Source organism: Crassostrea angulata, chromosome 7 (genome assembly GCF_025612915.1).
Source record: "Crassostrea angulata isolate pt1a10 chromosome 7, ASM2561291v2, whole genome shotgun sequence".
In the NCBI taxonomy this organism is placed as follows: domain Eukaryota; kingdom Metazoa; phylum Mollusca; class Bivalvia; order Ostreida; family Ostreidae; genus Magallana; species Magallana angulata.
In genome coordinates this window covers 9,391,910-9,536,088 of record NC_069117.1, presented here as the reverse complement: position 1 = coordinate 9,536,088, position 144,179 = coordinate 9,391,910, and the positions used below count along the sequence as shown (strand labels likewise).

Below are 144,179 nucleotides of genomic sequence, written 5' to 3'. Positions count from 1 at the left end.
GACATATCGTAAGATTATACGACCATGATTTTGTCCTACTAAGTAAACTTAAGGTATCTAATGACTTTTATAATAACATTGCTGGCTAGAATACACCCGTAATCCAGGAGAGATTGTGAGTACGATGCTACATGATCTGTCGATCATTAATTTCTACCTGATTTGTTCGTTATATTGCATCTGTTCGTCAGGTATTGTGTACAAAGTAAATCCAAATATCGAACGTCCATCAACGAGACGATTTGTTTTATCGAGTACTTTATTAGGAATATCCACTGGTAAATTAAGTTGTTGATTAATTTTGCTTCAAATCTAGCCAAGTCATAAAGACCAAGAGGGACGTGATAGAGCGCTCAAAAATCGCCTCTATGTAAGGCGTAGGTCCGCAAATTTTAATTTATTTTCACGGCATGTATAAAAAGAAATTTTATATACAAACCCATGTGGCTAGCAGTGATTACGTGCAGTAGGAATACTGTATGATATTTATCTATAACAGATAATTAAGCAGGATGTTGTGTATTTCATGTATAATGAGGCAATGCTTGCACATGAACTACAGGTAGAATTCAAAGACTGAGAAAGGATTTTCTGCCACCGATTCCAGCGTTAATAATGCCATGGAGACGTTCCAGGGACAAAGACAAGATTTCTTGTGAAGCGCAGGGTTTTTTTTTCTCCATCAAGTGGGCGTTAACTATACCTTTCATGTTCTCTTGTGGACATTGTCTTTCAGAGAGTAAATACAGCAGCTGACTCCAATGGCTTTCTTTCCCGCAGTCTGGTGGAATATAATGACGAAGGAAATAGTTTCAATAGTTTATAGCTAGGTATGTTCTGATTTTACTGATATATATTTTTTACTGATATAAACACTTAATGCCTTGAATTGAAAAACTGAGAATCTCTAATACATCTATTTTCTAGTAAATGTATGCAATTATGAATAAGGAACTAAGAACAATGGGAATAAATATTAACTTGTACCTTTCTTACATTATTTATGTTTTAATTTACTTATCTTGACATTCATACCTACCTATGTAATGCTTTGTTGACATTGTCGAATATGTAAGTTTTTTTACACCTTTTTTTTGTTATGCAAACGTAAGTATGTAATGTTTATGTATTTTATGTAAATTATTTCCAGATTTATTCATTCAATCCCTTATCTTACGTAAGTCTGCAAGTGTTAGCGATGCGTGCTCTACTTTTTATATTCGTTTCGATATTTTTTGTTTATATAAAGCACTTGCATAAAACGAATACCCATATACAAATACATAATTAAGCATGTTACGCAGGTTGCTTGCATTTAAAGAGCATACATGTTGATATACGATCCATGATTAATTCACCGTGGGGTATGATGTAAATAATTCACTTGACTAGACCGGTACTGTATACCCCAATGGTACCAAAGCATTTATAGCTAAAACAACAAAATGATTGATCGTATAACTTACATCTTAGGATCTAAAACCAAATTAATTTTAAAACAAAAAGTAATCTACACCACTAAACCAGACTGTGGCTGTTTCATAAAATCAGTCTTAGCCTAGATAAATGAAAAACATACTCAATGACCTTTTTTCCACGTAGTATAAATCTATTTTTATAAGTAAGCTATTTGTAAAAAAAAAATTGTCACCAGAAAAAATGTGTGAACAAAAAGAACGAAATATATCATTGTTACATTACCCTTAAAGACACTATGTATTAGTTAATCTTGTTTTCTGTTTCTAAAAAAAAAAACTACGGTTCAGTTTTTGTTTTTTCCCAGTGAAAGTGTTATTAAATTTGACAAATATTATTTTAAATTGATATGGTTGAAAATTTTTTGAAGTTACGTATACTTTTATGACCTTGTGTGAAAAGGTATAACCTATTAAACCTGTACTGCAGACTCAGTAAATCGTTTCCTATGGTATGAAAAGGTCTAACCTTTTAAACCAGTACGACAGACTTAGTACATAATTACCTAAGGTATGAAAAGGCCTAACCTATTAAACCTGTACTACAGTACATCATTACCTCTAATTAGACGTTAATTTGCGAAGAGAGACTGAGACATACTTTACAGTACGTGAAGGCATGGAAGATTTCTTGAAATCAATGAGAGAGGGACATGTTTACCAGAAACTCATGACCATCAGTAATGGAGAAACCCCTGTTTTCCGGCGAAGGAAATAATTTGTCATAAATCGTCTTTAGTTTCAGGAAAGCACATAATTATATAAAGAGTCGCGTTTGCCTAATGGTTGATATCGTATTTGTACATAGTTTTCCGATTATCCTTAGTACATGTTAAACACTGCAACATTGAAATTGAGAAAAGCATAACATTAGTTTGATTTCAAGAAGATATCAGTGATATTTTGTCTTTTGCGGGCTGTCAATTCTGAAATGGGTTGCTCATTACCTAAAATACAACTAATGTATTTGAGGTCAGAAAATAATGGCGTAGGCTAGGCTCAAGTAAAACAGATTGAAAGGAAAGAAGAAAAAAAGTTTGACAAAGATTATAAGATAAGGGATTTCAACATACCTCTACGGTATTTGCTTAAATAATAAAACGAAAAGTGTTAAGTACAGTTGTGTCATGGAATGATTTAGATTACGACATGGAGCACCTAACTGTGAAACACAAACATCAACCTTTTATTATAATTTTTTTGCAGTAAATCACGAAAAGAGATCTGCATGGGTGTGGTCTTTTTTAGAATGTATTAATATCCTTCAAACACAGAGCTCTGTATAACGATAACGGGAATGTTCAAATTTTAAGGCTGAAATTTGTTGATTTTTTTTCTTTATTCAAGAATAGTTTATAGTCTAAAGTATCATATTTAAAATATTTTGGTAAATTACATCAGTGGGACAATTTGTTGATCATTCGGTCTCCTTAAGAGAAAATTGATTGCATGTTACTCATCAAATAAAAAAATATTAAAACTCCTTTTGTATTGTATACTAGTATAAAACAAAGGCTTTCAAAAAGGTACTATTATTACGATCAATAAATGGGAGTGAAATAAGTCAGCTATCATTTAGCATTGAAGGTATTCTCGTGACCAAAGAAGAGCGTGTGTAAATTTGATCTGTTACATTTTGCATGATCAGTTTATCGAATGTTGGGCTAAGAATTCCTTATTTTTGTCTAGATGCGTGTCTTGAAATATAACTCTTTTGTTTTCTCAAAAGACATGCAAAAAGGAACTTGTAACCTAATAATAAAAAGACAGTCCAGGTTAAGTAAGTTTTCCTATTGTTTTGGTCGGTTAGTTTTCCACCAGACCTGTCCGAAGTCGCAGTATTAGGTGTTAATTCATATTGAAAGGTTAATCGATTGCAACGAAACTTTTAATCGACATTATTGCATATAAGCAGTGCATGTTGACTACCAGCACCTAGTTTTTTTTAATGTCATTTTATGTGTCAATAGGGTTAAAGAAATACGTAAAATATGTTTTTTTTAAATATAAAGTTATGAAGAAAAAACTTTCTTCACTTTAAGATGAAGGTATTTTTGCATTTATAGTAGAAAAAACAAAAACAATTTTTATCTATTATTTTCCCTTTACGTCGATCGTAATTTAGACTTAAAAACATGAAGTTAAATGAGCGAAAGTGTATTGTAGAAAGTATGAAGAAACATGAAAATTCCAGTACCATTTTAACTATTAAATTATATTAGGTAAGAAAAATGTACGAAATGTACGAATTGCAATGTTAAATTTAAAGTAGTAATTAAAAGTGGACGACACAAGTTTCAAATCAACTAGCTAGTCAACCCGCGTTCCTGTGCAGCCCGTTCTGGAAAGTTCTCTGCATCAAAACTAAAATCGCATCAAACTGTTAATTATTTTAATCTTTTTTGTATTAACCAAAGATATCTGATCTAAGGTATCAGCCCGCGATATATGATGAACTCGCCCTGCACTTTTTGCCATGACGTTAACTATACTTAGTCAACAGGCGTTCTTGTTTATCCCGTTGTGAAAAGGTCTATCCCATTCGCCCACCAGAGGTAGTGCTTTGCAAGCGACATTTTCAAATCTGAACATCTATGTATACTCTAAGTTCACATGAAATATGTTCACTATTTACGTAATAATTCGATATCATTTTTTTTGCAAGTATAATTTTATTTTATTTTGATGTAAAATCCTAATGACTTGCATTGGATCTTCTAAAGCGTGACCATCACCTTACTCTCATTTTTGCTACTATTTGGGGGGGGGGGGGGGGGTGGTCAAAGAGAATGAATGTAGGTTTTTAATTAATTGACAATACTTTTTTTTTACTGACTAAGATAAATTTCAATTATAGTTTACGGACATCATAACACACGTGTTGAAATACCAAAGGTGTTAGCAGTCACTCTAGTGCAGGCATCTTTTTCGTTTGTTGGCAAAATGTCTTAATTCTAAACCTATAAAAGAATAGTCTGGGAATTAAATGCTGACTGAAACAAAATGTCTGACAGGAAGACTAAGTTCCCCAAGTATTAGGTCCATTGGTATTTTTGTCGTAAATACTCGATACTTTGTTCTTAAATCTGCACACACTACTTACACGTTGATTGTATAATGAACAGGTTATAGCATTTTACAGTTTGATCGTACATTTAACAGGTTATAATATTTTACAGTTTGATCCTACAATAAACGGGTTATAGCATTTTACAGCTTGATCGTACATTTAACAGGTTATAACATTTTACAGTTTGATCGTACATTTAACAGATTATAACATTTTACAGTTTTAACTCACAACTTGGTAACGTGGTCAGAGTGTTTAAAACCAGAAAGCGTCATGTCAACAAATCATCTTAGATGTTATAACTTAGACGTGGATCTAACACCTTTCATTGAAAAATTGAACATATCAATGTTTCATTTTTTTTCATAAGCAAGAAGGCTTGGTGGCCGTGGCCATTTTAAGTATATATTAATAACCCCTTGAGAAGAGCTCTCTTAATGTATTAGGATGTAGGAAAATATTCAAACTTTAAAGCTGAAATAATTGAAATTGTTCGCTACTAAACAAAAGTTTATACATAGGGCAATCATCTAAAAATTTATGGTATGATGTAAAAATCTCCTTACCCCCCCCCCCCCCCCCACCCACTTGAACCCTTACTGTTCAATCATTATTACATGTAGTAACCGTGGATACGTCTAAAGATGCCTCTTGCCATCTGTTGACGTTCCAGTACTAGTCAAAGATTCTCGCCGGGATGTAAAACAGCAAAATATCGCCGTGTGAACCGATTTTCCAAATCCCTGTGAAAGTCACCTCGTCCAGGTTTTTAACTCTTTTGTTGTGTCATATATCTGAGTACATATTGACGTACATTTGTGAGTGTCCATACTGTTATCCTCAGCAAGTTCAATGACGCTACAATATTTTCGTCTGTATATTTAATATCTGAAATAGTAGAATGCATATCACGATTTACCTAAACCGTCATCACCATTTGAATACGTTCGGGAAATTGAAGATGAAAGGCTACTATTGTTCTGAAGAAGAATCATATTGCATTTTTACAATTTTAATACACCGAATGCTTTTGAAGAGTAAAAACTAGATTTCTGTTGATCTTTTAAGCAATAACGTAGTCCATTTCTCGCCTTGAACTGAGTTTTTTTTACTAGTATCTGTTTCATACTCAACATCTTTAGTCAAACCTCGCCTTATCTGGCAGAGCATTGATCGCACATTTAATAAGACAAATAGAATGCGCTGGTCCATCATTGGGTGCATGCGTCTTTTAGAATCTCATCAACGATCTGTTTACCTGGACTTTGTTTTTTCGTTTTTGTTTTGAAGGAACCTGTTAAAGTTGGAACTATTGCTGTAGAATGGCTCGAAGACCGATCTCTAAGAGGAAATCCACGCGGTATAAGCTGGGACTCTCAGACGGGAAAAAATGGGATTCCAAGAGCTCGGCAAGTTTTTAGTGAAAAGGGATTTGAATTTATTTAAACTAAGATTTAAATTATGTTATGGAAGTTAGTTTAAAGGGGCATGGTCACGATTTTGGTCAGATTTTATTTTATGTTTTTATTATTTACATTGCTTGAGGAATGTATTTTTAATGATCAAATGAAATTTGGGTGCTAGTCGATGAGTTTTAAGCAAGATACAGGGCTCACAATTCTTCGTCATGTAAACAAGGCTCGTGCCTTGTTTTTGTTTACATAGGTTCAATATATCAGTAAAATCTTTTTCAAGCTGATTTGTCTATCTTCTTATTCATTTTAAGCATAAATAAACAGTTCCTAACGATCAACGCATGCATTTGAAGTCTAAAACTGGAATTTTCACTTCAACATTCAAAATGTAAACAAAAGCTTTGTTTACATAGCCAAAGAATTTTAAGCTCTGTAACTCGCTTATAACTCAACAAATGACACTCAAATTTTTGTTAAATGTTAAAAATGCCTACTGAAGCATTAAACATTAAAATTGAAAAAATAATTTTTTACCAAAATCGTGACCATGCCCCTTTAATTCAAATAGGAATAACTTTAAGAATTATTTTGATTGGTTATAGAAATACATATAAATTGCATTGAATCCTTGCAACTTCTGTAATTAGTAACTTGTTTTTCGGGGTTTTTTTCTAATCTATTGGAGTAAAATTAGAATAGGCGTTTCCAAATGGTTCGATAATACGCCTATCCGTAGAATTCTATCCATATCGTTAGTTGGTTCATGTCTATGCAATTATTGCATAGGCGTCGGAACCGGGGGGGGGGGGGGGCTTTTTTGGCAAAGTTTGCCCTAACCATTAAGCATATAGTATTATAGAGGGTTCAGCCCCCCCCCCCCCCCACACTTTTTCTCGCAGGAAAGATAAGTGTTCCTAAATGTAACTTGAGAGATTGAGTCATAAGCATCCTAATCCTAAACAAAAAAATTTTGGTTGGTAAGTTGTTCTTTGGAAATTTAGGTATACTCCCCCCATCCCCCCCCCCCCCCCCCCCCCCCCACGGAATAGGATTTGCATGAGTTTGGTGGGAATTAGGTTTTTTCTCTCTCAATATTTTTGAGGATTAGTCTAGCCCCCCACTTTCATTTTGCTTCCGACGCCAGTGTATTGTATCGTTTGGTGGTTACCATCTTCGCTAGCCAAGGGTTTTCGGTCCACTTTGCTCCCCATAAACCCTTGGCGGATTTCATTACGAAAACTCAGTGACAAGCTCCGTTTTATGATTGGCTGCAGCTGCGAGTAGCTGATCCAATCGCAGTGCTTGTAAATTTTAACTTTAAAAGAAAACACATGTGTGATCTTTAGTAAAACATTCGGTGCTTTTAACAAGTTGAGACACAAGTTCTCGAGTACAGTGCCTCCCCAACGATGGTCTAACCATATCGCTTTAAAAACCTATATATTTTACTGGGATTGACCATAGTTCTACAAACTTGTCAAGGCTCGCGTGATAGCACGGGAAGTAAACATGGCGAATGTAGAAGTTGCCTATCCCGTTTGTATATACGTTCCTGCTTATGGTTATTGCTTTTAAAGGTTCAGTGAGCTCTGTTTTATTTAATTTCTTTGGTCCGCAATATTCACGACAACGATACCTGATTTTATGGCATGAAAGCTTTCATATAAATCGGCGACTTTTTCACTCCCGGTACAGGTCCTTACAAAACACTATGAATAAAACAATCCGTGCTTTCTCTAGGTTATAACTTAATTCGTATTTAATAGCATCGTTAATTATGTTCCGATATTCGGTAGTCAACATTTTTTCAAGTTGTATTAATGCCGTAGTGTGTATATAACCTGTTGTTTAATTCGATTAAAATGTAAATATGCAAGGGGCGCAACTCAAGTTGCTCGCTAGATAGCGCCACCACATCACCGAGTTTTCGTAATGAAATCCGCCAAGGGTTTATGGGGAGCAAAGTGGACCGAAAACCCTTGGCTAGCGAAGATGGGTGGTTACAGTCTGTGATATTTTATCGTTTAGCTGTTTTTAGTCCCCGGGGTTATATCGTTTGGTGGATCCAGTCTGTGAGATTATATCGTTTGGTGGTTTCAGTCTGTGGGATTATATCGTGGGATAATATCGTTTGAAAGTTCCAGTCTGTGGGGTTATATCGTTAGGTGGTACTATTCTGATATATTGTTTAGTGGTTACAGTCTGTGGGATTATGTCTTTTGGTTGTTTCAGTCTGTGGGATAATATCGTTTTAAAGTGATTTTACTATTGAACGAAACAACAACACAAATCACTTAGGTAAAAACGTATATTAACAACTAAGAACAAAGAAGATAAAAGCTGACAAACCACAAGAACACAAGACAGACAACGTGCAACTGGCCTCGGCCTGGCGAACGGAACGACACTGCAACAAAACCCCGGATCCCGAACCCGATCCCAATTAACATTTTAATTTACCCCCCGAAATACACTACAGTTTGAAAGTTCCAGTCTGTGGGGTTATATCGATTGGTGGTTACAGTCTGTGGGAATATATCGTGGGATTATATCGTTAGGTGGTACCAATCTGCGGAATAATATCGTTTGGTGGTTACAGACTGTGGGTTTATATCGTGGCATTATATCGTTTGGTGGTACCAGTCTGCGGGGAAATATCGTTTTGTGGTACAGTCTGTGGGATTATATCGTGGCATTATATCGTTTGGTGGTACCAGTTTGGAGACTTCAGACGACGCGTGGTCAGATTGTTGATTTTCGACTTTATGCTAGATTTTCTTTCAATAGACATTGAATAAAGAAAAAACCTTGATGTCACATCTGAATTGAAATGTTGGCGCGCAGAGGAAATACTCCAACTAGGTTAATCCCAAACTGTCGTCTCTAGACGCATTACATTTATCGTGAATGGAGGCTTTTTTAACAAACATATTGTTCTCGCTTTTTACAATCAACTTCATTCAAACTCATCGAAGTAATAACATTCCCTCAGCAGCTGCGTTGACCACTGACAACATTAAAGACGGTATTGGATGGATTCCAAGACGCCATTTTTTGTCCTGAATGATTCCCCAAATGCCCAGTTTTGCTCCATTAATATTGTTATCAATTTGCGCAGTTAGCAAGGCATAAGAGATCTACAATCACTTTGTTTATTTCAACTAACTTTGCAAAATAATCATTGGGTTAAGGGATATTAAGCCTTTTTAAATGAAGCGGCAAGACCTCTTCCGAGTTGGATAAATAGGGTGGAAGTAACAGAAAATCGTCAAAATCGCAAGCCGCATTTACGCAGAATGGGACGCAGTATTGAGGTTCCATACGAAAGAAATCTGTCAAGAATTTATCAAAAGAGTTTTCTGCATTTTTACTTCGGTCCTTTCACCGTACTGCCTACAAACCATTCACCTTTGCACTAGACAACGATTGAGCACAATCCATGCACCTCTTTTTAACTTTGCTTTCACCTTATCACCAATAAATATAACAAGCGAAATAAAAAGTTACAAACTACTAGTATATCAATTTGTTTAGTATCAAAAGTTTTGGATGCAACAGTGGCCATATCTTTTTAGCTCACCTGAGCTGAAAGCTCAAGTGAGCTATTCTGATTACATTTTGTCTGTCGTCCGTCTGTCCGTCTGTCCGTCTGTCTGTCTGTCCGTCTGTCCGTAAACTTTTCACATTTTCAACATCTTCTCAAGAACTACTGAGCCAATTTCAACCAAACTTGGCACAACTCATCCTTAGGCAGAGGGGATTCAAAGTTGTGAAAATTAAGGGCCACACTCGTTTTCAAGGGGAGATAATTAGAAATTAATGAAAAATTTCGAGAAATTTTCAAAAATCTTCTTCTCAAGAACCAGAAAGCCAGGAAAGCTGAAACTTGTGTGGAAGCATCCTCAGGTAGTGTAGATTCAAAGTTGTGAAATTCATGACCCCCGGGGGTAGGGTGGGGCCACAATGGGGGGTCAATGTTTTACATAGGAATATATAGAGTAAATCTTTAAAATTCTTCTTCTCAGAAACTAATGAGCCAGGAAAGCTGAAACTTGTGTGGAAGCATTCTCAGGTAGTGTAGATTTAAAGTTGTGAAATTCATGATCCCTGAGGGTAGGGTGGGGCCACAATGGGGGGTCGAAGTTTTACATAGGAATATATAGAGTAAATCTTTAAAAATCTTCTTCTCAAAAACTAATCAGCCAGGAAAGCTGAAACTTGTGTGAGGTATCCTCAGGTAGTGTAGATTCAAAGTTGTGAAAATCATGACCTCCGGGGGTAGGGTGGGGCCACAATGGGGTGGTTGAAGTTTTACATAGGAATATATAGAGTAAATCTTTAAAATTCTTCTTCTCAGAAACTAATCAGCCAGGAAAGCTGAAACTTGTGTGGAAGCATCCTCATGTAGGGTAGATTCAAAGTTGTGAAAATCATGACCCCCAGGGGTAGGGTGGGGCCACAATGGGGGGGGGTCAAAGTTTTACAAAGGAATATATAGAGTAAATCTTTAAAATTCTTCTTCTCAGAAACTAATCAGCCAGGAAAGCTGAAACTTGTGTGGAAGTATCCTCAGGTAGTGTAGATTCAAAGTTGTGAAAAACATGACCCCCGGGGGAAGGGTGGGGCCACAATGGGGTGGTTTAAGTTTTAAATAGGAATATATAGAGTAAATCTTTAAAAATCTTCTTTTCAGAAACTAATCAGCCAGGAAAGCTGAAACTTGTGTGGAAGCATCCTCAGGTAGTGTAGATTCAAAGTTGTGAAAATCATGACCCGAAGGGGTAGGGTTGGGCCACAATGGGGGGTCGAAGTTTTACAAAGGAATTTATATATATAGAGTAAATCTTTAAAGTCTTCTTCTCAGAAACTAATGAGCCAGGAAAACTGAAACTTATGTGGAAGCATCCTCAGGTAATGCAGATTCAAAGTTGTGAAAATCATGATCCCTGGGGGTAGGGTGGGGCCACAATGGGGGGTCAAAGTTTTATATAGGAATATTTAGAGTAAATCTTTAAAATTCTTCTTCTCAGAAACTAATCAGCTAGGAAAGCTGAAACTTGTGTGGAAGCATCTTCAGGTAGTGTAGATTCAAAGTTGTGAAAATCATGACCCCCAGGGGTAGGGTGGGACCACAATTGGGGGGGGGGGGGGGGTTGAAGTTTGACATAGGAATATATAGAGTAAATCTTTGAAAATCTTCTTCTCAGAAACTAATCAGCCAGGGAAGCTGAAACTCGTGTGGAAGCATCCTCAGGCAGTGTAAATTCAAAGTTGTGAAAATCATGATCCCTGGGGGTAGGGTGGGGCACAATGGGGGGTCGAAGTTTTACATAGGAATATATAGCGTAAATATTTAAAAATCTTCTTTTCAGACACTTATCAGCCAGGAAAGCTGAAACTTGTGTGGAAGTATCCTCAGGTAGTGTAGATTCAAAGTTGTGAAAACATGATCCCTGAGGGTAGGGTGAGCCCACATTGGGGGTGGGGGGGGGGTGTTAAAGTTTTACATAGGGATATATAGAGTAAATACTCAACATGTGATATGACTATAAAATCATCCTGTTAGAAAAGGGACTAATGAATATAAGCATAAGAATATCCAGGGGGAAAAATGGATTTTATTTATACAGGATCTACATGTATTATTGGACATTGTCCAGATTGTTTGTATTATGACTCCATTAAGATGATTTTATCATACCTATTGTTCCTCAGGTGAGCGATGTGGCCCATGGGCCTCTTGTTTTCAATTTTTATTCAAATTGAAATTACAATTAATATTATTTCAGTTGTCGGAGCTTGAAGAAATATTTATAGAAGCTGCCGAGTTTGGAGATTTCCCTACCATCAAGTCCATCTTGAAAGAACAGGGGAGGGAACAGCAAACGTTTTCTGTGGACTACACCGACATAGTCGGCCGTACACCGCTACAGCTGGCTGTTGCCAATGAACACCTGGAGGTTGGTACATTGTAACTAATGAAGTCTAGTAATTTGCAACATATCAAATTATTTAAATATTGTCCTTAGATGGAATTGGTGCGACAAATGTGGACTTTTTTTTCAAGTTGAATTTCAACAAAAAAAGGCATCGCGAATACCATTGAGACAGGGGGTGTGGCTATTGGTTTAGAACATTTTTGGGGTATACTTGCAGTAATTAGAAATTCTCTATGTGATAGAGAGACCCTTCATTTGTCTTTTGCGTGGCTTTTTATGCTCAAGCAATGGATACCATCACATAAAACAACTGTTTTAAAGAGACCTTGGCAAGATGTTGAAAGAAATAAACAAACATCATTTGAATATACTTATTTAGAAACGTCACTGATGTTTAAATATCTGATAATTATTAATTTTCACGTGATGTATCTATACACACCAATTAATTTAAACCAAAACCCAAACTATGACACTCTAAGTAACTTGAATTTATCCCAATATATAGGTATGATTAGTTACAAGCAGATGCTAATAAAATTTTAAGGTTCGTGTGTTTTGACTTTTGAAGTCAGCGCGTCAGTCTTTTTTGTGCAACTCCTCTTAAACTGCTGCGTGGAAATTCGAGAAACTTTGTAGGTATTTAGGATTTGGGACACAATGTGTAGATATATTATATGGGAAATCCGATTCCATTATTTTCTGGAAATTTCGTCACTTTTGAACTTTGATTTTTGGTTCTCTGTTTTGGTTCTAGGTTCTATGTTCCTCTTAAACCGCTGCATGGAAATAAGTGACACTTTATATGGATTTAGGACGCTGTGTTGACTTGCATAATACCTCGAAATTCCAACTCCATTATTTTGCTGGGATATTTTGGTCCTTTTAAACTTAGAGTTTTGGTCCTATGTTGAATAGAGTAAATAAATAGTTTGTACGCGCAATTTTTTAATTTCGGCACATTTGGACTTTTGAATTTTTGGTTGTTATTTTAAAGACAATGGAATATATTTGCAGTAAGTTTAGCTGGTGTTTTTTTTTTTGCGAGTTGTGCTTTTTATCAAATTATTTTGTGTGTTTATTGCATACCTAGCCATTCATTAGGTGTATCATTGTCAAATAATGGGGAAGCATGGGGTCTGTGAGCTTGCACACTTATGGATTCAGAGAAAATCAAAGCCACTGACAGGAACGAATAAGCAAGGAGATTCAAAAGCAAGATTTCAAATTTCAGGTTGATAAACATCAGGTCTAATGACCTCATTTATCATAAATAAATGGTTTTTCTGAAGGCAACTTAATTGCCATCAAAGATTTTATATGAAAACATATATACATCTCACTGAATGGATAAAATCGACGAAATGCCGTGTAAGTGAGCATTATCTGGTTTAACAACACGCAGAAGGAAAGCGAGTGTTATTATCACGCATCTGATATATACTGTTGAAGCTGACAACATTTGATACATGTACCTTTTCAGGCAAATCTCTTGATGTTTTAACACAAGACATAATTCTATTGTTTAATAGGTTATAACCTAACTTAAACACATCTGAAAAGACTTTCAGAATAGCTCAGTACTAGATTTTGCACGTAGGTTAAAATTTCTTGAAAGAAATGAAGAGAAAAAATGGAATATAAGATAAATTTGATCTATAGCGTTGATAACTGTTTAACATTAGTATGTTGAAATAAGTAGCAATCGGATACGAAACAGTAGAAGACAAACAAACGGCACCAAAATCAATAATTAACTTCCTATCAGACGATATTTGTCAATGATTTCATGAATTCTGTTTGGTTTTCATGCAGTTGTAAATTAAAACAATCTAAAGGGAAATTCAATAAATGAAAAAAGAAATAATTTATGGTTTGTGTGTGGAATAAAGTTGATGGTTTGCTGGACCTGTTTAATATGTATTAACTTGATAGATGCCATGCGTTTTAAGACGTATTATATTGATCATGTCTCATTTTTCCTATCATGACTATACATATGTACTCGTCATGATACCATTTATAAGTGACTTCCTTATTCAGAGGATATATGTGCGTAGGATAGATAAATCCAATGACTTCCGATATTAATGTAAGTCTGAGATGAAATGGATATCATTTTCTTACAGAATTTTTATTACAAATTTGTCATTTTTAATATCAATTACATTACTGCATATCAGATTTTGCTTTCCAATCTTTTTCTTTATTATTATTAATTTTTGGGTTTTTTTTTTTTTTGGTTTTAGGTTAAATATTGACAGTTTAGGAGAAAGAAATCTGAATTTAAAAAAGCGAAAAGTGAATGTACTATTGAATCTAATATTAAATTTTACAGGACATTCATTTTTGCGCGAGAATTTTTACTAGTTCGCGGTTATTCTTGTTATTCTTAATAAAGAAAATTTGCAAATCCCGACTTCGGCCAAGAGATAAAAAAAATATACCTAATTTTTGCAAATTTGCAACACGTGAACAAAAAGTGACATTCGGTATGATAATACTATAGATCTTTTGCAATTATTTCAGGTTGTAGAACTGCTACTTAGGCATTCAAATATATCAAACATACACGAAGCCCTGCTGCATGCCATCAGCAAAGGCCATGAGCACATTGCAGAATGTATCTTAAAGCATCCAAGGTATATAGAAATAAAGCCCAAAAACAAGAGAATTGGAGAGACCGACCACTTCTTCAACCAGACAAAAGAAGATTCACCATTCTCTTCTGACATAACCCCGCTCATACTGGCAGCAGAAAGAAATCAGATTGAGATTGTACAGTTACTTCTTCTTCGAGGAGAGAAAATTAACAAACCTCATCATTATTATTGTAACTGTCAAGAATGCAGCAACAAGCTGGAGTTTGATGAGCTTCGCTTAGCTAAAACCCGCTTAAACGCTTACAAAGGCTTAGCAAGCTGTACATACATTTCGCTAACAAGCGAAGACCCGGTATTGACGGCATTTGACCTGGCCAGAGAACTTCGCTATGTTTCAACTATTGAAAAAAGCTTTAAGGTGTGTATGTCGAAGTATTCGTTAGTCATGTGAACAACTAGTAAAGCACGACAGAATTGAAATAAAGTCTGCATTTTGGCATGTACGATTTGGCTTAAATTAGTTTGCTGTTCTTTAATACAAATATTAATTATATTCTTGCATTTGGTGTGTCCAGACAGAGTATCTCGCATTGGCTGACCAGCTAAGTGATTACGTGGTCAAACTGTTGGACAAGGTCAGAGGTCACGATGAGCTGGAGAAACTCATTAACAAGAAGCGCCGAGATCCGCGGGATGAGTCTTATGATCTGTTGGCTAGATTACAAATGGCCATACAATGTAACGAGAAAAAGGTGAGCAGACTTTTCTCTGAATCTTTAAGAATTGCACAAGAACTCGCTCAACAGTCTTGAAAACTCGACGAGAATTCTTGCATTTGTCAAGATACCATTTAAAAACATTCCTTACAGTTTTTTTAATTTTTAAAGTGGGTCTGATGACGTGATGAAATGGGGAAAAAATTTTTTTAATTTTTTTTGCCAAATTATTTTTTAGTTTGTGGCTCATCCGAGCTGCCAGCAGAAGCTGGTTAGCATTTGGTACGACGACTTCCGTCTGATAGAGAGATCCCATTGGGTAGTTAGGATCTTCATTGTGATGGGTGTGTCCCTGTTGTTCCCATTTATGTCGCTGTTTTATTGGTTGGCTCCAAGTACAAAGGTATGTTATCCATACGACAATTATAATAATGTAAAGCAGAATTAATAACAGTTGTACATGTTGAGTTTTGCTTGTTACCAGGCTTTCCATTTATTTGCATCGTTCTGCTTATTTTTGAAAAAGTATTCAGTTCGGTTCATTGGTACTGATTATATTTAGTAGTTTTTTGTCAAGTTAAATATTGTTTTCAGATCATATTTGTGTTATTCTGCGAGTATTTGATGACGGTCAATTTTGTAGATTTAAACATTACAGAAAAGCGTGATATAATGACGTCTGTGAGAGCATACCTTATTTTAGTATTTTTCCAGAGAAATTTGAATCTAGATTTTAGTTTTGTTATTGTTGTTTGTTTTTTAGTTAGAAAATCTTGTAAAAACAATAAATCGCTCGTAAATTATATCACTGGAATATGATCTTGTATTTCAACCGATGAAATAAATATTAGTTTAAGCTTCATACATTTTCTGCAATAACTATGGAGAAGAAGTGCAAAATCCGGCGGTACGTTGTAGATCATTTTAGGTCCGTTTACCTTCTTTCAAAGAGGACGCACAAAGGGAAGATTGCATTAAAAACTCAATCAATTATACTATATAAACATGACGATATACAAATCGAATTTCACAATAATTGTACTACGATCCATACTACATACTTCTTGACAATCTGCGTTGTACATGTCATATATGTATTACTGTTTAAAGACGTGAAAGCTTTAATTTTGATATCTTCTCTGACAGGCTGGGAAGTGGATAGAGACCCCCTGTATCCGTTTTATCGGTCATACAATCTCTTTCCTCATGTTTCTAACGCTTATACTGATATCTACCCTGGCGGAAGGAGTGACGGACACGAATAAGCTCTCCTTTTTTCTTACAATACACGAGAAGTATTCCTGGTACAGAAATCAAAGCTCCCAGCCATTACCAAGCGATTTTGCCATTCGAGTTTACAGTCCAGATATAATAACTTTTCTCTTGTCTCTTTGGATTTTCGGTAAATACAAGAATTTACAAACTTTTTCCGTTTATTTGAAAAATATTAAGAGATTTATGCTCATATACATGTTCATAAAAAGAATGTATAAGTCGTACAGATGTTGAATGTTCCATTCCGCTCTCTATATAATCTCAGCGAGATTCGTCGAGACTGAAAATTTTTGACGGACGTCTCTTTCGAAAAAAAGTCCGTCAAAAATATTTGGTCTCGACGAATCTCGCTGAGATTATATAGAGAGCGGAATGGATCGTTAACCCTTGAAGTCACTGTAATGGTTCCAAAAATTTAAAACCGATATTAAGCTATCAAGACACAGCGAGTCTAGAGAGTTGTATGATAATTCTTGAAAAGATGAAAAGATTCAATATAATATGAAACGCTACAGTTCAACATAATTACAAACAGAATGGTGACAGATTTATTGGTGTATTTGAGTCTTTGTAGGAATGCTGTTACAAGAAACGAAGCAGGTGTACAGTGAGGGAATCGCCAACTATTTCGACTCTCTGTATAACTACATGGACGTGTCTCTCCTGACGCTGTATATCACTTCTTTCACTCTGAAGTATATCAGCATCATGAAGGTAAACAAAAATCCTTCACAGTTCTCCTTTCCATGTTGACTATTGCGCATTTTCAAATAAAAACTATTTAAAGTATAGTACTCGATAACATTAGAAAGTGAGTAGTAAAATATGTTGGGATTTGAAATTCAGACTAGAACGGCTCTGACGTATTTTGAGAGTTTTTCTTCTTGGAGAGAGCTGCTATATGGTAGCCATGAAGCGGGGAAGCAACTTTACTGGGTAATTGCAGGTAAATACTTCCTTTTGTTAAAAAATTCAGTATGTCGCGCTTATAATTGAATCTTTAGAGAAAGAAATATCAGTGGATACGACATATGACAAACGACGCACCTGCTGATTAAATTATATATAGAGAAAACTAATGAAAAGTGGCCTAGTATACAAGTGTCTAATTTATAATCAGTTGGTGCCATTGTTGAATGTGATTCTCCAAATGGTCGTAAAAGGATCCAGTACATTCAATATGATGGTTTGTGATGCTGTATTTTTAGTGTATTTTTCCCTTATCTAAATCAAACATTTCCAGAAGTCCTTTAATTTGTGCTGTTTGCTGTTAATGGTATCTCTCACCAATCGAAGCTTCTTTTCTTCGAAGGAATATTGTAAATTTATGCAATTTATAATGAATTGGCTCTTCCATTTTTGTTTGTTTAACTGATGAGAGCCACTTATGGGTTTATATTGCAGCTACTTGTGAGGCTTTGTAATGAAGTAATGTACCTTAATATTTTGCTTACTTGATTGAAAGAACGAATCAACGAACTGAAAAACGTGATAATGTTCCATATTCCGTTGAAATTTGCTCGTACACTTTCCCTAATTAGGAACATACAGCCCATGCAATCAATAAAAGATTATTATTATTATCATTATAATGAAGTTATTGGGAAAATGTCAGTTTTTATCGTAGTCTCGAGATTAATAACGTTTTATTAATCCGATTTTTGCTCTACTGTGTATTATTTGGCCTTAGTTGACAAGTTCATGGTTGTAAAAAATATGAGCCATTATGAAATATGCTTTCAGAGCGGTACTTTGCATTAAATAACCTTTTATTAGTTTGATAATAAAATGGAAGATAGGGAAAAGCGAACAAATCTGAAGCTTTTGTAGATAAGATATAGAGGCATGAGCTCTAAAACTTGTTTTAATGCTACAATAGTTAACATATTCAAATCGATTCGGTATTGTAAGGAGGTTATGAATTTAAAAAGGGGTTGTCCTACTTTTTCTTCCAACTGTTTTTAGGCTTGGTATATTATTTCATTATACGACAACAATACGACGAAATTATACACGATAAAATTGTACATGTAATTTAACGAGCCCGAGCATAGTTAGAATGCGAATGCCTTCGCGCGTTTTTTTTTCATGCAGCCTTAGGTGCAAAGTTACAACTTTTTTTGTATTGTGGTTTTTTAGGGGATTTTTTTAATTTTGTTTTTTTTTTGTATTTTTAAATTTTTACAAAATTAACATTATATGTAACGTTTATGAGCTGAGAAACTGGAATTGTATGATCTTGATAGGGTAAGATGCTACAATGGCGCTTAGGCCATTGCAAGTTTTTTCTTTGTTTAGCGTCCACCCAAAACTCAAAAACCTATCTTTCTATCAGGAAAAAAACCCCACAAACCTTAGAAAAAACACACAACTTTAAAAGTTCAACAAAATAAAATTTATTATACATATTTTGAAGTATTTTCTTCATTTTGTAACAAAAATAACAAATAATGTGATAAAAAAGAATCAATATCTTTGGCACAAAACTTCATATAAGAAAAAAAAAACAAATAAATTCCCTGTATTATAGTAGAACTGACATTTTGCATTTTGAATGTTGTTTATAAATATTTATATTATAAAGATTTCCGATCCCGATTTAAAAATGCGATCCCGAGCCCGATATACAAAAAAAAACGATCGAATTTTATGAACAACCATTGTGGGTTTTTTTTTTATTTTTACATCTGAAAACCAATCCGTCCGCGGACGCTAAACATAGAAAACACTTAGAATGGCTTTCCTCATGCGTCATCGTTTCCCGGTAACTTAAACTGAATTTTAAATTTCATGTCCCCTGGAGTATGGGTTTTGACTCTAGGACAGGGCCAAAATGGATGTGTAGGTGTTAATGCATATAATGTTTAAAAATTATCTTCTTTACCCCCACACACCTGAAAGGAAAACTGAATTCATGATTTTGTAGACCAGATCTTTTTTGCCAAAATTATAGGTTTCATGGTTCTTTTTGAAAGATTTCAGGCAGGGAGGTAGTCGTCATTACAAATTTATAATTTTTCTACTCCAGAATGAAACCTAATTAAATGCATATATGAGACTCCTCGACATGTTTGTGTATGGGTTATACTAGTATGCTACTCAGGTGACCGTAAGGGCAGCCTCTTGTTTACTTTTTGCAATAGCGGATAGAAAAAGAAATCCCTTGGGAAAGACAGAAAATTTTGGGAAAATGTGGAAACTTTTTCAACAAATTCCCATAGGGTGCCATAATAAAAATTAACTTTCGAAATGACCCCTAGGGAATCCATGTGGTAAATAAATTATTTTTTATCTTAAAATAATTAATAAAGAAGTAAAACTGGATGCAAGAAAATTCATCAAAATATTTTAGGTAGAAATAATTAGACCAAGCCTCGTTTAAAGAAGTGAGGGACTTTTGTTCCTGATTCAGTAATTAAAATCATTTTAGGAAGACAAAATGACATTTTACTGAATTAGAAAAAAAACCCCACTTAGTGGTGTGGAAAATTAAGTTGATTTTTATTTGCTAGAAGTGTTTGGTTATTATTATGAAATCACACGTGCATTAAGGAGATTGTGGTCATACATGTAGTTAAAAGGTTATACTTTGCTATGAAAAAAAATTACCTTTGATTTGAATTTTAGATCGCTTCTACTGGGACTCAGTCGACCCGCACAACGTAGCAGACGGAATGTTCGCCATAGCAAACGTCATCAGTTTTTGTCGTGTGACGCACGTGTTACATGCGTATGAGCTTTTTGGGCCGATGCAGATATCTTTGACACGGATGATCGGTGTAAGGCTTTATCGCATCCTGTAAATTATCTTATCAGTTTAGCTAATGCCCTGCCTATGAAATGGTATATTGATAGATGATATTATAATGTATTCATGAGTTACGTATGCTAGAAATGAGACCAAGTCGAAAAAATCATAATTGAATAAATAAAATAATGATTCTTTTGCTTACAACGTTTAGTAAAGTATTAGTGTTTCGTTGTTAAAGGATATCCTGAAGTTTGCCGTCATCTTTCTGGTTGTGTTTGTGGCATTCCTGGTTGGTTTACACAACCTCTACTGGTACTATCCTAAAGAAACCAGACGATTTATTGAATTCACCCCGAACAATGTAACTACGTCAGCAGAAAAAGCTTTTGGATTGTAAGTATTACGGTTTAACCGAAGTTTTCCCCCACATCCTTAACATTGTTCTTTTGTTTTACTGTTAGATGGAAGACATCATCATAAAGCTTTTTTCGTACAAATGGCATTCAAACTGAAATTAATAATTAAAAATAAAATTTCTACTCTAAATCAAGCTAACTTACATTCTAGGAACTACAATTTGATCTTAAAAGAAAATTCAAAAATGTTAGACATGCAAATATTTAGAAAGAAATGAATGACTTCCACCATACACACGAGGCCATGTCTATTTACAGTCCGACCACGTTTCACACGGTATTCTGGTCGTTGTTTTCTATGGGTGAAGCCACCGCCGTGGAACTCGGCGAGTTCAATCACTATTTCACACAGAACGTAGGGTACTGGATCTTTGGTGCTTACAACATAGCCACAGTGATTGTGTTGCTGAACATGTTGATTGCCATGATGTCTAGGTCCTTCGAGAAAATACAGGTAACGTAGACTCTATCTCCAGGAATGCAAAAAAAGAAATTTCATTTTTTACAATTAATGTTAATAAAAAATTTGCTTCAAATAGAATTATAAAAGTAAAATATGTTTTGAGATCAATCAGCATATTTTTTAATCGATAATTGCCTGTCCGTAACGAAGCTTCTTTCAAGAAAAATGTTAGACTATTCTTATTTCACTTTTTAATGTAATACATGTACAAATGTATTTGATAGGGTTTTGTAACGTTGGAAACGATTTCGTTCTCTTACTTGGTCAATTTTTCTTGATTATATGAAGTCTATATCAAGCCTATAAGTCTAATGTTTTTGTGTTACAGGAAGAAGCCGATACTGAGTGGAAGTTTGCAAGAAGCAAGATTTATATGGAATTCATAAAAAACAATGGCGAACTGCCCGTTCCTTTCAACATCTTTCCGACGCCCAGGTCCATTTGTAGATTGTTCGCCTCCTGCTGTTGTAAAAACGAAGAAAGTGCAACAACGCAGGATTTTGATGACGTAGAGGATGCAAGGGTTTGTTGGCGTAGCATACATTTATCGGATCATTAGTTTTGTCTTTATTACGTTTTCCGTATGCTATCTAATATGAAAGTCGGTCTCTTCATTGGTCTCTCCACCAGCCTAGCATAATTTCTTGTGATTATAACTGGTATTCTTTGTTTTGAAGCAGTAGCTCCCAAAAATGACTTATATATGATTTCCCCCCGTATATAAAAATATTTTTCCAAATTCACTGCTCTCACGACAGCTAGTAGTAAATTATATTTAAATTGGGAATTTTTTAGCTTTGGGAAATTTGTTGCTTTTTTTCATTAGTAATGTGTCTGTTATTCGGTTCAAATGGCCTTGGAGTTGGACTTTGAAATTAGGAAGTCAATCAGAAATTGATATTTCATCCTTTGATAAACCGTGCTACACTCAACAAATCTAAATATAAGTAAACGTAGTTATACCATCTTCTGCATCAAGTTGCATTGATGTGGAATTCGGTTTACCTGCAATTACAATTATTCGGTTGAAAAACAAAACAACTGAATATATTAGAAGAAAACGTTTGAATACAATGACATAAGAGAGTTTCTAACTTTGATAAATTACATAATTAATAGATAATTAATTAGTAGATACGATAAAAAAGTTAAATTAATATTATCACAGAATTCAACTAATTTTACAGTGCCACAATGTTTTATGAGATATGAGATTGTTATTTAAATAAAAAGACAATTAATTATGTGAATTCTGACAGTATATTAACGGGTTATGAACGTTAATATATGAAAATAAACCCCTAGGATTATAAGCGACATGACTGTATTGTGAAAATGTATACATTTTATGTTTGATACAAAGTTCAACGGTTAACGTATCTTATTCATTATGATAGAATGAAATTCATGTATGTACATGCGTAATACACCAAACGAAAAATTGATTTAGTTTCTGTTTCCCGATAGCCTCCTGGGAAACAACTTGAGCAGAAGTTAACAAATGGCTACATGCGTAATGATTCCAGTCGAGGGCTTCAAGAAGGTGGAAAACTAACCTATAAGGTAGAAGGCTTAGCTCTTCTTAAAAAAGCATCATATAGTGGGAATATGAAAAAAAATGATTTTCTGATGCAATTTCTGCATCATTTATGTATAGATATGTTTTCATTAATATATTAAAGAGAATTAAGAGATTGCGACACAGACCTAAAGCTATGTGAAAAATGCCTCCTTTAGATAAAATGTCGCATTCACATGTCATTTCCAAATTTTTTTTTTATCACTATGTAACAAAAACCCTCTTCTCAAATGCAGAAAGTGATGAAGAGGATCGTGAAGCGGTTTGTTTTCGACATGGAAAGGGATGTAGAAAACAGAGACGGTAAGTGATTCCATTCTATTCAAAATCCTCCCGTTCTCTGATCGTGTTAACAATTTTCAATAAAAATAGTATGTTTAAAAGAATTCTGATTTTCATGTGTTCTCACCATTCCAGGTGAACTTGATGAATTGAAACAAGACATATCAAGTTTCCGCTACGAAATTCTAAACCAACTGCAACAAAAGAAAAGACACATCAAATTTGTTGAGATAAAAGTGCAAAAACTAGAGACAAAATTGGATTTCCTTATTCAACAACAAAGGAAGGTTCTTCAAAAAATGAACCCAGATGTATTGGAGGACCTTCCGGAAGAACCGGAACCGATCACCCCGAGCAGACGATCCAAACTGTTCGACAGTTCCTATTGGTCGATTGATAGCGCATCGTCTGCAGACGAGCATTACGCCGGGAATGATTTAATTGAAAACGAGAATGAAAGCACAGCTGGAGATATAGCAGAAGATATTAGTAAAAGTTATGAAAATTCAATAAATCAAAACGGGAAATAGAACGTTGTGCATATTTGAATGACATGATTTAGTTGTTTGAAAAAAGATGTGGATTTTTTTTTCCTTCAGAAGGAACTATGTACGTCTTTATTTGTGTAGATTGATGTATGTTTCCCTCCCATATGTGATAACCCATAACATCAGCTAGTACGTGAGTTTTGTGTTGTTGGTTTTGTATATTATTACAGGTTTATTCATTTTTGACGCTGGTAAGATACAATTTGCAGGTAACTACACCCCTCCCCACCTCACCCCCTCCCCCCCCCCCCCCCCCCCCAGTGATACAGATTAGAGTAATGCGAATGTCGGGCACATGTTTGGTATCTTACCGGTTTCTATTTATTATCGAGGTGATTACATAAAATGCCATATGCATCTGTCAGTCATGAATTTTACTTTAATTCAATATTTCAAAAGGTTACAAGTATATTTTATACAGTAAGTTTTGTTTAAAATAGGATTATTTTTTGGATTTGTATGAAAATGTAAAAATAAAACAGCATTCGAAGTTGCTGTAAAATGTGGTCTTTTTGAAAGGTAATGTTTGGAATTTAAATGTAAATTAAAACAGATACCATGTGTTAAGATAAAAATCCCTTCCTTTTATTTGATTTAGAAACATTTGTCCTCATCTTTTTTGTTACGTCAAGCGTATTTAAAAATGCAAGTTATATTAGGATGAACCTTGATGTGGACTTGCTTGTTTGAACTATTCAAATTGAGCCTTAACACCAAAGTTAAATTTTTTTTTCAACTGTATAGACACAGTAATTTTTACTGCTACTACACCTTACATTGTATCTCTGACTCTCTACAAAAAAGAATGAACATATTTACAACTTACGATATCCCAACTTCCTGAAATGTGATAGTCTCTCGCACATTGTACATGTGCATGATACACATAACAATGTATGTAATGATCTGAAGGATATTTTTATCAGTCTTGTAATATTATTATCATCACTATTTGTTCTATCATTATTTGTTTTACGATGTTTATCGATTTCTGTATTATAGATGTTTTGGTTCCCTACCAATTTATATCGTTTGATAATAATAAAAAAAGAAAAGATGCGGGCATCTTAATGCAAAAAGATTTTTTTTTCTCGTCTTTCATAAAATGTCTTTAATCAACATCAGGTTTCATTCGTAATAGTGCAAATTATATTGCAATCTTGTGAAAGGAAGAAGTTTTTTTTTTAACAAAAAATGATTGAAAAAGAAAATTAGTTTCCTATTTGGCTTGTTCATTTGGTGAATAATGCAAAGAAAGCCCATTAAGCTCACTTTCGTAGGTTAAAAAAATTAGCTTACCGCGAATACACGCAAAACTTTCGCGCTAAGTTATGCGTTTATTTGTGAAAGTTTTGCGGGGTTTTTTTCCCTATGAAAATGAGCTCAATGAGCATGTACGTTAAAATGTAATAAACAATATAAGTAATATTATAAGTAAATGACCAGCTTGAGTGATCTTTTAAAACCGTGGCTGATCAGAGCGCATTATAATAAAAAAAAAGAATCCAGACAATGTATATGTATGTTACAAAATAATGCATTAGAGCCTACCGCAGTTCTGTTATAATAAGGATCTCATACACACAATGGTTTCTTAAATTTAAATGAGTGAATTTCGATGCGATTTTGTTTTTTGTATAAAGAACTATATATGATAAGTGTTAAATTTGGCCCCCATAATTCGCCATTTTTTAAGTGTTTCGGGTACAATAAAATGTTAACTAATTTTTTAGAAGAGTTGATGCAAAATATATTTTTCATCTATTTATTTGATTTATTTGCACTCACTGGCAGTATATGACGTCAGAAGTGACGCCATTTCTATAATTCAATCAAAATCGGCCAAAAATTGACATTTTTCTTATCTATTTACGAATGGTAAATATAGAGCGCATGCTTGTACAAGGAAAATTTTTTGTCACTTATTAGTCTTGGCTAGATACACATCTCTGATAAAAATATTTTATTTGTTCAAGAATGCGCTCTCTGTTTTCGGAAGGAAAAACTGCTTGAAAACAAGCTGTTTTACGCTAAAAATGCAAAAATGGCGGGAAAAGGTTGTATTTACAATGTCATATTTCTAAATTGTGGGCACTTGAACCAAAATGAATATTATGTAAACACATCACATACATATCTGTACTAAGAAAACAAAGAATGATAGTAAAATGATGATGTTCATTTTAGGGGGCCATTTTAGGCCCTTATCATATATAGTCCTTTCCTTCTTTCAGTACAAACTGTGGTTTATATTGTTGAACAAGTTTACACAATTGTACTTATATCTGAGGAACATTTAATCTATGCATTCTTGTACTGATAATAAAAAACAACATTTCAAAATTAAACGTCTGCATGATTCATTCGACTATTTTCTCAACGCGTTTGATAAAATCTTAAATAGCAGTCAATATTTATTCATTCATCAAACAATAATGAGTATCCATATGAATAGAAAATAAAATGGTAAATAAAAATGATTAATTTACTGAGTTTTAAAAAGTACCAAAATAGAACATAGAGGGGTGTCAGTGTTTCCATATATATTGTAAAAAGAATGTCAGATCTCAATCTGGTTTAAAAATACATTTGAATATATCGATAGACTAGATAAACATGGTTTGCATTAATCTAATTATTAATTAATGCGTCTAATCCTAAAAGCGTCCCTTGCTGTCTCAGGAAATCAACATTGATAAAAGATATTTCATTCGCTCTGCTTCTTGCAATTTGATCATCATAGAATGCAGCGTATGGATTTTTGTGGTGCCAAAATATTCGGAAACCTATATCATAAAGTCGTTTTAGAATCATCAGTTTTGCTTTATCCCCATTACCATGAAATTCTATAAGTAATTGTTCCACATCTCTAAGTTGGCCAGTGTCAATGATTTGCTTTAAAGAAATCCATTCGGAATGTTCTATATCCATTTTAAGAATTTTGATTGGAGTCTGTACATGATTCAGTTGTTTTCGAATCCCGTCCAATGAATCCATATGCCAATATGTGTTTTTCCTTTTCACAACTGTCTCTTTGTTATACAGTCCCTTGTTATAGAAGTACACCTTCTCTGAATGTCGGTGGTCGCTTACACCCATGCTAGGATCAAACGAAAAAACGTAACATCCGTACGTGTTCGAAATGTCGTTATCAAATGAAAAGTCGTTTTGTATTCCGAAAGAGTAAATTATACAGGGGGACGTGGGTGATCGCATGAACATGTAATCATGGCAGACATCCCAGCCACCATCACTTACTTTCCCCATTCTAACCACGTGCTTGCAGTGGAATTGGACAGTGGAGAGGTATTCATGGTACAATGAACGCACCGCTTCAATCCGCGAAAATTCCATCCAGATTTCGGGCGATGGCAAAACTAAGGACCTTGTGTCAGTTTTCACCAGAAATTGGCCTAATTTACTATTTACCCGCACATAACTGAGACTAATGCAGCTTGATTCGCGGTTATTAAAGAAAGGTACACAGTTATAAGGTATATCGAACCAAACCAGCTTAAAGTCTCTCCTAGAGAGGTCTTCCAGACTGGATAAGAGGTTCCTTACCTCGGAAAGGGATCTATCCCAAGGACGAATTTCCAGTAATAACTGGCGTACATTGTTATCATACGTATCCAAAGTTTTCTTCAACTTATCAAAATCACCTGCTTTTGTAACGGAAAATGTTACTACGTCGATTTCTTCAATCAACGTGGTTTTACCAAAGTCTATGTTGTTTAATATTTTGTAGTTTGCGTCACAGTATTTTTGAATGTGTTTTACAAAAGAACGCTCGTCGAAAGCAGGATTTGCCGAAACAATGGTACAGTTGATGGGTGAAGTTTTCAGAAAGTCCAGACACAAGTACCACCCTCTTCTGGGAATTTCTCCAAACCTCCGTACTCTTCTGCAATGGTACTGCAGCGTTCTTGTGTACATTTCATACAGACAACCAAGAGTATTGTAGTCATATCCCATCAATTCTGTCTCTGTAGGAAAGACGATTTCTGTTTCCTTCACGTACGAAATGTAGCGGTCACCCAAAACGCCAACACAGTGGACGCGCTGAACAAGGTGCGTTTTCATTACTAGTCCAGTAAAGGCCAGGCAGACGATCGCGACCAGCACAATGTGTTTCCGTGTGCACCTTATCCTAAACCTCTGCATCGCCGAATCTTTCATATATCCATAATATTTATAACAGTCCTTTTTCCTTCGGATCAAATCAATACAAATGAAATGTGGAAGAATTTTTCCTCAGATAAATGGCCCCCTAAATTCTTCTGTTGATCTTACCGTATAGGTTGAATGAGAAGAGCGTTCGCATTTCAAGAATGGCTGCAATATTATTGTCAGAACTATCATAGCTGCAAAGTATACACACAAAAATTCCAAAAGAAATGTGCACTTCTCTTTCCAGTTCTTGACTGATTTGTCCATTTTCAATTCTTTCGTGAATTATTTATAAGGCTTTAATAGCGTCTATTTAATATAAATGCGCTTTGTCAACACAACTCGTACTCATTCTTTGTTGTGGGCCATAATACACACTGGTTTGACCAGATGAATGCCAAGTTCGCACGTATGTAATGCTCTTTGGAATCAGTCTTTTTAAAAAGAACATTTTGGACTCCCGGGCACTTGATGTGATCTAATTCCCTACTAAACTGCAAACCAGGGTTAGTATTGGGGTTAACTAAAGGTAACGTTAATACTGGTATTAAAGTTGAATTGTCTGAAAATAAAGTCGCATTTGTACATTAATTCCATTATTACAAAGATGATTAAAAACAGACAACGGTATTGGTATCATTTATTTATTTTACGTTAATTTTACAAATCTTAACAAGGTGTAGTCATGGAGGGAAGTCTTAACTGTGTTGTGTTGAAGGAAGGAACGAGCAGGGTTTACCAATGCATTGATAGGCAATATATCTATAATTTCAAAAAACAACAACAAACAAATAACAAACAAAAACAAAATATGTAAACCTATCAAAGTGATGTGTAGACATTTTCATATACATGTATATACATCTACCGAGTATGATTCGCCCTATTTCTTACGAAAACTTAAAGTTAATTCATATAGCTTTATAGAAATAACCAGACTGAATTTAAATCTACACGCCCCGTTTATGAATTGGTCGAAACCTACACCGACCTAAGAAAAATCACGGACTGCACGAGATAACCATGATGATGTCAGACACAAATTCCCATTTGAGACGATTTGGCCGTTTCATTTAGCTAATGTACTGATGTGCATTAACAGTAACTAAGAGAATTTTATTGAATTTTTACAACCAATTTATAAATTTGTTGAAAGAAAGATGTAAATATAAACAATGAAATGCGTTCTTTGATGATTCGTGCGGACTATGAAGAGAGCGATCATTGCAGAAAAAATTACTTTTTTTTTTTTTGAATATTTATTATACATGAATATTCCTTGTTATGTATGATCTTTATATAGCTCAAAATATCTAATATAAAAGAAATATCATTGTTTTAAATGGAAAGTTTTATTTTTGATACATAATTTGCCCAATATCTTCAAAGAGTCAGAGTTAATTATTACAAAATGAATACAAAAAACAATACATTCATTATAACTTAAATCTTAGAGAATATCGTACCAGGCTGTAACCAATACGTCAACATGATACAATACTAGTGGGTTATTACGTAAACCGTGTGTATAGAGTACGTTTCCATTATGCCTCCCAGTAATACTTCACGCTTGTCATGGTCATGATATACATGTAACTCTCCCCCATTATGGCACCGTAGCGTACAGCAGCACTGTCAAGGTCAGAATCTTGATTAATTAATTTCTTTGATTATCTTATTGATGCATATAAAGATATATTGCACTGAATCACTTCATGAATCATATCTTCTGATTATGTCTATTCAGTATCAACAAAATGTACATCCAATACTTTTATAAAATGCTTAAAAAGACTAAACAAACATTTCTTTTAAAAAAAAATCAACACATAATCGGACATCGGGTCATGATTAACACAAACAGCTGGTGCAATAGTATTTGGATCAAATACCATGACGAATGTCAATCATAACAACATATCTTTTATGGACCTCGAATGCTAGTGATATTTTGGGAAATTTTATTTTCATACTTGTTAAAAGTAAACTAGAGAACCATTTGGTGTATTCATTTTAACTGTTTCAAATTGAACAACGTGACACTTATGCATATGTTATTCTTTGGAAGTTCCATAAAATACATCGATTTCACTTTTTAAGCAAATAAATTTATATTGTGTATGTTAGGATATAGTGATTTTTATTTCCATGATAGGTGTATATCTGATAAATAAAAAAAAATGCTTTAAAAAAAAATCAAATACACATTTTATAAAAATTATAAAATGTTGGTTGGTTTCTTTATTCATATTTTAACACATTTAATATATTTAATTGAGTTATTTTTTTTCTTTATATGATCAATTAAAATAAGTAATGTAAAATTTATTTTCATTTAAAATTATCATCGTGACTGAAATACATATAACGTATTTCCACAGAAGACACATTGTATTTCATACAAAACAAAGAGCAAGCATCTAAAATTTGAAAGTGAATTTCTCCTTTGGAGGAAAATAACTAAAAGTTAATGTTGAGCATAATTTCCACACGTAATTCTATGTTATATTTAGACAAGATAATAATATTGTCTAAATATACACACAAACCTTATGATTTTTTTTACTTCGAATCCTGTGCCGTTTTCTTTTCCGTACAAATATCAGTTTTCCTTGTACACACGAGTACATACTGAGTACATAATATATAGATAACAAAAAACATATAATGCCAAAGTATACAAAAACAATGAGCGTTTCCGTTTCTTGACACAAGAACTGTTCACTCGGAGTCCGGCGACCTGTGTGCGCTGAGTACCGCGGCGGTGGAGGAGGGCTGGTATATGGTCCTCCTGCTTCGTCTGAGGAATGACTCAATGTCCTCTTTGGAGGGCTGGCGTAACTTCTTCTCGTGGGCCTTCAGCAGGTCCTCTATAGTCGTCTCCTCCGTCATCTGTTCCATTATCCGCCGTGGCATGGCGTACAATGACCCCTGGCGGTATTGCAGTCCTAGGCGCCGGAAATGAAGCCGAGGCAGATTGTTGGCTAAATCATTGTCTTTCAGATTTAGACTCAGTTCACAGTGGTCGACAAGGTTTTCTAACATTTCTATTTTGGATGGAGCATAGAATTTTCGTCTGGCGATCTCTATACATGCATCAAGAAACCCTTGATAGCAAAGTCCTATGAGAAAAAGATGATTTTCACATTATAAACTCAATATCTTATCAGGGACGTATATTCTAACGAATGTAGAAGTTGCCTATCCCGTTAGTATATACGTTCCTGATCTTATTAAATAATGGTGAATGATATTTGATCAAAATTCTTTTACATGTACTTCTTCGGGCTTCAATTGCAACATGGTGATATGTGTTACATGTAAGTTGAAAGTTAAATGTTTCGTAATCTTTACAAAATTAAAAGTTTAATTTAAACGACAAAACGGGATCACCACCAGTGATTTGTGAAGTGAGATTTGGCAGAAAAAAGTGTATGACCGTTAATGAGGAGAAAAAGAACCATCCATTCACCATTTGTGCTCCTGTAACCATAGACGCTAAGTTATCCTTCATTTTCTGTTAATTTTTTATTTACCCAAATTTAGTTGAAAACTCAATCTGCAAAGTATTGCGAAAAATCAAGTCCTAACATAGATAGACACTATTTACTCATTTTTTATATTGAACCATAGTAAATAATTTCAGGAATAGAAACGAGCATATTACTGCAAGGGACATTTTCTGAAATTGCCAGGTATTTCTAACTTTTAAAAATGTATTATGGATTTTATTTTTTACTAAACTTCCAATTACAAACTACCATTTTAGAGAAAGATACACACGTCTTCCACATTCATCTACTTAATTTGTATACAAACGTACAATTACCTATAATGAAAAAACTACTCTCGTAAAGTATATATATTATATATGATACAGCTAAACACAACTACTTTTTTAAACATCAAAACCATTAAATCCAAACTATAGTACTACATGTAGTTAACTGATTGACTGAAATAGCAAAGCTCTGTAGCCAGAACCCTGATCTAAAGCAACACTAGAATCACAGTGCTAATCATACTACAAACGCTGTGCTGGTCACGTGAGCATTATGTGTCGCTAAGATTGCTCAAGGACACGCCCAGTGAGGGGGGAGCTCCATATTAGCTAATGTATGGATCAACACCGTAACACAAACTACATATACAGGAGACAGATAGATACCAGTGTTACTGACTATGGACCCACCGTTGCCTTTCTTTCCTGGTAAAATAAAGAAATAACCAAATGTGGTGTTCGAGTGTTAATCTTGATGTATAGACTAGAACTATATCGTGCTTAGTATTAATTTTCTCTTCTTATCAGACAAAACCTTCCCTGAAATTCAAGTAACATATCAAAAATTCCTAGATTAAATTAAGAAAGTACTCTTTACAGTTAACTATTAGAAACAAATGGTGAAGCAATTCGATATGCTGTCTGACAAGCAGAGATACATGTATTATTCCTATATTCAAATGTGATTTGCATTAAAACTTACAAGTGATAGCTGGAAAAATATTAATAAGTTTATACATTCGTTGAAAAGCAGTAAAATAAATAACAGCTGGAGATTCTGGTATGCTTGTATAGGCTGATAGCATTACACTCTTGAAATACCTACCAATACTTTTAATACCGGAACCTTAAAACAAGCACCATTTGACATTTTAAAAAAATGTGCACATGTAATACATGTTTCTAATCTTTATGAAGAAATGATTTCTCTTTTTTAATTTGATTATTTGCTACTGCTTACTTTCATGTGCCTGTGGAACTAGTATTAATTAGTTATTTTAATTCAAAATCAAAGAAATGTTACGTACACAGTATTTATACCAAAAGCAACAAACATGTGCATGACTTTTATATGTCTTAACTTAATGGTACAGTTTATGGAATATATCTTGATGCATTGGTGAAATGTATTGTGTTGTCCTACATATTGAAAATTCTTTCTTGCTACATCTTATAGTCAATCAACTTATTGTGGTTTTTACTTGAAACTTCAGATATTAAAGTTAAGAATTCATTCAGAATGCACTAAGTAACCTGTGACAATACAAAATTTTGTTTTCACTGGTAATTAAACCATTTGTACTTAATGGGAACTTTCAGTAAGGCCCTGGTGTTTGAAAACAGACTTCCAATATAACCACTTATTGTTTTTATTATGTAAAATTGTAATTTATAACAAATACGGTATATAATTATTTGATTGAAATGACCTTTGTAAAGTTATGCTGTACTTTCTATAAGCATCCAATTTCATAGCTTTAAAAATGAGCAAATAATTTACAAGACCAAAGGATGATGCATAATTAAACCATTTAAAAGATTCTTGATTTATTCCATTTCAGATTTAAATAAGAAAAAATATAACAGAATTACATTTATAAGCAAAAATTAAAAAACAAATAGTTTAAACTCAGGCATTTAAAAATCAATGGATATTTTATTTAAATGTACACCTGACACAGGTTTGGTTTTAAACTACTCAAGCTGTACACTATAGATGTTTGTGGTACTTACCAGAGGTTCTCTCAGGGTTCATGTGGTCCCACCTCCTCTGTAGGTCTATGTACATGATGTCCACTGAGGCATTGGTCATGCCCTTCCTGTTCAACCTACATTTTCTATAAGAAAACATTATATTATTTAAATATTGTACTTATCTTCATTAAAATGTCAATATCTATTGGGGAAAAAATTTTTAAAAGTGGTGTGGTTATTCTGATTAAGTAATTCACATTAAAATACATCATGAAAAAAACCCAAAACAACTCCAAAACAGGGTTTCCTAGTTTATAATAAGAAATTTCATATAACAGAATTTGAAATAATTTGACAATAACAAGTAATATTCTTTTCTAAAATGAAAGACATGTAATAAAAAAAATAAACTCATTTTAATATTTACAATTTTACACACCAAATGGTAACAACACAATTTTTTCTTCTTTGTTATACATGCATGTAGCTCAAAAAAGTAGACTGTACTATTAACCTTGCAAAGGTTCTAAATCCAGTGGGGCCAATTCTGAGGGATCCCCTTATCCCCAGAAAGTAGATAAAGAGGCCGGCCACCCTCTCCAGGATCCTGTATCGCTCACACTCCTCGTCGTAGATGGCCGGGTACAGCTGCTTTAGACAGCTCTCCCTCAGCTTGGTCTCAAAGTAGTTGTCCACCTCCTCATCAAGTTCTGTGTCAGACTTCAAATTAGACTCACGCTCATCATCAGAATTTGCATCTCGAGCTGTACTCTCACCTGTAGCAAAGATATATGAGTATACATGTATGTAAAAATGTAGAATTATTTTTCAATCATATTAAAACCAATAGCTTTTTTATTGACAATGATAAAAACATTTCCAGTCTATAGCATTAGATAATAAAAACAAGAGGCCCAGGGGCCACATCGCTCACCTGAGCAACAATATCCCTAACTCTGATCAAATTAGCATTACAGTATCAAAATCAAAATATCTTGACAATTAAGTACAGTAGACCTTGCTCAAAATTTTTTTACCAATTTTTATTCACATATTTTTATAGTAAATACCAAGCCCCTTTTGTTGTTGTACCTGTAATAAGATTCTTTTCTATTTCTAAATAACCCCCCCCCCTCCATTGTGGCCCCACTTTTCTCTAGGGAATCATGTTTTGATCTGCACAACCTGTGCTTTCACACAAGTTACTGCTTTTTGGACTAAAAACTTTCCCAGAATATTTCTGAAGATTTTCTCTATATATTCCTATGTAAAAATTCACACCCCCCTTCCCCATTGTTACCCCGCCCTACCCCTGGGGACCATGATTTAAACAGACTTGAATCTACACTATTTGATGATTCCTCTACAAAAGTTTTAGCTTTCCTGGCTTAACAGTTTTTAAGAAGATGATTTTTAAAGATTTTCTCTATATTCCTATGTAAAAATTTGACCCCCATTGTGGCCCCATCCTACCCCCGGAGACCATGACTTGAACAAACTTGAATCTACACTATCTGAGGATGCTTCAACTCCAATTGGAGCTTTTCTGGCCTAATAGTTTTTGAGAAGAAGATTTTTAAAGATTTTCTCTATATATTCCTACGTAAAAATTCAGCCCCCCCCCCCTCCCTTGTGGCTTCACCCTATCCCCGGGGACCATGATTTGAACAAACTTGAATCTACACTATCTGAGAATGCTTCCACTCCAATTTGAGCTTTTCTGGCAAAATAGTTTTGGAGAAGAAGATTTTTAAAGATTTTCTCTTTATATTCCTATGTAAAAATTTGGGCCCCCAATGTGGCCCCACCCTACCCCTGGGGACCATGATTTAAACAAACTTGAATCTACACTATCTGAAAATGCTTCAACTCCAATTTGAGCTTTACTGGCCAAATAGTTTATTGAGAAGAAGATTTTTAAAGCTGTTCTCTCTATATTCCTATGTAATAATTTGTCCCTCCATTGTGGCCCAACCCTTCCCCCGGGGACCATGATTTGAAGAAACCTGAATCTACACTATCTGAGGATGCTTCAGTACAAGTTACAGCTTTTCTGGCCTTAAAGTTTTTGAAAAGAAGATTTTTGAAAAATACCAACAAATTTTCAATATATCTTAATTATCTCCCATTGAAAGAGGGTATGGCCCTTCATTTGAACGAACTTGAATCCCCTTCACCTAGTGATGCTTTGTGCCAAGTTTGGTTGAAATATACCCGGTGGTTTTTGAGAAGATGATGAAAATGTGAAAAGTTGACAACAACGACAACGCCAACAGACAACGGACAAATTTTGATCAGAAAAGCTCACTTCAGCTTTCAGCTCAGGTAAGCTAAAAATTAGAAACCCATTTGGCTTCTTAGATGGCCTTTTCATGAACTCTAGCATATTACAAAGTCTTGTTGAGTCTCACATAAAACCTTAGTCTATCATTCATCATTACATTAATATATATTGAAATGGATAAATCAATAAAGAATACCGGTACAAGTATCACATACTTGTTTATAGCAAAAAGGGCCATAGATATAATAAAACAAGGCATTAATAGAGAGAATGGCCATGGCTACATAATTTATATCATTTCTACCTATAGAAATATGATCAATTTTCAGCTGTTGACAGTCTAATGTGACTGTCTTTTGACGGAATTGGTTATTGATAAACCTCTTTGTGTAATTCTGTAGCTCCATTTGTAAATCAATGAACCACACCTACCAGGAAATGAATTTCTGATTCCTCAATACGTAAAAATACAGCTGAATTATATTATGTTACTTAGTATACAATTCATCAACCCCATGAAGTGGCGGAGTAAAGGTTCATTATATACACCTCAGAAGAATCCTCACTTCAGCTTGGAACAAATCACTCTAAATCGGCATTATAGAACTCAAATTCATGCAGATTTAATGTATGTATAAATATGTGTGGATATGTGATCAAATTAAACATAAAGTCCTTTAGGTTGGATTTATTTGCATGATCAACTCATATTGATATTTCAATAAAGTAAAAGAATGATTCCTTATTCTTACAATGTACAAATTAAAGTATTCAACGGTCTCAATTCCTAATTATCCATTTTATCAGAGGGTCAGTGTACCTTAAAAAGGTCACAGTGGACCAGCAGATCTTCCTTTCAACTAAGACGTCAAGAGCATATACATATAGTACCAGGAGTTTTGAAATGTTAATGAAGATTAATGATGTGCAGGAAAAAAGAAGTCAAAATATAATTAACCTCAATACGTCTGATTATGATTTGAACAAACTTCAATTTACACTATCTGAGGATGCTTCCACACAAGTTTCAGCTTTTTTGGCCAGTTGGTTTTTTAAGAGAAGACCAACAAATACCAACAAATTTTCAATGATTTTTAATTATCTCCCCTTGAAAGAGGGCATGGCTTTTTAACAAACTTGTGTATATAACCAAGCTGAATAACCTCACCATGACTGGCAGAACTGTCGATGTCCATGTGCATTTCTGACATCTGTTGAGTGACATTGACCTCCCTCTTTTCTTCGTCAGACTCATCTGCCTTAATAATGACTATCGATGTCCTCTGCTTAACCAGAGGCTCTGGGCGTTTCATCTTTTGGGAAGAACTGGCCTTAAGTTTCTTAAGAAGTCTTCGCTTCTTTCTTTTACGGCTAGATAAAATATAGAATATTTTTATTGTCTTGATAAAAGGGAAGTAAAAAAAAATAAATAAAGATATACTATATTCTTAGTTCTTTAAGGTAGGTTTTTTAAAATAGTACAATGAGCATATTCAGTACCTGCATGGTACTCATAAGTCTCAATACATTACTGTATACAGAAAAATAATTGCCCCCTTTTTATTTTCATCCCTTTTGCCCTCGTTGTCAGCGGGCAAATATAAGACTGGGCGAATTCCTATGTCTCCAACTTTCTTTCTTTATTCACAACTTTGTCTGGGTGAATTCAAACCGTTTGCAAGTGAAAAGGGCAAAAATAACATGGGGCAAAAATAACCTTGTATACAGTAATTATGACGTTAATTGTTATTTCACACAATTCAATTTCAATACACTCCATATTTTCATATTTATTGTACAGATATTTTATTTAAATTAACTTAATGTGATTAAATATAACAGATGAAAAAAAAATTCATAATTAAATTATGGTTTTAGTATCATGGTAATTAGACAGGAATCTGATTAGTATATAAAACATGCAGCTAGACCTGTGCAAAGACTTACAAATATTTGAGCTTATCTATAGGCACCACATGTAGCAGCGTATCCCTGATGAGGGGGTACTTGACTTCTTCATCCTTCGGACTGATGACGTATTCGAACACTCCGGGTGACACTTCCTGTTCACTGTCCAGACTGAGGCTGGGACTAGCGTTGATCTCCAGAAGGATAGGCTTCAAGTTGTGGAGGAGGAGAATATCAAAACCTAGCACCTACAGGGATAAAAGTATCAAATATTAACAGGGTTGAAAGATTGGCACTTATACTGTTTCGTACGAGTTTCAGTTACGAGGTGACTACTGTAAAAGTGGTAATTAATGCGTGGGGGAAATATACAATAGTTATGCGGTAAGCTTAAAACTGCATAAAATTACCCTATGCATATGGTAAATAAAGGAAAACTTGTGTGTGGGTTTTCAATACCCACGCGTATTGTTTGACTCCAGAAAACACGCATATTGTTTGACTCCAGAAAACGTGTAATTTACCACCAACGTAAATAAATTAACCACTTTTATGGTAAATAGTACGGTATATTGGATTGCTCTAGCTTCACTGTATAATTGTTTTATTAAAAAACATGAAAAATTGAGTTATCTTTCTCTGAGACTCTGACAGAGACAACAGTCAAAATTCAAACATCAAAGACGACTCTCTCTCCTCTCTCTCTCTCTCTCTCTCTCTCTCTCTTTTTAATTTATTCCTGATTTATAATACAGCACTATTCCTGATTTATAATACAGCAAAGTTCAATTTTTTGCCCAAATTATACGAGATGTAAAACAAGCTATATTCTATCAATGTTATGGGTTAAGTTGAGATTATCAAGTTTCAAATTGTTAGACCAATATCTTGACTAGTGATCAATTTGATTGATAACCCATTTCTGTCTGTTTCAATAGGTTTTAAACATAATTTATCGATCAAGGTTTGTGTACAAAATGAATGGAAACGTCTATATAAGGTATAGACCACTTAAACTGATTTCAAACAAAGAGGACATTGCGAGAACTTCGCTACTTGTGTCATGATCTAGCTGATATAATAGTCTTCAAGAATAAAAGATTTTAAAATATGAATGGGTTACACAAGCTGATATTTAAAAGGTCTGGATTTCTAAACCTATAAATATTTGCAAATACTGAGACAAATAAAAGACGGTCCATAAAAGTGTTACAACTCTTTGTTTTGAACCATATTCTCACTACATCGTGTTCCCTGAATTACAAACAGCATGTTGGAATTAAATGGAATTACAAAAAATAATCCATGTACAATACAGAATAATTATATTTCATTATTCATATTCTATGAATTTAACATTACATAATTTTACTAATCTGTTACTAAGATTTAAAGGAACTGATAAAGCTTAAAAGGTTTGATAAGGTTTTGAAGGTTTGAATGAGTCAAGATTTAAATTTTCACATCTGATATTTTGAAAACTAAAAAGAGGATTATGGTCTATATTGCTGAAATGTACAAGCTGTAAAAAAAATATTATACTTTCTGGGTGACCCAAATGAAGAAATGTGTGGGTTTGCGCAAAATTTGAACAGTCTTGACAGAAAAGGTAAATTAATACCCTAACAAAACAACTCGATCTGTTTCTGATATCAAATTTACATAGGAGAGAATTATCTGAGTTGAAGTGCCAAGCAAATATTCAATAAAAACAAAGTCAGAGATTGCTAGGCAAACAGTTCATACACAGAAAGGCAATTATGAAGTTCAACATGATTTGATATTAATATATCAACATGTATATGCATAATATAGCTAAAATGTATTCAGATCTTTGTTTGAATTTTTTCCTTGGAGTAAATTTATCAAGCCTTTATTTTTTTAACCACATCAAAAATTTACTGTTATTCTACAAAGAGGAAAATGTATTTACTTTCCCTAACTAACATCAATTACATGTATAGGCCTAAGTTAATTACATCATAAATCTATGTGAAACCCTATTTTATTCAGTCTAGTACTATAATAGTTTATCCTCTCTAATTTGCATTAATTTCTCTGGATCATTACTTTTGTTTGTACTAGTTTTGCTTGTAATTATCATGTTAAAGTTTGTCAGGCCTTTTGAATTGTGAAAGGATTGAAATTAATAGCCAGAAGAGATTAAATGCGCAGCTCAATTAAATAGCATAGCAGTGAATTACGACTACTAGCTGCTTCTTAATTGTAAATGCACCAGAAAATTCATTTTCCATTCCTAGTTATTTCAATTTTCATGCGAGACCCAAGTCGAACAAAGAGACTGGGAGAGGATCAGACATATTTGTCTAATACACCATAGCACAGAAACATTTTATAATCAAGGGTGTGGTTTGAAGTGGAATAATAAACATTTTATTGCAACACACCTACTTAAAAATTGGCATGCATTGATTATTTGATTTACTTATGCAAGTTTGTAAGACTGTTTACATAAAACTTTAAACAGAAAACAAAATTCCTTGGGAGATAAAGACAAATTAATTTATCCACTCGCCTTGTCATGTGTACATGAGGCTGTCACAAAAAGAACACCTATAGTGAAACCTTTACTGCTTATTCATATTTTTTTTTTAAATTCCAATCCACGGTGCAATGTATTTGCCAAACAAGTCAAAATTAAAATCTTTAATTGATATGCACTTGATAAAAATACATGCACCTGCACAGCTTTCCTGGCTGGTTTTGCCTATACACCAATTAAAACTGGAACTTATTCAAATATCTTATGAATTGCTAATAATGATTTATTCAAAATATAGGAAAACAATAAAAATTTGATGAACATTCTGAGAGAGAGAGAGAGAGAGAGAGAGAGAGAGAGAGTTGTTTAATTTCAATTAATTCATTTTGCTATCCTCATAGATCTTATATCTTCATATATATATTAAAGAGCATTGGACTACTTGGTCAACATCTGATAACATAAATCAATTGTCTCTGATCAGTGACTACCCTCAGGTTTTAGTCCATACTCCCCATCCCTCTCTCCTGGGACATTTAGATGAGAGAGAGTTAATTAGGAAGCATTTGTTTCTCTTGATGACAGACAAAACATGCTTCAAGACATTCAAGTTAATGAGAAATATCGTCCAATCATACACAAACCTGAAAACATGAAGGACCCGTCTTTCCGGGGGGTACAGCTGCCTGATACTCCACTTTCATTTCGGGAACAATGGCCACAATGGTTTTGCATACAATCCGTTCTATAGACTTCCACACTTTGTTACTATCATGTCCATTCATGGCGATTCTACGTAAAACACTTGTCAATGTTCTCTTACTTCCCTCATCATCACGATCCGAGCGATTAAAGGTTGAGCTCCTCTTATTAAGAGAGTAGTTAGTCAAATGCATAAATGACTCGTGTATGTTTTTGTTAGTTGGGTTTTCATATGGAAGAGTTGAAAATCTGGCAAGTCCTTCTTGGCAAATGTAAAACTCTAATGGTTCTAAACTTTTTAATAAAACATATACTCTGAAATCAAATTTGAACTTGTCAATCAAATATACATTGGACATGTATTCTTGTGCAACATGGCACTTGCCATTGAAGGATGAGTATTCATTGGGCTCCCTCAGGAGATAGATTCCATCCCCTTGGGCCCCAGTGTCAGGTTTTACAATGAAGGTAGGTTTGGGTTTCACTCGTCTCTCATGCATTTTCCTTATTTCACATGAAAATTCATGAAACTGAGCAGGAAGATACCAAGTTCTAGGATAAAAGTCATAGTCTGTTGGAAATAGATCTCTCATGATGTCTAGACACCTAAATAGAGTCATCTTACTGCATATCTCTCCCATTCCTGTTCAAACAATGAAAATATATTAATATTTCATAATTGGTCTCAAATTTCAAATCTATATTTTAAAGAAAGCAGAAAATTATACTAGATTGTTATACTAAAAATACTTCTACATGAATATGAAATACATAGATCAATTTTTTTAATCAAATTGGTAATTACACTGTCAATATAATATTTAGCTTTACCTTAAGATCCTTAGTTTAAAACAAAAATTAAAAAATTAAGTATTGTATTTGGTATTTATAAACTATATACGAGGGTCAATCAAAAAATACGAAGACTTTTGTCATAGCTATGTTACTTAACGTCATATCATTACTAAATTTGGTAGACATAATTTAGCAATAGTTTCAAACAATTTGCAAGAAAAAAAGTTAATAAATTCCTTTATTTCTTAGAGTTATTTAGAATCTAATCCTGCAAAAATGAGGTCACGGCGCACGGTCAAAATTTGTGTTATGTCAACAATAAACCATATAATGTCGAAAGTAATATCTCTAAAAATTCGGCTTAAAATCAAATAATATTGAAACCTTAAATGAAGTTTTGTCTTGGTATTCTATGTTCCAAATAATGACGGGATATTTTGTTTTGTCGAACAGACATTAGTAACTAAAGACAGATAGTCCTCTTTAGAATTGACTAAAAACATCGACGTCGCCGGACGTCACAGCGCAACGAGAGGTACAAACGAAATGGATTTTACCCAGGAAAAAGCCGACACAAGCTGTAAAAATGCACAGTGGTGCAAAAAATAAGTCAACAATTATTTGCAAGTTTGTGTTTAACTGTAATAAATTTTGTGGGGGTGGTGGTAATTGTATTTTGAATATAAAACAGTCCGAAAGAGAGTAGAATATCTGTAAATATTTTGTCAAAAAATAAGTAACGTCAACCGCCGTTAATTGTTATCGTTACTGTAAACTAAGAGATACAGGGTTAGAAATTGAAAACTATGAAGAACTAACTTATGATTCTCGAACAAATGTGTGCAAATAAGATGTTAAGTGGTTCAGTATTATTTTAAATTGTAAGGAGAAAGGTACAAGAGACTATTAGTAAGCGTGATATAAAGATGGGGTTTATCTATAAACTGTGCGTCTTTAATCTTGACGTCATGTTTTGAACGTTACCATGCGCCATGGCGACAAAACATGTTGTTTTTAAAAAGGGGTAACAAAAATACCGTTTCATCAAATGGACTAAAACTTCGCATATCAATAACATAAGTGTTGGTGCACAGATTAATCTGTTAAGTTTGGCTATCATGAAAAATATATGATAGACAGCCACACTGTCTTCGTATTTTTTGATTGACCCTCGTAATTATAATGGATTTTTTGCAGTTCATGCAACCATGCATTTAGAACCATATAAAAAGAGCTTGAACTTTGGGTAGTTGTGTCAAACAACAATGTGACATAGACCTAGCTATACATTTCATTGCTGGCCACTCAGCCAAGACTCTTTGAAATCAACACAATTTGTCTGGCTTTTGAGCTAAAATTACACTATCTTTATATATGCATATTTCACTCAAAATCAATATCATTTTTAACTTGCTTTAATTGCAAGAAATAGATAGTTGCATCTTACCAAAAGTCCAACGTCTTGTTATTAAAATGGTTCAGACTTTTGTTTATATTGCAGTGTATATCAGCATGGTGCATGTATTATTGAGTTATTTTCTGTATATATTCTTACTATTTTTCATTGTGAAGAATAATAGAGAGAGATTTTCTGACCTAGATTTTCATACCTTTTCTTATCTATTGCAATAAAATACTGATTTTCCTTTAAAAAATATATTTCTGAACAATCAAATACCTGCAGGGTATTATAAATCAGGAGACAGTATATTTTCAGCTTTAAACATTTCTAAAAAAAAAATATAATCATGAACTCTTAGGCCTAAGTGGTAATTCTATAGATTAAAATTGTATGTAGAGGTACTTCCTGTGGGCAGTCGCATTAATCAATTTTTGATAAAACAATACATCTTCTGTGGTCTTTCTGATCGATTAAAGGGGGCTGCTGTGCTGAGCAGTCACAGACTTGTGTGATTCTCTTCTACAGAACAATGCCTTAATTGTCTCTTCATTTCTACCCCTATGCAATTTTTATGAACACTTCACCTGGAAATTTATTGACTTTCCCTCCATACACCTCGGGGTTGTCTTCAAAGTGACAAGCATGCCAATGAACATCACAGCAATTATCTTTACGGCCAAACGGGTACTGAAATAATGGAACTTTTATTAATATAATAATATATGGAGTTCATTATTCGCATCCTTAATAAAATATTGATGCAAAGTAAAGGACAGACATGGTATCTCTATTATATTAACACTGGACTTGGTTTTACCAGATTCTTGACAGTTATATTGCTTAACTAATATGCAACACTAAACAATTATCCATAGGCCTAAATTTTGATGTTGCTTTTATTTATATTGTCATAATGATATTTATATTAAAAAAAATTATTTATTTATATCTGTTGTCTCTTTCATATGGAAGCATATTTATATCTCAAGCAATACTTCATTAAAGAACTATATATGATATGAGTTGAATTTGTCCCCCATAATTCGCCATTTATTAAAATGTTTCGGGAAGTACAAAATGTTATGTTATTTTTTAAAAGAGTTGATATAAAATATATTTTTCACCTATTTATTTTATTTATTTGCGGTCACTTGCAGTATATGCATGACGTCAGAAGTGAAGCTATTTCTTTAATTCAATAAAATCAGTCAAAAATTGACACTTTTCTTATCTTTTTACGAATGGGAAATATAGAGCGCATGCTTGAACAAGGAAATTTTTTTTTGTCAGTTATTAGTCTTGGCTAGTTACATCTCTGATTAAAATATTTTGTTTGTTCAAGCATGTGCTCCATGTTTTCTGAAAGAAAAACTGCTTGAAAACAAGCTGTTTTATGCTAAAAATGCAAAAATGGCCGGAAAAGGTTGTCTTTATGATATCATATTTCTTAATTGTGGGCACTTGAATCAAAATGAACATAACGTAAAAACATCACATATATATCTGTACAAAGGAAACAAAGAATTAGAGTAAAATGATGATGTTCATTTTAGGGGGCCTAAAACATATCATATTTAGTCCTTCAGGGACTTCACTTGTGCACATTTTTTTTCAAAACTCTTATGTCAGATAAATACAATTTTTCATGAGTGTTTTTAAAAAAGTTAATTTGATTTTCAATTATTTATGGTGTAGATACTTAATTACCTCTTTAAATCCCAATTCTTTGACGCACATTCTCAGCACATCACAGTTAGACCTAGCCCTTGAGGTGTCAATTGTGATGGCATATTTAGATATTAACTTAGACTCTTGTAGAGCCTTCATGCGCTCCTTCTTCGCATGTTCGTCCCGTTTATGTCTCAAATGAAGTTCCCGACGGAAATCAGTCATTTTAAAACTCGTCGGCTCTGGTTTCTTCAAACTATCCAAAAATGACTTTGATGCAGCCATTTTCTCGACTCATAAGATAATGACACTTTCTTGAATTAATAAATCCAGTCACATAATTTTTTCAATCGTCTTTACAGTTAAAAAAAAAAAATACGCACGCTTCGGATGTTTTAATAAAGATAATCATCCATTTTCTTTCAAAGTAAACACTATCTTCTCGTTAAACATAATTTCAGTAGCTTCTATTTATCATCCTTTCAGTTTTTGTGTGTTTCTACATGGTTTAAATACCGAGAGAGACAATTGTCAATAAAGTGCGAGCATGACGCACTTGCTAATCTCGTCCGCCATTGGACGCCCTCGCATGACAACGATTTGGGCTTCCGCTCAGCGAGTAAACTCTTAATCAACTCGGTAGGAGTTCAATATTCCGACTGAAGTAGATAAACAAACGCTTGCATATTCAAACCATTTCTTAGCATAAGCTTGATCGGTTAAATGATTTTCGTTTAAAAAACTTTTTATAAGAAGCAATAAAATATTATCAAAATCAAAAATGAGTTGTAATGAAAAAAAAAGACTTTATAACCAAATAGATAAACATTTATAGTCATGTGACGTTACACTAGCTTTGCCACTTTTTTCTGCACCCAAAAAAATCTAGCTGTATTTTCTGAAAAAGATTCGGCCTATACCGATATTCATCTGAAATATTTCTCTCCAGAAACAACGCACCTCTCTCAAGTCAATATTTACCGTTTGTTGATTAATAAATCGCGACAAACTTGGTCAGATACATGTACAAGTCCGACCATGCATAAAAAAGTTTCAATTAATGTAAATAACTGATGTAGAGCCCTTTGATACTGTGTGAAAATTTGATTTCACAGTGCGAAGATGTACAATGTATACAATATGGCAACAAACTTGTATAGATGCACATGACATAGGCGTCGGAAGCGGGGGGGGCTAGGGGGGGCTTAGCCCCCCCCCCACTTTTTTCGCAAATGTAGACCTAACCATTAGGCACATAGCATCATAGAAATATAGTTGTTCCTAAATTAACCTTGAAAGTTTGAGAAAGTTGGAGTAATAGGCCTACCCCCCCCCCCCCCTTGGATTAGGAAATTCACGATTTGGGTAGGTAAATTTTTTTTTGGATAGGTATTCTCCACCCCCCCCCCTACATACATTGTACGTATCATGTCTCAGTGGCGTCGGAAGCAAATTGAAAGGGGGGGGGGGGGGACTAGCCTTCTAAAAAATCTTCACAAGCCAAAAAATGGGGCTTTGGTTGTGGTTATGTATAACTTTGCAAAAAAAAGTATGTGTGCGGGGGGGGGGGGGGGGGGGGGGTGTCCGATCATACCATCAACTAACGGTACTAACAATCTTAAATTAAAACTAAACGTTCATGATGCGCATATATGCCAAAAAGATCATAATCATCATAACACCGGTATAGATGCGGTTTTTAATCAAATTATATTGATTACCGGTAACTTATTCATTGCTCGTGTTGATCCTGACGTTCCGGGGTGGGGTGGTTGGTTCCGTAAAAAGTAATTTTGTTGCCGGGGGGGGGGGGAGGGGGAGTGGGTGGTGAGTCTAAGATAGATTTTCGGAAACTTTACTATATGATTGTAATTAGGACCTGGGATCCGGACATTTTATACACGCATTTCATTCAACGCGCTTTTCAATATACCCGATAGTTTATATATTTATCACTGCTATATTGATTGGGTCAAATACTTGCGTTGAATAAACTGTCTTTAAAATTACTGAAAGCCGTGTCATTTCCTTTGTGTATCCATGCAGCTGGCTGATTTCATCCATTATTACCAGTTATCATTAACCATATTAAACCAATACCAGTAATTTACTTTTCAGTGATAAAAAGTAATGTATTTCATTGTAAATGTTGCACTGCAAAAAACTACAACTCCACACCAATTTCTTTCTTTTTTTTGTTTTTTGTTTTGTTTGCAATGACTACTTTGTGATGAAACAGACTAACTTAATTTTGCAACCCCAACTAGGCTATGTAAACAATCCTGAATCAATACAAGTCATCAAACAAGTACTGACATCTACCTGAGTACATGTACTAAGTTTATATATAATTTCAATTACTGTCAAAGATTTTTGTTAAAAATGTAGGAACTTAATTACTTTTTAAGCAATACATATTCTACAACTCTTCTCCATTTATTCAATTATTATTATTTGTGCAAGATAAACACTGTAACAATTTTTTACTTTTTCAAATAATTTAATTAAATAACAAAACAACAGAGACATACAGTGAGAGAAAGCTGTCAAACGATAGCACTTACACAGACAATTGTATTGTTTATTGGTCAACAGCTGTACAGCTCATGGACATATACAATTAATATACACATGTTACAATACATATACTGATCACTTGAAAAAAGGCAAGTTAAAACATGAAGTTTTCAGACAAACACACAGCCCAAAAGTTTCACAGTGTTACAGCAATGCAGCTGAGAGAGAGAGAGAGAGAGAGAGAAAACTCAACCTTAAAAGTTTGTACATATCACAATTTTTTTAAAGCAAATGTCTTGAGGTTTGGTGAGTTGCTCTGAATTAACAAATATTGTCTCTGTGCATGCAGATCTTCACAATGTGTCCTCTAGTCCTCATTTTCTCTCAGACAAAGATGGGACTCGCAGTGACCCACAAAGTTCTCCAACATTTCCAGCTTAGTTGCAGCAGGAAAACAGATTTTTGATATTTCAAAGCAAGCATCAAGGAAGGCTTGGAAAGATAGGGCTACAAAACACATGAATAAATAGAATACATTGTAAATTTTAGTGATTTGACAATATCACACCTCACAGCCTACTCAATATTCAGGGTCATGAACCCTGGGGAGTATTCATTATTGTCCCCAAGAGAGACAACTCTTGAAAACGTGCATTAACTATAGTCCGTTTCTTAATCTTATTAAAATAAATAAATTGAGAAAAGTTTTCAAAGTATTTTAATTATAAATAATACATATAACAATGAGTAAAAGGCATGAAAAAGGCATGAAAGAAGTACATTTATTTATCAAATATAGTAGGCTGGTACATGTACCTGGTGAATATTAAATGTATATTGCTTGTAGGTACATGTATAAATCTACACAACTACATTCAATTAATACACTGTGTTATGTAAACTGAAAAAAAAAATACACAGGTTGTAAGAGATCTTTTTTAAAATGAATTTTCTTAAAATGAAAAATAAATTAATGAAATTGCATATATCATTCTAAAAAAAATCATAATACTAATTTTGAAAGTCAAATACTGAGTTAAATGAAAGATAAAGAATTAAATATTCTTTGTTTTAAAAACAAAGTGCGAGTCTTGTTATTATTTACATCTGTGTTTTATTGGTGTAAGTTTCATTCATATGTTGCTTTTTTCTATTAATAATTTCATTTATGATCACATCGAATCAGTATGGTAATTTCATACTTTATATTATTTGTAAACAAACATAAGACTCGAGCTTTGTTTACATAACAATAAATTCTTACCTCTGTATCTCTCTTATAACTTGACTTCTAACATTCAAATTATGGTCAATTATTCAAAATGTGCAAGTAAATCATTTTATGCATAAATGTCCAAGTCCTTTTAAAAAAAAACTTGTACAAAATAGTAAGGCTAAATTCCAATTTTAAAAAAATAGCTGTTTCCAAAAATGTTACATGTATATGAATATGTTATATAAAAACATATGTTAGATGGATGGGTAGGAAAAATACAAATTAAGTGCACTCGATAAAAAGTTTGCTGGTATTCATCATGTGAACACAATTCATCCAGTAACATTTAAAGTTATGCAACATAAATTAGAATGTTATGAATGATGTGTATAGAACAAATTCTTCTGTGGTTGGCTCCATAAAAAGGCAGAATAAGGTTCCATTCTAATCCTCATGCATTCCATTCAAGAAATATTCATTAATGTCATGGTCTGGAAATTAAAATAGAATAAACATAAAGTGTTAAGAGAATTACATGTAATGTTTGCAAACATTGTGCACTCATCAAATACTTACATGTATATATTCAATGACGTTATTTATAGAATGTGCAATTACTAACAATGTAATCTTTTCTATTGTTATACTTTCATGTTAAATACTGAAATCTGATTGGTTAAGACGCAGTTCATAATCCGTTCTATTACCCTCAGCATTAGCAACGCACTTAGCAACGGGTAACATTACAAATTGCTACATGCGCGAAAATTATGCACGTACGGTTCGCTGTAGAATTTACGTTATTCCTATATAATAGCGCAGTAAAATTTTCTTAAAAATTAAGACATTCAGTATAACAAAATAAATAGTGCCTGTTTGGGAGGATAACGGTTGAAATTGACACCCTTCGAAAACCATTGTCAACCTCCGCTTCGCGTCGGTTGACAATGGTTTTCTCGGGGTGTCAATTTCGACTGTTACCCTCCCAAACAGGCACTATATATATAATATTGTACATACATGTATTACATCATTTTGCCACTAATTTTAAACCCAGCTGACAGTTTCTTTTTGTTATATATACAGCGTCAAAAGATAGTTGCATCATGTGCATGTACTTTCAGTAATTTTAAAAGCCATAAAAACATTTCAGTACTACAAAACACTTTAAATTTGTCAAATGATTTTACAAATGAAATATGTACTAATATACCAGTAAGTCACAAGTGATATATACTTTTTAAAGCAGTACAATGTATCACTTATATGACAACATCAGGAAACCTGGCTCAATCAATTCTGCACACACATGATAAATGTAATGAATGTGTAACTTCAATGGTGTAACTTCAAAGATATTTAGATATCCAGTGGACAGAAAGATATTAAATATATTGAACAAAGATCAAAGTCATAAACACTTATGTAACACTTATGTAACATATGATTGTCTGTATGAGTTTCAACTATCAACATTTTATGTACACCAAAATATGATTGCGTCAATAACAAAAACTAATCTGAAAAACATATTTCCAGCATAAGAAATTCATGGGATTTCTGCAAATCCCATTATCTCAGAGAGTGTAAAACACATCTCTTAAAGTTTATAATATTTTCAAACTCCTGGTATTCCTTTCAGAGGTTCCCACCCCTTAAAATACAGATAATCAAGCAGATTTGCAACAAGATGCCCATATAAACCTTTGAAATTCCCTTTTAAACAAGATATTGTAGCTATTAGATGACTTTGCTTGGCTTTTAATCAGCTTAAACCAAATATATCTACATATGGAAAACAAGTTGTAAGTTTATTACATGACAAAGAAGTACCTTCTGGGCTTCAGCAGACTTGACTGGGTCATTAGCAATATCAAATTGACAATATTTTCTATATTCCTGATCTTCAGATCATCTGGAAGCCGCAGGTAAATCTGTATATTAGAAGAAAAAAGATACACTAGCTATCATTACAAAGCTAAATGCTGTCATTATCAAAACAAAAGGGTGTGTCCTAGATTACACTTTATTATGGGCACATGCAGTATCTGAGACATTGTCAAAACATTACCATGATAATTACAGCTATAACAACTCATTAAGTGGGAAATGACATATAACTATCAAATTTGTTATGGTTTTCATACTCTCTCTCTCTCTCTGAGTCTATCTCTCTCTCTCATACTCTCTCTCTCTCTCTCTGAGTCTATCTCTCTCTCATACTCTTAATTACATAACAAATTCAGACCCTTGATTCATAAACACTCTCATCGTTAATAGATAAATAAGACATAAAGTTAACAGTTTGAATGAGATACAGATATCAAAACCACATGTACAGTGTACATTGTACGTGTCGAGGAAATTCTGTATGGAAATGACCGAAAGCATGATTGACACAAACTCAATATTGTAGGAAAAACATACAATATTTTTTTAACGTATGCTACGTAACAATATGTGTAAAAACTGACTATAATACACCTGCATACACATTTCATACTAAAACATGTATTTCAAGTCACATTTCACAACGACCATTAATTATCGACATTTTTGTAACATGTGTACTATACTTAATGCATTGTAGGCTTTTAAAAGAGTTTTTGAGTAGTTTAACAATGTAAGTAAGTATGTTCCTACCGAGGAATGACTACTCCTTAGCACGCTTTAGATTGTTGACAAAATCGAGGATTGCTGTTCAGACTGTTTCATGCTGAACAAAATTTAACGAGATAAGGCTAATCACCCCAAACTTCGACTTCACATTAATAAACAATTGTTCTGCAACTTTAAATAATTTAAAAGCTTGCCAATATAAGAAACAAAAACTTTTACTTACTTTTTCCATTTAAACTCCTCTCTCGATTTTCACGAGTATGAGACTGGTCACGTTAAAATCCCGAGATATACGAAGTTTTGACTTTCTCGGGGTTTTTCATTCTTTTGTGAATATAAAAACCAGAAAGGTTCCGATTATGCTAATAAGGCTGTGAGGTGTGAATATACACAGTAATGAAAACATACATTTACAGCTGTTTTAATCTATATACATTTAAAACACAAATTAATTAAAGATTCATGTAAAACATTTGATTGATTCATTGACTTTTAATCAGTCCATACACTTTGTACAAAGTCCAACTGATCCTTAAATTATTAGCAAGTTGCCTTTTTCCTATAACTCAGCAGTGCCAATAATCTGTATATTTCAAATAATGGCTATCGATAATACTTAATTTCATATATTTTAATATATTATGTCATACAAATATGAGAACCTACTTAATCCGGACAGGTCTGGGTTCATGTTATCCCAGCGTCTCTGTAAATCTAGGTACATAATGTCCACTGAAGCACTCGTCAATCCTTTCTTGCCAAACTCACATTTCCTATTCACAAAAATCAGTAAGAGGAAGATTCAAATGTATTAGTCATTAAAATCAAAATGTTTTGGTTATTTTACAATTTACAATGAAATATTTAATTTCAAATAATATGTAAACTAATAAATACAGGCAATCTACATCTTGTTGGTCCATTTGGTTGTAAGGTGTTATCCTATTTTCAATTTTCATGAAAGGTAAAAGTGCATGGGAATAGAGAGCAAAATATATAGTTTGATATCTTTGCTATGTTACTGGACAAAATCAATATGGAATCATCATGGCTGATGGTTAAGTGTAGGTATGACAAGTATTAGAATCTTAAGCTTAAGTTTTGATGTAAGATAAATATGGTTCAATGTCAACCTTCACCATAGCATGATAAGCAATCCTGCAAGACATTTGGTTTTCTATGTCAAGTGATGCTAACCTGATGAAAGTCCTGAAGGAGGAGGAACTCATGCCTGCCGACTTCCTGACCCCCAGGCTGTTCATGTACAGCTTGGCCACTCTCCCCAGAATATGGAACTGGTCACACTCTTCCTGATATGGGTCTGGATACAGCTGCTTTAGACAACTCTCCTCCAAATGAGCTTCTTCATGATCACCATCCGGATTGTGCAGATCCCCCTCTTGGATCTGGAGTTTGTGGTCACTATCTGGAGGAACAGTTTCAAATTTCTCTTCTTCTGTGCAATGAAAATAAGTTTTTTGGATTTATATATAAGGAAAATGAAGACTGATGCTGTTGCTGCCCCTCCCCTTTCTTTACTTGTAGTACAGGTACATTCAAGTCTCTTACAACTGAACATATATTTAATCGAGATATTCATATTTTTTTGAAACAGAGAGGCAATAATATATAAGTTACATAACAATCAGTAAGGGAATACCGATAAATAAGAAACATGTTTGCACCAGTTTATAGCATTTCGATAATATTACATTTTCAAAATCATCAATATTTTTTATCAGAAAATGCAACAGAATATAATTAACTCTTGTTTGGAACCTTTGTGTCCTAAGAAAATGGCTTTTAAATGTAACACAAACCCATTTCATTGGTTGCGGAATCTAAATCCATGTGTACATGTAACTCTGACATCTGTTGATTGACCTCCTCATCCTCCTCCTCCTCCTCGACATTCTCCTCGCCTCCATCCTCGTACATCTGGACACAGGTGGTGACATCAGATGATGTCCGTGACAGCACAGACTCATTGCAAGACATCAACCTCTTCAGATGAATCAGCCTCTTCCTTCTCTTTTTTTCACTGTGGAGTGAATAATAATGTTATATCTTACTATAAACTGTTTATTTTAGAAATTAACATAGTGCGCAGAATTTTACCATCGTGATTTTCGGCATGGAAGTCGCCCCTATAGAGTTTTATTTTTTGGCAAAGTAAGAACTTGGTAAATCAATGCGCACAAAGTAAAATGCTGAATTATACTGCCGATTTTACCAATTTTTTCCGGAAATTGTAATTCCGCCGGAGAATTTCACGTAAAAAAAATCACCTTCGAGGCAATCTCGGCAAAATTTTATTCTATATTTAAATAATACATATATTAAATATATATTTACGGTACAATTTATTTTTCAAGAGTGCAGTTAATTTTTTGGTAAATTTGATGGCGTAATATCACATCAACTGAATCAAGTTCTTTCCATTGGAATCATTAAACTCTCAAAATATCAATAAGAGTCATTCACAGTTTGTTAAATACTGGTACACGTTATGTCATATACCCTGTAATGTATCTTGTCTTAAAGATAAACTTATACCTGTAGTCAATTAATCTAAAGGCAGCAAGAAGGATATTAAAGCACACTTTCACTATTGTAATTGTAAAATACTATGGAAGTTAGGGTACAAAGCTTTAAGGAATTCACTAATAATTCATATTCAAGTTTGATATGGAGAAAACTTAAATTAAAAAAATACTGTTTTTGTTCCACATATCATTTTCAAATAAAAAATAAGGAATCATTCTTTGAGTATTATGTGGTGATAATTTCGGTCGGGGCGTGATCAAATCCAATAAAGCCCGAATGGCTTTATGATCGATAGATTTGATCATCCCCCAACCGAAATTATCACCTCATAATATTCAAAGGATGATTCTTTATTACTTATATTAATATAATTTTAAGCCAACGTACGATTAAATATTTAAATATAAATAAGCAAACCCCGCTGGTGCCTCAATTTGGCGTCATTTGTAGTTATGGGTTATATAGTACAAAATCGATACATAGTGTTATCACAGGCAAAGACACTTGAAAATGTAAATATATGGAGATAATGACTTTTTTAACACAGTTCCTTGCAAATTGTTTATACATCACACATACCAGTGTTTGCGTTTGTTAGGGGACAGCACCAGCAATATAGTATCTCTCACAAGAGGGAACTTCACTTCCTCATCTTTGGGGCTGCGGACATATTTTGGGACCCCTGGGCTGACCTCCACCTCACTATCCATAGAGAGGCTTGGGCTACTATTGACCTCCAGAAGGATGGGCTTCAGATCATCCATAAGGAGGATGTCAAAGCCAAGAATCTGTCAAATAAAAAATGGAACTTTGCAAATGAACTTCTTTAAAGAAAATGTTTTAAATTGAACAAGGAGACAAATAACTGTTTTTTTAACCATATTTTTGACCGGTTCTTATCTAGAAAACTTCATCAACCTGTTGATTTAGTGTATCAGATATTATGCAGCACCCTTTATAAGTAAAGCAGCTAACAAACCTGAAAAAAAGATGGTCCTGTTTTTCCAGGTGTGATGGTTTTATGCACGACCACTTTCACTTCCGGCACAATGGCCATGATGGTTTTGCACACTACTAGTTCAATATTCTCCCACACTTCTCTGCTGTCCTGGCCATCCATATCTATCCTTCTCATCACACTACTAAGAGTCCTTTTGCTCCCTTCATCTTCTTCCTCTGAGTGACAAAAGTCTTTGCTTCTTTTATTCAGAGAATAGTTGGTCAAATGCATGAAAGACTCGTGAATATTTTTCTTTGTTGGACGTTTATATGGCACTGTTGAAAATCTTGCCAGTCCCTCTTTGCAGATGTGAAATTCTAATGGTTCCAAACTTTTCAAAACAACATAGATTCGGAAATCAAACTTGAAGTCATCAATAAGATAAACATTAGACACATATTCTTGAGCCACATGACAAGTGCCCCTTTTGGAAGGGTACGAGGAAATGTAATCCTTGGGTTCTTTAAGCAGAAAGATGCCTTCCCCACTTGACCCCCCATATGGTTTAACAATGTAAGTTTGTTTGAATTTCCTTTTCTTTGCATTTTTTACTTCAGCCTCTTTACAGAAATCTTCATACTGGGCAGGTAGGTACCAGGTGCGAGGGTAGAAGTCATAATCGTCGGGGTACAGGTCTCTCATGATGTCAAGACATCTTGACAATGTCATCTTAGAGCAGACCTCCACCATACCTAAATTAAAATCCCCACATTCATTGTTACATGTACATCAACAGTCATTAAACAAAAAATATGCTTTAATTCTTTTCCATTACTTTTCTAGTAAAATTTACATGTATCAAATCAATAAAAACCTGGGAATTTGTTGACTCTTCCCCCCATTGGAGCATGGTTATCATTGTAGTGAAACTCATTCCAGTATATGTCACAACCCAACTCTTTCCTTCCCAAGGGAAACTGAAAAGTCAAGGAAACTAATTAATTTACAATTATTTATTTATAAGTAAAAATTCCCCCCAAGGATGCGCACAATTTAGTACTTTGAAGTGGCTGTACAGTAGACATTGTATTTTAAAAGATCATGATAACATATTGCATTCAACTATAAAGCTGCAATTTTTCATGAACATATCTCTGACATCAAGATTCTTTTATCCACATGCTACATAAATCATGTATATTAATAAAAAGGTTAAATGCTTTTAATTACTACAAAATATTACCTTCAATACATCTTATCCCTATCCAATCAATCAGTACTATCTTAAGATTACAATTAAAGTTAAATTTATACACTCAGTTGAGCAACACATACCTCGACCAGCCCCAGCTCTTTCACACACAGCCTGACAACATCGGCGTTAGACTTGGCTTTTGACGTGTCAATTGTCACGGCGTGTTTGGATACATGTCTCTTCATAAACCTCGTCCGCTCTCGTCTTGGACTGCTCATCTTACAGATTCAGATTACCTTACAACCAAACTGTTTCTTCAGGTTTTTCATATGGCGCAATATCTATATATATACTGCCCTTGTATAGACGTTTAAAAACATGTTGTTGTAGATCTTACGAAGCGTGAGACATCTAATCTATCTATAATGAAGTGACCTGTTCACCTTTACGTGTTATTAATATTATTTACTGGCATTCGATCAAGCACCTGTTCCGCCATTTGACGCTAAACCATAACAACGGCTTTCGAAAAGAGAGATCACTCGAATTACAAAATAAGAGGCCCAGGAACCACAATGCTCACCATAACATGTCACTACAGTCGGTAAAATTCGCAATATTGCAATACTATCGTCTGTCCTTGATACCATACAGGCACATAACATCGTTTTTAAAAAGGGGGAGGGGCAATTCCGTAACAATTCAATTTGCTACATCTAAATGTTTGCTGCGAGAAAAAAGTGTGTGTGTGTGTGTGGGGGGGGGGGGGGGGGGGTATTAAATATATATTAAATATTTTGCGACCCCCAAAATGAAATATTTTTTCTCAGCTGGCACAGACAGGTTTCCTTATCAATTTGAATCAAAGGTGGGAGAATATTATCAGTACCAGTATAACAAATGCATTTTCACTGTATGATCAATAAAACTGTCTTCTATCTCCAAGGGGCAAAATAAAATCACTGTGACATTATAGTTGAGCTGGGTCTTTTTCCTCGACATCTTAACCATGCACTCAGCCTCAACCAATTTATGTCTCTTTACATGAAGACTTAACAAAACATTTTATTTTTTCTCCATTACATGCTCAATAACACCCCCTCCAATCTTCACACCCATGAAATTCTGATCACTTTTTGGTAAAGAATTCCTTGTAAATCATATTTTTAACCTATTTTAAACATTGACGGCACAAAAGGGTGCATTGGCCAATTTGATCTTCTCTTCTTTAAAGATGTTACACAATCAATTTTGTTTTTATTGAAGTAGTTTATATGAGAAAAAAATAAAAATTGTATAATGGGACAATGATGGACAAAATTGAATAACAATAGGTCATCTGATGAACTCAGAAGACATTAAAGACACAAGATGAATTTCTTCATAAATAATTGTATTTTACTTTTAGACCTTATACACATTTCATTCTTTTTAAAAGCAAGCCACAAAAGAAATAAATGGGCTCCTTCTTGTCAAAATGGAAGCCCTATTAATATATATAATTTTTGATAATATTCAACAGCAACAATTAAAAGACAAGAGGCCCAGGGGCCACATCGCTCACCTGAGCAACAATTGCCTTAATTCTGATCAAATTAGCATTACAGTATCAAAATATCTTGACAACTGAGTACAGTAGATCTTGCTAAAAAAAAAATTGAAAATCTGCCAATTCTTATCCACCTCTTATTTTTTAGTAAAGCCCCTTTTGTTGTACCTGTAAGAAGATTTTTCTCTATTCCTATAACCCCCCCCCCCTCCCCATTTCGTGGCCCCACTATTCTCTAGGGAATCATGGTTTCATCAAACTTAAATCTACCTTTAATCTCATAACCTGTGCTTTCACACTAAGTACTGAGTTTTGGACCAAAAACTTTCCCAGAATATTTTTAAGAATTGTAAAACTTGATCCCCCAATTGTGGCCTCACCCTACCCCCGGGGACCATGATTTGAACAAACTTAAATCAACACTTCCTGAGGATGCTTCCATTTTAATTTGAGCTTTTCTGGCCTAATAGTTTTAAAAAGAAATTTTATAAAAGATTTTCTCTATATATTTCTATGTAAAACTTGATCCCCCAATTGTGGCCCCACCCTACCCCCGGGGACCATGGTTTGAACAAACATAAATCTACACTTCCTGAGGATGCTTCCATTTTAATTTGAGCTTTTCTGGCCAAACAGTTTTTGAGAAGAAGATTTTTAAAGATTTTCTCTATATATTCCTATGTAAAACTTGATCCCCCAATTGTGGCCCCACCCTACCCCCGGGGACCATGATTTGAACAAACTTGAATCTACACTACCTGATGATGCCTCCACACATGTTTAAGCTTTTCTGGCCAAATAGTTTTTGAGAAGAAGATTTTTAAAGATTTTCTCTATATATTCCTATGTAAAACTTGATCCCCCAATTGTGGCCCCACCCTACCCCCCGGGACCATGAGTTGAACAAACTTGAATCTACACTACCTGATGATGCCTCCACTCAAAGTTGAGCTTTCCTGGCCTAATAGTTTTTGAGAAGAAAATTTTTAAAGATTTTCTCTATATATTCCTATGTAAAACTTGATCCCCCAATTGTGGCCCCACCCTACCCCCGGGGACCATGATTTAAACAAATTTGAATCAACACTTCCTGAGGATGCTTCCATTTTAATTTGAGCTTTTCTGGCCTAATAGTTTTTAAAAGAAATTTTATAAAAGATTTTCTCTATATATTCCTATGTAAAACTTGATCCCCAAATTGTGGCCCCAACCTACCCCCGGGGACCATGATTTGAACAAACTTGAATCTACACTTCCTGAGGATGCTTCCATTTTAATTTGAGCTTTTCTGGCCAAATAGTTTTTGAGAAGATATTTTTTAAAGATTTTCTCTATATATTCCTATGTAAAACTTGATCCCCCAATTGTGGCCCCACCCTACCCCCGGGGACCATGAGTTGAACAAACTACACTACCTGATGATGCCTCCACTCAAAGTTGAGCTTTTCTGGCCAAATAGTTTTTGAGAAGAAAATTTTTAAAGATTTTTATCTATATATTCCTATGTAAAACTTGATCCCCCAATTGTGGCCCCACCCTACCCCCGGGGACCATGATTTGAACAAACTACACTACCTGATGATGCCTCCACTCAAAGTTGAGCTTTTCTGGCCAAATAGTTTTTGAGAAGAAAATTTTTAAAGATTTTTATCTATATATTCCTATGTAAAACTTGATCCCCCAATTGTGGCCCCACCCTACCCCCGGGGACCATGAGTTGAACAAACTACACTACCTGATGATGCCTCCACTCAAAGTTGAGCTTTTCTGGCCAAATAGTTTTTGAGAAGAAAATTTTTAAAGATTTTTATCTATATATTCCTATGTAAAACTTGATCCCCCAATTGTGGCCCCACCCTACCCCCGGGGACCATGATTTGAACAAACTTGAATCAACACTTCCTGAGAATTCTTCCATTTTAATTTGAGCTTTCCTGGCCTAATAGTTTTTAAAAGAAATTTTTTAAAAGATTTTCTCTATATATTCCTATGTAAAACTTGACCCCCCAATTGTGGCCTCACCCTACCCCTGGGGACCATGATTTGAACAAACTTGAATCTACACTACATGAGGATGCTCCCATTTTAATTTGAATCTTTCACTACCTGATGATGCCTCCACACAAATTTAAGCTTTACCGGCCTAATAGTTTTTGAGAAGAAGATTTTTGAAAAATACCAACAAATTTTCAATAATTCTCAATTATCTCCCCTTTAAAAAGGGCGTGGCCCTTCATTTGAACAAACTTGAATCCCCTTCACCTAGTGGTGCTTTGTGCCAAATTTGGTTGAAATCTGCCCAGTGGTTCTTGAGAAGAAGATGAAAATGTGAAAAGTTTACAACGACGACGACAACGACAACGACGACAGACAACGGACAAATTGTGATCAGAAAAGCTCACTTGAGCCTTTGGCTCAGGTGAGCTAAAAAGCTAACAAAATATTTTACCCCACATACATGTATATAATATCAATTAAAAATGTACAATCTCAGACTAGAAGAATACATGAATTTTCTGTATAATATGAATAAAAACTGACTTATAAATTTAAAACCTATTAAATCTAAAAAAAAAGAAAAGATGTGTAGATGTAATTGCCAGTTGGAAAACAATATAAATTCATAAAATTTTTTTAGAGCTTGAGTGTTGTAGATTGGATGTCAATGAGTATATATTAGACTAAGTATACCGGTACAATTCAAGGTATACAAATGACATAAGAAAGGGTGATATGGCTGAATTTTTTAAAAAATTGAATACCGGTATATATATACATAAAAAATCAAACAATCATTAATAATCAATCATCTTTCTTTCTAATTTTTACAGTTCATTGAACATACAAGGTGCATAGTACAATGCAAAGTAGCATATCCGGTATATGAATTTCAAATCCATATTACATTGTAAATAACAAAATATAACCTTGTCATAAATCAGGACTCTTAACAATACATACTGTAGGTGTACAAACTTAACCAAATAACAGAGACAATAATTATAAAGTATAAGTAAAAATCCTAACAAATTATGCATCTAATTATCTAAACATTGGCACCCAATTTAGACTTAATCAAACATGGACATAGAGACATAATAATTGCTGCGTCACTGGGGAGTTAAAGTTCACACTCCTACTTTCAGTTTCTCCTCGGGGGTGGGGGTCTGGTTGGGGCTGCCGGGCGGCGTGGAGGTGAGCCCCCAGAGCTACTAGAGCTGCCATTTTTTAGTCTCCTATTTAATGCACTAGATAATTCATTGTTGAATGCAATGCCTGTCAATTTACTAGCATCTGGAGATTTCTGAGTTTGCATTGTGTTAACATACATGTGTTCCAAGTCTGCAGACATCCTGCCCCTAGGAGGAATGACTGGTTTAGATTTGGAGAACGGTTCCTCTTCATATTCTGCAAATTCATCATGAATGCTCAGATTCTCCATTGACCTACTTAAAGTTCTAGGCAGAGCTGGGGGTGGTCTGCGTGAGTAAAATGTTCCGACGGAGTCCGTGGAGTTCTGACTGGTGGATGACACAGTGGAGACTTCCGACTCCCGCTTGGGGGTTGGGAGGGGAGACTTTGGAGGTTTCCTGTTTGGCCTTGGTTTTGGGAGTGTGTCCCCGGATCCCTGAGGACTGTCCTGATCAGGTCTCTCAAAATTTTCCTCATCAGCATTCTCTGGTCTTCCATAAGTTTTCTTTTTCCTCCTTACGGTTTGACCCAATGAGGATATCACCTGGTAAAATTGGCAATTATTATAAAAACTTCCCTAATTAGCAACATTTAATTTTTTTAATTAAATGTAAAGATGCTGATTAACACATTTCTCTTGAAAGTGTACCGGTACTTTTTATGTTTCATATCCTTGTAATTATTTAGAAATACAATTCTAATTCATTATCGCAAATCTGAACAAGTAAATGAGAAACAGTAATTTACTTGTATGTTTAATTAAGAGAAGAGAAATACCTTAGCCTTTCCAAGATAGTTTCTTTTATCTACATTCTTCAGCAGGTCTTTTGATGGATGAAATATACAGGAGTCTGGCAACTCATTTAGTTCTGGTGCTTGCTACAAGACACAAGCAGTACATGCAGTGAACATTGGTACATAAATGTGTTGTGAACAGAAATGAAACTGTTAAATGCAGAGTCATTGATGATTTGTGCATCATTTCAGACTCCATAACTTGTGTGCAGCTATGTTTTAATGGTTATATCTATTTTTTTTTTTAAGAAAATAGAATACAAATGTTGTGGCTCTACACAAATACTCATCAAATCCATCAAACTTGGTCAGATAAATTTATAAATATATAAATCTTGGGATTTCAACTTGTGTTATAACTCTCTAAGCCATCAAGCAAACATACAGCAATGAACTCTTATAAATTTATGTTAGAGGGAGTTCCATGGGTGCTGATCGATTTTTCCATTAATACGCCAGCTACTTTAAAACATTTTTTAGACAGGGTCACGTGACCCCGTCTATTAGTTTACTGTTAGCCGAAGTCTTAAACCAGAAGGCACGCGTAAAACACATGAATTGAGTCTATGCGTAAGTAAATAGTGCAGAAAGTTTTCATGCATTTCAGTAAATATAAATTATAAAAACACACATAAATCTTTTTAAGTCCTCTGTGTATAAACCAAATTCTATTTAGAAAATAAACAAATAGTTTTATTGATCAAAATATTCTTGCTCGGGTTCAAATGTGGAATGAGTTACGTAACTGCACAATGCCGTTGACGATTCAGCTGGTGTACGAGCTCATTAATCAATAGAAGAGGTTGAAGGTTGAATCGAAAGCAAAGTTCCCAAACGCAATATTCCATTTTTGAAAACTTCGGCGCAAGCCGAAGTTAAAATCAGGATGGATTATATATACACAGATGTCTTACATATTAAATAGGTGTTTCATTGGCTTCCAGTCTACTTGCGGTATGACTGCTGTTCGTCTCTAAAGAAATTTTGTACATAGAAAATAAAAACAAGTCTGAATTTGCCTTCTCATTTGTTATACATTTTGGGTGACCAATACATCAAATGATATATACAATCTTATTGATTGAAGAACCAAGTTAAATGTTAATGTTCATGTTGTCCGGCTTAGTTGGAATCGGGCTTTAGGTGAATTACATTGTAAAGTAATGCATTACATTACCATTACTTCATGAATTAGGACATCAAATTACCATTACCATTACTTTATTTTCTTGAAGTCATGCATTACATTACCATTACATGAGTAAAGTAATGCATTACCATTACCATTACTTTGTGAAAAGTCAATAAGTTTTAAAAAAAGTAATTTAAAAGCTAAATAAAGAATTTTTGTAAATGTTTCATAAATAAAACATGCTTAAACATATTTACAGGTTCATATTCACTATCAGGTTCAAATTTAATGACTTATACAAGATTGCTGTTGCACTTGTAATTCTCAAAGTAAGGTTGGTCCCGTAACATTTACACGCTAAGGCCAGCATTTTTTGAAATTTCGATTTACAAACCCGCCGACCCTATTTTTTAAAAATTTAAAAAAAAATAAAAGGACCTGAACTAGCTATTAATTTTATTTTTTCCTCCGACCCGAAATTTTCTTTCTGGTAAAAATAAAAATAAATGTTGATGCAATCACGTATGTGTAGTCTGAATTATTGTTGTTCATGCATTGATTAAAAAGACCAAGTTCTTTCCGATCAAGTCACAGGCACTAGAAGTCACAAAAAACCACCATAGAGCCTACTCCTGGTTTGCTTTCGTCCAACCCTACAATTTACGACCCTATTAACTAAGTTTTGTGATCGGCAACTTAGCCAGAATTTCCTCAAGAAAGAGAAGTTGAAGTCTTTTTCTATCACAATTCCGTAAATTAAAAAAAAACCTCATTGGCAAGAAAATGATAAGTTACTTTTTTAAAAAACATTTTTGCAAAATAAATATTAAAATAATCATAATTTAACCGTTTGGAAATAGATCCTCTACATAACGGTTGTAAGTGGGTCATAGGGTTGGACTAATAACCCTAAACACACTGAACACAGGAGTCTTATGACTGAAGGAAAGAGAATGATTTTATTTGTCATTAAAGCTAACAAAATAACGAAACATTTCCTTTATTAAAGGTATAATTACATAAATAAATAAAATTTTAAAAGTTAGTTAGTCTTTTTTAAATAAAAAAACTTGTTTGATTTTTCACTGACATTTATGGACATGCTTCTAATCCAATTTATTTTCAGTAACAATATTTTAAATTTTGAATTTGTGAATAGCATTGTTAATTTAATCAAATAAATGATTTCTCAAACTTCTTCCTATTTTTCTGCAAGGAAGATGTGAAAACTCCCTTAATTTTTTTGGTCTTATGTACAGTATGTACTTGTATATATATAAAAAAAAAATTTGTTTTTATACATGCATGTACAATATATCAACACAAATTTTCAGTGCCCATGGATGAAATATGTTAGGATAAGAACATCACCAACAACCAAAATTACTTATATATTTTTTAAAAAAATGGCAGGTCCTGGACACGTGTTCTTATTATGAAAATAAAAAAAATATTGTTGAAAAATTGTTTTATTTTTATTCCCTCCTCCTCACCAAATAATTTGAAAAATATTTCGTAAATCTAAAAATAAAAAAATGCTGGCCTAATGGCAGAGTTGCCAATCTCTGTTATTTTTCGTCTCTGATTTTTGGAGTATGATTTTTAATGAAAGGAACGGTTGTATCGTAATTCGTGTAGATCATGCACGAGTTTACACATAAAAGTAGTTAGTGGAGAACGGATTTATTTTTACCTATATTTATTTTGCATGAATCGCTGCAAGAAAATCAGATAAGTCAGTCTAAAAAATCAAAATGGCGACCGTGACAAACCTTTTTATTATTAGAGTACTTGGAATCTTATTGTAAAAAGAAATATTTCTAACGTCAGGTGCCGGTGTTTGTTATCGGTATACAAATGTTCACTTTGTTTAGTAATCCAGCAGTTTGAGCGTTTTTGAGGTTTCATATATAACGGATACCGTCCGACTTGTGGATTTTCCCTTGGATCACAGAATTAAATAAATCTAATGATTTAAATTATCTACCTTGATATAGTTGTTTTGATTTTCCCGGTTAGTAGTAATTTTTAAATTTTACATAAAATACTGTTGTGTCAATTTTCTACAATTATGAAGGCCGGGATAGAGTAAACTTTAGACAAAGTATCAGACAATTGCAAAAAAGCCGAATTAAATAGATTAAAACAACTTATTCAAACTCATAATTTTTGGAAGCATATTCGAGGAAATCAAGGACACTTTCAAGACCCCGTCTTTCAGTACTCTCGGTACTTTGATTTTAAATCATGTCTGAAAAAAATTTAAGTCATGGACAGGAAAACAGATAAATGGACAAGGTTATTCTAACATACCCCTAAACTTTGTTTGCAGTTGATCATAACATGTATATTTCAGATACTAGGCAATTCAACAACAGTTGTGTTAATACGTTCTCTATGAGCTTTAGACTAAATATCTTATCATTTATATATGCACTTTAGCAAGTACATTTAAATTGCTCTCACAAAACACTTTAACCTTCCTTTAAGAGTAGAGTGTATATTTCTGCACCAACCTCTGCCATCTTTGGTTGTCTTGATTGGCTGATGGGGGTTTTGAGGAGAGCCCCGGACCGCTTGGTCACTGGTTTACCACTGCTGTGTTGGTATTCTACAAGTTCTTGAATGGTAGGGAAAGAGAAGCCCTCAAACTTCCAGTAACCCTGTCCAATTGAGATAGCAGAGAGCTCAAATAAAAGAGACATATTATGTGGGTCACATGAATACATACAATTACTTTAACATTATTCTTACATATATACACATAGGTTCTACAGTACTTAAAAATCTCAGAAACCTACTCAAAGGATATATATATATACCCCTGTATTGTAGTTCTGTTCATTTTGATACATGTAGTTTACATCCCATTTACTATTAAATTTAAAAACTATGCATTTCTGTAAAAAGTGTGGTTGATAGGTTAGAATTTACAAAATAGATAGCTGCAATTATATCGGAAATATCTAATATTAATCAGGATAATGAAGGTTTGTTTTGATGGGAATTATTTAAATTTGAGTGAGGGTAATAAGTTTGTATTGAAAAATTTGACCAGTCAGCTACCAGGAAGTACCAGCTACACCAGAGTACCAACTAGATAATATCATCAGATTTATAGCTATATCTAATGAAGTACAAAATTGTCATAAGTACATATCTGTACTTTTAACATAATTAACCCAACCTGCATTTATCACATGTTTCTCATTACTAGTGTAAGTGGAATTGTGATGAAACAAGATTATTACCAATATATGTTTTAAGAAACAAATTTATGCCCTCCATGTGGCAACTGAAATTGAATTACTTAGTAAATTATTTCACAATGTACTGAGTAGGCAAGCAAATGGTTCCCAAGATGGTTAGCAGATGATATGTCTAAAATAGTTTGAACTTTGACCTAATTGTGATTGACCAAACACCAACTGGCATTCAACTGAGTATGAAGGGGAGGATGGCACATATTTGTAAGTAAAGAAATTAATTTCATTCGGAGAGTCTTACCTCCTGATCTTGTACGATAAGAATGTGCCTATTGTTCTGCCATAGAACTGACAAAACATACTGGATTTCATTAGTCTTTTTCCGCAGGCTCTCTCTGACCAGGAAATCCCCTTGATTGCGCAGCAAAGCTTCTGCCTCCTGCCTCGATAACTGACCATGAAACCAATTCTGACTTTTTAGAGAGAGTCGTCTCTTTAATGCTGTAACATCCGACTTCCTTTCCTGGTTAAAGACATGAAATTAGATACTTAATTTATAGATCCATAAATTTCATTGCTTCATCAAAATTTATTTAAAGTGTAAAACAATACATGGTATTATAACTAAAATATTGTTATATCTGTGCTGTCGCTATAGATAAATTAAGGTTGAACTTACTAAACGAGTTGAACTGTACTTTTGTTTTAATTACCATCCTTCTATCTGAACAAAGACAAAGCCTGCCCTAGTTACTGAGGTGAAACCACTTCCTACAAACCTGTAGTTTTTGTAGACCAAGAATACAGTTCTTTCTGGTTGTTTCATCATCTTCCTGTTGACTTGCAGCGATCAGAAACTCCTCAGCATCCTCTCCCCGTCCCATCATTGTCATGGCAGTCGCCTTGGCAACCCATATCTAACATAATTTAGATCAAATATCAGTGACTTACATTTAATACTGATCTATTTATTTTCATCAAGATCAATGTATTTTAATGCCTGTTTAATTTTACAGTATTATTCTTGTTTTTTAAATATGAATTTTCAAAACATAAATATTGCATGTGTTGTGACATGTAACCAATTTTGTTATAAAGTAAACTGACTTAAAGATTAACAATTACATGTACTTCATAGTTATCTATAATTATTATCATAATTTGTTCAATCCTAATCTTTTGTTGAAAATAATTTTCTCTGCCAAGACCACAGGGGCCAAGCCCGTTTTAACATTAATTTCAATTTATGGTTACATTGAAATTAATGTTAAAACCGGCTTGGCCCCTGTGGCCAAGACATTGTGATTTTATGCTGACAATGTCCTTGACCTTTCACTTTAATAGTACAAGGTCATGGTTACCTCTGAGAGCATCAGCTTATATCCCATCCCCAGCTGGGTGTAGTCTATGAAGGTTGCTGACCGTAATTTCTCCACAGCTTTGTCAAAATCAGATATAGCCTCTCTGTACCTGAAACAAGATAAACATCAATACATTTATCTGCTATGGAACTCATCAAATATGGTTGTACTACCCGGTACTTGCGCATGTATATATACATGTGTATTTATATTTTTTTTAATCAAAGAAAACTAAATATCACAGTGAAGTAATTGCATTGTACAGTAATTTCTTTTCAAAATCATTAAAAAATATTCAATGTACTAATTAGGTATATTCCTACCTGCGAAGCTTGGCCTCTACAAGTCCTGAACAGAAATGGGCAATGGCTAGGTGCTGATCTTTCTGTACTGTTTCCTTCAGATTCTACAGAATTAAAAAACTCAACAAGTTCAACAAAACTTTAATATTTCTACATTCTATTAGATATAATATTATTTTGCATGCCCTGATAGCTTTCTCACTCCAGGCTCTTTCTACTTTTTGGGGGTTGGGTTTTACATCAGTTTATATTTATTGAAAATATTTTATCTATCTAACTGCATGATCATTGCTCTGAAAGACTTCCTTAATATAACTGAAAGACATTAAGAATCATCTTTTAACTCAATGTTTCTGATTTTGGCATATTTGCAATTGTGCATACTGCAAACTTTTAATAAAACCAACCGATGCCCTCTAGCCAGATAACTTCCCCTTCTGACTGAAAGATTGCAAAGTTCGAGAAGGAAATTATGCATAGATACCATAATTAAAAGAAGGGACGGTACTTTCTCTTAGATTTTATTCAACCTGATGAAATTCTTATAAAGCTTGCCCTCAACACCTGCTAGAGTTTAATAAACTTGATTATTGAGGATACCTGTTAAAACCTAGCTTTTATAACAAAGGAGATGTTTTGGAAGTTTTATTGTAGTAGCTACGTGTCAAACATTAGTTTTGTTGTACCAGTATTAGTGATAAAAAGGAAGTATATGATGATTAACAATGTTTACTGCAATATAGGAAGATTCATTATGTCAATCAGGATACAGTGGTCATATACACTAAGATGAAGTCAGACAATAGACACTATGAGGCTTACGGTAATTCTGTCACTATACACTGAATCTTTTATCAATATCATTTATATATTACCGGGTACATGCGACATTTACCTACAAATATTAATTAGTACCAATTTATAAGGAAAATCATTGATACAGATTAATCTTGAAAATAATAAAGTTAGATATCATTTTTATGAATTGTAAATATACCTTGCCATTTAGTCCATCAATGGAATGAATATAAATGCACAAGTCCTGGTAAATTTAATGTACATGTAAAATATAAGCTATATGATTGTGAGTGTATATACATGTAATTACATGCATTTAGTCCTAAATGTGTGAAGGTAATGGTAGATGATAACACATTTTATTCCAGTATTTTACTACAAATACCCTAGCTGGCAGTCCCTTATATATACACTGCACTGCATGTAAATACACATCAAATTATATTAAGATGATATGTGTAAAATTAAGTTATAAATAGGGTTTTTTTCTCTTAAATGCCAATACATTATTGTTAGGTAATGCATGTTTTGCGCAGTAGTAAAGAAACTGAAAAAAAAACAAGTTCTAATTAGCTTGTGTGTATGCCCTAACGGCAAATCTTTATCTTTTTTCTCGTGTCATGAGTAATTATCTATATTAACTTTACATATCCTTCATGTTTGTAGTTAAAAATTTCCTGGTGTTATAACTAGAAAAGTTGTTCACTGGATCATGAGAGATCTTGTACTTAAAAACAATTCAAAGCTTTATCATATCAAGCAATTCAAACCGAAAATTAACAACTTCATTACTATACAGCTTAATAGATATTCCACAGCATTGTACATATGCAATTTGCAATTACATGCACATGTTTATTAAGTATATACATGTACAGTTTTTCAGCTGGCTGAAATGTGACAAGTTCATGTACTAACTATACACTGCCTGATGATAAATATACAGATATCCATAGATAGATGATTGATTCCAGTGAGTAGCATGCATGGCCATATGCAATGATTTAAATCATTGGAGAAAATTGACTGTCCTTAACCATCAAAACCCCTGGCCTCCAGCGTTCACTTCCCAAATTTTAGAAACTCAGATAACTAATTTTATTGTAAAGAAACAGATTTTGTACCCATTATGATGCTGAGTATGTATGGGTTAGTGTAATATCTTTTTTGTAAGTCAAGATGACATTGTAGATATTGCAGATGTGAAAGGGGGGGTGTATTTATCCCCTCCACTTTTTTTTGCAAAGTTAGAAATAACCATATCTGTTTGGGATTTTTTATTAATAGACATGTGTATGCAGGAGGTATAGGAGGTATAACCATTAGCAACCTAATGGTCAAGATACATAATTAAGTGTTTTAGAACTTGATCCATGTAGGTCCAGATCAAATTGTTAAAATACATATACCTCCTAACATTTTCTCATTTTATAAAGATACCATGATTCAAAGGACCTTTTGCAACAATGTACGGCAGGTCATTTGATTTCTTGTTATAGATTAAACTTGCGTATTACATTGTTCTGAGAGAGAGAGAGAGAGAGAGAGAGAGAGAGAGAGAGAGAGAGAGAGAGAGAGGACTTTTCACCTGATTAATTAACCAAAAAACAAATTAATTTAACCTTACCTTTAATGCATCATCTAGTCTGTCCAATTGGAGGTAAGAAAAGGCGACGTTGTATAAAACACGAGCATTCGGATTCTCGATTTGTTTAAATTTTGAAATAGCTTCTTCAAATTCCTCTTCAAGATATAGATTTACACCGTCATTCCACAGAATGATTGTGTCTTTCAGTGCCATGTTCAGTGATTGAACCGGCACATTAGACGAGTGTTTTTAGCGTTTTATCTTTTCTTACACGGAAACATCATAAGCACTAACGTTAGTGTTTGTAAATACAAAGGCCACGTGACGCAACTTTCAGTCATTGAGTTCCTGCTTCTCTCGGAAGTCCTCGGGCGATCTGCAAGTTTTGCGGGAAGTATGATTCGCTCAGTTGCTCACTATAAGCCTGGCTGTCCCAAGATATTTATGCAGCACATTTGGCCGATTTTTAATAAAAATACACATACCTGTGAAAGAAGTGCAATTGAAATCGATGAAAGGGAAAATGTCCAAGATAATTTCATTGACACATTATCATTTTTCACTCATAAAAGTTCACGGGAACGAAAACAGATTTCTTACGGAGATTTATAATGGGGATTGTTTCTATCTTTTCTCCATTCGGAAGTCACTCGAAATACCCGTACAATTTTCCAACGTTATAATCCGGGTCTGCTGCAATACAAAATCCCCGTAGACATCACATTTTTTAGCAGTGTATTGAAACCAGCTATAGGGGGCGTTTCAACGGAGAACTCTTGGAAATTTTTCATACTTTTGAATGAACATCATTTGAACCCTGAGGTATTTATGAATATCGAGTAATTTAAGCAAAATGTGAATCCAGGATATCTTGGGACAGAGTATTGGTAGAGTGGGGCTTTTCTTAGCTGCAATAATATAGCCTTCTCCCGATTCTTTAACCTTAGTGAAACTTGACATATATAGTTCAAATTTACAAGGCTGTGTCTATAATTATTTCTACACAAGAAATTTCTTCTATATATACACATATATAGTTTTACTATTATATCATGTATATCAATTATTTTAATTGAGATAAAAAAAAATTATTTACCACCCCGATTTCTGATAGTCTGTCCCAAGATATTTTTGTCGCACATTTTCTTAAATTATTTTACATTTATAAATGCCTCTGGACTGCGTTTTACAAAAGAACTTACCGGCTACTTGCAACCAAATTAATGAATGCTAGTTAATCAAGAACTAATCAAATTTTTTTTTCTAAATGCTGTAAAGTATGATTATGGAAATCAAAATAGTTGTAATTAAATGGTTTTATATAAATTTTGTTCTTTCAAGTTTATTCCATGAAACTGAAAATATTTATGACTTTGTCATAAGTTCTTTTGGAAAACGCAGTCCTGGATTTTAACCTGTTAACGATGTTAATTCCATAGTTTGAAAAAATATCAAGATTTTACTTTGAAACGCTCCCTCCAGCTTGTCGGGTTTCACTACACGACTATTATAAAAATAAAAAGTCTACGGGAATTTCGCATTGCAAAAGAGATAAAAGTACCCGGGTGATAACTTTGAAAAATTGTGCGAGGTATTCAAAGTGACTTCCGAATGGAGAAAAGGTGTAAGCATTTACCATTATAAAACTCCATAAGAAATTAATCTGTTTTCGTTCCTGTGAATTTTTCCGACTAAAAACTGATCATGTGTCAATGAAGATGTCTTTGATATTGTCCCTATCATTAATTTCAATTGCACTTTTTTCATAGGTATTTTTTCTTTTAAAAATTATCCTAATGTGCTTCATAAATCATCCATATCTTGAGACAGACTTTAGGGATTCGCCCCGAAAGTTAACACTTTTTACTATGTAAAAATTTGTTGAAGAAGCGCTGATTAAATTTTCACTTTTTCCCCATATTTGTGTATTTCTGAATGGTGAAATAAAAAAATGTTTAAATCGTGGTTTGGTCCAGGGATTATATCAAAGCTGATTTTTTTCTCCCCCCCCCCCCCCCAAAAAAAAAAAAAAAAAAAAAAATTGGCATATCGTGGTATTTACCGGTATATTGGCTAATAGATATTAAAGCATTATGAGCTGCAATATGAGTTAATTTTTAAATTTTTTTTACGAAAATGTTATTTTCTACTAAAATGACAAAAGATATCATTGTTTTTAAAGTTCTATTAGCCATATTTTTGTGGGGAAAGCCGTTTAGAAGCCTTAATTGAAGCAAAATTGAATTATTTTCGTCCTGTACAAAAATTGAATAGCTTATATTCCTTAGAAGAGAAATCTTTCCTCTGACAAAAATTGTTGTTGTTTTTTTTTCAAATCTTGTTTATCCTAAAGGATCATACTAGCAGGCATTTACCGCAAAATAAAATTCTAAATCCACCGCCAAGAAAGGAGTAATGTACTGTTGATAATGGTGTCGATGTATGATCAAAATATTACAATTGTAGAGTTTTTAAGTCAATCTCATCTTACACGATTTTAATTATAATATTTATTATACTTTATTTTAGATTATGTTTTTAACGTCACAAATCGATAAAAGAATCTCTCATAATTTGCGATGGTATATGACTTTTATCCATTATTTTTGTGTGTTCATTTATCCCCTCGTCAACTCATTGGATAATAATCATATACCATCACAAATCATTACAGATCTTACATTTATTTTTGTCTAAAAGATAAGATGTATATTGTAATTCAGTCAATTAATCTCTTACTCTAGGCCTGATATGAGAGAGAGAGAGAGAGAGAGAGAGAGAGAGAGAGAGAGAGAGAGAGAGAGAGAGAGATGGAGATGTTTTCATTATGATTTAAAAAAACAACAACATGAAATGGCATTATTAAAAATACATGTACATCAATTAAAATCCGAAACAATCATTCCTTCATTAGCACGTCAGCCACATGTACAGTGCACCATACACGGACAACATATTTATCTTAGACCTATCTTATACAGTTACGTTAAGTAGATGCTTAGTATTATAAGGGCTGAGTAGGGCTTTAAAGTCAAGAATAACCGCTAAACACAGGGGGGCAAGTGATTAAACTTATCTCAAAGCGGAAGTAAATATAAATGCAAAAGTTCAGAGATTTGAAAACTAGCTGGGATTTCCGCGTTTAAGTTGTGACACAAGGAACTGTCATTTTAACGTAACCAACTTGATGTTGTGTTTTAGTCAACGACCATGAACTTTTAGAGCAGACGAGCTAGAAGGAGAATGTAGTCCCTGATATTGGCAGAAACCTGGACATTAGTCAAAACCTTGTCAGTTTCATTTGAGGTGAGTAAATATATGTGTATGTGCACTGGTTTAGGCAGGTCGATCCTATATTTTAAACACACTTTCGTTATGTTCAACGTCAACCGTGCCCATTAATTTTTCTCTAATCCTCAAGATTTAATAAGAAATGAAAGCTGTACTTATCTAGTGGATGAATCGAATGTACAGAAAAGTTAGAAGAAAATTTGTTTCAAAAAATTGTCACACATTTGTACATATTCACCCCTCCGAAATTTATTCTAGAGCTAACTTGAAATCTTGAATGGACACACGCATGTTTTTGTTCTATTTCTAACAGCTCATATTGTCACATATAACATAAAAGTACGTATTAACGAATATAAAACATATTCGTTTCTCTAAATTATTAATCTACAAAAAAATATCCATTGATAAACAAAAAGAGTGTCAGTCGGAAAATGCGATTAATTGAAAATATCCCAGAGACGAACATGTTACATTAGCTGTATTATGCTGCAATTCATTAACATCAGAAAAAGTGAATAGGAAAAAAGTGTGTCCATTGATTTTTTCTTAAACGCTTGAGTATTATTTCGATGAAACCTCCATCCATGACAGAAATATAAAACTCATTTTCAAAAAATGAATTCCTTTTTTTTTTAGATTATCTTTTCCGGTTTGAATATATTTTTAGCAATTGAAAACTACAATTTAAAAAAAAATCACATGAAAACGTTCCTTTTTATAGACATATGTATATAATTTCCTGCATTATTTATTTTACAGTGCGGGGAAATTTTTATTTATAGATTTTTAACGTCAGATGCCTTTGCCCAAAACACGTAACACTTGCCTAAAAAAAACTTCTCTATATTTCTTACCACCGAAAAGTCTAACAAAGCGGATGTTAATTTAACATTACGAACAATTTCAATGTTGATCGGTCTGCCGGTAAAATGAATTTCATATAGTCGGCGACAAAGTGTGCAGAATTAATATCTGAATGAATATTGATGAGTAGAACAATGAATTCAAACATGAAAATAGAATCAACCAGTCGTATATATGGCACATAAAAAGACAAAGTAAAAGAAGTAAATTCAATATTAAGCTAAAAGCTACTCCAACTGAGTTTTAAATACAGAAGATTCCACGGACCGTCTTTTGTGGAAACCCAAAATATCCAATTAAAACGTCCTGAAAGCTTTATATAGTTTTTGGCATGATATTAGTTTGGTTTTACGTATAACTTAATATGGACTGCCAATAGAATCCATGCTTCCTGTCCAGAGATTTAAGATAGATTACCATTGCTTGATGTTGTCTCCGCAAGGAAAACACTAGACAGGATTTTTTTGTTTTATCAGTTTACTAAACACTTAGTGCAATCATTAAAGGTCTCAACTAATTCCGGAAACATGTACCATTTGAGGTTTAATGTGTTTCCCTATCAGAGTTCCAAGAATTGAATGGTCTGTTCTTAAATCAAAGGTCATACATGTAATTTATTCGAATACTTGATGACAAATGGTAAGTTGTAGTAACTCAACATTTTTTGCAATTACCACGGTTGAAAACATTATTTTTCAGTGGGATTTTAATCAAGGAGCTCACAATGACAACCAAAAATGAGCCTCAATGAGCAGAACTTCCAGGACCCTGTTCGGGTCAAGGTTGTTGTCATAGGAGACATGTGTGTTGGAAAAACCGCCATTGCGCATCGATTCACCAAGAATGCATTCGAAGAGAAACTACCACATACCGTAGGAGGTTTGTCTATTTACCAGCTCATAAGCAACCTTAAATATAAACTTTGATTAAACCTTTTAAGCTGATTTACCAAAGAAAAGATCCGCCGGTTATTTATATATAAATGGTAAAAATGGCGGGCGGGCGGCTGCCAAAAGGTTACTCCTCTTGTACTGATAACTCCTCCTACAGTTTTAGAGATAAGGGAGTTTTGTTTTTCAGATCAGTTGTACATATATAAGACATATGCATATTAACTGGATTTTGATTTCTGATAATTTATGTAAAAATACCAGCTGTTGAACTTAGTAATATATTTTACCAAATGTTGCACGTAGAGTACCCCATTTCTCACGATAGGTAGTGTTTATCAATTAAGAGACGACAAATAGATTATGGATACTATTTACACAAAAGAAATCCCGGTTTGTGTCACATTGACAGCTTTTTTCTTGTTATCATACATATACATGTACATGCTTATATGCATACATTTGGTTGTATTAACTTGGATATACATGTAATTATCTTTCCAAACCAATTATGAAAATCAGGAATCCGCTAATCTCTTCTTTGAAAATTAAGGGAAAAAATGAGCTAATCGTTATCTTCGACATTTACTTGGACATGTTGAAGGTTACTTAATATAGCAAATCGTTTTGAAAGACCATTTCTAATTATTCTGATGAAATCATTTATTTTTCCCTCTTTCTATGACCTATATAAATGGAGGGGTGCATGTGTTGCACTTCCTATTGATATATCAGTGTGTGACTATATATCAAATTGTCAATTAACACATAATATCAGGAAATCTATCAAATTATCTAACATGGGAACGAAATGCGATGACCGATTTTTGTATTAAAGTGCAGTAATGTACACGTGAACCGGAAATAATGAAAAAGATGAAATCGATTTATCGCCTAACATTGTTGGACTGGGGAAATAGTTCATATTTTACTAAAGATAAAAGGGTTCTTTATGGTAAAAATTCCAGTTCAATTGACAAATGTTTTGGAAACCCATGACCAGTCTCGAATTCGTTTACTGGAAAGGTTACAGAATTTTTCTTGTTCTCATGAATAATGCATGTCCTATTCTGATTGGTCCATTCACAATCTTAGGGAGAAAACTCAACCAATCGCGTGCGATAAATGCTTATGCAAGTACCAAATGTTTTCGTTATGATCTTTGTTTGCAAACCTCCTAAAGCTAATTATAAAGTGTTTCATTCTCCCATTGATGGAGTTAGTAAACGTATGCGAGAATGACCTCGTGAATTCGAAGATGAATTTGTTTAGACCAGCGCATGTCATTGCCTGTAATTAGTTGCTAATTAGGACGGGATGGGAATGGAAGTTATTATTCCTTGATGAACTTTCTTAACTCCATAAAGATAAAAAAAAATATGTATGATCACATTATTTCATCAAACTATGACATATCTAATCGACAGAATGTAATACATTTTTAAATCTATGACTGTTTTTAGCTGTTATATTAGCTACATGTATTCAAGTAGTATTCAAGTACTATGATATGCATGTACATGCTTTCAAAAAAATGCAGAAATCATAAATCATATATAAAGTAGATACTTTAAATGACAAGAATATCTCATCTAAAAAATGTCCTGAAAATCACATACCGTACAGTCGCCATGCAGTTAAATTTTTTGAAAATCATTATTTGTTTTTTTATGCTTATATAACATAGTTACATATCAACATTACAAGAGTTTACAACATGTAATTTGTGAAAAATAAAATGTATGTCGAAAATTTATGTCGATTTTTATTTCAATATCAGCTTCAACCAGTTTTTCAATTTCTAACGATACACCACTTTTTTTTAAAAATGAATGCACGTTAATATATATAACACCCATAAATCATATTTGAACGATTTTATTAGCCAGCTATTACATTCGATCTATGGAGATAGAAGGGAGGACAATCCTGTTTCAGATTTGGGACACCGCTGGCCAGGAGAGATTCCGGAGCCTCGTTCCCATGTACCTTCGGGACGCCGACATAGCCTTGCTAGTGTATGATATTACGTCAAAGGTATGTTTTCACATGTAATTAATTCATAATGAAATCACAAGGGAAAAACCTCTATAAAAAATAATTTAATTCTGGTTGTAACGCGCTTTCTGATTGGCTAAAAACTTATTTTATATTGTATAAAGAATGTTGCCTACGTCATAGTAAGACTAACGTCTCAAACGTATCAATACGCCTGACGTTACGTTTGAATTTGGACAATTTTACGTCATTTTAAATGTCAAATGACAGTTTTTATTTACAATGAAGAGTAAAAAAATTAAATTATAAGCAATGAATTCAATATTTATTAGTTTTATACGATATAAAATGGTTTGAAATAGCTTACGCTTTTTTATAAACCGCTGCGCGATTTATAAAGCGTAAGCTGCCCCAAACCATTTTATATTGTTAATTATTAAGTTCCTTCATAGACCGAACTTAATATACAGGAAAAATGATTTGATTTTCATAATCCAACAATTACTTTTTTCCAAAGATATGTATATGCTAGACATAAGTATCTTTAACCCTTTATGCTATCATATCGTGTTCAAGTAGAGGCTGAGAACAATTTATAAGCAGCATGTATGTGAAGTCAATCTAACGTTTATGTTTCAAGGAAACCTTTCACAGCTTAGAGTTATGGAGAACAGAACTTTTAACAAGTGCGCCATGTCACGTGACAACGGCGGTGGTGGGCAACAAATCGGACCTCGGCGCCAAAAGACAAATAGAGTCCACGGTTCGTATTCACGTGATCCGAGCAGGAATGCTCGCATTAAAAAAGGTCTTATAATGAAGACTAAATATCTATTAACATGTATGTCATTTACATACGATAAAAATATATCTTAAGATTGCACATCTGTTATAAAGAAAATATACAATGTATTTAGTAACTAGTTCCGTTTTATGTATACACAATGAAATTGTATCATATGATCACATCTGGTAGTTTTCAGGAAATCCTCTCCAAAAGTATACCCAGTTCAAAATTCCTTTCAAAATGCTTTTTTATTTAAGGTGCATCACTACACCTTGAAATAGTTTCTCAAATCAGAAGAAAATTACTTGATTGTGAAAGATAATGCATGATTGTATATATAAGTCAAATAGGCAAAAACATGCAATTCTGGATTAAAAATAAATATCTTCAGAATTTTAAGCTGAGTTACGACCATATCCACCCAAACTGATTGATGCAATCAATTTAAATCGCCATCTTTTGGAGTTGTGTCTAAAAAAAGTATAACTCATGATGTAATGAGCTACTTTAATGGAAAAAAACCGCATCAAATGTACGGTTAATTGGAACGATATTATTTCCCTTATACATGTATAATTAGCGATTAGCGATTTGCTATCTTTTAGACCGGCCGGGCGTACGCGGTCAAACACAGGATGCTGTATACAGAGACCTCGGCCAAACTAGGGACAAACGTAGAGGAGCTGTTCTACGACTTGGGTACGTACGTGTTAAATGTAGTCACCGAAGCCGGGGAGTACAGTCTTATATATATACATGTATACAATGATAACACGTAGTTACCTTTGTACAGATAACCAGTAGTCGTATGACTCTTAAGTACATGTGTATGTGTTTTATCCATGGTTTAACAAATGTACATGAGTACTGCATAAAACTTAAATACAGTTTGGTGTTCTTATTTTAAAAGTCGCGATCTGCTCTGTTTAATTTGTTGTTGCTTCCATTAGTATAGTGTTTATCTTTTGCAGGCTTACGAATGGCTAACCCTGAACTTGGAGGATGTCTGGATGCAAGCATAAAGGTGCCAGAAAAGTACAAAAAAGTTACCAATGTATACATTCCACCGAACGCGAATCAACCCCCTCAAAATTCCTGCTGCACATAGTAAATGTGTCTGTGATTTATCTGTGTTATTTAAAACATGTACTTGTACTATGTTTTGAACATTTGTTTTGTGTTATGCGAGTTAGATTGTCGTGTTGTTTTGACAATGTTGACGCAAAGTGAACAGAAAATACAATGACGTCACATTGAGTCTGTGCATCGTTGCAGCCATTGATCGTCATGAAATTCATACATTAACATCATGTTGTACATGTACAGATTCACGTCTTTATCTGCTAGTTTTTGTTCACAGTGGTTGTCAAGTAGCGCATGCAGTATTGTATGATTATTGTAACAATTTTTCTTGAAAAGAAAATTGTTCATTTTTTGTTTTTATGTTTTGCAAGAAAATGATCACTGAACTCTTTTTTGTCTTAATTTAAGCTAAACTAGTCCCTGTAAATTTTTTAGTGTGTCTGAGAAGCAAGCCGGTCATCTGGACTGGAATAATGTTTTTTTAATAATTTTTTTCAAACAAAAATGATTTTGCTGTATGTTCATCGCAGAGATACTACATTATGCATAACCCATTTCAAAATAAATATGTGAAAAGGTTACAATGTCGACTGTTCTTAAAGTGTGCCCACCTATACTTCAACCACTTCGTCTATATTAGAACTGTTGCGTCCATAATCAATGTTGAGTAATCAATACTCAATCACTATTAATACAATCAGAAAATGTCGCAGAGACACGCCCACAGGAAAGTTGGCAAGTCAAGACTTAGTCCAAAATATCTGACGTTTTCTTAGATTTCATAACGATTTTGATATTTTACTTGCCAGGATAAGTTGTTTTCCTTACTAAAATATCAAAATCGTTTTAAAAAGGCCCGAAAAACGTCAGATATTTCGGACTTTTTAGGACTGTGTGCCCTAAAATTTTGACATCTTTACATGATTTTGAAATTTACTTTCCCAATTTTTATAATAGTACATGTAGCATAATTTGCAATGCCAGTATCAGCTTAATAATTTTCTATTCTCTTTTTTGATATCTCCTCCACTTCCCGATGATACGTGCCTGATGCAATACATTTAATTGATCTATAAGTTATTTACTGAAAATCAGAAATATATGACATCTATAACAGTGCATAATTGACTTTTCTATGACTAACTTTATTCCGGACTTAACTTTTCAAATACAACATTTATTTTGTCATATATTCTAAGAATTTAATGTTTACAAAATGAATTAGCCATTGTCACCTGGCAGACTCTATAGATCTAATTGTAAAATTATAAATCAGACATATGTTTCTCCCAAGAATTGCTATAAATCTCTTGAAACAACATTGCGTAATTATATGCCTAAAACTGTTATAGTAAAGTTTAAATTGAAACATTTTAAATTTTTAATGTAACATATCTTCTGAGTGTATGTATATTCAAACTAGTTCACGAGCAAGCCCTGGTCAGCATGAAGGTGACAGCATACACCTTTAGACCACAATAATGCAAAAACCAACAAAAACATTGCTTGTATTACGGTTTTGTAAACTTTGCCCTGATGTGTCTGTTGAAATACACGTAGGCAAAACTTGTACGTGTACATGCAACTCCCTGTTCTTTGGTTATGTTTCCATCCAAATAAGAAAGGTTTATAATAGGACATTTTCAGATATGAAGTTGTTGGGTGTTCAACGTCCAATTAGACCTGTTGATCTACATTGCTGTGTCGTGTCCACTCCTTAGTATATCGTTGATAAACCTCCTCAACAGGTGCCCGTCGGATTCCAATAAACCTCCATTCAGATTTTTATTGAGCTGGCCTATCTCCGAGAGTGTATGATTTGTTATGAGTAGAGAAGGTAAGACTGCAAGTAAATTCTGACTTTAAAGTAAGTGAGTAGGAATACAAAACATTATAACCAGAGATATCACATCGAACAGAATTATCATGAAACTATTGAAAATTAGACTGCTTCAGATTTGGCATCCGTCCATACAGTATCAACAAGTTTTGAGCTGCATTTCCTCACGTTGTGGGTTCTTTAGTTGTGATATTAATCCTTTCCTGTTTGCTACACAAATATTCTAGAGGTTCTCTGAGAATATGCATGCATGGAAATGATACTTAAATAATCAGCAAATTAAAACTATTAATTTTATTTGTGCCAGAATTGTAATGTTGACAAACATGCATACTAGCCGTGCAGCCCTACTAGTGTTTTTGATTTTGGTGAAGGTGACCACCTTTGGTAAATAACATTGTAAGCCTATTGAGACCTGCCTGCAGAGACAACACTTTCTCTCTTTGCACACTCAGAACTGCCGCCGACTGATGGAGGAAGTAAAAACACAGGGACTTTATTCCTTCGGTCGCCGTGTATTTTGAAAGATTCCCCAGTCTGGGTTTTTCTTGTATCAAGACCAAAACTAGTCATGAATGGATATTTAAATTCTTTTAGATGATCGTAAATTCTCGGGTTTTAATATGTGACCTGGCTGTATTCTGGTTTATTTCTGTCACAGGTAGGTGTTTTAAAAACCAAATCGTTTTGATAAGATATTGTTTACATTTTACTGTACATTTTGATACATGAAGATGAAGTGAAATTTCACGTTTTATGTCTGCACTTCGACTAAATGTTATGTTTATCAAAATGAAAATGATATCTATTACACATGTATATATTTATGTGCTTAAAACTGAAGTAAGAAATGAAAGTAGGATCTTTGATTTCTACACTATTTCACTATCAATAATCATGATAAGAAGAACTGTAAGTTCAATCAAAATTGAAACCATGAATCATGCCATTTTGACGTCAACCAACCATGTCGTATAGTTTGCGTATTAGGCATGTCCATTGCTATTCAAACGAAAAAAACTTTCAAACGAAGTGACGATTTTGTTGCATTTATATTCCTACACTTGTGTTGTTATCTTTTGTCAACGAAATCTACACGACTCTCAAGACCACGGCTTATCGAGCAAGTTTCGTATTTAGAGTGGATTGAAGTTCCTCCTCCTTCAACAAAGTCCACCCTCCCCCTTAATTTTGTTGAAACCGTGTGCTTCCGACATGCACTGATTTTAATGCATGGATGATTCCCGCTGAATTGTTTCTCTCCATTGAGCAATGATCAATAAATAAAATTAGCCTGCAATAAAAACTCAAAATGACTCATACGCGTAACAGTGCGACGTGTTAAGTGGTTGGAAACTAATCCACATGCACAAATGCATATCGGCAAAGACGGGAAACCATCTCAGTGCACTTATTTAAACTTATAGTGAGATAATTGAAGTGAAGGGCTTTGTCTTCTTTTAATGTTAAGAAAAAACCAATTCATCAATTGAGTGTAAAAGATCTCTGGTGGTACAAAGTCTGTAACATTTCCCAAATTCCAGGTAGACATCAGTTACATTGACTGGAATTCATTTTGGCAAAAAAAAAAAAAATAATGTGAACTTTTCTTCACATTAATAGTTAATAATTAATTAATTACTAATTAATTACTAGTAAGTTGCAAGAACTTGCGTTCGAACCCTTTGTATATTATATATACAATAAAATATGTTCAAACCAATTAATAACAATTTACATTTATAATATGTGAATATTATTAATGCATACAATGCAAATGCTGCTTGCATAATGGCTGTATATATTACATATTATAGAATAAAATTCTCATTGTTCATCGATCAAAATATCGCAAGAGCAAAGCCCTTTAAAATATTTCTTTCCCTGGTCTATGATTTCTCTGAAGTTAATAATATCTCCAAATAACCTGGGAACAAATAATTCGAAAATAATAGGTGAAAAAACACAACAAACAGAATTGTTTATTATTGCGCAGCAATTATTAAATGAACATTAAAAAATCTGAGATTTCATGCGTGGATTTTAAGTTTGTGCCCATTGTTTGCTTCTATTATTTATAAGCCAGACATGAAAACAGCGCGACTTGTTTAATTAAACACATACATATATATGAATTTACATGTATTGAATGTTTGATGGAACTTTGAATAAGACAGATGCTACACTATGTACTGTTGATTGTAAGAACACAAAACCATCATCCAAATTAACCAACACAATAATATATTTAGATTGAAAATGGGTTTGGGTCAAATCGTCTTGTATTAGATTACAAGACTTCTCTTTGTCGAACCCCAAGAATCATATACTAAATGATCTGGCATTTCCCCATCAATAGCTCAGATCAACAATTGGAATTCTTTCAAAGCCTTTCTCTAACAAATGGTGTGACTTGGATCTATTTTATTCAAAACTTTTTTAAAAATAAATGTCTTAAAAGATTCAGTTTGGTACATGTAGCATTTGAACCAATGTAGTTTTGATATTTTCACTATTGAAGTTTTGGTAATTTAAAGAAAGTGAGCGCACAAGATTGTAAGTTTGCAGGAATCCTCGACACGAATCAATTGGGATTTAAATGTCTATAACCTCGAAAGGCTATGTACAGGTTTCAACAAAAATATATTATGTTGAGAGTCGAAGTACATGGCTATTCCGGTTATTAAAAAACTCACAAAGCTTTCAAAAAATGGCAATGAGAGGTAAACCGATAACTAGTTGGAAATGTTAATGAAAACATTATTTAATGAAGTTATATTGTGTTATCCTAAAAAACTAGTAATAAGAAAAGAATTTATTTATAGTGTTCATACAGCAGATCTAGAAATCAATAAAAACAAATTAAAATATACCGGTATATTATAATTCAACATCATGTTATAATAACATACATTTAAAACAAAAAAGTTTAATTTTTTTTAAAAGACCACCAGTTGGATTTGAACCCAAAACACTGAATGTTTGTTGAATGTATGTATTCACTAAATCCAGGACGAAACCACTGAGCCACGGAGACTTGTCAATGTATGCTCTATAAAGTACTGTTTGAAACACCACTGTCATATCAATGGACTTTGTTTTTTATCCTTCAAAAAATAATTTGAAAAGTACATAATTAGTCATCTCTGGGTCATCTCTCCATCTTTTTTTGAAATGCGACATTTTTAATGTTGAAATATGTTACCTTTACACGTTTCAAATTTGTGGAGAGAAGACCCAGAGACAACAAAATCATTTAAAAACAGTTGTAAATAAGTAGGATTTTGCATGAATTGCATCGTGTTGCTATATTTAGACCCATATTATAATAAAACCTTTTGCATATCAAATATTGTTCCACTCATTCCACATCCAACAGAAACCAAATAACGGTTATAATTCGAAAAATATTCAAAATTAATTGATGAAATTTTCACTCTCCTTGTGCGCCCAGATTCCTGCCGAATCTACATCTTAGGCGCCCACATTCTTTAGGCGATTTTTTTGTCCCCCAAAGAGCCAATATCTCTTATAGGTCAAGATAGCCCTCTATAAGGCGGCATGGTGGTCGTGGCCATTTTTAGGTTATATCGACCTCTTTTAGACAAAGAGTTCTGTATTAAAATATAGGAAAATGTTCAAATTCTAAGGTAAGATATTCAGATTTATCCTTTACTTAATAATAGTTTATGGCCAAAAATATCATATTTAAAAGATTAAGGCAGCCCTGGTGGTTAGTTTGTTGACCATCCAGCTTCCATTATGTTTAGGATATTTGAAACGAGTGGTGTAATAGTTTTCTATATTAATGTCGTTTTTTCCAGCAATCTTCGTCTTCAATGAGATGAGGCAATGAGCCGCCCTGGGCTACAAGATGACAAGTTCTGTGTAAAAGTCGTCATCATTGGAGACAGCGGCGTGGGCAAGACATCCATAGCACAGAGATTTGCTCAAGACTCTTTCTCCGAAAACACGGCCATGTCAGTTGGCGGTTAGTTTCAGCAAAATGCGAAAATGTCCTTTATCATCTTATTATTCAAACGTTTGTGATCAAGGTTAAGTCATACATGTAACTAGCCATTCTTGCACAAAAACTATATCATGCATGTTCACATTGAACTGTTTCAAGTACCTTCCAGAATACAATTATCTTCAGGCCGTCCTGTTATGACGCTTTGATGCTATATGCACACGCAGCTTACATTTTATATCAACTAAAACATTCCGGTGTTCTTAATATGTTTCACCCCCTTCCATATGTTTGCTCTTTAATTCACGCAATTTGATATTGTTTTGTAGCTGGTTATTTTGTGAAACACCTGGAAATTGAGGACAGAAAGGTGCAGTTTCAAATATGGGACACGGCTGGCCAGGAAAACTTCAGATCCCTCGTTCCTATGTTTCTGAGAGACGCAAAAATTGCACTTTTAGTGTATGATATCACATCAATGGTAGGCAAAATAACTATGTCAAAAGTTGGGGTGTTTTAGGGCAACGTACATCAATCAATACATCAATGTTTTTTGTAAGGATTCGATCATATAAATGAAACAAATAAACTGTTCGTTGTGATATTCTAGGATACCGTAACATTTTGCAGGAATCGTTTTTGAACCTTGAAGCTTGGCAATCTGATCTCCTTACAGCGGAACCAGAAGTTACTGTGGCTGTTATAGGAAACAAATCAGATCTAAAGGACTACAGAAAAGTGGAAGTTAGGGTAAGTGTCCAGAGTCGTTAATTCACTACCTGATAGCAGTATGACTTGAATGCCAGTCTCCCTTTGATCATTTCTAGGGGTTATTTGTTGAAAGAATCTGAATGAAACAACGAGTTTGTGAAAAGCTATAGCTTGCGTGTAAATACGAGTCTTGCATGTATATTTCACTGTAAATTAATCGTGACAGCTCTGCAGTGACCAGTACGTCAAATATTGCTTATGTGGAACATATTTCCTTTTCACTTGGCCCAATCTTGCCCATACTTCACCTAGCGAGTGCATTTGTGTAATGGGTGTGTACCAATTATTTTCATATATCATTATATAGAAGTTCATGTCAAAAACATATTCTGGAAAAATCCGTATTTGGGATATATGTTTTTTCTGTATTTGGCTCATACATTACCCAAAGAATCCCTGTGTCCAGTGACTAAGATTTAGGTCATAGATCAGGTCAAAACACATCTCTGAATAAAAATCCTTGTCTTGGGCATATCACCCTTCTACCAAGAATTGATTAGGTAGAAGGTGTGATTTTAACTTTAACCAAGCAGGGTCGTAGCTTGAGATAATATTCTAGTGAGGCAAATTTATTGCGGCGAGGGGGGGGGGGGGGGTCTGGGTAGCCCCCAGCAGCCCCCCCCCCCCGGGCTCTCCTCTGGTGGGAGGTTCAGTGGGCGAAGTCCCCTACGAAAACTGAATTTAGGAGTTTTAAAATGTGAAAAATGTCGTATACAAATTTTTGAATTATAAGAAATTCAAAAATTTAGAACACGATTGTCGTATACTTACTTTTTGAATTTTTTATAATTCAAAAATGTGTATACGACACTATTTGATAAAATAAAACTTCTAACATATTTTAGATGAATGAACATTTTTATTTAAAAAAAAAATTAATCGTTGTTTTACATCAAAATTTTAATGGGCTGATTCAGCGTGTTTTTTTTTTTTGGAGCTTGCAAATTTTGTGAGAATATTGTCAACTGAGACCATTTGGTGCCTGTGAAGAAAAAGTAAGGCAAGGCCAACCAGACGGTCCTCGGTCATTGTTGACCTTCCCCAATGTTTCAAGCGTCTCATTGCGGAGAAAGATCTCTCGCAAGGAACTGAACCAACTGGCATGGGGAGTAAAATGCGGAATATGACATGCAAATTGGGATTTGTTTAATTCTTAAATTTACAAAAGAAAGAATTTCTACTATGTGGGAGGAAATATCCCATTGATGGTCAAAAATATTCTAGTGAGGCAGTTGCCTCATTGCCACAATGGAAGCTACGCCCCTGCCACGCGTCTCAGTCAGAGCAGATCAGTGTTAATGTCTTATTTAAAGCATATATTAATCTCCTTTTGACACCATTTGGCACATAATTTATCCAAATAGTGCCTGTAGGTAAATGTTTCAGTCAAATGTCAAGGTCAAAGCAGATACCTGTGCATACTCCTTGTTTATGTTATGGGTAAAGTATGTGTAGTGACCTTTAACTATCTAAGTCAAAAGGTTAATTTATATAATGGTCAAAACAGAAATTCCTGAAATTCACAAGTGCTTAACTAAAATAAGGGCTCTAATTAGTGTCACTATTTCAACTATTTTTACTTGAAATTCCATTTCCATTAAAAAAAAATTCGCGAATACTAAAATAACTTGAATAAAAAATTACAAACAAGCTTCATAACCGCTTTTATTGATCCACATGGGATTATTTCGATTTACAAAGGAAACAATTTTACATTTTAACTTCGTCTTGCAAACTACTAGGCCAAATGTTACCATTTTTGGTGTGAAGCATTTCTTTGGAAGAGGAATCTAAATTATGAAATTCATAGATTTACCACCCTTGGGGCCTCATGGACTAGGCCAAATATGCAAAAAAGGGCAAATTTTCTAAAAACCGGGTTCTCTGCTTTTACACATGTAGGAAAAAAACTAAATGCATGGTTATGATGTCGATGAAGCCCTCTACCTAAATTATGAAATATATGACCCCTTGGACAGGGGTTAAAGCCTATGATGGTACCATTTTATATAGACATATAGTTAAAATGTATTAAATCTTAGAAAAATCTTCTTTACTTCCATACATGTTTTTGAAAAATGAAATGCATGGTTATGATATCCACAAAGTCCTCTACCTTATTTGTGAAATTCATATGTCCCTTGGGTAAGTGGTTCAGACCTTAGGCTGGGGCCAATATGGCTATATACATGTAGTAAAAATGTGTTAAATCTTAGAGAAAATTTTCTATACTTCCAATGCATATATATTTGAGAAAAAAACTAAATGCATGGTTCTGATGTCCACGAAATCCTCTACCTAAATTGTGTGTGAAATTTGGGACCCCTTTGTATTTTGAAAACTACATAGAAAATTATCACTTGGCAATATTAAATTCAATAGGTGTTCTATTCTAGGTAATTTACTTTAATATCCTTTGCATTGTGAACTTGTAAAAATAAGCTGTGTGCGTTTTATGTGCATTGTAAATGAAATATGAATATTATAAAAGGTTGACCATTAAAGGCTTGCATGTCCCTTATTATTAAACCTTTACATTTTCATAAATGAATGTTTTTGAAACACCAAATAATAAGTCTAAAGGTTTACACTTCAAAATGAAGCTTAAAATACTAATATGAGTCTCTCTAATATGTCAATCTAAAGGATATGGTATTCAGGTGACCGTCAATACCTGTGGGCCTCTTGTTGGACTAAAATGATAAGTTCACACATTTAAATTTTTCCATTTTTGTTCATAGAAAGGCCAGGGGTATGCAAACAGGCATAAAATGCTGTTTACCGAAACGTCAGCGAAAAGGGGCACCAATGTTGAAGAAATATTCTTTGAACTAGGTACAGTATCCATTAGAATTGAAATTAGTAAGGTTTATTAAATTTGAAATTTCAAACACACCTTATGCATCTTTATCATGGATTAATTAATTATGATAGCATTTTTATTTAAGGGTCCCAGCTGTTGCAGAGGAACGTACAAGAGAAAAGTGAACAAAATATCAAAGTAGGACCTGGTGAAAGCATGTCCAAAAAAGTCCGCGACTGTTGTTTATAATATTATGAACCACTTTTGTGACTGAAATGAGCAGTATCAGAATGGGTGATTGCAAATAAATTATGCATGAGTTTCGATTATGAGCCTAACTTCATTCGTAGTAGATACCGTTGTGAACACTTGGCTTTGGAAAACTCGTAGATGTGAGATTGAGGTAGTTGTGTGTGTATGTTACACGAGATCTTAGACTAAGTACTACACAGCGTCAGTGTTCATATTTTTCAAATCTGTACAATAGATTGTATTTATATCTCCATATCTTATTATATGTTTCAATTTATGTGAGGTTCTAGGATAGCAATATTTGGAATAGTAAATTGCATGAGAATCAATTTTATGTCTTGATCAATGCAAGGGAATAAATTAAGTTTCTTAATTTTGAATTTTAACCCTTATAATATGAGGGACCTATAACATTATGTAGTTGACAGTTGTATTCATGTATCATGTAATAAGGTTTTTAACCATTAAAACTTAAACAAGATATTTCCGGTTTTTAGCCGTATAAGGAGGATAGAAAACGGATTCACCCTTCACTTCCGTCTTTTCAACGCGTGTAAAACACATTGTTTTTTAAAATGAACATTTTCATGTAGTTATGGCTAGAAATAAATCGACATAAAGATGAATTGCCATTGGGGAAAAAAACGTCCGCGTGTTTGCGTTTCCAATAAAACAACTTCAAAAGAAGTGATTAATCCTTCTTTTGGATAACATGTTTCTCTATTAGTAACATGCAATTTGACATTCAAGTACTATTAGCAATGGATGAAACCATATGGCTTAAGACCCTTAAATTCTCGACAATAAGCTCAAATTCGAATAAAAAGCGATTGCCTGCAACAAAACTATAAGTCCGTTGCAAGATCCATAGCAGGTAAGTTATTAATAAAGGTGCGTAATATACGTTGCACGTTTAAAAATGATGACAATATTTAGAAATGTTCGAAGTAACGCTATATTTTCAATATGCTATATTTTCAATATAAATCTTCTGCAGCAAAATTAAACAGTATAAAGCTGGTTAGTTCTTAGCATGACAACAACCCACTGCCAGAACAATCACTGTACACGTCTTAATTTTCTCTAATTATACCTTACCTTAAACGGGTAAATATAAAATGCATCTTTTTTTCAACGGTACATTGGAAATTGAGCTAAAGTAGCTAGTTTAAACTAAACTTTGTTTAAATGCCATCAAGTTAAAATGACATGGGCGAATTCATCCAGTATAAATGAATTTCTAAACGTTTCTGAGTTTACGACATAACATAATTTCATTCTATTCTTAGTAGTTTCGTCATGTACGAGTGACTTGGCGCGAAGTATAAATAGTTTTCCACGTGTTGGTCATTGTGACGTTCGTTACAAGATTGTTAGGAGTTGATACCCCTGCTCTATACACTGTACTGCAAAATTTATATGTTTGTTTATTTGGCATATGATTATGATATGTAAATTTTGTTTTGTGACATGATATAATGTAATTAAGGAGGCCAATTTTGTTTTATTTGCGGAAAAACTACAAAAGCAAAAGTCTTCATTATTCTGTGTATAGATTTTCAACGTCGTGCGATTTTTACTTTTTCTTCCATGTTATTTCTAATAACACACTCATACAGAGCATGATTTCATCATAACGTCATAAAAGCACAATAGCGACTGTACAACGGAAATATTATTTAAATATGAAATTTCCCTTAAAAATTTATTTAAAGTATAAAAATGCTATATTTTACTAAACTGTGCAAAAACATGCGCAATAAAAACTAAAGTCGGCATCCTTTTAAGCGATCTTGTATCGAACGCACCTAAACTACTCTAATTCGTTGTTATGTATTAATAAACATTGTTATACTTTCATGTTAAATACTGAAATCTGATTGGTTAAGACGCAGTTAATAATATTTTCTATTACCCTCAGCGTTAGCAACGCACTTAGCAACGGGTAACATTAAAAAATGTTACATGCGCGAAAATTATGCGCGTACGGTTCGCTGTAGAATTCACGTTATTCCTATATAAAAGCAGTAAAATTTTCTTAGAAATTAAGACATTCAGTATAACAAAATAAATAGTGCCTGTTTGGGAGGATAACAGTTGAAATTGACACCCCTCGAAAACCATTGTCAACCTCCGCTTCGCGTCGGTTGACAATGGTTTTCTCGGGGTGTCAATTTCAACTGTTACCCTCCCAAACAGGCTCTATTTATATAAGGTCGAATTCTTTTTATTTTCGGAGAAGTGAAACGAGGGAGAATATAAATTGTTGTATAAATAAGTTGTAACTCGGGACTGATCATGTGAAGGGTTTACCTTTACACTTACATTTTAAAAATTTGATGAAATTTAAACTTGTTTAATTTGCCATAAAAATCTCTAAATCGATTCTCAAAGTCAAGTTGGACATACATGTACTGACATAAAAAGGACAGAGACAGACAGTTGGAAAGGAATTCGAAGCATCATAGCTATATATCTATAGTATCAACGTTGAAATGTAGAGAGTAGAGACCAGTGCTGTGAGAGATTTAGCGGTACGTATTTTAAATATTTCAGGCTATAAGATGAGCAGAGCTCCCATCATATTGACTGCTCTGGTTTTAATGGTCGCCACAATCCTCGGTTATCCCGCCCGTGATGGTATAATTTGCTATGACCCTCCATGCTATCACCCTCACCATGGCTTACAGACAAAACAGTACCTCCCTCCCCCTGATGGGACAGAAATCCACACCCAGAAGCGACAGGACAGATCACGACAAAGTAGGTCAATATACAGACCCCCGAATGACCCTGACTGGGACCACGGACAGAGAGTATACCGACCCCCGGGGGATCCGGACTGGGAGTATCAGGAGAAAGTATAAAAAGTATACTTCATGGAAGGCGTTAAACATGGAGCAAATAAATATTCATTTGTGAATTGAACTAGTTTTTTTTCTAATTTTATTAGCATTATTACTGGATGTCAGCAAAATGTAGAAATTCTTCTTGGTTCCTTCCTTGTACAGATAAAGGTATACAGATAGAACTTGATTGTCAAAATCTTTGAACTTGAATACTTTGACGTTGAAATAAGGTTCAAACAACTCATTCAAATAAGATGGAACAAAGAGGCCATGGAAAATAGCTGGACCATGAGATGACCTAACATTTTCATTCAGTTTTTCAATCATTCAATAATTGAGAATATACCAAGTTTGAATAAGAAATAAATCAAATTGATATGATAATGTCATCTTTACTGTATACATGCTACATTGTTTCACTTAATGTATAAATCCGGCATTTGTTAATGTCACGGTGATAATTATAAATTCTAGAAATAGAAACAACAAAAACCTAATCCTATAATTGTTCAAATCTGTTGATTGTAAAATGCTACAATTGCATTACACATGAGGGTAAAAAGAAGGCACTTTCTAGTCTCTTTACACGGCATACAGTAACAGTACGGCGACTTAACAGTGAGGACTCATGTACTAGAATTGCAGTGACAGATTCCGTTGATACACTCCCACTTGTGTAGACAGTTGTCGTTATTCCAGGTGTGACGATGGCAGTCTCCGGAAGTCACGCAAGCTATGGGGATAAAAAGTATATATATTTACCCTTATTCTACGCATGATGTACATAATACCTACCTACTCTCTTCTAAGAAGGAAACCATCACTACGCAGAAAGAATAGCTTCCGAAATGTATTACTCTCGTATAATTCAGGGTAATGAAATAGTATTACTTCGTTTTAATTTAACATTGTCTTTAATAAACTTCTTAAAAAGTCTATTTTAATATAGTACATATATTGCAGACTTAGACACAATGAAGTGGTCAGCAAATGTGAGATTGTTTTGTCAGTAGATTTGAGCATCGTTTTTGAAAGGGGGGGGGGGCAGACTCATCCAAAAAATCTTGACAAGCAAAAAAAAAAAGAAAAAAAAAGGGAAATAAGATTTTCCTAAAATCTTCAAAATCCTAATCCGGGGGGGGGGGGGGGGGGGGGGGGGGGGGGGGTGCGGGGCGTAGTACATAGCTTCAATTTTCAATCCTAATTTCCTTATTTTCATATCAATTTTTTACATCCTCCAAAATAAGTGGGGGGGGGCCAACTCCTTGATAATTTAATTTTTTATATGTAAATTTTTAAAAATTAGTTGCTGCGAGAAAAAGTGGGGGGGGGGGGGGGAGAGGGGGGGCAGCCCCCCCCCCCCCCTCCCCGATGCTACGTGCCTTAGGATTATAATACTGTAGGGTTTTGGCATCATTTCGCTAACAAATACTTCCCGAAGAGTCAGGTTGTAAATTTTGAATTTACTGGGTGGGTCCCAGTTAATTCAAAATTTACAACATGACAAAAGGATGTGTTCAGCTGACTGTTCCATAGTGAGCGTTGATATACTTACTGGGTGGCTCGGTTGTTGTAGGTATGGGCGTGGTCGTCACAGGTTCAGGTGTCGTCCAAAGAACATCTGTCAACATTAATAATCAGGTCATTAATTGAACTTATACTTTACAAATATCAAATTTCGATTAAAAAGCAGTTAAACAGTTTGAACATTCTTACCTGGATCTATGCCTTCAAAGTTCCTGCAGGTTGGGAAATTTTTCGGAACATCTGGCAAATACGAGAAAGATTCGTTCATGAGCACGGCCATTCCGTTCAGTGACTCGGGGAGAGAATTACTTTTTATAATCCAAAACCCAGGGTTGTCGGCCTTGATACGCAGTACAACATACCCACCGTACGGGACTACAACGGTATCCTTCTGCGGGGGGTCGACAAGATTCAAACCCGAGACGTTTCCGTTGCGCCATTCGGGATTAGTCCATGATGGCTCGTTGCAAAAGGCTTCATCCTCGGTAGCATTTCCTTCGCATTTTATATCTTCATTCTGTGAAATATATTCGCCAGTTGTTTCGTTATAATTAGCAAATCCCATTTTCAAAACATAGAAGGAATGTCCGTGCATGCTGATAGTGTGCGATGTTTGTCTTTTACCCATGTTCATGAACACGAATTGGACCGTGTTGTTATGAATCACATCTAGGATATTTGTACACGTACATGTTTCGTTCCCTTTACAGCCACTTTTAGAGCAAGGCTTTATGATTTCGTTAGGCTGGGATAGAGCCGAAACAGTTGGTTGTAAAAACTGGATGTTATTAACGGTAGCGGGATAGGTTTCTGCTCCTGGTATAGCAAAATTCAAAAAGAACTCCTGGAAGTGACCTTCTTGGTACTCAGGAATTGCATTTGATATATCCGAAACTAATTCTTCAATGGCAAGACATCGAAGTTTTGGATTATTTAGATAAAATTGAAATGGACAATTTAACACTGTACATGGCTCAGTCTCGTTACACTGAGACCTTTCAGAGTTTATATCAACATCTGGTCGTGCTCCGAAGTAATGCAAAACAGCTTCGGCGGGTATCGGGTTGATGGCATCTTCTGCAACCCCACGAATCAAGTATTTTCCTTTTCTTGCAGTGGCTTCTAATAAAAAGTCGAATCTCTCTCCGGGATGAACCCAAAACGATTCTACCTCGACAGGTACGACCATTTTGCCGTCAGAGGCAATGATGGTTATATTGTGCCCGTCCACTGAAACTCTGTATGAGTAAACAGAGGCTGCGTTTATAACGCGAAATCTGTAGCTTTTTCCTTCCTGAACCTTGAAATCCCGCAGAGGTGCTTCGTTGTGTTTCCCGGTTTGAGGGTCATAATACCGTCCGTTTCCATTGATCAATGACGAATGAGCGTTCCAAAGAGAATTGTTTCGTCCTCTTGGCAATCTTGTTGTCAAGATTTGGCTCCTATTCTCATAAACCCCGTCTTTAGAAAGCATATAACCTTGTTCAGCATCGTAATCATGATTCCAGTCCTGTATCTGTAGAACAAAGTCGCCATCGACTTTATCTAAATTAGCCGGAGGCTCTCGATCCAGAACTATCAAAGCCCCATACAATCCCTTACCTCTCTGTGCGCCTGCGCTTGAATGGTACCAGAAAGTACCACTTTCATCAACTCTGAATGTGTACGTGAAGGTTTGGCCGGGATTGATGGGGCATTGGGTGATGAAGCTTGCTCCGTCCATATAAGGGGTACCTCTTTGCTCTATCCCGTACCAATGCACAGAAACGGTATCAGACGGGAGCGAGTTCTTGACGCGAATTACTAGAACCTGACCTTTGTAGGCAACGATAGGGGGTCCTGGTAATGTACCATTGGCAACAACCACCATTCTTTGCTTTTCCCACCCATCTCCCGCGATAACTTCACCAGAGTTCACGGGTCTGGCAAGGTTGATGTCTGTTACGTCATATCTATATAAAGAACCATTTTTCGCGTAGACGGCTTTTTCAGTTTCGTGAAACATGGTTAGTTTCTCGGTGATTTCCAAAGAAGTTCTGCATATCGTTGCGTTTTGGTCGCATTGAAACCCAATAGCTCCACCAAGAATTACTAATACAACACAACTGGTTAAGGATAGTCTCATCTATTAAAAAATAAGGCTAATTCAGTTCCGATGCCAGAAATGTGCCTTTACAAGGGGTTAAGTTTTGGAGCATAACCTCCTATAGCTATAACTGATACGCAATACACCTTTAAAATGTTTAAAGTATGTTTGATTCCACGCAAATATTTCTATCTCTTATAACACGAATAATATCTTTGGTCTTTAGTTTGCATCAACATCTCAATGGATAATAATTTATTACTTCTTATTGTTTATGATCTCCATTTTCTTTAAACTTATCAGAAAAATTATACGCCTTCTTAAAGAAATACGAGAAAAGAGTATCAATTTTTTTCTGATATTTTCATGTATTTTTTCATGTATTTTCCTTAATATGCTGATTCCACAGATAACAATAATTTGCTTTATGCAATGATAAGCCAACCACCATAAGATTATAATACAATTATTTTAACACCGCTTTTATCGGCGAATGAGATGAAGATTTTCTTAAATTATTTCCTGACGCTTTTTCTATTTGTCCTTCATCAATGTCTTTATAACAAATCAATTTGATGAGATAGTGAGATGCGCCTTACCTTTGATAAGTTAGGCACGTCTAGACCGTCGAGGTTAGGCGAGGGTAGAGGGCCCCTCTACCACGGAGCAGTTTATATATTGGAGGGGAAAATTAAAGACATTATTGTGTTGCTATGTGCATCGACACACTAACATGTAATGCGCATATTAAATTGTTCTTCCTTTGAGACAGTATATTAGGCCGCCACATGAGTCGGGGATCGTTTATGATAATATCTTTTTTTCGATATTGCTATTACATAATTTATGAAAATGTTGCCTCTCAGGCACAGAGAGGTTACTTTTTAAAATAGGATTTACTAAATCCAAAGTTGCGTTAGCGCGACTGCGTGTTGTGCAAAGTTGTGTATAGCGACGACATGTTGTGTGTTTGCGCACTGCATGTTGTCTATAAGCTCGACAGCGTGTTGTGTTAGCGCGACGGCGTGTTGTGTGTTAGCGCGGCGGCGTGTTGTGTTTTAGCGGGACGGCGCGTTGTGCAAAGATGTGTTCAGCACGGCGGCGCGTTTTTCTAAACGCGATGTCGCGCTAACGCAAATGGCCCTATCCGGACACCGTACAATAGAAACTGACAGGACTGAAAGCTACACGCCCCGTTCATCAATTGGTCGAAACCTACAGCCACCAAAAAGAAAATTACGGACTGCACGAAATAATCATGATGATGTCAGACTTAAATTCACATAGGTGATGATTTGGCTGTTTTTTTAATGTGATATAATGTACGTTAATCATAAATTAATTAATTTTCGTAATGTTTACGATCAGCTTGTTAATTTGTTAAAGGAAAGATGTAAATATAAACAATAAAATGCTTTCTTTGGTGGTTCATGCAGGTTAGGAAGGGAGCGATCATTGCAAAAAAAATTAAAAAAAATTACATAACCCGCTAATGAAATGTCGCCTTCTTTATATCCTGTATGAATCACCAAAGAGAGCATTTTATTGTTTAAATAATTTGTTGTATCACCCCTTTATCTTATTTTTTAAATCAAGTGATTATTATGGATATTTTACGTCCACCAGAATGGTGATGTTTGATAAAGGCTAAGATAAGAGATTGCTGACGTGACAGAAACACTGCATTATCTCAGAGCAATACTATTTTACTGTTTAATTTTGATGTAATGTTATACCTGCGCATTAGACTGCAGGTGATTGATAAACAATGCGATACGATGATAATCTAAATATGGCCATTATCATACGTCTCCATTTTTAAGAATGATACTAGTATTAATTTTTTTATATAAAGGAGCTTTATGTAAATCACAGTGCACTAGAAGAACTACATTGATTATTTTTGACTTATTCATCGTAAGCTTTATAAAGGTGTTTGCGATGTTTTACTTCCATTTACATTCACTTCTTTTTTGGTCTAATCAAGACGTTGTTGAGTAGATCCTCAAAATGAAACATCTACATGTATATAGCAATTTTACTTTTTTAACAAAGTGTTGAAATGTCAGGTCTCAAACATTTATTTTGTTTAATGAGCAATTCAAGGTGAAAACATTACAGGATATACAGGATTTACAGTCACAGACAGACACACTCATTTACAGCGGCATTGCTGCTGTATGCATTCCCAGGCAGTAGAACACACGTGGATGTGCCTTTTACAATCAGATGGGGTCAGGCATCCTAAAATATAAGAGAGTGCTTTGTTAAGATTTACATAGAACTTAAGTCAAATTGTATGTATTTACGCAAATACTTTATTTTCTGTATCCATCCTCGCGAACCTTTACAAAACTGACAGTCCATCCAAAAATTGGCCCAAATATATTTTATTCTATTACAATAAAAACTTTGACTTTAGCCTTTTTAACTACATGTAGACTGAGCAATAAAATCAAGAAGACATTCATTTTTAAGACCTAAAATATAATTTGGTATTACTACTGTACACAAAGGGCTTAAGGCACAGTCGCTGTAGACTATATTTCAGTGGTAAACCTCAATTGTGTTTTTGGTGTGTAGATTTGTAGATAGTTTGCTGTAAAATTACTATGTGAAAACCCTTATACAAAAGTGATACCATTAGTAATTAATAAAACAATAAATATGTACTTTGTTGTATACGTGCTGTAAACGTAAATTATAGTATGCAGGTGAAAATATAAGTTCATCCAGTTTATTCCGTAAACATTGGTATAACGTAGATATTTTCACTGCTGAATTATGACAGTACACATTGGGTTTTGGCGTACATGTACATGTAAATACATTTGTTATTTCATTGCTGTAAACTCACAGTAAACTTCAGTTACTAGTGTTTTACAGCAATAAAGATGTTGCTGTATATACACCGGCTATTATTGTAGTTGTATACTCACTGTTAACTATGATTTTCAGTTTACATGTGAATATACACACAGCTGTTGCTGTATACACCGTAAACAACAATATTATCAGTGTAGTTATAAATAAATAAATAAATATGTACATAGCTGTAAATTCATTGTTATCAGTGAACATGTAAATATATGCATATCTTTATGGTACACATATCTGTAAACATGAATTATTGGCGTACATGTTTTACATGTACATTGTATATCTATTGGTGTATACACAATGTTACCATTTACATATATTTGTATACATGTTTTATATTCAATTATTATTTGAATAAACATACAATTATCTGTTGCTTGCATACTGTCAATGATTTAGTAAACATTTTGGTCTCTGGTATACAAATACACTTATCTGAGCTTGTATACTCACTGTAGATATCGGTTATCGGTGAACAGGTACATAGATTGGTATTACAAGTCACTGTAGTTTGATGGACACACTCAGGTATTGGTAAATAAGTAAATATTTTATATATCTGATGCTGTATATCATATATAAATATTGGTAATACCGGTGTCTTATCCTGTATACTTACTGTAAACTCGGCCATATCTGATACTGTATACCTACTGTACATATCGACCATATCTGATGCTGTATACTTACTGTAAACTCGAACATATCTGGTGATGTTTATTCACTGTAAACTCGGCCATATCTGATGCTGTATATTCACTGTGAACTCGACCATATCTGATGCTGCATACTTACTGTAAACATCGGTTATCGGTGTACAGGTGCATAGGTTGTTATCACACGTCACCGTTGTGTGATGGACACATCCAACATCAATGCAGTCATACTTGCTGACACAGGATTCTCCCGCAAAGAGACCTACACAAAATAAATAATGTCCATACACGTGTGAGAGAGAGAGAGAGAGAGAGAGAGAGAGAGAGAGAGTAAAAACAACATATACTGGTATTCATCAAGATTCAATATAGTAATAAATGGGTGTGATGATCTACCTTCAGTTATGTTGCTACTTAATAATATCATTCGGTCAACGAAAAGCTGGTTTAATTATAAGTATGATTATCTATATCATCAAGAGCGTATAGTTTCAAAAGAAGACACTCATTTCCAAAAGTTTCACTAACAGTAACAATGGACATGGAATAAGTATACATACCGAAAAGTGAGACAAAAAGAATAACTTTCAACATTCCCATGGCCGGCGTAACTAGGTAAAGCAAAAGTTCAAATACTGAAAAGCATGGAATGGTATCCCCTTATCAAGTTAACTCGACCTTTCTCCCAGTCAGACCACCGTCCTACCTAGAAACCAATTAATCCCTGGTCATTGCTCCAGTTCTGAAGCAGTACTTTTTGGGACACCACACAGACGGTACGTAATCGACGGTTCTTAGTGCTCCCTTATCTATTTTTGAATTTTGAATTGATGTCATGTAAAAAAAAAATATCAAGATCAATTGTTTAACAATTACTTTTTTCAGAATTCTCTCCAGGAAAATGAAGACTATCCTTTTGTGTACTTTTGTCGTTGCTGCATTAATTGGTAAAGTATTCTGATTCGTTTGTAAATTACATATTTACTTGATTATATCTTTTTCATCTTTGTATAGTTCACGGTTTTTACGGGTTGTTTATTTTTTTTTTGGGGGGGGGGGGGGGGTACATTATATGTTCTTTGAAACTGTAACGAAAGATTGGTATTGTTTTGTTGGCTTTTTGTAAAATTGACGTCGTGTAAACTATTACAACACACCTTTCCACATAAGAAGAAATAATGAAATAGATCTAGTTCCGAACAAAACTGCAGATATTTTACGTACCGCGCCGTTTTATGATTGACAGGTGCGCTGAGGGCCGAGGACTGTACGGTGGTCGGTGGCTGTATAGACACGGTCTGTAACCACCACACCAACCTGGAGTGTGTCCACGGCATCTGTACCTGCTCACTCCCACCCTACGATATTCGTGAGTAAATTACATTGTCTATGTTGTTTGTGTAACTTTTGAAAATTTTCTTTTTGAATACTACATAGCAATTAAATCGGGACAAAATGTTGTATGTTGGAAGAAGGAAACCGAAATTGACATCCTCATTACCCTCACCCAGGGGTCTAAAACTGTGAAGTCGTGGCCTCAGGGTGTAGCCAGCAGCAGTATTTTACAAAATATAATAGATGTTTCCAAATCCACCATTCTCATCATGTCTTATTTATATAGAGCCCTTAACCAATTAAATTAGGTAAAATACAATGTTGGCATTGTTAAAATCCAAATCCATCGGTTCCGATGTGATATAAACACTCGTGCATTAAGGCCGACAGTCCATCGACAATGTTCTCTTTGGCCTTATCAATGGAAATATTTTATACTTTGGAATTGAAGAATATATCAAACCGCATTGTAACTATTATACATTGTCTAGTATTACAAGATCAAACAATGTAATACAATTTTTTTCATTTTTTATAAAGGTTCGTTTAGTCTTAAACGTTTGCTTTTTTGGGTGACATATTTCCGGGAAACTATTTTTAGTGCATGTCTCGAAAGGCAGTTGTATGAGTATCCCACAGTTTTGTCTGAGAAAATACCAAAGGACGGGCTTATTACTAGAATAGATGTCCCTTTTTAGAACACAGGTGTTTAATTTTGTCTAAAGTTGGATCATGTGCGCCAAAAACAGAGCAATATTACAACATATCTACTTGACTACATTGATATCTGGACCTGACGCTTCATGATTAAGTAATAATAGTCAAAGTTCTTGAACAGGCTTTGTCAGCAAGGGCTGCAAGAATTAAAAGTGCATACACATGTGTTCAGGATTATACATCAGGCACGTAGCATCAGGAGGTGGGGGGGGGGGGGGGGGGGGCAAACACACAGCCTCCCCCCGCCAACTTTTTGGCGCAGGAAAGATTTTTCTTAAATTTACACTTACATATAAAGAAATGAATGAACATGGAGTTGCCTCCCCCCCCCCCTTTATTTTATGGGGCCATGTAAAAAATTGAATTGAAAATATATAAGGAAATAAACAGTAATATTGAAGTTTATACTCCCCGCCCCCCCCCCCCCCCCGGATTTTTGAGGATTTTGGAAAGAGGCTTTTTCCTGCTTGTCAAGAGTTTTTGGTAGAGTGTGCCACTCCCCCCCCCCCCCCTACTTTCAAAGACGATGGTACGTGTCTCTTCATCTGAGTACAAAAGTTTTCATTTTCATTGCTAGTCAAGTGGATTTTCTCTGTAGCTAAAGTCCCCAAATTATAACTGAGCATCGTCTTAAACCATGGTTCGGGGTTCGCATCGCTCTCTCAGATGGGAGAGGATCGTACATATCGGCCGTGGTATGCGACGATGCCGTTTGGACGAAATACATATATTAGGCTAAATTGGGATTTCTATAACTAGGTGTCTACCCTCCATAAGTCATTTACCTTATCAGAGGTTCTGGCACGATAAAAACCATTACATACCTGGAGCGCCAATGGAACTGACGTCTGAATTTGAAAACAATGTTCTCGAAAGGAACGTAGTACAACATGCAATCAATCAAGTAAACATTCATCGCTGTGCTCGGTTGCTCAAGTAGCGATGATTCGGTATATTTTATCCGGATTCCTTTACAGTAGCCTTGATTTGTTGTAGATTGTTTGGATAAAGGAGACTGTGACCGCCATTCCTATACCTGCACCACAGAATGGAAGTGTATCAACCAGAAATGTCGATGTGACAATTAATACTTGTATACCTTCAACATCTACAAGCGATAGTAGTGAATCAAATGTTACAGATTTCGTCATCAGATTAAACAACTGAACAATTTTTTCGGAGTTCTTGACTTTGTTCACTTATAACGATTCCTTTTCCCAAATATTAGATGTTGGGTTCTTTGCGTTTCTCTTCAGTCTAACAAAACTTTTATGCAAGTACATAACTAATTGCTCCTCGGTATGCATCAATCTGATTCTCAAATATCTTAAATGTATTAATAAAGTCAAAAAAAAACATGTAAGATGTTGGTCTTATTTCTACGAACATTAATTGTATAGCATTACGCATGCACATGTTCCACTGTTTTGTTTCTTTATTCCCTTTAGAAGTTAGCTATTTGTCCCTCCAGATACAGGGCTGCAAACAATGATTAAAATATGTCATAATTTCTTCATCGCCTTTTTATGGTTTTGTTTTATATAAGCGTATAGTTGGAAATGATATTTTTATCACAATAAGAAAACAGAACTCCTCATCACTTCTAGAATTTATTATTGAATTATTATATCATATCACAGATATCCCGGAAAAACATGTGGACTTGTAGCAACAGATAATCTTTGTAACATCAACAGATATAATCTTTGTCAAATCAACAGATACAATTGAACTTTGATATCTCAAACACAATGGATATGTCAAAGTGATTTGTAAGTCACAACCACTTATTTTTTCAGTATTTTATCCTTGATATCTTGAATACTCGGATATCTCGAAGTTTTTAAACAGTCCCATCTAGTTTGAAATAACAAAGTTTTACTGTATAATCCTTGTCTCATCAACAGATAATCTTTGTCTTATTAACCACTGGTCTAAAAGATAAATATTCTTCTAGAATGGTTGCAATGAAAAGAGGCACAAATACACAAGTTAACTTGCAGAATTAAAAGAACATGCATGATTAAATAAGCACTCAAACAAACAAAAATTCAACCTAAAAACACTATTCACACTCTTCAATACACTTAAGTACATTGATTGGTTTAATTTTAAAATTGTATACATACGGAATGTAAAATCAAAAAATAACAAACAAACAAAAACAACAACATAAAGTACAAATAAAGATTCTATAAATAAATGAACTTGTTTACATTGAGGTTAATGACAATGTAATGGATAAAAGTCATTGTTTTAGGTATAATCAGAGTAAGTACTTAATTGCTACCCTGGATTAGTTGAGTTCAGTCAGTTATTGCAACAAATACCCAAATCTAGACAGTACTCTGTGAATTCCTGCTCTATTTAACAATATTGATTCAATGACTAAATTTTAAATAATCAATAACAGCTATGCAAAACTGATAAAATTCCACAATAACCTATTAAACATGGATGACTGAAAATGAACAAATAGTTTAATACTATAATATAAAAGAATATCAATGATTAGTTTTACCCATGTTGGTAAAATTGTAGTGTTAGGATAAATGTACAGAGTTTTTGGTAAGTTTGAACACTAACTGAGTGGTGCAGGCAATGCCATTAGAGGCATTCATAATTCTTTATATCATCAATTTTAACAAACTTAAATTTGTTTAAATAGAATAACAAATACATGACATATGTATAATCATATCTAGGATTTCACATGTTTAAAAACTGTTGATATTCAGATTATTTAATAATATGCAGTCTAAGTTTACCGCTGGGCCAAGATCACATTTAAAAATACTGTTGATATTTAGATTAATTAATTATTAATAAATAACAGACACAGGTGAAAATATGCAGCCCTGAGGTTAGATCTAGGTTCACCGCTAGGCTAGGAACATTTTTAAGTCTTGAAAATATATTTATACAGCCATTTAATAAAATGTAATGTGTATACTTGTATCACTGACTTTTTGTTTGTTTGCATATTATTATATTATAATATAATCAACATGTTACCATTCAGACTGTCTATGGCACAATAAAACAAAAAATTATTAAAAATAGATAAGTTGAGTTTCAGTAAAAAAAAATGTATAAAGAATAACTCAATAATATACATCCGGTATGTATAGTTTGTGTTTTCTGACAGATAAAAAAATAAAGTAATTTCATATCAAAGTGTACAGCATATGCACTACCTTTCATTATTGCATGGTAATACAATGTATGTGAAATAAACTACATTATGTCGAAAATAAAATAAAAACTTACATGAGAGTAATCAAGAAGTGAACATATTGCAATTGCAATTTTTCATTAAAAATCACAGGAGTTAGGCATCCACTGAGAATCTTCAACTTGTTTGACTTACGAACAAATCAGAGTAAAAAAAACATTGAACTTACACAATCATCATATCTATTAAATCTTATAAATACTTGTTCAGGTAAGCATCATATTTCTATCTTAAATTTGATTGTTTTAGTAGAAAACAGTAATATAGGGATGGAACATCTGCTTTTGTACATAATTTTTTTCAAGTCTCCATAAATCAAAAACAATTCATCATCCCTAAAGCAAACACAAAGTTACAAAAATAACACACGACAAAATCAGTTAGAAAATATCGAGCTTATTTCCCTGCATTCATTCCAAAACTTTATATGAACATTAATATTGTACATTTCCTTTCATTCCTCTTTTCTCAACTTGCCATTAAATATTGTCCCATTGGAGTTCTCTTTCTTGAGTATATCTTGAATGGGACCACAGCCCTCCAGTGAACTGGGGTGCCTGAAGGAGCCCCCAATTCTGTCCCACAGAGTGAAAAACTGGCCATAGTTATAGTTGTAGAACAGGTGGTGATCGGTGTGGTGGGCAGAGCCATTGATGAACGGTTCCAGGGGGAGGGGCACTCTGTAGTCACCGTCATGGATAGACACCGTCCAAATGTTCACAAACACAAACAGACACAGGTAGGTCCATTTGTGTAGCGGAAACAGAAAGGGATAGATGTGGTACGGACAGCTTTGGAGAAATCCATCTAGGGGGTGAAAAGCATGGGAAGCGAATGGTGTGGGGACCTTCCAGCGGTGGTGGTCTTTGTGGATGTATTTGTATATAAGTTTGTGGTGAAGGAAGCGGTGAATCCAGTAAATACAGGCATCAGTGAACACGATGAAACTCACAACGCTGAGCAGAATGTTACACCAGTCTGAAAAACAAAACCTTGTTGCGCTTCACTCAAAAAAACCCTAGAAATATTATTGCTTTTAACATAAATCATTAACACAAAGTTTTATACCTATTAAATCAAAAAGCAATTTACATTATAAAATCTTTCCTTAGATAAGAAACAGTTCAAAATTCTATTTCAAATTATTTTGTCTACAAATTGTAGAAATGCAATTCAATTTCTCGTCTTTTAAAGCAACTGAACAATGCATGTATTTAATTTACTACACATATTTAGTTTTGATGACAAGAGTTCTTACCACTCAAGGAGTTGGGCACTGCATCATACAACTTACTGTAACCTCTGACCTCTATGAAGAATAAGGCCACAGTGGGGATGGACATAAGGGGCACAGATTTAACTGTGTATAATATCTCAAGTCTCACTTGGTCCTGAAACCAAATACGACACAACTTTAATCTTTTTATCAAGTATTTAGTATTTATGTCTATTCTGTGTGTCTATTCATTTGTCTGAACTATTTAGATACATAATTAATAACAGTCGATCAATTGAGTTGCTGGTCAATAGTGATATACTGGAATTTTGAACTGGTGATCTCTTCAACTGGCAGTGAATGTTAGAAAACAAAAACTTTATAATTATTAAACTACGATCTCGAAAAAATGAAAATTATTCAGAGTCATACATTTTTGAAATATATATGTATACATATGTACATGATTTTCAATCATTTTACCTTTAAAAATAACGGGTGTTTCATCAAGCGGGAATCAAATATAGTGAAATAGTTGATGGTGGCCGTCATGAAATACAGGATATATCCCCCAATGTTTGTAATCAGCAGGAGACTAAGAATCTGTCGGAGAGGGTCATCCTCTGTCCATGTAGAGGGGTAAACATATGGGGTAAGGACAAACCTGTCAGCATAGCCCAGCACTATGTCCATTCTAGGTGAAAGTGGAAAAACTTATTAAGTCTATATTGTTAATTCATCATTCTAAAACGGATGTACAGTCAAACTTTGTTATCACAAACTAGATCATCTTCACTAGCCAAGGGTTTTTGGTCCACTTCGCTCCCCATAAGCGGGGAGCAAAGTGGACCAAAAACTCTTGGCTAGCGAATAAGAAGCTAGATGGGACTGTTTAAAAACTTTGAGATATCCAAGTAATCGAGGGTAAAATACTGAAAAAATGAGTGGTTGGGACTTAAAAAATCACTTTGACATATCCATGGTAATCAAGATAACAGTGTTCGAGATATCAAAGTTCAACTCTTTCAACTATTTCACAACAGAACATGTAAAATGAATAAATGTAATAAACATGTTTTAAGACGTACCATCATTTTAAAATTAGAAAATTCAAATGCAATTTGTTTCCTTAATGCTTAACATTAATACAAATTAATATTAAATGATGAACACAATTTAAAAAGTCATTTTAATGATATGAGATGCTCTGTGCCCTGTAGGCATTAAATGATGCCATCCATCATTCTGAATGTTTACTCCACTGATGTGGACTTTGCTTCTTACATCATACAGTAAAAACTATACATGTATTTGCAGAATTCTAAAGTGTCCCAACTTTGAAATGGTACAAAATATATAGACCATCTTGATTCAAAACAAGCCAGCTACATTAATAAATACAAAAAAGAAATAAGGCCTATGTATTACCATCATCATCATCATCTTGCCATTAACTGTACATGCATAACGTTTAAACGGTTCTTGTATGCACTTACCTATTGGCTATTCACCGGTACATGTAACTACGTTGTCACCTTTAACTTTAGACTGATAGAATATTATTTAAAATTAAAAGGGTTTACTTTACCTTTTAAAGATCAAACACTGCTAAACAGAACTAAATATTAACAGCATTCACTATCACTACAAACAAATCAAAGGATGTAATGATTTGAGGTATAGAATAGGGTATTTTTTATATCCCATAACCAGGCACTATAACCAGGATTTGCGCATGCGTGAACCAACTTTCCATCGGGATCGGTAAACGATTGGGAGGAAATTCGAAAGCTATTTGGAGGAACTTCGAACTGATATATGTGCAATTTAAAAATGCGATTTTTATATGAAAAATATGATCAGAAGTGATAAAAATGTTATGTACATTAGATTTTACACCAAAAAATTAAATAAATAATTGAGAGAACAATCAAAATCAATGTTACAGGAAAACAACAGGCACTTAGCATCGGAGGGGGGGGGGGGGGGTTAGAATGGTTATAAAAAAGTAAATTAACATACAGTTTCACCCCCCCCCCCCAATGTTTTTGGGACCATGTAAAATTTGAAATGAAAGAGAGGAAATAAACTGTGAAATTGAAGTTAAAGGTACACTTAGCCCCCTACCCCCACGGATTAGGATTTTCAATTATTTAAAAAGTATTTTTGAGTTGGGGTTTTTTTCAAGGCAAGATTGGATGAGTTTGCCCTCAACCCACTTTGCTACGATGCTAGGTGCCTGAACAAAATATCATGGTTTCATTACATACATGTATGCTAGTATAAAGACTTTATGTAAACCAATATTATCTCGTGCATTGTTCCATTCACCAGGTTCTACAAACACCTTAGTCCAAAATAAATAAAAAAATCCAAGACTAGGAGGGGAAGAAAGGAGAAATCTATTTTCCTTTTTTTTAACTCAAGGAGCTATTTTGTTGGGGGGGGGGGGGGGGGTATTAGGGGTGAACAGGTCACTGACCCCTTGTAGATCTACCCATGACCTATCACCAGGGTCTGTATACACATAACCAAGGTCAGTATACCCATCACCATGGTCTCCAGGGTCAGAGTACGTATCACCAGAGTCTGTGTGCCCATCACCAGAGTCTGTACACCCATAACAAGGGTCAGTATAACCATCACCAGGGTCTTCATGCCTATCACCAGGGTCAGAGTACGTATCACCAGAGTTTGTGTGCCCATCACCAGGGTCTGTACACCCATAACCAGGGTCAGTATACCCATCACCAGGGTCTCCATACCTATCACCAGGGTCAGAGTACGTATCACCAGAGTCTGTGTGCCCATCACCAGGGTCTGTATACACATAACCAGGGTCAGTATACCCATCACCATGGTCTCCAGGGTCAGAGTACGTATCACCAGAGTTTGTGTGCCCATCACCATTGTCTGTTTACCCATAACCAGGGTCTCAATTCCTATCACCAGGGTCAGAGTACGTATCACCAGAGTCTGTGTGCCCATCACCAGAGTCTGTACACCCATAACCAGGGCCAGTATACCCATCATCAGGGTCTCCATACCTATCACCAGGGTCAGAGTACGTCTCACCAGAATCTGTGTACCCATCACCAGAGTCTGTACACCCATAACAGGGTCAGTATACCCATCACCAGGGTCTCCATACCTATCACCAGGGTCAGAGTACGTATCACCAGAGTCTGTACACCCATAACCAGGGTCAGTATACCCATCACCAGGGTCTCCATACCTATCACCAGGGTCAGAGTACGTATCACCAGCGTTTGTGTGCCCATCACCAGGGTCTGTACACCCATAACCAGGGTCAGTATACCCATCACCAGGGTCTCCATACCTATCACCAGGGTCAGAGTACGTATCACCAGAGTCTGTGTGCCCATCACCAGAGTCTGTACACCCGTAATCAGGGCCAGTATACCCATCACCAGGGTCTCCATACCTATCACCAGGGTCAGAGTACGTATCATCAGAGTTTGTGTGCCCATAACCAGGGTCTGTATACTCATAATCAGGGCCAGTATACCCATCACCAGGGTCTCCATACCTATCACCAGGGTCAGAGTACGTATCACCAGAATCTGTGTGCCCATCACCAGAGTCTGTACACCCATAACCAGGGCCAGTATACCCACCACCAGGGTCTCCATACCTATCACCAGGGTCAGAGTACGTATCACCAGAGTCTGTACACCCATAACCAGGGTCAGTATACCCATCACCAGGGTCTCCATACCTATCACCAGGGTCAGAGTACGTATCACCAGAGTTTGTGTGCCCATCACCAGGGTCTGTACACCCATAACCAGGGTCAGTATACCCATCACCAGGGTCTCCATACCTATCACCAGGGTCAGAGTACGTATCACCAGAGTCTGTGTGCCAATCACCAGAGTCTGTACACCCGTAATCAGGGCCAGTATACCCATCACCAGGGTCTCCATACCTATCACCAGGGTCAGAGTACGTATCACCAGAGTTTGTGTGCCCATAACCAGGGTCTGTATACTCATAATCAGGGCCAGTATACCCATCACCAGGGTCTCCATACCTATCACCAGGGTCAGAGTACGTATCACCAGAATCTGTGTGCCCATCACCAGGGTCTGTACACCCATAACCAGGGCCAGTATACCCATCACCAGGGTCTCCATACCTATCACCAGGGTCAGAGTACGTCTCACCAGAAACTGTGTACCCATCACCAGAGTCTGTACACCCATAACCAGGGTCAGTATACCCATCACCAGGGTCTCCATACCTATCACTAGGGTCAGAGTACGTATCACCAGAGTCTGTGTGCCCATCACCAGAGTCTGTACACCCATAATCAGGGCCAGTATACCCATCACCAGGGTCTCCATACCTATCACCAGGGTCAGAGTACGTATCACCAGAGTTTGTGTGCCCATAACCAGGGTCTGTATACTCATAATCAGGGCCAGTATACCCATCACCACGGTCTCCATACCTATCACCAGGGTTAAAGTACGTCTCACCAGAATCTGTGTGCCCATCACCAGAGTCTGTACACCCATAACAGGGCCAGTATACCCATCACCAGGGTCTCCATACCTATCACCAGGGTCAGAGTACGTCTCACCAGAAACTGTGTACCCATCACCAGAGTCTGTACACCCATAACAGGGCCAGTATACCCATCACCAGGGTCTCCATACCTATCACCAGGGTCAGAGTACGTATCACCAGAGTCTGTGTGCCCATCACCAGGGTCTGTATACTCATAATCAGGGCCAGTATACCCATCACCAGGGTCTCCATACCTATCACCAGGGTCAGAGTACGTATCACCAGAGTATGTGTGCCCATCACCAGAGTCTGAACACCCGTAATCAGGGCCAGTATACCCATCACCAGGGTCTCCATACCTATCACCAGGGTCAGAGTACGTATCACCAGAGTTTGTGTGCCCATAACCAGGGTCTGTATACTCATAATCAGGGCCAGTATACCCATCACCAGGGTCTCCATACCTATCACCAGGGTTAAAGTACGTCTCACCAGAATCTGTGTGCCCATCACCAGAGTCTGTACACCCATAACAGGGCCAGTATACCCATCACCAGGGTCTCCATACCTATCACCAGGGTCAGAGTACGTATCACCAGAGTCTGTGTGCCCATCACCAGAGTCTGTACACCCATAACCAGGGCCAGTATACCCATCACCAAGGTCTCCATACCTATCACCAGGGTCAGAGTACGTATCACCAGAATCTGTGTGCCCATCACCAGAGTCTGTACACCCATAACCAGGGCCAGTATACCCATCACCAGGGTCTCCATACCTATCACCAGGGTCAGAGTACGTCTCACCAGAAACTGTGTACCCATCACCAGAGTCTGTACACCCATAACCAGGGTCAGTATACCCATCACCAGGGTCTCCATACCTATCACCAGGGTCAGAGTACGTCTCACCAAAATCTGTGTACCCATCACCAGAGTCTGTACACCCATAACCAGGGTCAGTATACCCATCACCAGGGTCTCCATACCTATCACCAGGGTCAGAGTGCGTATCACCAGAGTCTGTGTGCCCATCACCAGAGTCTGTACACCCATAACAGGGCCAGTATACCCATCACCAGGGTCTCCATACCTATCACCAGGGTCAGAGTACGTCTCACCAGAAACTGTGTACCCATCACCAGAGTCTGTACACCCATAACCAGGGTCAGTATACCCATCACCAGGGTCTCCATACCTATCACCAGGGTCAGAGTACGTCTCACCAGAATCTGTGTACCCATCACCAGAGTCTGTACACCCATAACCAGGGTCAGTATACCCATCACCAGGGTCTCCATACCTATCACCAGGTCAGAGTGCGTATCACCAGAGTCTGTGTGCCCATCACCAGAGTCTGTACACCCATAACAGGGCCAGTATACCCATCACCAGGGTCTCCATACCTATCACCAGGGTCAGAGTACGTCTCACCAGAAACTGTGTACCCATCACCAGAGTCTGTACACCCATAACCAGGGTCAGTATACCCATCACCAGGGTCTCCATACCTATCACCAGGGTCAGAGTGCGTATCACCAGAGTCTGTGTGCCCATCACCAGAGTCTGTACACCCTTAACCAGGGCCAGTATTCCCATCACCAGGGTCTCCATACCTATCACCAGGGTCAGAGTACGTGTCACCAGAGTTTGTGTGCCCATCACCAGAGTCTGGACACCCATAACCAGGGCCAGTATACCCATCAACAGGGTCTCCATACCTATCACCAGGGTCAGAGTACGTATCACCAGAGTCTGTGTGGCCATCACCAGAGTCTGTACACCAATAACCAGGGTCAGTATACCCATCACCAGGGTCTCCATACCTATCACCAGGGTCAGAGTACGTATCACCAGAGTCTGTGTGCCTATCACCAGGGTCTGTACACCCATGACCAGGGTCAGTATACCAATCACCAGGGTCTCCAGGGTCAGAGTACGTATCACCAGAGTCTGTGTGTCAGTCACCAGAGTCTGTACACTCATGACGAGGGTTAGAATACCCATCATCAGGGTCTCCATAGCTATCACCAGGGTCAGTGTACGTATCACCAGAGTCTGTGTGCCCATCACAAGTGTCAGTATACACATAACCAACAATAAAAAATCCAAGACAAGGAGAGGGAGAGGGTGAAATCTATATATTTTTTCTTTTACTCAGGAGCTATTTTGTTTGGGGGGGGGGGGGGGGGTATAAGGGGTGAACATGTCACTGACCCCTAATAGATCTATCCATGACCTATCACCAGGGTCTGTATACACATTACCAGGGTCAGTTACACATCTCCAGGGTCAGAGTACGTATCACCAGAGTCTGTGTGTCAGTCACCAGAGTCTGTACACCCATAACCAGGGTCAGTATACCCATCACCAGGGTCTCCATACGTATCACCAGGGTCAGAGTACGTATCACCAGAGTCTGTGTGCCCATCACCAGAGTCTGTACACCCATAACCAGTGTCAGTATACCCATCACCAGGGTCATCATACCAATCACCAGGGTCAGAGTACGTATCACCAGAGTCTGTGTGCCCATCACCAGAGTCTGTACACCCATAACCAGGGCCAGTATGCCCATCACCAGGGTCTAAATACTTATCACCAGGAATAGTTTACGAATCAATAGGGTCTGTGTGCCCATCATTAGGGTCAGTATATCTATCACAACAGTCAGTGCACTTATCATCAGGGTGTGTACATCCATTACCTTGATCAGTAGACTTTCACCAGGATAACTGTACCTATTACCTATCACCAGAGTTAGTTTACCTAACGGCCGTGTCAGTGTACGCATCCGTGGGTCTGAGGCCCCATCTCCAAGGTCAGTATACCTATCACAAGAGTCAGTACATTTATCACCAGTATATCTATCACATTCTCTATCACCAGGGTCAGTATACCTATCGACAGAGTCAGTGTACGTATCACAAGGGTCTGTAGCCAATCACAGGGGTCAGTATGTATCCATCACCAGAGTCGGTATACACAAAAGTGTAGATATTATAAGGTCAGCATACGTAACACCAGAATCTCAAAATCTATAACCAGGGTAAGTATAACCATCACCTGAGTCAGTATACCTATCACAAGGGTCATGAGTGTACGTATCACCAAGGTATGTGTAATCTTCACCAGGATCAGTATACCTATCACCAGGGTCACTCTACTTATCAACAGGGTCAGTATTACCTGACTCAGGTAATGGATATACAAACCCTAATGATAAGTGCACGGACTGTTGTGTTAGGTATACTGACCCTGGTGATGGGCACACAGACCCTATTGATGCGTACACTATCCTGTTGAAAAGTATTAAGACCCTGGTGAAGGGTAAACTGACCTTTGTTATGAATATACAGACCATGATGATGGGCACACAGACCCTAGTACTACGAACACTGACCCTACTAAAAGGTATAATGACCCAGGTGATATGTTTACAGTTCTGGTGATACGTACTCTGACTCTGGTGATAGGCATTATGACCCTGGTGATAGGTATTGAGACCCTGGTGATGGGTATACTGACTTTGGCTACGGATGTACAGACCCTGGTCATGAGCACACAGACTCTGGTGATACGTACTCTGACCCTGGTGATAGGTATTGAGACCCTGGTGATGGGTATGCTGACCCTGGTTATGGGTGTACATACCCTGGTGATGGGTATACAGACCCTGGTTATGGGTGTACATACCCTGGTGATGGGTATACTGACGCTGGTTATGGATGTACAGACTCTGGTGATACGCACTCTGATCCTGGTGATAGATATGAAGACCCTGGTGATGGGTATACTGACCCTGGTTATGGGTGTACAGACCCGGGTGATTGGTATACTGACCCTGGTGACGGGTGTAGAGACCCCGTTGTTGGGCACACAAACTCTAGTGATGGATATAATGACCATGGTGATAGGTATGGAGACCCTGGTGATGGGTATACTGGCCCTGGTTATGGGTGTACAGACTCTGGTGATGGGCACACAAACTCTGGTGATACGTTCTCTGACCCTGGTGATAGGTATGGAGACCCTGGTGATGGGCATACTGGCCCTGATTATGAGTATACAGACCCTAGTTATGGGCACACAGACTCTGGTGATACGTACTCTGACCCTGGTGATAGGTATGGAGACCTTGGTGATGGGTATACTGGCCCTGGTTATGGGTGTACAGACCCTGGTGATGGGCACACAGACTCTGGTGATACGTACTCTGACCCTGGTGATAGGTATGGAGACCCTGGTGATGGGTATACTGGCCCTGTTATGGGTGTACAGACTCTGGTGATGGGCACACAGATTCTGGAGAGACGTACTTTAACCCTGGTGATAGGTATGGAGACCCTGGTGATGGGTATACTGGCCCTGATTATGAGTATACAGACCCTGGTTATGGGCACACAAACTCTGGTGATACGTACTCTGACCCTGGTGATAGGTATGGAGACCCTGGTGATGGGTATACTGGCCCTGATTACGGGTGTTCAGACTCTGGTGATGGGCACACATACTCTGGTGATACGTACTCTGACCCTGGTGATAGGTATGGAGACCCTGGTGATGGGTATACTGGCCCTGATTATGAGTATACAGACCCTGGTGATGGGCACACAGACTCTGGTGATACGTACTCTGACCCTGGTGATAGGTATGGAGACCCTGGTGATGGGTATACTGGCCCTGTTATGGGTGTACAGACTCTGGTGATGGGTACACAGTTTCTGGTGAGACGTACTCTGACCCTGGTGATAGGTATGGAGACCCTGGTGATGGGTATACTGGCCCTGTTATGGGTGTACAGACTCTGGTGATGGGCACACAGATTCTGGTGATACGTACTCTGACCCTGGTGATAGGTATGGAGACCCTGGTGATGGGTATACTGGCCCTGATTATGAGTATACAGACCCTGGTTATGGGCACACAAACTCTGGTGATACGTACTCTGACCCTGGTGATAGGTATGGAGACCCTGGTGATGGGTATACTGGCCCTGATTACGGGTGTACAGACTCTGGTGATGGGCACACAGATTCTGGTGATACGTACTCTGACTCTGGTGATAGGTATGGAGACCCTGGTGATGGGTATACTGACCCTGGTTATGGGTGTACAGACCCTGGTGATGGGCACACAAACTCTGGTGATACGTACTCTGACCCTGGTGATAGGTATGGAGACCCTGGTGATGGGTATACTGACCCTGGTTATGGGTGTACAGACTCTGGTGATACGTACTCTGACCCTGGTGATAGGTATGGAGACCCTGGTGATGGGTATACTGGCCCTGGTTATGGGTGTACAGACTCTGGTGATGGGCACACAGATTCTGGTGATACGTACTCTGACCCTGGTGATAGGTATGGAGACCCTGATGATGGGTATACTGGCCCTGATTATGAGTATACAGACCCTGGTTATGGGCACACAAACTCTGGTGATACGTACTCTGACCCTGGTGATAGGTATGAAGACCCTGGTGATGGGTATACTGGCCCTGATTACGGGTGTACAGACTCTGGTGATTGGCACACAGACTCTGGTGATACGTACTCTGACCTTGGTGATAGGTATGGAGACCCTGGTGATGGGTATACTAACCCTGGTTATGGGTGTACAGACCCTGGTGATGGGCACACAAACTCTGGTGATACGTACTCTGACCCTGGTGATAGGTATGGAGACCCTGGTGATGGGTATACTGACCCTGGTTATGGGTGTACAGACTCTGGTGATACGTACTCTGACCCTTGGTGATAGGTATGGAGACCCTGGTGATGGGTATACTGACCCTGTTATGGGTGTACAGACTCTGGTGATGGGTACACAGATTCTGGTGAGACGTACTCTGACCCTGGTGATAGGTATGGAGACCCTGATGATGGGTATACTGGCCCTGGTTATGGGTGTACAGACTCTGGTGATGGGCACACAGACTCTGGTGATACGTACTCTGACCCTGGTGATAGGTATGGAGACCCTGGTGATGGGTATACTGGCCCTGGTTATGGGTGTACAGACCCTGGTGATGGGCACACAAACTCTGGTGATACGTACTCTGACCCTGGTGATAGGCATGAAGACCCTGGTGATGGTTATACTGACCCTTGTTATGGGTGTACAGACTCTGGTGATGGGCACACAGACTCTGGTGATACGTACTCTGACCCTGGAGACCATGGTGATGGGTATACTGACCCTGGTTATTTGTATACAGACCCTGGTGATAGGTCATTGGTAGATCTACAAGGGGTCAGTGACCTGTTCACCCCTAATACCCCCCCCCCCCCAACAAAATAGCTCCTGAGTTAAAAAAAAAGGAAAATAGATTTCTCCTTTCTTCCCCTCCTAGTCTTGGATTTTTTTATTTATTTTGGACTAAGGTGTTTGTAGAACCTGGTGAATGGAACAATGCACGAGATAATATTGGTTTACATAAAGTCTTTATACTAGCATACATGTATGTAATGAAACCATGATATTTTGTTCAGGCACCTAGCATCGTAGCAAAGTGGGTTGAGGGCAAACTCATCCAATCTTGCCTTGAAAAAAACCCCAACTCAAAAATACTTTTTAAATAATTGAAAATCCTAATCCGTGGGGGTAGGGGGCTAAGTGTACCTTTAACTTCAATTTCACAGTTTATTTCCTCTCTTTCATTTCAAATTTTACATGGTCCCAAAAACATTGGGGGGGGGGGGGGTGAAACTGTATGTTAATTTACTTTTTTATAACCATTCCAACCCCCCCCCCCTCCGATGCTAAGTGCCTGTTGTTTTCCTGTAACATTGATTTTGATTGTTCTCTCAATTATTTATTTAATTTTTTGGTGTAAAATCTAATGTACATAACATTTTTATCACTTCTGATCATATTTTTCATATAAAAATCGCATTTTTAAATTGCACATATATCAGTTCGAAGTTCCTCCAAATAGTTTTCGAATTTCCTCCCAATCGTTTACCGATCCCGATGGAAAGTTGGTTCACGCATGCGCACATCCTGGTTATAGTGCCTGGTTATGGGATATAAAAAATACCCTATTCTATACCTCGAGATGATTTCGCAACTTAAAATTAAACAACTCGTACATAGTGTTCGACATTTCTATGAACAACTTGTTTAAGGTTGACTCACTGAAGGTCAAACATGGCGGCTCGGTTGACGGGTTTTGTGCAAAGAAGTGCCGATTTTGTTAAAAAGTATGCCACAATAGCATGGAGAGACCACATCAACAAAGGTAATAGATCAGAAATAACTTATGTAAATATATGAGACATTAAAAAATGTCCATATAACGAATAATTAACACCAAAGTTTAGTGTGTTCACGTTCAGTATCACCTGGAGAATCAACATGCTTACCTACATCACAGGCACCTAAATTTTTATCAATCAGTCGCTTAATAAGTCATAAATCGAAAAATTCTACCCCTACTATATATAGATACACAAGGGTGTATTTATATATAGTAGGGGTAGAATTTTTCGATATATGACTTATTAAGCGACTGATTGATTAAAATTGAGGTGCCTGTGTCTACATACACAACATTCTATGTTATTTATGTCTATTTATTATAGTTATCCTGATAGTTCAGTAACAGCGTTGATGTATCAGATTTTTTAATTTAAATTTCTTCTTTAAACTTAGTTGCCGTTTGTCAGGCCAACGGGCAGTCCATGAGCCGCATGCAGATGCTTTCTCTGTACCTCAAAACAGAGCTTGCTCCACCCAACCCAATAGAGGCTAAAGAAAGCATCGCCAAATTCTTGGACCTTCCATTTAAAATGAGCGGACAAAAAATTGCTAACATGAATGTCAAAGTAAGGAAAATATTTTGTACTGATTTATATTTTTAATTAGGCCTACAGTGTAACTAGTATCTCACTAATCTCTGTTCTGATTAACTGTCTTTGTCACTTTTTTCACTATTTACATAAAAAAAGACACTTATCTGTCAAATAAGTACAACTGAAAACTAATTGATGGGGAAACGCAAGATTTCTTCAGTAATTGATTGTCACCCTGAGGATTGACAAGAATGATGAAGTATTTCTTACACAGATATTCGAAAAGCTGACATCTTTTTTCCTCATCGATATCTTGGAATAAATTTACCCTTTTCAAAACAATTTCATATTTTAATTTTGTTTGCATTACAAAATCTCCTTAGATCTTTTTTATTAAGCCTCTTTCTCCAACCGAAAAAAATATATATAGAGGGGATATTTCATCAACAAAATCTTGAAATTTTTCATTGTAGTGAATCTTTTGACCCAGTGGTACATTGTATTTATAAATATCAAATACTCAGCTAAATGTAATCTGAGGTCCAGGACATTTTGGGACAGATAATAGGCAATGTTTTTTTCTACATCAAGTCTACCCCCTTGGCAACAGATATTATAAATATCTGAAATCCCACTGAATTGGTGTTGAAATGGTTGCTTGATCAATGAGATGTTTTTGGTGATGACTAATGTTTAAGAAAGGATAATTAAAAATTCATCCTTTAATATTCAATCAATCTTTGTTCCACTTACATATGTTTAGATATTCTGGTGATATGTCTACCCTGACAGGCTCTACGTGCAGTATTAAGTCAACACATGCAGTTCTGGTGCTACAAGTAAACACAAGATAAATTTGAAAGCAACTATAACCAGTTGATGATAAATGTTGTCATAATAAACAACTTCTTTATCCTGAACAATTTATATTGGTCTATGCCAGATTATCTGATAAGATCACTTGATTTTAAAACTGCTGCTGGTGGGTCATGCTAGATGTTATTTAGATTGTACATTTATTTAAATCATGTGATTGTAGGAACATTATATTTTCAAACAAATGTAATAGAAACTTAGCAGGTTTCTTAGTATAATTGTACATGTACATTCTAGCAGTCATATACCTTGCCAACATTTTCAAAAAAGTAATCAGATTTGATGGTTCATAATTATAAATGGAAAGTGATGTCCAGTGGTAAAACAAAAAAAGTGTTCATTGACTTGAACCACCTGGGCACATCCACTGGCATAACATATATTTAGAGATTGTGTGATTTTAATTGTATGCAGTTAAAATGCTTATATGATTCATAAAATTTTCTGTAGATATATTTCCCCTCAGTTTGTATTATAAATGAACAATAACTTAGCAATACATGTTACAATCTACTAGTAATATAATGAGTGTATGGTATAAGTCTACAAAGCTAATTCATTGTTTTGTTGTGTTTTTTTGCCAGGAAGCCCTTTGTAAATCACTCCTGGTAGCTGATGTTGCCGTCTTTTTTGTCGTGGGTGAAGTGATCGGCCGTAGATGCTGGGGTGGTTATAAAATCCCTGGTGCTTACGGAGATACTGAAATGTTTACAGAGGAGGACATTAAAAAAATGGATGCTGAGAGAGCGAAAGCTAATTGAACGTTACAACTTTTCTATAGTGACTTTAAAAATACCACACAACATTCAAAAATGTGATGTTTGTTAGAAAATATTGATTAAAAAGTGTATGTAAAACAAACTGAACTTTTCTCCTCTTTTTTTCGGTTTCAATTGGAGTACAAAAGTCATAAGGTTGAAGCTGATTTGAGGCAGCAAGTATGTCACATATTACGGTTCCTTGTAAACTTAAACTGTGTAGAAAAAAGAATTGTCTATGATCATCCTCAAAATAAGCGTAATAATTTTATGGACTATTTAGTCAACATTGTAATAATCTGTAGAAACCTTCAGCCAAGAATTCAGATTTTAAATTTATAAACCACAGGCGTTTTCCAAAGTTTTATACAAGGAATCCACTAAGAAAACCTGACAAACCTATAAAAATAACCATGGAAAACGGTATCTATGAATCACATCTTCGCAAGCCAATGGTTTTTCAGCTCACTCTGCTCTCCATTTACTGGGAAATGGAAAGGACCGAAAAACCATGGCTTGCGTGGTTGTGAATCTCAATGACTCCACAGTAAGAGGCTTTGAATAATATTTTAATGGCGTATAAAAAAAAACGCGCGAAAGGAAAGAGCTCCATTGTGGCGAATGTTTCCTGCTAAAATAAATAAAGGAAAAGATTTTCGCTGTTTATTCGCAAATACATGTAGATTCTTCCCCCAATAAAAGCTGGTCTGCTTATTTTTGCGACCATGCATATATTGATCATTTATCGATATTTAATCCTCAGCCATATTTGATAACTCTAAATTATCCAAACTTTTTTATTCGTACCATAAGTCTGCAATTTATATATAGCAAATTTGATTAACAGGCTTTCAGTGCTAATATAACGATCAGTTATTCAACGAAATGCCTTGCTTTAATAGTGGTTTTACGGAGATCTACTACATACATGTAGCCTATATAAACTGATAAAGGGGTTCGAATCACCGATGCACCAGTACAACCTTTCTTCTTTTTTTAATATGATCTCAATTTGTATATACATGTATGTGTATATTTATTCCATCATATCCATTGCAAAATTATTATAACTTTGTAAAATGCATATATATCATCAATATTTTTTTTTTATTTCATTTCATTTTTAAAATTAAAAGGACAAATAACGTTTTTAAGATGAAAATATAATTTGTAGCTGAGGATCGGAGCACCTTAACAAGTACAAAAACCAAAAATATTTGCAACGACGATGTTCTGGCCATTCTTGTGAAATTTTCTCTAATGCGAATTATTTATAATTAAAGAAGGCTGGAGAGTCAACCAATTAAGAGGGCTGGATGGCTGTGGCGAATTTTAGACTGTATTGATCTTCTATAGAAGATAGAAACAATTTCAAATTAATTTTTTTCCAACTAAATATACTAGATGATGTTATATTACAAGTTTACAAAAGCACAATTTCTAACTAGATTCAGTTTTGAATATTTTAACAAACGATAAAAAAAGAAAAATTATTTTAAGTTTTGGTAGTATCGAACCCACAACCTAAAAACCCTAGCTCTAAAATGTTACCCAATGTCTGGTGCTCTAACCACTGAGCCATTACAGTCACATCAAAGTTCTTTGTTGAATGCTAAATGCAACTTCAACCACGAATTAAGGACTTGAAGTATTTCTTTAAAACGTTCAATTGTTGGGATACAAAATTTTTAAAGTATATTGGGTCATTTCTCCAAGTTTTTGTTGATTGAAATCGGTTTGATTTCCTTTAAACCTTATATATAGACTATGACAAAAATTTAGAGCCCAGACCCACTCTATAAAAGAAAAGGCATTGAAGTTCTAAAAATGACATTATTTGGAGATTTTGACACAAATACGCCAGTTTGAATAAACCTCTTCCAAATATTTAACTTATTTAAAGGTTATAAATCGACGTTATGGTAAATATACATTGTTTTCAATAATTTAGAAAGAAATTATGAGATTTGTTCATATTTTAATTTTATAGTATCTTTTCTATCCTCATGTAGGCAGTTTACAAGCCTTATTCACCCATCTTCTTTGCAAGCAATTATAACCAGCTGATGACATATGTTGTCAAATAAAACAACTTCTTTATCCTGAACAATTTATATTGGTCTATGCCAGATTATCTGATAAGATCACTTGATTTTAAAACTGCTGCTGATGGGTCATGCTAGATGTTATTTATATATTTATTTATTTAAATCATGTGATTGTAGAAACATTATATTTTCAAACAAATGTATTAGAAACTTAGCAGGTTTCTTAGTATTGTACATGTATTGAAAGAAAGTGTTCATCCACTCGGGCACTGGCATACATATATTTAGAGATTGTGTCATTCTAATTATATGCAGTTTAAATGCTAATTAAAATAACACATAAAATTTTCTGTAGATATATTTCCCCTCAGTTTGTATTATACATGAAAAATAACTTAGCAATACATGTTACAATCTACTAGCAATATGATAAGTGTACGGTATAATTTCACAAAGCTAATTCATTGTTTTGTTGTGTTTTTTTGCCAGGAAGCCCTTTGTAAATCACTCCTGGTAGCTGATGTTGCCGTCTTTTTTGTCGTGGGTGAAGTGATCGGCCGTAGATGCTGGGGTGGTTATAAAATCCCTGGTGCTTACGGAGATACTGAAATGTTTACAGAAGAGGACATTAAAAAAATGGATGCTGAGAGAGCGAAAGCTAATTGAACGTTACAACTTTTCTATAGTGACTTTAAAAATACCACACAACATGCAAAAATGTGATGTTTGTTAGAAAATATTGATTAAAAAGTGTATGTAAAACAAACTGAACTTTTCTCCTCTTTTTTTCGGTTTCAATTGGAGTACAAAAGTCATAAGGTTGAAGCTGATTTGAGGCAGCAAGTATGTCACATATTACGGTTCCTTGTAAACTTAAACTGTGTAGAAAAAAGAATTGTCTATGATCATCCTCAAAATAAGCGTAATAATTTTATGGACTATTTAGTCAACATTGTAATAATCTGTAGAAACCTTCAGCCAAGAATTCAGATTTTAAATTTATAAACCACAGGCGTTTTCCAAAGTTTTATACAAGGAATCCACTAAGAAAACCTGACAAACCTATAAAAATAACCATGGAAAACGGTATCTATGAATCACATCTTCGCAAGCCAATGGTTTTTCAGCTCACTCTGCTCTCCATTTACTGGGAAATGGAAAGGACCGAAAAACCATGGCTTACGTGGTTGTGAATCTCAATGACTCCACAGTAAGAGGCTTTGAATAATATTTTAATGGCGTATAAAAAAAACGCGCGAAAGGAAAGAGCTCCATTGTGGCGAATGTTTCCTGCTAAAATAAATAAAGGAAAAGATTTTCGCTGTTTATTCGCAAATACATGTAGATTCTTCCCCCAATAAAAGCTGGTCTGCTTATTTTTGCGACCATGCATATATTGATCATTTATCGATATTTAATCCTCAGCCATATTTGATAACTCTAAATTATCCAAACTTTTTTATTCGTACCATAAGTCTGCAATTTATATATAGCAAATTTGATTAACAGGCTTTCAGTGCTAATATAACGATCAGTTATTCAACGAAATGCCTTGCTTTAATAGTGGTTTTACGGAGATCTACTACATACATGTAGCCTATATAAACTGATAAAGGGGTTCGAATCACCGATGCACCAGTACAACCTTTCTTCTTTTTTTAATATGATCTCAATTTGTATATACATCTATGTGTATATTTATTCCATCATATCCATTGCAAAATTATTATAACTTTGTAAAATGCATATATATCATCAATATTTTTTTTTATTTCATTTCATTTTTAAAATTAAAAGGACAAATAACGTTTTTAAGATGAAAATATAATTTGTAGCTGAGGATCGGAGCACCTTAACAAGTACAAAAACCAAAAATATTTGCAACGACGATGTTCTGGCCATTCTTGTGAAATTTTCTCTAATGCGAATTATTTATAATTAAAGAAGGCTGGAGAGTCAACCAATTAAGAGGGCTGGATGGCTGTGGCGAATTTTAGACTGTATTGATCTTCTATAGAAGAAGAGCTCTATAGAAAAATTACCTAAATTTACTAAGTATTAAAATAAAATGATTTTTTCGTACCTTAAATTTTAGGTAGATCTGATGGTTAATTTATTGACCATCCAGCCTCCTTGACTATCAGATCTACATTGTACATTGAATTACTGTATAAGATATCATTAACTATCATTTAGAGAAGAAAAGAATAATATGTTTAAGCTTTAAATAAACATTTTTCATTTTCCTTTTGAATAGCGCTTCTTCGTAAGGAGTTTAAGGAAGCCAACTTTAGTTTTCATTGCGCATGTTTTTGCGCATTCTAGTAAAATACTACGGAAACGAATTTCCAACTTTAAAGTTGTAATTTTCATCTTTAATCTTGGAATTTCCAATTTGAAGTTGAATTTTCCAATCTTAATCTTAAAATTTCCATTTTTTTTGTTTTAACTAATTTCTTGTTGATATAACAGTATACATTATATCACAGGCAAACTGTGTATAAGCTTATAATTGTATATATGTGAAAATTAAAACGTTTAAATGTATACAGTATCAAATATAGAAATTATTTTGAATCAAATAAATGTTATCTTAATATGTAAAACAGAGGGTATCGTTAGTTAAATACAGGATTTGAAAGAAGTACACTAGGAGACAATGAAGATCTAAGTCAGAGTTTTGATACTGCCTTTATATACATGGCGTTGATAATGATCTCTTATTAAAAAGACATTCGTCTGAAAATGAAAAACGCATGGTAATAATGTTCAACAGAAATCAAAGTTGAAATTTCCAGGATTCAAGTTGAAAATTCCAACTTTTAAATGAAAAAAATCAACTTTAAAGTTGGAAATATCAACTTTAAAGTTGGAAATTCCAAGTTTAATGTCGGAAACTCCAACTTTAAAGTTGAAAAAAAAATAAACTAGGACTAAAGCTGGAAATTCCAACTTTTAAGTTGGAAATTTCCAAGATTAAAGTTGGATAAATCAACTTCATAGTAGGAAATTCCACGATGGAAACTGGAAATGCCAACAATTAAAGTTGGAAATTCCAAGACTAAAATGGGAAATTCCAACTTTAAAGTTGGAAAAATCAACTTTCAAGCTGAAAATTCCAAGATAACTTTGAAAATCCTATTCAAAAATTTAAGTTTGAAATTCCAACAGCCAGGTTTTGTTTGTTGTATAGCATGACTGATACATACATGTATATATGATATGATATACAGTAACGTCAACAGAAGATTGATTGGTCGTCTTAATTTGACTGTTATACCCATTATATGGCATGTGATATTGGTCAACCATATGTTATAGTTGTTTAAACTATAAAATGGTTGTTAGTTTTTCTAATTATGTTCTCTTGTTAGTTATATTGTGATGTAACTGTTTCATTTCCACAACAATAGCAGACTCTATGTGTTCAGCTTTGTCTTATCTAAATATCTTATTAATAAATAAGCAACGTTTTTAATATTCATTAAATACTGATGTCAAAATATAATGTTTGTGAACAATGTAACTGTTTTTGGAAATCAGTACCAAATATGGAATGTCAAGGTCGATTGTCTCGGTAAACAACAGGTGCGAGCTCGAGGTTGGGGGACTTCCACTCCGAGGGGGTAGCGGCCGTGCCCCCTGCATAGGGACATATTATCTGTCGGATTCAGCTGTCTATGCCACCTCGACCAGCGGACTAGGTACTACAGAGAGTACATACTAGTAGGTGAGTATAGTCAATATTGTATTTTTTTTAAATAAGAACCAAACTGATTATTATTAATGAACAAACTTCTCGACTTTAGGATTATATAATACTACATGTATTATCAATTAACCGAATTTGTATCTAAAGCGATTGTGAAAATGTCAACAAACGAATGCCTGAACGTTTTATGCCATCTAAATATTATACATCAAATTAAATGCGGTAAAACTAACCGTGGTTCTCTTCGTATTAACGAATAAAATTCGGTGCCATTGAATTGGCGGAAGGTGCACGCGTGTATAAATGTGATAACACATTACTCACATTGTCTCATTTGTTAAATGAAATTTACAATTGATAAACTTTGGAAACGAAAAAATTAATCAAATCGTAAATGATATGTCACTGATTTAATATTTAAGCTATAAGAAGACATGGATATACGGATACCAGTGATTGCGGCATTTACACTCCTTATCAGCCTCTCTGAAGGTAGCAGCAGGTCTGTGTCAATTCTCGATATGTACAATCCTTGCCTCATTTTTCTTCATTCTTGGAACTTTTTTTTCATATCAAGCAGCTTCGTTGGTCCCCACGAAAACCGGATATGAGTGCGATGATACATCAGTATATGGCACTTGCGCAGAAATAGTTGCAAAACATTCCCTGCAAGACATTTTAACGAATATGTGCAGGTGAGACTATTGTTTCTGATACACTAAATGTGTTTCGAGTGTTTTCTATTTCAAGTTCAACGCTTTGTATGCTAACTTTGTAATAAATTAGCTGATCTTAACGGATTGTAAAATCGAGTAAATACTGTGTAGATGGCGCTTGACCGGAAATTGCTGCATGGCTAAAAAATAATAATTTCTAAATCTTAGAATCATGAATACAAAATCGTAAAACTATATGCAAATCAAAGGGCAATAAAGAAGCGTTTTATGGAATTCGATCTTTTTGAAAATTTTCATTGCGACCAAAATAATATGTAACTATAGTAATGTTAGGAAAACAAGGACAAACTTTCTTCTATGACGGTGAAACAAAACACAAACAGAACTGATCATATCTGAAATCAGTTAATAATGCAAGCATTGATGTTCTCTTACTTCCAGTTTTTATCTGCGATGGAGAGAGTGTGTTATAGAATACGTATCCGTGTGTGGGACACATGACGGCATAGTCCCTACAGGATGGCTAGATGACCGGTGCGCAGATCAAAAGAACCAAGAAGTAAAAAGAGTGTAACCCGTTCAACAGATTGATATTTTGTCAAAGCTTTCTGAATTTTGGTGTAATAATTATTTATGGATATGAGCATTTGGTAATAAAATGTCATGTGTTGTTGCAGAGACTTATGTCTGGTTGTTGTTTTAATAACTTTGGTGTTATTAGGGTACATTTAGATGACATAGGCGTTCATTGGGGTATAAAAAGATCGCTTTTGCTCATTAATGTAAAACGAGACATATGTTTACAGTTAGTCAGAACCACTAGATTCACTAAGTATTTTTGAGGTTGATTGCAGTTTCATTAAGGTTTATAAGAATTCACTTGGGCAAAACTAATCACTGGATGACAATGTTACATGTACAAAACCTTGTTCACAAAAGAGAGAGGCAATCGCATAAATGACAAAATGATAAGCAATAGAATGGAACCCTTATCCAAGCATCCTTAAGGATGTGATGGATGAGGGTCATTTTCCGAATTAGCCGTAAGGCTACGAGGGTTTAAATGGAATATCGTGTGACATTAGTCCACGTGTACCTTGTTTAAAGAAATCAAAATAAAAGCTATTTATATCACTATTGAATACTATTCACCCAGGGTATATAAGGCCTTACCTGGCCACACTTCGAGTCGTTTTAAAGCAAACTTAATAATTATATTATCAGGTTCATGTTCTTAAATTTGTTGTCTAGTGGTGGGATTTTTAGTATAATTGTTTCTGCATCAATGCATCAAAAGAAATATATGGGAGGGTATTTAAACCCTCGTAGCCTTACGGCTAATTCGGAAAATGACCCTCATCCATCACATCCTTAAGGATGCTTGGATAAGGGTTCCATTTTCCCTCATTGAGCCTCCAGGCTTTACTCTGGTTTAAATGGAATCTTTAAAGCAATAAAGACAGCAAATTTAAAACATCAACATAATAAGAGAAAATAAGATAACAACATTTTGAAAAGAAAAATACATTTATTAATCAAGTTGAATTATACGTAATAATTACTCCAAAGTCCGATATATCCATGTCATAAAGAACACACCACAGTCTATACAGTTCATCGTTCACTAACACGCAAAAATATGTCACTGTGACCATGTTCCTCCTGTGCAATCATTTTTAAGAATAGTCCTGAGACTGTATCCGGGTACTCGTAAATCCGTCCATCGATGAAAGTCAAACCACTTCTATAAGAAAATCAATTCTTAGATGAGCTTAAAATAGTATCAGAATAAGTGTTGCTCAATTCTCTTCTATAAAATGTATAAAATGTTTTTGCATTTGCCCAATTTGCAGTTTCTAAAATGTCTTTAAGTTGCACACCTCTAGCAAAAGCTGCTGAGGTAGAAGCACTTCTGTAAGAATGAGCCGAAAAAACTTTCTCATCAATACCAGCTTTTTTCAATATTTCTTTCAGCCATCGAGCAACTGTACAAGTTGAAATTTCATCATAAGTTTTAAATGAAACTAATAATTTGCTAGTTTTTCTTAAATCCTTTGTTTTTTCTAAATAATATCGCAATGTGTGTAACACACAACAACTTTTGTCAGAGAAAGAATTTATTTTTACTTTTTTCATATCATGACCTGGTCTAGAAGTTTTCTGTAAATCAGAAATGGTGAACACCACGTATTCACCATGGTCAGACATATTTTTGATATTCAATGATATTAATGTCTGAACCCTTTGTGCTGTAGTCAAAGCTATCAGTGATGCCAATTTCATAGTCAAACTTTTCAAATCTAAATTCTCCAATGGGTAAAGAGATTTTAAATATGTCAAAACCTTACCAACATCCCATGTTGAGGTATACTTTGGTTTAGGTCTATTTTTCAAAAATACTCCTTTCATAAATCGTATCAGCAAAGGATTTTGATTAAAATAAAAATTTCCAGTGACTGAAAGTGTCTGAGTTATTGCAGCTTTGTATGCATTAATAGTGTTGTATGAATAATTCTTTTCGGCCAATTCTGATAAATAATTAATTAACTGATTACAAGCTGGTTGCATGGGATTGATATCCCTTTGATTACACCAAAAATTCCACTTTGCCCAAATAAAGTTGTACTTTTTATTGGTACTTTGTCTCCATGAATTTGAAATGAGCTCAATAGATTTCTCTGAAAGACCTCTGCTTTTGAGATTTCTCCTGATACCATACAGGCGAATAGAAACATTTTCCTTCTGTTTAGAGGATGTAACTGATTGTTGTGAGCTAACCGAAGTAGATTTGGAATTACTGGCAGACGCACTGGAATTCCTATTAACATGTTTAGTAGCATTGGATACCAGGGTTGTGTTGCCCATTTTGGTACAACTATAATTGCCTTGCTCACCTGATCGTCCTCCAACTTCTGTAAAACTCTCCCAATCAAACTGAAAGGAGGAAAAATATAAGGTTTAAAATCTGACCAACTGATAGAAAATGCATCTGAAGTAAAAGCAAAAGGATCAGGAAACCAGGAAATATAATTTTCTAATTGTCTATTTAGTCTAGATGCAAAGAGATCCATGTCTGGATAAAAAAATATTCTACATAATTCATCAAAGACCTTTTCATTCAATTTCCATTCTGTTGAATCACTGAAGGATCTAGACATATAATCAGCAGTAACATTATTTTTTCCCGCAATATGAACAGCAGAAATTAGTATATTCTTATTATCACACCAAAGCCAAATATTTTTAGCCTCTTCAAATAATGATAATACTGATCCACCTTGATTATTAATGTATGAGACAGCAGCGCTATTGTCTGATCTAATACAAATATGTATATTTTTCATATTCTGACATAAACTCTGTAATGCAAATTTGATAGCCATAATTTCTAAAATATTTATATGCAAAACTGATTCTGTTTTTGACCATCTGCCACCAGTGATTTTACCATTTAAATTTGCACCCCATCCAGCTTTTGAAGCATCTGTTTCCAAATAAATATCTACTTTTGGGTCCCGTATCCATTTCCCATTCCTAAGTGTTATATTTTCTTTCCACCAAACTATTTCGTTAATAGACATATCACTCAACAACATTTGTGCATCATAATCGTTATTCTCTTTAGCCAAAGCTTGAACTTTATCTCTGTCTAAGTATCTAAAAAATAGAGCTCCTAGATTTATGGCATGAAGGGAGGAAGTAAATAATCCTATTAATCTTGCAACTTCCCTAATAAAACATACTTTTTTGGTTGAAAGTAAGTTACAATAAGAAATAATTTTTTCAACTTTTTCATCTGGTAGATATACCTTGAATTTGACAGAGTCTATAATATGACCCAAATAATGTATTTCTTGAGATGGTATTAAAACCGATTTTTCTCTGTTAACAACAAATCCCAAGCTTTCTAACAAATTAACTAAAAATTTTGCATCCCGTTCACATTTAGCAAAATGATTAGCCTGAATTAATGAGTCATCAATATAATAAAATGAAGATATTCCTTGCTGTCGTATAAAAGCAAAAATGGGTTTCATTAATTTAGTAAAAACTCTCGGAGCTGATGCCAAACCAAACATTAGTGCATTGCATTGATAAAGGACTCCTTTCCAAAAAAATTTCAAATACTTTCTGTCATTTTTATAAATGGGTACTGACAAATAAGCATCCTTCAAATCAATACTGACAAAAAATGAGTTTCTTTTTATAGAAGATAAAACCACATCTAAAGTTTCCATCTTAAAATGGTGATAAGTAATAAATTCATTCAATTTCATCAAATTTATCACCGGTCTAAATTTGCCATTTTTCTTTTCCACTATAAAAATATTAGAAATAAATTGATTTGCTTCAAACTTGCTTACACTGATTGCATTTTTATTCAGGAGGTCTATAACCTCTTGATCTATTATATCTGTTTGTTTTTCATTAAATTTAATAGGAACAGGAATTTTGTTTTGAAAAGGAATTTCATCAAACTCAATTTTGTAACCTAAAATTGTATTAAGGATCCATGAATCTGAAGTTATCTTTTCCCATTCTCTTATATTGTTTGCTAAACCCCCAGCAACAAAATTTAAGTTACTCACATCTAATAATTCTGCTGGTATCTGTTGTACCCTGCTCTGCCTTGTCCTCGGTTGTAACCCGAGCCTCTTGACCGGCTTGACCTGCCGCCTCCTCGAGAGTATGGATTGTACTGACTTGTCCTTCCTCGGAAGTTCATTTTCCCTCTGAAGTTTTTTGATTGAATATTGCGAGGAAAACCAGGTGTTAATTGCTTGTTTATTTTTGACGCATCAGAAATTTCTTTCATACGTTTTGTAATGTCAGAGGGGAAAAGAGTTTTCTCCTCAATTGGAGTTGTTGCAGCACACAATTGTTGAAATCTCTTATGTACAAATGGCCTGAGAATAAAGCGGCGTCTTACATTCAACTCGTACATCGCATTGCATGCCAGAGTAATTGCATCCGAAACACATTTTTTGGCTTTTTTCATTTCAAATTTATTTGTCTTGAACATTTCAGCAAGTGAAATCATGGGTACTATAGATAGGCCGAGAATTCTTTGCGCATCTTGCAATGTTTTGTCTCTTTGTTGGACATTAGGAAAAAGATTATTCCAAATTTCAGAATTTATTAATGGTGGCACAAGATTTTTACAATTTTCTGGAATTTTGACTTCATCTAAATATTTTGAAACATCAGCCTTTTGGGTACAACCCATTTTAATAAACTTAGCCATATTTTCCGAAATCGACTCTGAAAATTTTGTTTCATCCTCAAATATCTTTGGCATTGAAATTTCAGAGTTATCATCATCAAAGACCACCTCTGGGTCATTATCAATAGAGAACATATCTGTTTCGTTATTTTGAACATGATCGAAATCCGAATCCGGAAAACATTCTATCACCCCTTCTGGGTTCTCGCCGGTAGTCCCGGAAGTGCATGGATTGTTGTTATTATCGACGTGTTCTGTTCTCTTAAGAAATTCATTCAATAACGAAAATAATTGGGAAGGATTAAAGTCTTGTTGTTTTTTATTTTTTGTTGTTTTTTCTTCGTTTTTTCTTTTACTGTTTACCTTTTTTGCTGGGGCCTTTCCCCTTTTGTTGGAACTTATTCCTTTACCCTTCCCGGTTGTTGAAGTAGAAGCCACGCTTCTTGTGTTTGGTCGGTCGGCATTTTCATTTTGTATGTTCGTATCAACCTCCGAATCCGACGCAAATAACTGAACAATGTCCTTATCGACATTTTCATTTTCAGAGCTGGAGTCAGATAAATTTGGCATTTTACCAGGTATGAAAGGGAGTTTTCACGAACACCCGAATTTTCTCCAACTCTCAGTATAAGAAATGGTACTGCAGCGCAGTAAAGAATTCTGTCATACACTGCGTGAATGACCCTCGTACACGTGGCCTTTTACACGAAAGACTCGAAGTGTGGCCAGGTAAGGCCTTATATACCCTGGGTGAATAGTATTCAATAGTGATATAAATAGCTTTTATTTTGATTTCTTTAAACAAGGTATACGTGGACTAATGTCACACGATATTCCATTTAAACCAGAGTAAAGCCTGGAGGCTCAATGAGGGAAAATGAATTATTCTAGCTTCTTATATATTAACGAAAAGTTCAAACTATGTTGCTGCAATTCAATTACATGTAAAAGGCTGAACCACAAATGTTGTTGTAATATTATTTTTTCCATAGCCGTAAACAGTTTTTTCTATCTCTTTGGCAATAATTCCGAGTATGATGTGCTGTATTTGAGCACATCATTTGTCATAATATTCGAAACACAGTTTGGCTGTCCCGGCAATCTGAAATATCACATTTTAAAAAAAGGCTCAGGAAACCACCGCAGGTGCAACCTGTGTATTTTATGTCTGCTTTAAATATCCACTTACTAGATTGTGTCTGTACTTAATTGTCGATTTGATGATACCCTTATCATAAATGTACGGGTATTTCCTTGCTCTTATAGCAACTCGTTTTACTCTAATTTTTGTCCTCGGTTTTTCTCATGATATCGCTTAACTTTAATTTTATCACAGGTTTTTTTTTATATAAATACATGTATATACAATGTAAATTATAAAAATAGAGGAATATTTTTAAAAGACATCTTAGAAAAATAATATTCTTATGTAGAAAGTTACATGTATCTGTTTTTCAGACTTTTTTTGCTAGAAACCTAGCTCTCATATTCACAATATCTCTCTTTGGACTCTTTTGTCCAAGTATTTTATCACTATAGTGTCTAAGAGACTATGGAGTATTCTTTGCTCTTCTAGTTGATTGCGAGTTAACAAGGGACAGAACTGCATTTTATACAACATCAGGATGCCTTTATTAAAGAGTCACATTGCAGAGTTGCAGTTTTTGAGCCATTAAAAAAAAAATTCCAGCCCTTTTTATCCCATCATACGTTATGGGGTTTGACTTTACATAAATCTACAGAATTTAATAGGCTTTTATTAAAAATATCTGTTACAGTGATTATCCAAAAAATACTTTGAAACTTCAACCCTATTTTCCAGCGTCTTGTTCCTATAAAGCAACCCTTGTTAGAATGATTTTACAAGGTATTCACATTAGGATGCTTTTTACCACGTTTGACTGATATTTGTCAAGTGGACGTGGAAAATGAATATATTAGCATTTAAGGTAACTCTGTACCTATAAAATCATGGGTTCAAAGTTAAAAACTTAACTTTTTTTTTAACTTATTGGATTTGAATTTTATCAAAAAATGAATCAAATATATATGTATCCATACTATTTGAGATTTAAGGTTATAAAACCAAAAGCTGAAATTATCATCTGAAAATCACACTTTTTTTTTGTTTAAAAATTAAATGTAAGTGGATGGATACTTGTTTGTCTATTTAAATTTTATTGCTTACTTTGCCAGAAAACTAAAATTAATCAAAAAAAAAAGAAAAAATTGTTTACATAAGAAAAATTATAGCATTTAGATATATCACTTGGAGAAAAGTAGAAAAGAGTTATTTCCCTTTGTCATTATTGAATTATGTCGAATATAACGATGAAAAAAGCTTATTAAATATCTCCAAGTAAACAATAATTTGAGTTTTTGATGTGCACCTATGATAACATAGAAATTACAAATCTACTTGCAAGAATTTAATGAATTCATGATTTATGTAAAATGTATGACGTCACAGGAGGGTGGATTTACTTTAAGAGTTACACAAAAACAGGCATTAAACATTGACCAAAAAAGTTAACCTGCAACCTAAGTTCATGTGTAAAAAGACCAACAAAAACGCATCATATCACAATAGGAAATGTTTTATTAAAAAACTCAATAAAACAAATAAATAATTTCTGACAAATGTCTAGTACTAAACCATTCATGCTGTAGTATTAAAGTACAAGTGTATAATGACCAATTTCGTGTGACATATTTGAAATAAGACTTACTTTGTAAAAACTTCTCCGTGTGCAAATACTTTCAGTTTTTAATTTCATTCATGTGCACAAGAATGAGAAATGTTTCTCACGTTGACCCATGGCTAGTAAGCATATACATGTACAATAGCGGCCATGGGGTTTTTGGCAAAATAGTTTAAGGGTCATTGTATATTCTGTTCCTCTTTATGTATATTGGAGGTGTCATTAAAACTTACACTTTTAAAAGTTGTAAATTGATTGGGATCGTGTGACTTCAATAAGCCTATTATAAAAACATTAAACTGCTTAAAAACAATATTTTTTTTCTTCAATTTTTAAGATCCAATGCAAGCATAACATAATATGTAAAAGAGAAAAAAAATACACGCAAATCATACACAGGTCACTCAAGACATATTCTGGTGCAACTTCAACTCTGTTGCAGAGCCAATACAAGCATAACTTAAATAGAAAGCAACAAATACTATTTGCAAATATTACACAAGTCACTCAAAGGACATTTTCTGGTGCAACTTCATTCTTAATACTACTACAAAATATAATTTTTTAACTCAAATCATCTATGTTATCATCCTGAGAAGAAATTGAAGTTTGGCACATGTTGGCATGGACATTTACTGAGCAAAACTAATTATTAACATTACTACTGAGGGAAACACATGGTAAATTCACCAGCTGAGCAACACACAAACACAAGATGTGTCATAAAACATCAAATATACAAAATGAGAAAAAGCATTGAAGTAATTAAATTACTGTGATGAATATTAATGTTAACCTCTGGAATATTCATCAAGAGATCATATTTGGTATACTGCTATTATCCATAGAAGTCTTGATAGAGGAGAGCATGTGTCCAAATTTGGCCAGGTCCTCTCCAGCTTTTTTTAGTATGGCTAGTGCTTGTTCACCTATAAATGGAAAGTAAATATTGAAAAACAAATTCATTTATAAAATCCATCAAGGCTCATATCTAAAAATGATTTTCATACATTTGTATGGGACATTCTATACAAAAGAATGATGCCCTAACCTAGAAAGGGAATTAGGTCTACACTACAAGTTACTCAAAACAGAACCCCCCCCCCCTCCTGAATGAGAAATTTTTCTGGGTCCACACATGCCAAATACTGTAAACCAACTTTTATTTGCTACAATATTATTTCACGATTTACTGGACACAAACTGGTTCGCAACAACTAATTTTCGCGAGTATAAAGGATTATAAAGACCTCCATTGTTTAAAAACCATACGGTAAGTGTTGGTTCGTGGCAAGAAATATTCGTGATGACAATGCCCTCGCAAACCTTGCGAAAATTTCTCACTCGCGAATAAAAGTTGGTTTACAGTTACCAAATACGAGTGAAATAGAATAAAGGACAAGACTATTTAAGTTTTCATGTACTAAATTAAAGTGTCCTTACTTGCAGCCACTGTGTTATCTCCTTTGCCATCTCTCTGTGGGGTGGAGGACACAATAGGTTCTAATTCATGTAGGAGCGACAGGCCTGTCTTATTGAAGATCATGGATGTTTGATCTGCCTCCTCAGGATCACCACTCCCAGATTTCACCTCTGGATACAGCCTATTCACCATGTCTAGCACTTGGCGGGCCCTCTCCAGGATTTCCTCTCTTGTATAGGGAGCATGGCCATACTGTTCAGGATTCGTCACATCTAAAATTTGTTCTATTAGGGGTTTTTGCCTTGGAGACAATGAAAGGGTAGTAGTAGGAACGGGTAACTGATTAAATGCATTGGTTTCATAATCTTTGGCAGTGAATTCTGGAAAATCCATTTGCAAATTTGAATCCTGTACAACTGAATCTATTGGAAGTTTGCTAAATAATGATGTCAAGTTGGTTGATGGCGGTACTTCACTGTTTGATGTCACTGAAAATGGATTGCTCTGACTTGATGTCAAACCAGTGTCGGGATTGGTTGATTGAAGACTAGCAGTTTGATATCCTGTATCTTGATTGGTAGAATTAGGAGCAATGCCATGGTCATCCATTTCAATGTCTCCCATGGAGAAATCTTTTGTATGAACAAGGCTAGATGTCTTGATATCATCTGCAAAACGGATATGCTTTGAAAATTCCAAATTGGGTTCAAAGTCCATTGCTGTATCTTCAAATTCATGAAAAATGTTTCGCTGGCTTCTTCGAGCCAAATGAGATATTTTTCGAGTTGTAGTTGGCCTTCTTAGTGACTGATTATCAGATGCTAATGGAGTATTTATTTCTACATCAGAGTCGTCTGAAGGAAAATCTGCAATAAAATTCACTAACATTCCTTATTACATCCTTGAATATTACTTGATGTGCAGTCTAAGAATTTTATTGCAATGCTTTCGATACATGTTAATACTGATAAATACAAGGAAAAAGCTGCAGTAATGTAACCCTTTTTATTTTTCTTGTCTAATCTGGCACTCAGGAAGAGGGTTATAATACCAAGGGAATTCTTTTTCGATGTAAAACAACTTTTTAACATTGAGTGAGTGAGAATCAAACAAAAATAAAATAACAATTTAGGTATTTATAATAGATACATCACAATGGCATTTAAAATTGCAATGGTGTAATATTCTAAATGAATTATAATAAGCTGTAGTAATTTTACTACCTGGCAGTGGCTCTTGAATAAATGACCCCTGGTCATCTTCAATAATCCTTGGGTTGGCACATATGGGAGAGAAACCAGGACTCTGGAGAGACATCTTTGGCCTTGGCTCTGTTTGTGGGGTGATGCCTAAACCCCCTTTAATAGGAGACACCTCTGGGCTACTCAGGGATTCTGCAAATTCAGCACTCATGTTCTTTTGAACTGCATGTTCACCAAATATTTTTTCATGTGGAGAGAACAAACCTGAAGTCCTCTTGGACGCTAAAACATAAAATTCAGAACCAATGTTTTTGTCATCAAATTTTTGCAACACATTTTTGTTCAAATTCTGATGAATTTATATTCTTATAGATTGTCGGACCTGTTTGTTATACTCACAGAATCGCCCCACTCCGATGGGAGACAGTGCTGGAGAGCTGAAGAACTCTCTTTGCTGTTGTTTATCACAACAATCAGGAGTTTGCAAGCCTTTGACATTCTTTATTGGACTGGATGAAAAGTGACTCTGTAAATATCAAAATTGGTACATAATAGTATACATAGAAAAATTCTTGGTACATTGTATATAGCGAATAAAAAGGAGAAACCAACAGACAATTGTATTGGAAAAAAAAATTGGAGACAAATTGTAATTCTCACTTCTTATTATTGAATCCCAACAAAATGTGCTGGTTAATATAGCATTGAATCATGATTTTTTGAAGTATACAGTCTCATAACTGCAGCGGTGTGTGCATACAAATTGAGTAACGCGCGTAAGACTGTATACTTAAAAAAAATCATGATTTAATGCTTATATTTACATTATTTAAACTTCATGCCTTGTCTGAAAATGTGATTTATACCTTAAAATTCCTATCTTATCCTAAGGGTAAGTTCATATTTATGGAAGAGCCACAGTAACAGCCGCAAGCGTGAACTTTGATTTTCGCTTGTGACGTTGCAGTTAACAGCATTCAACGTTTGTGACGTCATAATAAAACTCGTCTTACAGTGTTATAACTGCCGTAGCTTTCAACACACTTTACAAGCAAAAAAAATGTGGAATGTAAATATTAAGGTTTATAAAACAAGTGCATAATAAATTATTACACTATATGTTAAATACTAAATTCTTATTGGTTAAGATGCAGTTTATAATCTGTTCAATTACCCTCAGCGTTAAGAACACACTTGGCAACAGGTTACATACTGAATTGTTACATGCACATAACTTATGCCCGTAGGTTTGCCTTAGAATTCACGTCATTCCTAAAGAAGTCAGTTATGCATTTGAAATAATGCGAATACATGATAAAAATAAAAGCATAAAAAAAGATTTCTTAAACATTAAGACATTTAGTATAATAAAATAAATGGACTTATGGTGCCTGTTTGGGAGGGCAAAAGTTGAAATTGACACTCATTGAAAACCACTGTCAACCTCCACTTTGCTGTTGGTCAACTCTGTTTTATCTTGGGGGTGTCAATTTCAACTGTTACCCTCCCAAAAAGGCACTATTTACATATTTAAATTTTCAGCACAGGAAGAACTATACTTCTGCTGTTAACCCAAGCTCATGATCTGAACAAATTCAAACCAATCACATATCAGGAAGATTGTGCACAACTTTAGATATAAAGGGTCATTATGTTCTTGAGAAAGATTTGTAAATCAGACCGCATTATGTTTATTTTTTCACATTACCTTTTTTTGAAGAGGGTATAATCTTTCATTAAACAGACTTAAAAGCTTTTCATCCAAGGATGCTTTGTGCCAGGATGGTTGAAACTGGCAAATTGACTCTTCAGTAGAAGTTGAAAATATTAAAGTTACACTTTGATATGACTTGGCCATATTAGAAAAAACCCCAACATACTCTGCTTGGTGGCTTTAGAGGTGTGGCATGCTGGAAGGGGACCTCCACTTTGTTGGCTGAGAGCACCTGAGGGGAAGCACATCCATTGAAGTCATCTTCCTCCTCTATCACCGGGGCTGTTCTATCAACAAAAATTTTAATACCTATTAAGTTTAAATACATATCGAAATTTCATGGTATTTGCTGTGTAGAAGTCTGTTTTGTCTCCATTGAATGTAACATTATTCATGTACTATGTTATGAAAATATACTTACTTAACTGGACTTAAAGCAAAACTGCTATTATCTGGATGGGAAAAAAGTTTCCTTCTCAATGAGGAAGTGCTCAAAGCATCTTGGTTTGATTCCTTCTTCTGGGATGTGTCCTGGTTCTCTGAATCATCACATATCATGTATTCACCTTAGAAAAAGATAAAGATGTTAACAAAATACAAGAGGCTCCTGGGCAACAATGTCAACCTGAACTACAGTTTTTGAATCTCTAAATTTTTAATACATGAAACTCTTCTATATTTATGTTAAAACGCAAAAATTCTCATATATTCCTAGATTTGATAATACATAAAAACAACATATATAATATAAAGAAGATCATTGAAACCTACTTTTGGGACAACATATCCTCACTGTTAAGATGTATCAACCAAAAAATCTTATCATCCTTTATCTCAACATATTAAAGATAACAAAATTGGAAAATGAATAATGAGGGAAAAAAAATATAGAGATATGATGAGGTTGCAAAATATGCCAACTACATGTAAAAAATTTGATGACCAAAGGCATATCAATTTGACAAATAATTGAAAAATACCAAAAGCAGTTAAGAAGATAGATATGAGAATTCTTGCAAATTTATATCACATATTGTAGCATTTTTGTTTTTTTAGAGAAGACTTTTTCAACATTAATTTTACTACATTCTATGTTGAACTTAACCCCTCTTAGGGCCTCAGAATTGGCCTTGGGGTCAGGGTTTGAAGAATGAAGAATCTACACTATATATGCTTGCATAGTAATACTAGAATCATAAATTGTAGCATTGTATTTTTTGAGAAGATTTTTTAAAACCTTTTTCCTTTACATTTCTATTTTAAATTTGACAGATGACCGAAAACAAGTGATTAAAATATCTCACTTTAACCTTTGGTTCAGGTGAGCTCAAAATTAGCTTTACTGGTTAAAAATCATAAATCATAAATTTTGTATAGCAATTAATTTTTGCTTGAAAAGCCATTAATAAATCATCAGCACCAACCTAGTACTTCTTTGATATCAAACCCTGCTGGAAGGGATAGCATTGTCTGAGCTGATGCTGTAAAAAGAAAAAGATTTTGATACCAAGGTAAATAAAATATTAGATAACTTTGCCACACATTAGCACACAATTACATTAGGCCAGCATTTTTTGAAATTTCGATTTACAAACCCGCCGACCCTATTTTATAAAAAATTCAAATAAAAATAAAAGGACCTGAACTAGCTATGAATTTTATTTTTTCCTCCGACGGGAAATTTTCTTTCTGGTAAAAATAAAAAAAATGTTGGTGCAATCACGTATGTGTAGTCTGAATTATTGTTGTTCATGCATTGATTAAAAAGACCATAAACATACAGTCTTTTTGGTGTAATAATGGACATTTTGGGGTTTTTAAAGGGTATTTCGGTGATTTCCCCACATATTTAGGTAAATCCTGGGTATTTCGGTAATTCTATGTACCGGGTTGGACTAATAACTCTAAACACACTGAACACAGGAGTCTTATGACTGAAGGAAAGAGAATGATTTTATTTGTCATTAAGCTAACAAAATAACAAAACATTTCCTTTATTAAAGGTATAATTACATAAATAAATAAAATTTGAAAAATTAGTTAGTCTTTTTTAAATAAAATACTGACATTTATGGACATGCTTCTAATCCAATTTATTTTCAGTAACAATATTTTAAATTTTAAATTTGTGAATAGCATTGTTAATTTAATCAAATAAATTATTTCTCAAACTTCTTCCTATTTTTCTGCAAGGAAGAAGTGAAAGCTCCCTTAATTTTTTTGGTCTTAATGTATATGTACAGTACAAATTTTCAGTGCCCATGGATAAAATATGTTATAAGAACATCATCAACAACCAAAATTACTTATATATTTCAAAAAATGGCAGCTCCTGGACAGTGTTCTTATTTTAAAAATAAGAAAAATATTATTGAAAAATTGTTTTAGTTTCTTTTTTTTTCTCGACGGACAAATTTTTCAATTTTATTTTTATTTTTTTTCCCTCCTCCTCACCAAAAAATTTGAAAAATATTTTGTAAATCTAAAAATAAAAAAATGCTGGCCTTAGATTCCTATTTGATGCGAGTACTTAATTAATTGCTTCTGATTTTTTGTGTCAGATTGCAAGAACATAAAATTAATATATGGTAGTTAACAACTATCAGAAAAACAAAAGCTAGATTTTAAAATCAGAGGGGTGCTTCTTGCGATTAACGGATTTTACAGTTATTTATTCCACGCATTCAATTAGGAATCTACAGCACTTTGCTTGAAAGAAGGGTATTCATCTATCTTAAAATTGCATAATTGTTATTACATGTATGCATATATGCTATGTAAAGAGCAAGATTTAGATCCCATGAGAGGAAGCACTGCACCTTGTGTTTTTCATGTACGGTATACTTAACATATTTACATCTATATTAGATTTAAACTCAAGTCTATGAAGTTAAAATAAAAGGGGAATGTGGGTATGAGTATGGCAGTAAAATTTATTGATGCAGCAGCATTTTAACTTAGAGGTCTGTGCCATTAACTTTTTTGTCTTAATTCTAGAGTATAATGCAGAAAATAGCCAGTGAGTCAATATGAATTAAGAGGCTAACCATCCTGTGTGATAGGAATCTTTTTAGCAAATGGTAGCTGTTTCTGAATGGATCCTTGAAGGTCTGGCTCAAGAGCTCTCACAGGAGTTTCTAGAAAAGACGAATGTATAATGCATTTGTATTTTTTAAAAATAAATCTTTATTCCTATCGGTTTCAAATCTTATCTTTATGAAAAAAAAAGTTTCTGAACAGAATCAGTAAATCCAGATAAAAATGTTTTTGTCTATATTAAAAGTACTTTCAGAGTTAAATTTGGGTTTCTTTTTTTTTAAATACATCTATGTATAACCTACCGACAAGATGAGCGCCCCCCAAGGCATCTGTATTAGAATTCCAGGGAGAGGGTGCGATAAGATTGGTAGAGAAAAAGTTGTCTATAGCCTTTTGTGCCCTTTCCTCGACCTCTTTGTCTGGTCTGGATCAAGAAATAATAAATACACCTACTTATACTTTATTTCTCCATATGATGCAGTAACTTAATGTTTCATCTTTTCATGACTACTTTAGCAAGTATAAAGTTTGATACTTTCAATTTTGGCAACCAACCCTTTTTATTAGCCTGAATTTGCATTCTGTCAAAGTACCTCTGTATACTGTATATAAAATAAGATGTCAGAAGTCTATGCGAGATCAGCAGTCTTCTACCAAGTTTTACATTTGATGGTGTTTCTGAGTACATACGTGATTTGCTGGTACACTGGCATTTCGTCAATGTCTGCTGGGTGAAGTTCAGCTATGTGTTCTATTGACCAGCGGAAAGGTTTCTACAAGACAATGGTTTCTAAAATATACCATTGTTTTCATGCAATGGAGAAGGCTTACATAGGCATGGCCTGCTGCCTAATCCTTTTACGTAAATATATACATATATTTACATAATAAAATATGTTCAAATCAAATCAATTGTTTTCATGCAGAGACAGATAAAAACATAAAATTTTACAATGGAAGTGCAAATAGCTGTAAAAAATTGGCAATCTAGGTTTCACTTTATGAAAAAGATACCTATATATTCCTGTACAAATTATGTTCAACATCTCAATTTACTATGCAGCTTATTTGTGTGCGAGCATTGTCACAAAAATACATTGAAAATTTTATGCAACTTCTGATTTCGATCATGGCCACCAAGTTTAACCACTGTGCCGACAAATATAACAATGGTAAGTTGCCATTAAAAAACTCCTAATTGAGAACCCTGTAGTATATGAATATGTGACATTTATGTAAAATATCCATAGAATCTTACTTTCTCATCTGTGGAGGGTGTAGATTGTGTTGTAAAGACCCCAGGACTCATAAACACTGGCCCATGCAACTGATCCAAAAGGGCAACATCAAATGGGTTAACTACCTTCTGTTTTTGCATGGAAGGGTGATGGCTGCCTGGAATAATACCAAGAATACAACACTTTTATCTCCAGTATCACTGCAATGCAGTGACTGCACAATTACATCCATTTAACATTTCTGTAGCTTTCTAAATTGGATATTAAAAATTTCACCTCAACTTTCTTTTTACTAAATATTCTCATACTCCCAACCCAGTAAAGACCAACCTTGCGGGGTCCTATGAGTGAGCGGGGATCCCTGGTCTTTGGTGACGGGGGTCCTGAACACAGGGCGGGGACTGATTCCGGATGGAGTGGCAGACATGGGGGTGAAGGAGTTAGGGTCGGGGGGATTGTACGGACTAGACAGCACAGACCGCAAAAACAGCTCATTCCTGCTCCCTCCAAATGCCAGCTTATGCCCTGGACTTGGACTAAAGGGAAAAAAGTTCCATCTTCAGTCATATATTACAGTGCTAATGAACTACATGTATCATAAAGTAATTTAGTCACATATTTACAATGAACAATGATACATAAGGTAATACACATGCATGCATTTGTTTAAAGATAAGGTCACAATTAAATGATAATGATTGAAGAAGACCCCAAAGTAAAGAATACACTTTTCTAATAAAACTCACTTGTGATTTTATAAATGTTAAATTGAGACTGATTCACTCTTTGATAAACCATCAATTTTACATGTATTTGATGCGGTAAGGTCAGACTACCAGTATACTATAGTACCTGTATTTGCAGTTTAATAAACACAAACGTCAAGGAGTTCATAGGACGATGTTTTCCACACTACATGTTAAAGCAAGCATTGAATGGGGTTTCTTTTTTCCTTTTATCATCAGCATGGAATAAAACAACAATCATATGAAAGATTTCAAAACTTGACGTGCAGTACCTGGACATATGAGGATGAACATATCCAATTTTCTTGCCATGGGCTCCTGCAGTGAAGATTTTGGGTGTATATTTAGGACTAGGAACGTTGTTTCTGTGGAGACCCATGGACGGATCCAGCTTTTCTTCATCATCTTCTCCTTTTTCAGTTGGTAAAATAGGTGACGGCAATTTCAAGGGTGAGTCTGGGTCCATTCTTGCCTTTTACAATCTCTGCTATAAAATAAATCAAGCAAACAGTTACTCTTTTTATCAAAGAAAAAGTAATACAAAGTCTACCACCACATAAACCTGTAGTTTATGTCAGAATTTGTCTACACTTCTAAGACATAATTTGAATATATACTGAAGCTGCATATAATGCAAAGACAACGTTTTGTCAGAAATGTGATCAACATATCAAAGAAAAAATGCAAAACAGAGGTATATAATTAAAAACATGTCAAGTTTTTTAAAATATCTGCAATTTTCTTAGTGATAATTTTTTAATGCTTCTGTGCTTAACTTGAATATAGAGAACCTTTATCCAGGGACATATATACCTCCCTGGTTTAGCAAACCAGCGTGTATGCACATATGTATAATGTACTTGTAGAAGGAAAATTTTATGCATTGCTATATTAGTTCATGCAATGACGAATTTCTACACGTATGTACACAAATGAACACAAGTGTAGATTTAAAAGTACCAGTAAGATTGAACTTGTAGCTTATATTTTCTTGTAATCTTGTTAGCTATTCATTTGATATGAAGTACTGGTATAAACATATATGTCCTGCTTTACACAATATGACACTTATTTTGGGGGGAAAGACAATTTTCAATTGGGAATGGGGGACAACATGCATGGTTTATGAAGTATTGGGATATTCAACTATATAGCTGGAGAGTAGTGGCCATATTTTGGCTATGTAAATTTCCTCATGAAGAAGAACTCTGTATAAAGTTATAGAAAAACATCAAGATTTTAAAATTTATGGATTTTTTTTAATCATATAATTTATGGTTAAGAATTTCAGCTAGATCTGACGGGTACTTCGTTGAGCATCCAGTCCCCATACCATATGATTGAATTCAGGACAAAATGGCAACAAAACAATAATTTTTCCACAAAATGATTCAACGCTGACAAAGTAAACAAACACTGTAACGAATCTACCGACAGACATGAAGCTACGATTCTTGATATTTGGTACAATATTAACTCACATAATCTGTTCATGGTCCTTACAAATTTTAAACTTTAAATTTTTTTACTTACATCTACATATTTATGATACGTCTAGCGGGTTTATAATGAAATTTCATGACAGCCTTTGTCGTAACATGTCTGGTAAAATAAATTCAATTTTTACCCGCCATTTCAGGTTGGGAAGTCGTTCTTAGAATATTCGATTCAACTGGCCGACAGAGTAATAACATTAAAAAAAAATGTCACAGTGAGATTTTTTAATAGTTTTAGTAATTCAATGATTCGAAAAACTCGTTTTGAGGGCGAATTCCTTATTTTATTACAAAAGAGTGGGTAAAGGATGCTGATTTACTTTTCGCCCTGACCGTCGATGGTTCGCTCCTGTTACTGAAACAAAAAGATAAATTATCAAAATTTTGCACCATTCATTAATGTTTCTTTCCTTTAAAACAGAATTATTTATCAGTTGAAGTACAGATAAGCATGTATATTAAAATGGCGTCTAGAAATTAAAACTTTTTTCCTCAGACATACTAGCACTTATCATGCTTTCACAACTTGCAGGCTGCATGTAAAGA

General features: G+C 34.8%; 12 protein-coding genes and 1 long non-coding RNA gene across 22 annotated transcripts; 5 read left to right on the top strand and 8 right to left on the bottom strand.

Annotated features, from left to right (window-relative positions):
* Positions 1 to 241: 241 nt before the first annotated feature.
* On the top strand, positions 242 to 23,773 carry LOC128156201 (short transient receptor potential channel 7-like). The gene is made up of 16 exons (XM_052818250.1): positions 242 to 830; positions 5,836 to 5,954; positions 11,750 to 11,920; positions 14,429 to 14,920; positions 15,078 to 15,254; positions 15,457 to 15,621; positions 16,365 to 16,620; positions 17,068 to 17,207; positions 17,340 to 17,439; positions 20,121 to 20,272; positions 20,483 to 20,637; positions 20,919 to 21,114; positions 21,452 to 21,646; positions 22,591 to 22,686; positions 22,939 to 23,005; positions 23,120 to 23,773. The coding sequence occupies exons 2-16, from the start codon at positions 5,868 to 5,870 to the stop codon at positions 23,512 to 23,514; spliced, it is 2,844 nt and encodes a 947-aa protein (XP_052674210.1). The 5' UTR covers positions 242 to 830; positions 5,836 to 5,867; the 3' UTR covers positions 23,515 to 23,773.
* Positions 23,774 to 25,283: 1,510 nt separating this feature from the next.
* LOC128156202 (uncharacterized) lies at positions 25,284 to 28,094 on the bottom strand. The gene has a single exon (XM_052818251.1). It carries the CDS (start codon positions 27,709 to 27,711, stop codon positions 26,164 to 26,166), a length of 1,548 nt encoding a protein of 515 aa, XP_052674211.1. The 5' UTR covers positions 27,712 to 28,094; the 3' UTR covers positions 25,284 to 26,163.
* A 941-nt stretch (positions 28,095 to 29,035) lies between these two features.
* On the bottom strand, positions 29,036 to 45,039 carry LOC128155331 (tubulin polyglutamylase TTLL11-like). 6 transcript variants are annotated; one of them, XM_052816976.1, is made up of 10 exons: positions 44,480 to 45,039; positions 43,357 to 43,459; positions 40,518 to 41,218; positions 37,410 to 37,618; positions 36,631 to 36,833; positions 33,693 to 33,954; positions 33,218 to 33,321; positions 32,310 to 32,330; positions 31,871 to 31,909; positions 29,036 to 30,824 (listed from the first exon to the last, which is right to left on the bottom strand). In XM_052816976.1, the coding sequence occupies exons 1-10, from the start codon at positions 44,723 to 44,725 to the stop codon at positions 30,424 to 30,426; spliced, it is 2,289 nt and encodes a 762-aa protein (XP_052672936.1). In that variant the 5' UTR covers positions 44,726 to 45,039; the 3' UTR covers positions 29,036 to 30,423. The 6 variants fall into 6 exon arrangements, with proteins under 6 accessions (XP_052672936.1, XP_052672939.1, XP_052672940.1 ...); XM_052816979.1 differs by having other exon boundaries at positions 31,895 to 31,909; XM_052816980.1 differs by lacking the exon at positions 31,871 to 31,909.
* Positions 45,040 to 46,968: 1,929 nt separating this feature from the next.
* On the bottom strand, positions 46,969 to 55,999 carry LOC128156437 (tubulin polyglutamylase TTLL11-like). 2 transcript variants are annotated; one of them, XM_052818591.1, is made up of 8 exons: positions 55,615 to 55,999; positions 55,154 to 55,256; positions 54,319 to 55,031; positions 53,919 to 54,127; positions 52,613 to 52,833; positions 51,990 to 52,245; positions 51,459 to 51,565; positions 46,969 to 47,464 (listed from the first exon to the last, which is right to left on the bottom strand). In XM_052818591.1, exons 1-8 carry the CDS (start codon positions 55,750 to 55,752, stop codon positions 47,325 to 47,327), a joined length of 1,887 nt encoding a protein of 628 aa, XP_052674551.1. In that variant the 5' UTR covers positions 55,753 to 55,999; the 3' UTR covers positions 46,969 to 47,324. The 2 variants fall into 2 exon arrangements, with proteins under 2 accessions (XP_052674551.1, XP_052674550.1); XM_052818590.1 differs by having other exon boundaries at positions 51,990 to 52,248; positions 55,615 to 55,997.
* Positions 56,000 to 59,456: 3,457 nt separating this feature from the next.
* Positions 59,457 to 69,750, bottom strand: LOC128156626 (uncharacterized). Its single transcript, XM_052818843.1, has 8 exons — positions 69,437 to 69,750; positions 67,033 to 67,115; positions 66,710 to 66,818; positions 66,128 to 66,265; positions 65,650 to 65,871; positions 64,659 to 64,805; positions 60,993 to 61,094; positions 59,457 to 60,759 (listed from the first exon to the last, which is right to left on the bottom strand). Exons 1-8 carry the CDS (start codon positions 69,608 to 69,610, stop codon positions 60,166 to 60,168), a joined length of 1,569 nt encoding a protein of 522 aa, XP_052674803.1. The 5' UTR covers positions 69,611 to 69,750; the 3' UTR covers positions 59,457 to 60,165.
* Positions 69,751 to 72,451: 2,701 nt separating this feature from the next.
* Positions 72,452 to 90,877, top strand: LOC128155482 (uncharacterized). Its single transcript, XM_052817203.1, has 11 exons — positions 72,452 to 72,703; positions 74,255 to 74,434; positions 76,331 to 76,482; positions 77,084 to 77,251; positions 77,836 to 77,929; positions 84,049 to 84,144; positions 84,453 to 84,604; positions 84,754 to 84,873; positions 87,636 to 87,729; positions 87,843 to 88,823; positions 90,506 to 90,877. Exons 2-10 carry the CDS (start codon positions 74,293 to 74,295, stop codon positions 87,944 to 87,946), a joined length of 1,122 nt encoding a protein of 373 aa, XP_052673163.1. The 5' UTR covers positions 72,452 to 72,703; positions 74,255 to 74,292; the 3' UTR covers positions 87,947 to 88,823; positions 90,506 to 90,877.
* Positions 90,878 to 91,170: 293 nt separating this feature from the next.
* On the bottom strand, positions 91,171 to 95,120 carry LOC128155481 (uncharacterized). Its single transcript, XM_052817202.1, has 4 exons — positions 95,011 to 95,120; positions 92,515 to 94,450; positions 92,354 to 92,419; positions 91,171 to 91,531 (listed from the first exon to the last, which is right to left on the bottom strand). Exons 2-4 carry the CDS (start codon positions 94,448 to 94,450, stop codon positions 91,425 to 91,427), a joined length of 2,109 nt encoding a protein of 702 aa, XP_052673162.1. The 5' UTR covers positions 95,011 to 95,120; the 3' UTR covers positions 91,171 to 91,424.
* Positions 95,121 to 98,626: 3,506 nt separating this feature from the next.
* On the top strand, positions 98,627 to 101,172 carry LOC128156349 (serine protease inhibitor Cvsi-2-like). The gene is made up of 4 exons (XM_052818448.1): positions 98,627 to 98,723; positions 98,833 to 98,894; positions 99,194 to 99,316; positions 100,996 to 101,172. Exons 2-4 carry the CDS (start codon positions 98,849 to 98,851, stop codon positions 101,085 to 101,087), a joined length of 261 nt encoding a protein of 86 aa, XP_052674408.1. The 5' UTR covers positions 98,627 to 98,723; positions 98,833 to 98,848; the 3' UTR covers positions 101,088 to 101,172.
* A 1,078-nt stretch (positions 101,173 to 102,250) lies between these two features.
* Positions 102,251 to 106,124, bottom strand: LOC128156348 (lathosterol oxidase-like). Its single transcript, XM_052818447.1, has 4 exons — positions 106,039 to 106,124; positions 104,934 to 105,144; positions 104,493 to 104,625; positions 102,251 to 104,212 (listed from the first exon to the last, which is right to left on the bottom strand). The coding sequence occupies exons 2-4, from the start codon at positions 105,141 to 105,143 to the stop codon at positions 103,689 to 103,691; spliced, it is 867 nt and encodes a 288-aa protein (XP_052674407.1). The 5' UTR covers position 105,144; positions 106,039 to 106,124; the 3' UTR covers positions 102,251 to 103,688.
* A 9,952-nt stretch (positions 106,125 to 116,076) lies between these two features.
* LOC128191470 (probable ATP synthase subunit g 1, mitochondrial) lies at positions 116,077 to 118,520 on the top strand. The gene is made up of 3 exons (XM_052863549.1): positions 116,077 to 116,225; positions 116,639 to 116,811; positions 118,239 to 118,520. Exons 1-3 carry the CDS (start codon positions 116,135 to 116,137, stop codon positions 118,413 to 118,415), a joined length of 441 nt encoding a protein of 146 aa, XP_052719509.1. The 5' UTR covers positions 116,077 to 116,134; the 3' UTR covers positions 118,416 to 118,520.
* Positions 118,521 to 124,031: 5,511 nt separating this feature from the next.
* Positions 124,032 to 125,529, top strand: LOC128156660 (uncharacterized). Of its 2 annotated transcripts, none has more exons than XR_008239744.1 (4): positions 124,032 to 124,190; positions 124,595 to 124,664; positions 124,753 to 124,867; positions 125,291 to 125,529. It is a non-coding gene; the product is annotated as an uncharacterized LOC128156660 (long non-coding RNA). The 2 variants fall into 2 exon arrangements; XR_008239743.1 differs by having other exon boundaries at positions 124,750 to 124,867.
* Positions 125,530 to 126,392: 863 nt separating this feature from the next.
* On the bottom strand, positions 126,393 to 130,751 carry LOC128191774 (uncharacterized). Of its 2 annotated transcripts, XM_052864058.1 has the most exons (3): positions 129,439 to 130,751; positions 127,744 to 127,783; positions 126,393 to 126,593 (listed from the first exon to the last, which is right to left on the bottom strand). In XM_052864058.1, exon 1 carries the CDS (start codon positions 130,641 to 130,643, stop codon positions 129,441 to 129,443), a length of 1,203 nt encoding a protein of 400 aa, XP_052720018.1. In that variant the 5' UTR covers positions 130,644 to 130,751; the 3' UTR covers positions 126,393 to 126,593; positions 127,744 to 127,783; positions 129,439 to 129,440. The 2 variants fall into 2 exon arrangements, with proteins under 2 accessions (XP_052720018.1, XP_052720017.1); XM_052864057.1 differs by lacking the exon at positions 129,439 to 130,751 and having other exon boundaries at positions 127,744 to 129,397.
* A 1,901-nt stretch (positions 130,752 to 132,652) lies between these two features.
* LOC128156373 (protein aurora borealis-like) lies at positions 132,653 to 143,777 on the bottom strand. 2 transcript variants are annotated; one of them, XM_052818478.1, is made up of 14 exons: positions 143,671 to 143,777; positions 142,410 to 142,624; positions 141,722 to 141,927; positions 141,412 to 141,548; positions 140,844 to 140,926; positions 140,456 to 140,577; positions 140,162 to 140,251; positions 138,539 to 138,595; positions 137,536 to 137,680; positions 137,281 to 137,401; positions 135,800 to 135,926; positions 135,422 to 135,682; positions 134,219 to 135,064; positions 132,653 to 133,704 (listed from the first exon to the last, which is right to left on the bottom strand). In XM_052818478.1, exons 2-14 carry the CDS (start codon positions 142,601 to 142,603, stop codon positions 133,586 to 133,588), a joined length of 2,508 nt encoding a protein of 835 aa, XP_052674438.1. In that variant the 5' UTR covers positions 142,604 to 142,624; positions 143,671 to 143,777; the 3' UTR covers positions 132,653 to 133,585. The 2 variants fall into 2 exon arrangements, with proteins under 2 accessions (XP_052674438.1, XP_052674440.1); XM_052818480.1 differs by having other exon boundaries at positions 142,410 to 142,621.
* Positions 143,778 to 144,179: the final 402 nt, after the last annotated feature.

Coding starts and splice junctions, on each gene's coding strand:
- LOC128156349 (XM_052818448.1), top strand. CDS start 98,849: ATGAAGACTATCCTTTTGTGTACTTTTGTCGTTGCTGCATTAATTG. Junction 98,895..99,193: donor TGTCGTTGCTGCATTAATTG/GTAAAGTATTCT, acceptor TATGATTGACAG/GTGCGCTGAGGGCCGAGGAC. Junction 99,317..100,995: donor ACTCCCACCCTACGATATTC/GTGAGTAAATTA, acceptor GATTTGTTGTAG/ATTGTTTGGATAAAGGAGAC.
- LOC128156348 (XM_052818447.1), bottom strand. CDS start 105,143: ATGGACATAGTGCTGGGCTATGCTGACAGGTTTGTCCTTACCCCATAT. Junction 104,626..104,933: donor AACACCCGTTATTTTTAAAG/GTAAAATGATTG, acceptor ATTTGGTTTCAG/GACCAAGTGAGACTTGAGAT. Junction 104,213..104,492: donor AGTGCCCAACTCCTTGAGTG/GTAAGAACTCTT, acceptor TTTGTTTTTCAG/ACTGGTGTAACATTCTGCTC.
- LOC128156626 (XM_052818843.1), bottom strand. CDS start 69,610: ATGGCACTGAAAGACACAATCATTCTGTGGAATGACGGTGTAAATCTA. Junction 64,806..65,649: donor TTATCGTACAAGATCAGGAG/GTAAGACTCTCC, acceptor TCAATTGGACAG/GGTTACTGGAAGTTTGAGGG. Junction 60,760..60,992: donor ACTATCTTGGAAAGGCTAAG/GTATTTCTCTTC, acceptor CAATTTTACCAG/GTGATATCCTCATTGGGTCA.
- LOC128155331 (XM_052816976.1), bottom strand. CDS start 44,725: ATGGCTGCATCAAAGTCATTTTTGGATAGTTTGAAGAAACCAGAGCCG. Junction 41,219..43,356: donor GAAAGTCAATAAATTTCCAG/GTGAAGTGTTCA, acceptor TTGTTTGAACAG/GAATGGGAGAGATATGCAGT. Junction 32,331..33,217: donor GAACCCTGAGAGAACCTCTG/GTAAGTACCACA, acceptor GCTTGTTTTAAG/GTTCCGGTATTAAAAGTATT.
- LOC128155482 (XM_052817203.1), top strand. CDS start 74,293: ATGAGCCTCAATGAGCAGAACTTCCAGGACCCTGTTCGGGTCAAGGTT. Junction 76,483..77,083: donor TGTATGATATTACGTCAAAG/GTATGTTTTCAC, acceptor TTATGTTTCAAG/GAAACCTTTCACAGCTTAGA. Junction 77,252..77,835: donor GAATGCTCGCATTAAAAAAG/GTCTTATAATGA, acceptor GCTATCTTTTAG/ACCGGCCGGGCGTACGCGGT.
- LOC128156201 (XM_052818250.1), top strand. CDS start 5,868: ATGGCTCGAAGACCGATCTCTAAGAGGAAATCCACGCGGTATAAGCTG. Junction 15,255..15,456: donor TACAATGTAACGAGAAAAAG/GTGAGCAGACTT, acceptor ATTATTTTTTAG/TTTGTGGCTCATCCGAGCTG. Junction 23,006..23,119: donor GGATGTAGAAAACAGAGACG/GTAAGTGATTCC, acceptor TCACCATTCCAG/GTGAACTTGATGAATTGAAA.
- LOC128156202 (XM_052818251.1), bottom strand. CDS start 27,711: ATGAAAGATTCGGCGATGCAGAGGTTTAGGATAAGGTGCACACGGAAA.
- LOC128191774 (XM_052864057.1), bottom strand. CDS start 129,126: ATGAAATTGAATGAATTTATTACTTATCACCATTTTAAGATGGAAACT. Junction 126,594..127,743: donor AGAAGTTGGAGGACGATCAG/GTGAGCAAGGCA, acceptor ATTTTCTTATAG/AAGTGGTTTGACTTTCATCG.
- LOC128156437 (XM_052818590.1), bottom strand. CDS start 55,752: ATGAGCAGTCCAAGACGAGAGCGGACGAGGTTTATGAAGAGACATGTA. Junction 52,249..52,612: donor TTCCGCAACCAATGAAATGG/GTTTGTGTTACA, acceptor TTCATTGCACAG/AAGAAGAGAAATTTGAAACT. Junction 51,566..51,989: donor TCCTTCAGGACTTTCATCAG/GTTAGCATCACT, acceptor TTTTGTGAATAG/GAAATGTGAGTTTGGCAAGA.
- LOC128191470 (XM_052863549.1), top strand. CDS start 116,135: ATGGCGGCTCGGTTGACGGGTTTTGTGCAAAGAAGTGCCGATTTTGTT. Junction 116,226..116,638: donor GAGAGACCACATCAACAAAG/GTAATAGATCAG, acceptor CTTTAAACTTAG/TTGCCGTTTGTCAGGCCAAC. Junction 116,812..118,238: donor TTGCTAACATGAATGTCAAA/GTAAGGAAAATA, acceptor TTTTTTTGCCAG/GAAGCCCTTTGTAAATCACT.
- LOC128156373 (XM_052818478.1), bottom strand. CDS start 142,603: ATGGACCCAGACTCACCCTTGAAATTGCCGTCACCTATTTTACCAACT. Junction 140,578..140,843: donor CCAGTGTACCAGCAAATCAC/GTATGTACTCAG, acceptor TTCTTGATCCAG/ACCAGACAAAGAGGTCGAGG. Junction 135,683..135,799: donor CATCGGAGTGGGGCGATTCT/GTGAGTATAACA, acceptor TTTATGTTTTAG/CGTCCAAGAGGACTTCAGGT.
- LOC128155481 (XM_052817202.1), bottom strand. CDS start 94,450: ATGAGACTATCCTTAACCAGTTGTGTTGTATTAGTAATTCTTGGTGGA. Junction 92,420..92,514: donor CTTTGAAGGCATAGATCCAG/GTAAGAATGTTC, acceptor TAATGTTGACAG/ATGTTCTTTGGACGACACCT. Junction 91,532..92,353: donor TACAACAACCGAGCCACCCA/GTAAGTATATCA, acceptor TTATCCCCATAG/CTTGCGTGACTTCCGGAGAC.